A 126,333-nucleotide genomic window follows, 5' to 3' on the forward strand; every position below is an offset into this window, starting at 1 on the left:
ATTCTCTAAACTTTTTAATATCGGAGGAAATCTCTCGAGTTGATGAAAGATATTGAGCATGCTCTACCAACACATGAATATTTTTCCCATTATTCATGTTCCATTTTGTTAAGGGATAGTTCACTCAAAATCATAACTTTCCTCGAGCTGTTTCCAATCCTGTGTGAAGTTTCTTCCTTCTGTTGAACACCAAAGAAGACTTTGACTTCAAAATATCTTCTTTTATGTTTGATATAAGAAAGCAACTCTTTTTTTAGGGGAGGAGTAAATGATGACATAATCTTCTTTTTTTGAGGGAATAACATTTAAACGTTTAACGATTCCGGTCCCACTTTATATTGTGTCCCTGTGTACTAACATGGTAACTACATGTGTATGTAGTGTGTAACAACAGTTTAAGTACACATTGATACATATTATTTACAGCTCTAATGCTTGTGTAACTACACATATGTAACAACACTGGTACTACACCAACTCCAGATCTAACCGCTTAAACTCTACATATCCCTAAATCTACTAATTTCAGTACTTAGGGAAGTGAAAAAAAGTGTTCTGTTACACATTTGTATTTATTATACACATACCATTCAGTGGGTTGTTATATGTGTTAGGTACAGAAACGTTACAGCTGTAGATACTATGTACCTTTGTGTACTTACACTGTGGTTACATACATTAATGGAAGTATGCAAGTATTAGGGATGGTTTCACTTTATTTTGATGGTTTCTTATGAACATTCTGTTGACAATAAGTAACTTTGCACCTACATGTCAACTAACTTTCAGTAGAGTGTTAGTAGAGTATTAGTAGACTTGTAGGGTTAGGGTTAGAATAAGTTGACATGTCCCTGAAAAGTTACCTATAGTCAGTAGAATGTGTGTTGGTAGATCATCACAAGAAAGAGTTAGCAGATAAAAACCAGACAGTCTACTTATACTCTAATGAAGGTTAGTTGACATGTAGGTACAAAGTTACTTATTGTCAACAGAATGTTCATAAAGGGCCATCAAAATAAAGTGTTACCATTATTTTATTCAAGCTTTACATGTTTCGCAAGATCCAGATGAAACCTTTAATCAGCTAGAAAAAAAATAAATGGTTGGAAGTTATAAATCATGATGAGAGATTTGTTTTGGCAAGAGCGGAGGAGAAAATGTTGTCTATTCTTGTTTGAATGCTTTTTATTGATGAGCAGTGAAGACAACATACGGTACACGACTCTAAAGCTAATCTGTTCTGCCTTCAAGGACATACCAATTATTGTCACGGAAAGAATGATGTGTCATTAACATAACATAAATAGCACAGATGAAACACAAATCTTGGCATGATTATCCACCACTTACACATTTTTGTTTTGGCAGCGAGTTGTTAGCGAGATAGGGATCTGCTGGGCTGCTTCCAGCTCACTCTTGGGTACACCTGGAAGGAGCCCTTGACATGCTTGAAATGACAGCCCTTGAATGCTGCAACAATATGGACCTTTTCATCACAAGGATCACAGTAGCAACAACAGGTGGGCTACTGGAAGCTTTTGCCAAGTTTCTGTTTGCTAAGCTGGATCATGACACTGGTACAGGGTGAAATGGCATTACTGAGGATCTACCTGAGCAGCCACGAGGCAATGACGTCTGCTTTGTTGACACCAGATGATGGGGAGCTCGGCCTCACAAATTAAAGAACTCGATTTAAAAGACTAAATGGCAAGATTCCATAATTCCTTTAAGCCAAGGTCTCCTAAAGTCAACACAAAATCAGAATGGATCTTATTTACTTTCCTAGCATGCATTCTTTGCTGTAAGTTTTTTCAAATAAAAGCATTTGCCGTCTACGCCACCTTTTTTTCCCATTTGACGACATAAATCCCTCTCATTTATCACCCCCTCCCCTACGAGCACCTGTTATATGGGTTTTTCGAATCCCATCAAATCCACTGGAAAAGGAGCTACTGTATGTATCCATCAATTGCTTTTATTTATATAGTGCTTTTAACGATGCAGATTGTATCAAAGCACTGAACAGTATCAAATAAGAGAATAGAGTGATAGTAATGTAAAATGATGATATTAACACTTAATTTTTATTAAATGCAGAGATGGTCTCTGTATTGAAATCGACGATCATCGCTAGAAATTAAGTGCCCCACCTAAGCAAGCCAAAGGTGACAGCAGCAAGAAACCAAAACCCCATCTGTGATAGAATGGAGAAAAAAACCTTGGGAGGAACCAGGCTCAGTTCTCCTCTGGACAAACGACCAGCACTTAATGTCCAGTTTAAGCACATGTCAGACTGTGCAAAGGACTTATAGTGTGTGTGTGTGTGTCTGGTTCTGGTGATCTGTCCATAGGGCTCTAGATGAGTTGCACCTAGATGGTGTTCTGGTGATAAAGTCTGATGAAGCTCATCTCTTGGTGCTGATCCACCATCTGATCTGGATATGAAGTGAGAAATAGAATAAGAAAGAAACAGAGGTATATATTGGCTAATATCGGCGTAGATGCCATTCTTTTTTTTACAATGTAACAAAAACATTGTGTGTTATGGGGAGTGTTCCTGGTTCTAGTTCTGGCTGATCTAATTAACGTAGCCTAACAATCCTTTTGTGAGTTTTAGAGTAATAGAAGTTTTATGTGTAAGCCAGGTTAAAGAGATGGGTCCTTGATCTAGATTTAAACTGACAGAGTGTGTCTGCCTCCCAAACAGCATTAGGGAGATTGTTCTACAGTTTGGATACTAAATAGGAAAAGGATCTGAAAACCCCAGGCAATTAATGTATCCTAAGATATGAATAAATAGAATAAATAAAAAGAATACTTTATCCATAAATTACAATTTTGACATAATTTTAGTTGTTTTAAATCTGTATATATTTTGGGTCGCTGGGGTATATTTGTAGCAATAGACAAAATTACATTGTATGGGTCAAAATCATTAGGACATTAAGGAAAGATCATGTTCCATGGAGGTATTTTGTAAATGTCCTATTGTAAATGTAACTTAATTTTTGATTAGTAATATGCATTGCTAAAAACTTAATTTGGATGACTAATTTGGAAAGGCCGTTTTTTCAATACAGATTTTAATAGTTGTATCTCAGCCAAATATTGTCCTGACCTAACAAACCATAAGACAGAAACCTAATGATCTGAAACGACATGACGGTGAGTGAATGATGCCAAAATTTGCATTTTGGGTGAACTATTTCTTTCATTTCAAGCACAGGCCTGAACAGCAGACCATGTTGTGCTGCTTGAAAAGACCACCATCGTCTCTTACAACTTTTGAATGAAAGCAATTTAACCAGAGATTCACACTAAATGCATCATCAAGCATGTTCTAAACAAGTCTGATTCGCTGAGTCTTTTCAGAATCCAAAACTGCTTTTATGATGTTTGTTGTTTGAAGGATATAGTATAAAATCTGTGCCACATGTTACAGTTGAGATCAAACACTGTAAAAGGAATGTTAAATGTGAAGCTCATGTGAATGAAAAAGCAATGTTAAATGTCCCAGGTATGGTCGCTGTCATTTTGTGTTGGTGATGTCATTCGGAGCCTGTGCAGTAGTGATCATGTGGTGGAGTATTAAAGTCCCGCCCAAACTCTTGCAGATCCAATCACATGGCGCCCCACTCCGGTTTTATATCATCAACAGCTAAAACTGAACTTTTTAGAAAAGTGAACACTTGAGTATATATCAGCATGATAACAATTATATGGAAACCAATTTTAAAAAATATATTTCCTTTTACTAGCAAACTACAAGCAGCTTATTTATTCTTCTAGAAATGCACAGTACAAACCTGTTAAATAAAAAAAAATAAAAAAAAATGAAGAACCGTTGCTATACTGCAACACACTTTTCGTGGCCCTAGAGTTTGACATTAAATAAAGTCAAGGAAAACAGCTGTAGCTGGATGGTTTTTATAAAAGGAATTTAAGTTATACATACTGGTGTAAAATGAGTACAACATTTAAAATGTTGAGGGGGCTGTAGCAAAACAGCAAAAAAAAATCTATTTCAACACTTTTCACACATCAGTTTGCAATATATGTTCAAACCGGATTCAGTGAATAGGGTATGAGTGGAATTTAATGGAAAGAATTAGCTCATAGAGACATGTATGTTTATGTTTCTGTTAGGTATGCATGGAGATTTACCAGAAAAAAAAGACAGCTGAAGAAGATGATTGACAGGCCATTTGCAATGATGTGTGAAGCCATGTCATGGTTAGTGAAGAATCGTGCCTGTTGCTTTCAGGGCTTTTATGGTTAGGTGTGTAAGACAAATACTCTCGCACCACACAGTGCATCCATGTCTTTGGATTTATACTTGCGTTTTTCCAGATCAAACATGCCCAGGCATGCACCTGTAAACTATCAGAATATATAGGAGTGATTAACTAGTCAAAAGTGAATTTTCATTTGGAGCCACCACTTAAAATGTCTTTTATGTCGTGCTAAAGTCAAATACAAGAAAAAAAGTTGGTCACACTTTATATTAGGAGACCTTAATTACTATGTACTTACATAAAAAATAAGTGCATTGTATTTATTGTGTTCATATTGTATTGTAAAACATTTTTGCTGCTACTGAGGTGGATACGGGTAAGGTTAGGGACAGGTTTGATAGTATGGGTAGGTTTAAGGGTGAGTTAAGGTGTAAAGGATGGTGTGTAATTATAAATGTAAGTACAGAAATACATATAAGTGCAATGTAAAAACATGTATGTACATAATAAGGGCATTGTACCAAATGATTAATTTAAACATAAGTACATAGTAGTTAAGGTCACCTAATATAAAGTGAGACCAAAAAGTCTTTTAGTTAAATGTCTTGAGATTTTAGTAGTGCTTGGCAACAATTAATCACTATTAATTGCATCCAAAATAAAATTTTTAGTGTACATAAAATATGTGTATGTACTGTGTATATTGTTTATGTGGGCTATTTATAAATACACAAACACACGCAAAAAAATTGCCATGTTTCAATATAGTATAAGCTATATGAATATACATAACCATATACATGTAAATATTTTTACAAATATATACTGTATGTGTGTAATAAATTGCATTTGTGCATAAGCACTTACACTACTAAAAATTATTTTTGCAAAGTTATAATCACAACTAAATAAAGTTGTGCAAGGAGCCTACTGTTTTAGAATTTCTATTTCAACATTTCCTGTGATACAAAGCAACATATATTCTATTCAACGTGTTCCACGTTCTTTTAGCTTTGATTAATTATCGCAAGTCTAAACTACTTGTTTTATGACAATGTAAATATGTCTCTTTCTCTCTTTGCATATAAAAAGAATCAATGTTAGCTTCTATCCCAACAGTAAGTAAAGGTAAGGACAGCTAGGCCGGGAACTGGGTTGTGAGGGTCTTTTCAAGCAGTGAGCTGAACATTAACGCATCGCAGGCAGACTCCCCTGCCAACCTTTTCGGGGCCCTGTGGTATTTTCAGGATTTTTAGGCATCATTAGTGGTTTGGGATGTGGAGGCTGACACTGCATCTGTAGAGCAGGGCTGTCTCAGGTCTCGCACCTCAGACAACTGCGGAGTCACCCTCTAGTGTTTATTTTCTCTGAATCAACCATCACTACACCCTGGCCACAGATTTACTCTCTCGTCTTAGGAGAAAGCTGGTCTTGGTCTTATTGTGAGCGACTCCTTGGTGCAAAGCCTTTCTAGAGAGAGAGAGAGAGAGAGAGAGAGAGAAAAAAACGTTTGTAATCTTTAATCAAAATGTAACATCTTGCTTTGGCTCTGAAATGACTTTCTTTTTTGGCTGATGTCACCAAGCGCTCTTATTTTTCAACTCCTCCACCTCCAACCCCCTGTCATTTAGAGACCACTTTTCATGATCCAATCAATTCCAGATGGATAAAATCAAGTTTCGCCCAACATGTTTTTTTTTCTCATCGAATATCCTGTTTCACTTTGAAACACGTCACATTACAGAAGTAAAATGGTTGGTTGTTTCAGTGGTCCAACATGTCAACTTCTGGTTGGTTGAGCAACGGCAATTCTGTTTAATGCTGAAAAATGTCACTTAAAATCAACATAGAATGGCATCCGCAACCTAGTTTACGTTCCATTATGCATCCATTAGCATTATGGTTATTGGCCACTTTTAGTACCACCCAATACTAAATATATTGAGAGTGAATAATTATTTATATATCCTAATTTCTCATATTTAGATAACGTTTACTCGCACTCACTCAAAGATAACATAATAACACAATTATAACATACATGTTAAATTCTGTACACTATTGGGCTTAAAACAACTGATGTCTGATACATTTTTCTGTAATTTTTTAAATTACACTGGTGCCCCAAACAAAAAGTTACCTGTGGACCAAACCTGTTAATATTTTGATAACATAACACAATATGAAACATAACAAGATTTAAGTACTTATTTTTGGATGCAAGCACATAATACTTAAGGCCATATACCATATAATGTGATAAATATTTAGCTTTTGAACCAGTGAACTGATACAGTAGCATGAAAGCAAATGGGCTTGATATAATTTTATATAGCCTATTTTGTGGGATAAATCGCCATGTTTCAGACGCAGGTGGCTCCACAGACATACCAATGGATCATGCATCATATTTAGCTTAACAGGCACGTAAAGAGAATGTAAAGAATTCTTTCAAAGCATCATTTCCTCATAGATCCAGTCCACAGGAGATCCTCATTCAAGGAGCTCGAGGAATGTGCAGGCAGAATACAGCTTACTTAGAGACCACAGACTTCTGTTTGTACTGTGTGCATTAATGGACTTTACTGCATAGAATGCATTAGTGCATTGCTAAGAAGTGGAGCGGCGAAGTTCGTCCGTTAGTGTTCTGAATATCAGTCGGCTATCATTAATGCAATTTCTCCTCTAATTGTTGTGAAACGCTTCTGCTGATATGTAATGACATGTAGGAGCATGTCCATCTCCTTAAGGCTTTCTCTGTAGACTCCTTGTCCTCGCAATACAACCTGCTTTTCTTAGTTAAATATTATAAAAGGGAAGAGATTCCTGGGGCTTAGATTCCACGGCCGCTGGGCCTGAGGGAAACACAGTACCATAGCAATCACAAGAGGAGAAGCTGATTGCTTGTAGTGTAAAATGTTGAAAGCATGGAGTTAATTTCTCAAATCAACGTGCGTGAAAAGCGTACATTTTAGATGCAACTCCATGCAAATGTGTTTTGTGTCATTCGTAAATTGGCTTATTCTTTTCTATCGCAACGTGCATGGAAAATACAACCATGTGCACATGCTTGCAACGTATCGATTACTTGATTCTTTTGAATTAGTTCACCAAAGAGATGTGTGTACAGGTCAGACTGCGTTACGGTCTGGACAAGTTGACGCTAGCTGTCGAAAGTCAGAGCCAAGTTTTTGTAGAAAATGGTGCAGTGTATGATGGTGACAGTGTGACTTCTTTCAGTGGGAAGATATCAAGCTTTTGATATTTTGAGCCCATTTTAGAACACGTATTGTTTTCATTCTCTTAGCAAAAAGGCATGTGTTTCTGTGTGAGCTTGTGTTCAGAATGACGTGTATATGTGACCCTGGACCACAAAACCAGTCATAGTGAAATTGACATATATACATCTGAAAGCTGAATAAATAAAAATAAAGCATTGTTTATTTAAGATCTGCACAGAACATCTTGTGAGCGGTTAGTGCTGAGTGTTTCTATGAAGCGAATATTGAGGCTAATACGAGCTAGCTAATACTTTCAAGTGAAAAAAAACGCAATGTTTATTATTTAAACCTAAGATTGTTAGTAGACTTAGGGTATGTTCACATACTTGCAAAGTGTCCTATACGCAGTATGTCTGTTGAGGACCCATCGAAATAAGGCTTAACATATATTTAGCAGACACATTACTAATACTATAATAAAAACTACTTGAAAAGAATTACTTAACGGCTGTCTACCATCAGAATAATCACTAAAATTATAAAGAAAAAATGTTAGAAGCAAATGGGATTCATCTGATCTGATATCTGAACTTGAGGCTGTTTGAGGGGAAAATTTTTATTATTATTAGTTATTATTACTTATAAGTAGTATTTGTAACAGTAACATTTCTTGTGATACAATATGTGGTACTTATAATACTCCTAAACCATAAATAAGTAAATATTTTAACACATTAAAACAGTTTTTATGAATATTCATGATATGATGCAACAAATTCTAAAATTATTTACAATGCATTAATTATAACGCCTTAAGAATACCCTTATAATGTATTATAAATACAGGCTTCATAGAAAGTGCTACAGAAAATGATTTGCGTTTGTTGCATAATCCGTGTAAAGAACATTTATTTAATTGCTCCGTTATGTGTTTGTAATTATTTGCATGTTTCTAAATAAGGCCTATAACGTGCAATATAATTGTTTCAAAGTAATGCCAATGAAGTGAAATGACATTGCAAGCGTTTTTTTTGCTCGGACCACACAGACGGAAAGTTTTGTAGCAGAAGACCCAAACCTGCTGGATTAACCTACAGCTAAACATGTTCCTCTGTCCCTCATATTCCCAGTGTGTTGTCCATGACAGCCAGTAGTTTAGACATCATTCTCTGCCAGAATATGTGTGCTGCAGACCACAAAACTGTTCACCAGACCTCTGTACTCCACCTCCTGCCATAAATTTCATCTCATTTTCATTCTCTCCTTCCCCCATTATATAGAGAACGGCGAATGAATGAGTAGTTCTCAGTTAACCTCTAAATGATCCTAAGAGCTTTTTCTATCGTACCTGATAGCTGATGAAAGCTCTCTGTGATCAACGGGCGGCACTACCTTTATTTAAAAAAAGCCCTTTCCTGTCCCTCACTGACTTTTCAGACTCTGGGACCGAAAAAGTGACAGCCGTGGGCGAGAGCTTCCAGGGAAGAGCCCGGTTTTCAAAGGCTTGAGATAAGCAGGTCAGCAAAGGGAGGAACGAGGCGTCCACCCGACTGATTTCAGCTATGTTATGATTGGATGGAATAAATTTGACGCAGATGGACGTGGCTGTAATGATGCTGATGTCTGGTGTGAGTAAGACGCTGTCAAATGTCGTGTTTCATCTCTTGTTTCACAAGGTGGAGGCAACGGATAAACAAAGATTAATATTTGGCGCAAGATAGGCTTAATGCTGGGGTCAGTCTTGTGCGGACCGCACTCCAAAATCCATAACAAATTCAAATGAGTAACAGAAAAAGTATGTAACATGTTTTCCTTCTCCAGATATTCCCATACATCATTCTCCACCAGAATGCGTACGTGCTACTTGCCACAAAACCTGACCAGACCTGGCTCGTTCAGCAAGAACTATTTGTTCTTCCTCCTGACAGCATGAAATTTTAGATAAACGACAAAATTTATAATGCAACAGAGAGAAAATGTATAAATAAAAAATAAAAATGAGCATAAACCGGCTGACTGCACTGAACAATGTATTTCAGTTAGCCGAAAAGTGGTGGTAATATATTGAAATGCAATGAAATTTTTTAATATTCTTGTGATATGGATGCTAATAAGCAACTGGTATATGTAACTGTAAAATAAAGTGTTACCAAAAATTCGGATCAGATTGGCTTTTTCTGCATTTTCTCATTTTGATAGAAAAGCATGACGAAAGCAGAAAAACGCAAGTAAAAATGTCCGACTCCATCAGGGGCCGGTTGCACCAGCTGGACATACACCCGGTTGTAAGACTAGGCTGGACATAAAATGCACTTAAAGTTGTGTGTAGAGTTTATTATTAGTTTTTAGGATTCATGTCAGTTAATTATTACCACAGATGTGTACTTTTTTTCAGAGAGAATAAGCAATGTCAGTAACGAGACTCGGTAGATTATAGCTAATTTACCACGCTAATGTTTCTGTGCATCTTGTAATTATATTACATATTATCTGGGATTATTAAAATCGTTAAAACCGTTCGATCATTCCACTCAAAAGGGTTTTTGTAGCGTGGCCGACTTTTAATAAGTATCAGCTTTCAAAGTCTGTCAGTTTTATAACAAAATACAAACTATGAATGTGGTTTTTTCAGCCACAGAAAGACATACAACGTCACAGTTACTGTACATAAACCCAGCTCGAACAAACATTGTGTTACATTCGTTTAGCCTAGCGACTAGCTTAATCCAAACCCCTCCCCCACACCTAAACCTACCAACACTAGAGGGTTAATCATCTGGCGGGTCACAATTGGGCAACTCGGTTCACCTGTAATACAGTTACCCAGTAGCCAATCGGCACGAATCTACAGGTTACTTCTTCAGTTCCTTCAGCCTGAGGGAATAAAAGAGTTTTTACATATGTCAAACTTAGAGCATTTCATATTTAAAAACAAACTAGCTAGCACAGTTAACGGTAACACTTTAGAATAGTTAAGCTGTTCACATTGGCAATATCTTGGGAATGCATAAAAATGTTGATCCTTGTTCGTTTATGTCACAAAAAAGACTTTTCTGGATTTTTCCTGCTGCAAGAAAGAACATTATGGGGTATTGGATAAATAAGAAAACCTTAATCAAAAAATGCCATAATTTTAAAAATGAATTCATCCCAATGGAATTTATTGCATTAGGGATGTAAAATAACCCCAAATTAGCACAAATGAATGGCTAATATTCTAGTGATATGCATGCTAATAAGCAACTAATAGGAAAATAAAGTGTTACCAAAGTAACTACAGTAAGTAACCCAGTTTAGTTGCTGTTTTAAAGAGTAATGCAATATTGTAAAAAATTAAAAAGTAACTCCCCAGCTGCTATAACAACCGTTTTCAATAGCAACACAGAAAAACACACTGCATACTCGCAACTGCTGCCGTCAGTTATCAACTCTTTACTGTAAAACGGAACAGGAAGACTTCAGTATTAATTACAGGCCTGTGGTAGTATTTTTCTTTCTTCTCAAATAAACATGCTATCTCCCCGTCTTTTTAATTTATGTGCAATTAGTGATATGGCAGTATGCCGTATATCTGTTCGTTTCGTCTGAACCACATCTAGGTACAAAGCCGAACTGTTTCTCTTCATGGAAGCTTTGCGTTTAAATGGCTAATAAAATATTTCGACTAAAATCAATATTTTGCGTCCAAGTATTTACTCGTGAGTCAAGTAGCCTTGTAATGAGCCTGATAATGTCCATCCAGCCGTTTGTTATCACAGAATAAAATAAACCTCCTCGGGTCTGGGTTCATTCTGTGAAAACAACCGGCTGGATGCACGTAATCCTTCGCAAAACACACGCTACTAGAACAAGAACTGCGAGAGCTCCCTTCCAGATTTGTGGGAGAGAAAGTTATTTTCTCATCTGTTCCTTATTCACTCAGCGCTCTTGTACTGCCTGAGACAGATCAAACACCTGACTGCTACAGGTATTTCATTGTGTTCTTGTCCTAACGTTCTCCTCTGGAATCCAGAAGGCTCTTATAGATTGAGCTCAACGACGAAAGACAGGCTGTTGTCAGCGAGTCACGAAAAAGCTGACGGCTTGATTGCAAAAGCCGCACGTTTGTATGCCGCAGTTAACGATGCCTAGCTAAACTTATCACGTTCCCTAGACAGCAAGGAATTGTGATTTGTAACATTAGTTATTAGAGCATCTTGACGTTTCTTCTGCTGCAGTTCCTGGCTCTGAAATGTCTTCTTTATTCGTCTCTGTAATTATTGAATGACTATACACATTGTAGAAGCTATAAATTAGAACTTTATACCTTGTATGCCAATCATAAAAGTGGGTTTCCTGAAAAACACCCCTAACTGCCTTCGGCTGGACAAACACGCACTCCAGCCCCATGATGGGAATGCTAAAACAAAAAGAGAAATGTTTTGGACAGGCGAATCAACATGAAGATAATATGTGGGTGTCCCTGCAAATTAAACTAGGATATAATTAAATATTTCAAAATTACACAGAGCTAATTTTCAAACAATACTGACCTCTAGTGGTTTTTAATTTATAGCTATTTATCATCTTTGAAGGAAGCTCATCAACGCTGGTCCTGAGGCCTGTACCATGAAGATAGTTTGCTATATCCAAGTAAGATTCGGTTTAGTTTGTGCCGAACCTGGCTTGGCTTTACCAGCGTCCAAGTAACTTACGCTCCGTGGCTAACCTGCTTTGTGTCTGCTTTTGTCCTGGTAAGAGATCTCAAACCGTAACTGGACCGGCTGTAAGCAACGTGACACCTCTGATGAAATAAAGTCACTCCCTTTTTTTTTTTTTTTCTTTTGCTCCAAATTAAAGGTCAGTTCACACGGAAAGAGCTTTTTTAAGCTAAGCGGTTGCAATCGATTTATTTTAGCCACATTTAAATACATTTAGTTAACTATTTATTTAAATAAATTGTTTGCAGTCGCTTACCTTAAATTTAATAGCATTTGTTTTTCAGTGTAAAACTTTTCTCCTCAATATCCTCCAAATTTGCTTCTTCTTGCTAGTTAGTAACTTACTTTCAGGGAAGTGAATTAAGAGATCTAGGATATGATCATGCAGAATAATATTAACATGTGCTAATAAGTACTAATAAACAGCCAATATGCTAGTAATATGCAAATCAATTAATTGTTACCATTATTTAACATGATTTATATATTACACCATACCCTTAATCCATTACACATCATCACACAATTACATGCTAATGTTCAAAAGCAGCAGTTTTCAAATATCCCAGCATATTCCTATTTTACGGACATCATAACATGCTACTCTACTAGTAATCACACTCTTTTGAGAAAAAAGTGCACCCAGGTACGTTTATACCATCAGACCAGGTAGAAATCAACATACCTGAGCTAGCTAATTATAAGGCGAGTTTAAATTGGGATTAGAGTTAAGCTCTTCATGAAGGTGAACCAGGACCAGAGCTAAGGAGACCTACCTCAGAATAAACCCGAAGCACAAGTGAACCGTTTTCATAGCCAGGAAAGTGAAAATGAGTAATCATGTTTTAAGAGTCGCTGCTACCGTACGACTGGCTCTTTCCATTGCTGTAACCTTGAAAATCTTAATCATTCTCTTAATGCTTTTGCCTGCTTGCAGCATTTCATTTCTTCACGTATCCTACGCTTAAGACGCGGTCCCTGGAGACAGACCCGATCTGACATGTCTTCTCTCGAGCTGCACAGATGTTCCAGGCAGTGGGTCAGCATCTTATGAAACGGGAATATGAAATATACTGCCCGGTCGTCCGCCTGCTGCGAAGGAAAGTGAGGCCGAGTGGATTGATGGGACGCTCGTCTCAGCTGCGGGTGATATAAGACAGGATGCGGACCACTTTCTGTTTTTAAGTCCTTCAGAGCGGCAGCTCTTACTCTTTGCTCATCTGCTCTTGGAAAATAGATTTTATTCATGCTGTGAAGAGACAAGACTGGAATGCATTCATGTCATCTATGGGAAATTATTAGTTCGGCCTTATGAGTCACAAGAAGAAATAAAAACAGTGTTGTTAAAGCCACTTTTTCCTCTTTTTCCCTGATTCCTGTCTACTGTCCAGTTTGATTTAGCTGTCCTGTTCAGCAAAAGCAGAGGGAAAAAATTGCTTTTATTTTTTTATTTGTTTTTCGCTGATGGCAAAGACTCCAGAAAGACTCATCGGAATCGTCTACCTATATTTTAGCCTTCTGAAATCTGCATCAGAGTGCATGTTTGAGTCTTTGATAGAGCAAGATATGCCTCTAATCGCTTCGAAATGGACATATGCTCAGACTTCATAATGTTTGCAGAAATAAGAATATAAAGGAATGGATCACGTGAAAATTCGGTTATGATTTATTGTCGTTATGTGTGTCTTGTTTTGAAGAATGTGGGCAACCAAAGAACGGACAATAGCTTCTACGGTGTCCTATAATTCTATTTAATAATAATCCCTCAAATAGAATTCTATTCGATTTAAGATTGCTCAACCACTAGATGTCACAAGTGAGCAGGGTTATAATAGTTAACTGTTAAAATTAAATTAAATTAAAAAACAGCCGCTAAAAGGTCTTTTATCTATACATACATATAGTCGCAGTCACCGGTTTCAAAGGGAGGGACTCACATACAGTAACAACGTGGCTGCTGAAAAACTTCATAAAAAATCACTCAACTTTTTGTTTCTTCTTCAGTGAAACACAAAAAGAGATGTGCAAACTGCTCTTTCCCATACAGCAAAAGCAGGTAACACTATTTTAATGGGTCCACAACATACTACATACTGACTATCAGAAACTTTATTCTACCAACCCTAAACCTACCCTAGCCGTCTGCTCTGAGAGTTAGTAGCTGCAAATGAATGAGAATTAGTTAAAGTGTAGTTACAAAGTCACTTATAGTTAGTAGAATGTTTAAAGCGGACTATCAAAATAAAGTGTAACCAAAAAACCATAGTGACCAGAGGCTATCGATGCGGCTAGAAAAGTAGCCCAAGAACCTTTTGTGCTTGCGAAATGTGAACAACAAAATGAAATGCATCTCACAACCAGATAAAAACCCTGCCCTCTGGTGCAGCTCTCAAATCAAAAGAGCAGTCCGAACAACATCCTTCAGAACCTTTCCTTCGGTGTTCCACTGGAGAAAGAACGGGTTTGGGATCTGGAACGACGCAAATGTTTTTGTAATTCGTGGGTTTTATTTACTCTCTTTTCCATTACGAGTGATCTCCTTTAACGCCTTCTGTTTTACATGACGCTGGACTGAAAGCGAAGAGCCGCTGTACGGAAGGTGGTGAAACAGAACTTGGACGGAGGACGGCTGGGTGGCGTGCAGCTAATGCGGAGGTCTGGCCCACCCAGGGCACTTGCTCTCCTGGATACCACCTTGACTTTGCATTTCTCCACATGACATAATGGTCTCGGTGAGGTCAGAACGAGCGCGTGAAAACACCGTGCTGTTGACACAAGGTCCCCCTGTTACCCACAGAAAAAGTGAAAGATGGGCAAAAAGCATTGGGGGCGAAGGATTCACTGCGTTTCAAAGTCGTGAAAGCAGGGAAAATACTACGATTTTTGATTTAGTGGTCTTGGGGTTTTTTTTTTCATTGCTTTCTTTTTATCTGTCGCTTTTACGAACCAAAAAATAACAAATGCAACTTCCCTGACATTATTTATTGTGGTTTTGTGACTAAAATAGCGGTCTTCGAGAACTAAACGCTGACAGAAAAAAGGACATATGTCGTCGTTGGTCTTGATTTTGGTCGATTTTTATTACAGGTATAATATTTCAACTGAAAATGTAGTTTAGCTGGGACAAAAGGTTTCCTGCCGAAGAAACACCCAGTTATGCCTTAATGTTTTATATTCACCTTCCGCCATGTTACGGTTTTACATTAACTAAGGTAATGTGCTCGTGTGTGTCTACAGTAGCTCAGAAGCAGCTCTGCTTGAAGGGTCATGAATTGAGAAATCAAAACTCCCTTGATCTTTTGACAAGAGGTCATCGTGCTATAAAAACACATTAAGTCGCAAGACTGCCTGAAGAATGCAATCAAGTGGTTGTTTCATTTCAATAAAGTGTCTGATCATGTCAGTGGGGCTTAACTGTTTACGTCGCAATTGGACACAAGCCTTGCAAAAACACTTTTAGCGAAAGCAAAAGGACGTGAAGCCTGATCTGTGATAAATGACCGATATGTTAAGATTTACGAAGGCTATATGCATGCATATGCAAAAAAAAAAGGCATTGACTGAGCAGTCCTGTTCACAATGTTTCTTTTAGCAGCATACTTATACAGTGATTATATGCACTTTATAAACCACATAAATCTCATATTTACATAGTTTTTTCACTTTGTTGTTTGTAATGAGAGAAATAGGGAGTGTACGTGAGCGCATGCCGAACAAGACATTGCTCAACGCTGCGTGAAAAGTAAAAATCCAGACTCTTCCACGACACCTTAATGCCAAACAAAATGGCATTTCAACACGTGCATAAGACTTGATGCGTATTCAGAGATGCGCGATTGAAGCCTTAAAGGAGGCACGAGCGGTGAAGGTTTTCGTACATTACTTTCATATAAGCGGAGCGTTATTAAAAAAAACCTATTCAACGTGAACCGGTAGTCATGTTGAGCGAGGAGGAAAAAGTGTGAAGGTTCGCTGAGTTCATACTCACCTGGGGGCAATATTAATCATATTCCATTCTCATGGCTGGAGTAATAGAGCCGACACTGTGCCCATATACTGTAACCCATGACTAAACAACACCTCACTCTGTTCAAGCTCTGTTAGCTGGACTCTGAAGCAGAACCTCAAACATTTTTGTCTGTTTCGCATTTCTCCTCCACCGGAGATGTCGTGGCTGACGTTGTTCGTGTCATTTGAGTATGTTTTCGGTGCCGACTCGGACTCTGTCTGGGAGGCCATGATTACAACGGCTGGAAAAAACGCCTCGACTCACACCTCTGCCGTCTCTTTTCCAGAAATAAAAAGCAAAAACACTCTCTATATCATGTACAGTACGCACGCTGTGATAAAAAAAAAAAAAAAAAAACCACTAATCCATGTTCATGTGCTTTTTTTGTTTTCATAATGAAAGCACTTTACGTCACTCAACGTTTGTTAGACAAACTTAAAACAAGAAGTTGAGAGAACTCAAAAATCGGCTAAAACTGATACTGTGTACTAAAACACCTCCCAACATCCTATGAATAAGTGTCTGCGTGTAAAAAGAGTGCGTTTATTATGAAAAAAAAATACATGGACTAATGGTGATTGCGCAGATAAAGAAATTAAGTTTGCCTTCCCTGGTGAAAAATAAATATGTATTTTAAATACATTTATTTCATGCTAAGTAAACTACAAATACATTTACATATTTATGTACTTAATACAAAAAATCTGTTAGTACACTAAACTGCTATATTTCAAGTATGCTAAACCCGAACAGCTAATTTTGTACTTAATGCACTTTAATTGTGCTGAAGTCCAACTAAAGATATTACTTTTACGTTAGATTGTACATTTGACTGTGCTTAATTGTGCTTTTTGTGAACCATTATTCATTCATATATTTTAAACCTGGCTGTTAAAGAGAGAGTTAAAGCTATGCACGTTTTATCACAGAGTATGTTGCAACTGTCCCTTATCACAGAATTGATGTAAAGGTTTATTAACATATTAATATAATGCAATTTGTTGGATTAATAAATAACCCCTTCAAAATCCAGTTTATATCCTCCTTTTTAAGCACTTACTCTCAAACCAGGCCTCAATGTGTTCTGTATTTCGTTGCCCCTTAAATCACAGAAGTAGTTCAGTAAATTTAAGTCTAGATTTTCATTAGTTTTTCGCAGACCTAGTTAACCAAAATATGGTTGCATACTGCCAGTCTAACAATGTTATGTCATGTTATTTGAGCTACTATGAAAAAAATGTATTTTAAATGCATGCATTTTTTACCTTTTTTGTGTTTTGAATAGAAACCTGTGTATCTTAAACGTCAGTAAATATGTAAATATGAATTATTTGACGTTTGAAAATGCAATATTATTTTAGTGTGAACCGTACCTTTAATATCTAATCCAAAAGTTAATTTTCTCATTCGGCACAGTCACTTATTACAACACAGAGGCATTCAGAATAACTTCCAGAAACCACTAGTTTCTGAAATAATGGCAATAAACGCCCGTCATACCAGGAAGCTGATTTGTCAGGAAGAGATATTTCACAACTCGTATCTCAAGGCATTCTCCACGACAAACACGATTCTTCAGCTTACTAATTAATTCAGGAATCTGTCGGGAGCTTTTGTGAAGCGTCGGGGACGAGCACGTAAATCTCGTTGCGACGTGTTATAACCGATGCGTTTTTAATAACGTTTGTTTTCCAGGAGAGGGCACGGGTTTGCCAGGAGCTGACTGGAACGAGAAGATGCAAGCTTCTGGCGGAGAATCGAGGTTGTGGAAGAAATTACTTTTGATGCTTACGAACGCTGCTCGCCGTGTGCAAAAGTTTGCTTCTTAAAAAGAAAGTTTGCTGGGGATAATCGCCGCTAGATGGAGACGTATGAATCAGAAATGCGCGTGAACGCAGTCCTGTGCATCTAATAAAGAACGCGTGAGAAAATGAACGGATGGATTAAAATATCATCCTGACAAGCAGGCCTTGAACTAATGTTTTGCAAAAGCGTCAATAAATTGGTAAAACTGCAATCGGGTCGAACACATACAAAAACAAGTCTCTATGACCTTTGTAAAAAAAAAAAAAAAAAAAAAAAAAAAAAAAAAAGTGAGCCTGTGTAGCCTGTGTAGGCCCACAGGGGCATTTGTCATCAGTGTCCTAAGAAATATGCAGTTTTGAGTAACAGCTGATCGATAGTTATTTAATAGTCGGAAAGAATTCTCCGATTAGATCTGCGAGTTAGTCATTACACGTTAAGGCTTCGTGATGGGGGAGAACGTGAGATTCGTTCGGTCGTTCGCTCTCTTTGCGCGACGCGAGCTTATCCTTTAGATCTGGACGCGTTTCCTTAAAGGAGAGCCGCGTGCGAGCAGGTGTGCGGAGGATCAGAGGACGAGACAGAGCGCGCGCGCGCTTCGGTGAAACCTGTAGGGACATTGCAACGTCTGCATATAAAAGAGGAAAGTTTCCCATTCGGGGGAAATGCATCACAGCTTATACTGCAACGTAGGTTGCAATTGCATTTATGTTATCAACAGCTAATTTAGATCAAACGCGTGATCTTAACGTACCCTTTTCGGTTAATACAGACGTATCGATTTTATCCCGAGCAATTTGATCCGCGTTAAAATAGGCTTTGATATTGCAAAATGCATTTGGAAGCAAATTATGATTTATTAGCTTGACATATATATATATATATATATATATATATATATATATATATATATATATATATATATATATATATATATATATATATATAATTATTTTTTTTTTTATTTTATTTCTTTTTTTTTTATCGGCTAACAAAAAACAGCTTGATCGTTCGAAGCAAGCAACAGCGCAGGAAAAACTAACACAAGGCAAGCAAGCAATTCGCACGTTTTAATTTTTGCATATGAGGGCTTTAAACCGGGGGTGAAATCCGGACAGGTTGTTATAGCTACCCAATCCACAGGGTCCCCACCCGCCCTCAGACAACCTTATATATATAACACGCGAAGCCTCTCATGTCCCAATAACTATTAAAACAGTTGCGCGTCCCGAGCGTTCGCGGTTCAGGCTGACTGGGTGACTCCATCATCTGAATTTGGCCTGTGGCAAGAGCCTGTGATTGGGTCCGGACGCGGAGCCGCTCTCTTTAACGTGCGCCTCGCGAGCGCGCGCGGGACAACGCCGTAGGATTATCGGAGAGAAATATCGCTCATCATCACCTTCGCGTTTTCTCATCGACACGCGCGGGCGAGAGCGTGTGCGTGCCTGCGTGCGTGCGTGTATGTGCGCGCGTGTGTGTGCGAGAGTGCGTGCGTGCGTGCGTGCGTGTGTGTGTGTGCGTGTCCGTTTAAGCCTAACTTTTTTTAAAGGATGATATACCTTGGATGTTTCCTGTTTCTTTTTTGTGGGCTCACGCGTGTCATGGGAAGTTACCCGATATGGTGGTAAGTTCTGTGACTCTTTTAACCTTTCCAATGTGAAAAAAACGACGCGTTTGCCGGTCTAGAAAGCCTAAATGACAAGCTTTTCAACTTGACAATGATTTAGGGGATTGAAAATATCTGTGACGTCACTTGTAACTTATACCGATATTGATATGATGATGGGTGACGCGATCTATCTATCTATCTATCTATATATCTATCTATCTATCTATCTATCTATCTATCTATCTATCTATCTATCTATCTGTCTATCTATCTATCTATCTGTCTGTCTATCGTGCACCTGTCAGTCGTTTAGTTCCTCAAGTAAACCGCAAGATGCATTTTTATTATAATTCTGCGCATAAGCTAAGTCGTGCTAAATTTATTAATTAGAATTTTCATTTTTTTCTTTAAGATTATGAGTGCAAAAGCGCAAAAGCTAAATCTCCCAGTGATTCCGACGCTGACTTTTTGTCGCGGATATGTTTTATGGCATATTTTTATGACATTTAACCCGACGGTCTTTCAATAAAAGCCACGTCGTGTTGCACGTTATTTGTAATAGATCAGTTGATGTCTCACTTCAGTTTGTTAAATCTGTTCAATTTCGTTACTCGGGGATAAAAGTCGGAAATCGTTTAAATAAGGCTTGCGGTATATTCAGCGATATTATCATATGCTTTCGATCCCTGTATTGTAAACAGGCCTGAAGGACTTCTTCTATGGTGAAATGCGGCGACAACATGATTTTAAATGCTTCTAGACGATTGTTAAATTATTTGAGAGCACGTTCGATCAAATCAAATAATTTCCACGCGTTTAATTACAGATATCGTCTTAAAATAACCTCGGGCTTGTGCTAAAAGGTACAGTTCCTGACTGACTCCCAGCAAATGTTCAAGGTGTTCTCTGAAAGCATTTCGCTCGCACACCTAAAAGATGATTGTTTCAGGGAGGCAAGACAATAAAGCAGAGTTTTCTCAGTGGTTGTAAAAGCTGTAATTGAGTAGGTCATTAGTCACAGTCCAGGCCGCTCTTTTTGGTTAATTGTTGTCTGTCTGACCCTCTTGAGATTTTAAAAGCTGTGCTTTCCTTCTCATTCACAACGCCGGTTCACAGAACAGCATCCAGAAACTTCTGTCGCTTATTATGGGCCGCCAACCCTTGTGGGAAAAAGATGCATGCTTTATTGTACTGAACGTGCGCTTGTTATGTACTTCAAATCAAATTTAGAAAGAAAAAAAAAAAGCGTACACTTGCAGATCATGTGAATGAAATAAAAGCCCACTCTTTAAACACACTTTCTTGACTACGTTTTGTAAAACATTGATAATGTTTTTAATACTAAATTAAATGTATACCAAAGCATACGTAAAGTATTTGGTTATCATTTGTTAAAAATGAACGCATTACAGCTTTGTCATAATGATTGTGTAATTGCGAATACGTTTAAATACAGGCACGTTTCGGCAGAAATTACATTAAAGTATATTTCACTCCACCAGTACTTTCAGCACTTGAAAAGTAATCATGAAATTACACGTAAAGAACTTAATCTGGGCCGAAACACTCAAATTCAACTAATATAAAATGTAACCTTTGATTAGGTTTGCATTTGATTATAAATAGCATGCAATCAGGTTTCTGAAAACATTAGATTGTGTTCTCAATTAAACATTTTCCTTCTAAGTATATCGTTTAACTAAAAACACTCTTTTTAAAAGTGATGCTAAAGCGTTCAGGGGTGATCGGGGGTGCGCACGCTAATAACAATCCATATTAAAAGCTACAAAAACAATGAAGCGTAGAGCTAACCATCAATACAGCTGTCGAGCTGTACACAGCTTCTTTTTTTTTCAGTTCAGCTTCATGGTAAAATGTGAGAAGTTGGGAGTATCAGAAAGTGTCACGTTTGACCTAAATCAGTCTGTGCTGTTTGTTTGATTTTTGGGGTTTTAAGAGAAATGTAGAGCCTCGCTTTGTACGAAAAGACCCAACTGTGTCAATGCCTCTTGGAAAAAATCAGCTTCAGGCATAAGCAAAGTCATCGAAGTATCTTCCATTCGTTTTTTGCTCAGACAGATTGCTCTTTATTTTCCCCAAGAAACATGTCACAGTTAGTTCCCCTAATATATATATATAAATATCAATATATATATATATATATATAATCGTTGGTGCTCCAGCTGAGAGTTACGTGATATGTTACCCTCCTAGTGTCCGAGAAGAGCAGACCTGGACAGAGCAGGTGTATCTACACACACACCGCCGGATAACGCCGAACCGAACGCTACGCTTTGCTTTGTATCACGGAGAAGGAGGTTTGATGTGGGCCAGGTTCATGGCTTCATGACATAGCGTTGCCTGAGCGCACCTCCACCCCCGTGCTCCACCTTAAAAGATAAATACCTGGAGGTGAAAGCTTGCCGCACATTCCTTCTCCCAAACACTTCTCTCTTGATGTCAAAGTCGGCTCTGTGGCCCCGGGGCCTACAAGTAAAGTGGTAATTCAGAGGCGCGCTTGCTTGGGCTTGCTGAAATATGCATTAAAACCTAGACTGGATACACTTCAGATGAAAAGTGAGCAAATATATCTAAGACGGCAGAGCAGCGGGAATGTTCATTTCTGTCCTTTTGTCTTTTAATTACCCGGCTTTAGGAGATTTCGGGGAGGTAAAGACGGTACTGTTCTGCCAGGGGTGGAGGGTGGATATCAGCCGGTCGTCCTTTCGTTTGGGATATCGCTAAAATACGAACGGCTTGGTTTAAAGATCGAGTTGCACACGCCTGATGCAAACTAGGGAAACAGTATGAATGCTTGAGTTGCATTTGGTTGCATCCCCCGTGATTGTTTGGAGAAATTGTCAATGAATTGGTTTGGGCCCGATGCGCTTTTATTTGTTTTTAGAGGTCCTCTGCTCTTACTAAATGATGGTAATCTCGATATCGTGACGGGGCAGACACACGCCCAAGACAGCTGAGCATGAGGACATGTCACTGAAACACCTGTTCGCCTCACTCAGCGCTGGTGACGTCTCAAATTCATCAGCTTCTGGCAAAGTACAATACCAAAGTATGAGGTGGTGATTCTAGCCGTCAGCAGAGCCTATTAATTATCACTTTAGACTTGACTGCAGTATACCTGAGGGCTGTCCACGCTTGACGGCATCTTTACCCACAAACCGCTTGCCAGCTTAAAAAAAAAAGTGAAACGGTAGAAGCAATGGTTCTAGCTGTAAATCTAATGGAGGAGCCATAAAACAGCAGTGTCTGCGTACATTGACTTTATATTAATGCGTGCATTACCTGCAGACACTTTTCAGTGGCCTAATCAAGATAATTGATAATTGTACAATAATTGTAACGCAGCCTCTCTTATTTACAGCTCAATGCATTTACAATGATTTGTTGTACTGTTTATTATTAATATAATGTATTACAATGCAGTCGTTGTTCTATTGCAGTAAGAAGATGTAGAGTCACCATTATTGAGAATAATTGTAATTATAATGGTAATTATCACGGTAATGGAAAAAAACACACCAATCCTTTGATTTCGGGTTAAATGCAACCTCGGTGGGATTTTGTGCAACTTGTGCCATTGTTTCATTTGAGGGTGCTGCTTGTGTTCAACATAAAAATGAGTTTGAATATTAAACTACTGGACCGTTTTAGTGCCTAAATATTAATAGCAAAACCATGCTGAGTAAATACTGCATGAGTAATACTGAATGTATAACATTTTAAAAGCTATCAAAATGAATTGCAAGAGTTTTACATCTATACTCAGTAATCCCCGTGTGTAATTATTGGTAAAATAAAATTAATTTAGTCCACTTCCAATACAAAGGTACAATTGGCACCCATTTTTGAATACGAATGCATTTTTTTGTGCATTAAATTGCAGATAAATGTGCCTCATATTGATCTCTGAAGTATATTTAGCCCAATGACATGTATTGAAAAGTTTTGACGCTGCCTTAATCGTCCCACCTTTATCAATGATAGCTCCGCTTTCGTGCTTTTTCTGTATTTGACTGAAGTCTTGACTGATATTTAAACTTCAATTCCGGCATTCTTGGCCACGTCCCCCCGGCCTGTTCTGCCCTTGGGTAGCACCGAGGGTTGGTTGTGTATTTGTATGCATGTAAAAGAAATGCATGCATCAGCGTGAGACAGACGGGGCGGGCGGGGGACGTAAACGTCCCGTGCCATTGGTTTGAGAGGCTACTTGGCCCCTGAGGCGAAGGACTGACAAAGGTTTAAGAAAAGGTCAAATTGTAATAGGAATTACTCTGTGAACAAATCCTCATAGTTTCGCTACACCCTGCTAGATGAGGTTTGGATCTTCTCTCGGGCCAGTTTCATTCAAGTTCCCTCTTGTTCTGGGCTCCCTTAGACTTTAAAGTGAAATTCAGATTAAGCTCCTTACCGAGAAAGATGTAAAAAGACCTGACTCACTGTAAAATAATGCCATGGATCAACTTATACAAAGCGTAACCTATTGAAGTCAGTTTAGACGAGAGCAGTCATAGAACTGACATCAAAGAGTACGCCGTGCGGGAGAATGGCAAGCAAGACTTAATACGCATACTTCTTTCACATTTCTTGATTTCGAGTACTACGTTTGCTCTTTTAAGAAATCCACAGTCGCGCACAATGAAGTCGCATGCGGTCCACGCAGCGTGGTTGATCTAAGTCAGCGTTCGTGGCCTTTACAAGCACAGATCCATAACTTCCTGTTCCTTCAGAACAATGCAGGAGAGGAAGTGTTGTGGAATGCGGCAGGTATAGGAACCGGTTGGTGGCGCATCAGCTGATGAGGGAGTGTCGTCGTCTTTGTCATTGAGAGAGCCCTTCAGGTCTAATCACTGCCGGTCAGGGGTCACCCAGGGGCCCTCTTGTAGTGGTTAGTAATCAGCTCATAACACAGGTCAACACACACAGCTAATTGAGACCGCTCACACCTTTATAGACACGTCTTGTTCATTTTAACTGGAAATATTCAATAAACATGTTAAGAATTAATACACACAGTTAGGGCTGAAAACATTTAGGCTACTTTGTTAAATAATATAATATAATACAATATAATGTAATATAATATAATAAGTGCTGTAATTAATCACATTCGAAATAAAAGTTTTTCTTTACGTGATTGTTGCGTATTGCATTTATTATGCATATATATATATATATATATATATATATATATATATATATATATATATATATGAACACACATACGTGTACATAACTAAGAACTAAAAATATGTCACGCTTATATATTAAATATAAATATATTTCGAAAAAATAGAAATTATATTAATATACATATACCTGTAAATACATAGACTTTTAAAAAATATATATACATGTATTTTTATATTCAAAATAAATATATACAGTATGCACATTATGTAAACAAACGTTTATTTTGGATGCAATTAATCATGATTAATCGTATGACAGCACTAAATATACATAATATAATAACATACCCCAGGTTTCACAGACAAGGCCTAAGCCTAGTCCTAGACTAAAATGTAAATATGAACAGTTTCAACTGAAAGAAATGTCAGTGCCTTTGTTTTGTCTTAAGATGCACACCAGTAATGTTTTTCTCTAAGGCATGTTTATAAAATATGCTTAAATGTCCTAATTGAACTATGGCATAATCCTGGCTTAGGCTAAGCCTCGTCTATGAAACCCATGAGAATAATTCATATAAGCCACAAGAAGCGCATGATTTTTACAGTTTCTCTACATAATGTAGAGAAAGCCCATGCGCACGGTTGCCAGGTTAAGTAAACCACTGGCGCAGAATGCATTAATCAAAGAAAAAGCTCTGACTGGAGGATTTCAACTCTTGACAACTGGCAACCGCAACCATGACAGCATGTGAAAGCATTCTTAAAAACACAAATGCCAAATTAAAAAGAAAAATGTGAATGCTAACTATCACAGATGATGTTTAATTAATCAAGAGAAGCAGAAATCACGATTAAAATACAATTAATCGAGCCGCCATACCCAAACTGTTACAATAAAATAAATTGAACTGTTCAAATAAATTAAATAATGTAGCCTGTAACAAATTATAAGCATTATTTTTATCCTTTGTAGGGATGTGAAAAGCCAATATAAACCATATGAAGATCCAATCCCAACTATTTTTTTTTAAGTAGAAGCAGACGCCATAATAAGACGCACCAATTTTCAACATCAGTCAGCTAAACAAGTTGCTTTTTTGCAACTAAAAATAGTTGCAAGCCAATGACACCGGAAGCCAGACGCATAAAATTTACAAATGGCCGCAGCGTAACAATTGCACACTGAGTTCAAAATTTTATTCTGAATTTTTTGCACGTAAAAAAATTAATTCGACCTCACGTTGTGTCAATCACGTTTACACACTACCTCTGAAATTTGTGTCTGTCATAAAAAATTCAGATCAGTTTAAATTCACATACAAAGCAATCATTTTGATAGGAAAGGATGATAATTCAGTCATGATTAACATATAGCGATGATCTAATTCCTTGTTATTACACCATTTGTGTAAGTAAATAAAATGAAACATTTCTTTAATGGAAAACAGTTGCTTAAGGTTGTTGGTGCTGTGCTCATTTTCATTAATAGAGTTGAGGCATTCGCTTCCCGCGCTTCGCTATTGAGTTTTGTTTTGATCTAAAATGTAGTGGTTTTTGAAATCACCAGAGGTGTTATAATGAGATGTGTCCTGTTCTCAACACGAGTTGTTATCACATCACATACAGCGCTTGAAGTCTTGTTTTAATTTGTCGTATCAAAGGCAGCGTTCGGATACAGACCGTGCGTTATATTTGAATTTGATGACAACTGAGTAGAAAACAGTAGCAAAAACCCCTATGGTAGCGACTGACGAACTGACAAACTTTCCACAACATTGCAATGGAAACTCTGAGTTGTAAGTGAGAAGCGTGTCGGCACACGAGTCGCATCTGAGCCGTGTGTCATCAAAGAACGGTCGAGTTCAAACCAACGTGAGTCAGGCGTCCTCTGATGCTCCGCCAGACCAGTGCGCACCGTGTCATTACAGCAAGCCACAGACCTATTTCACTTTTGGCCAGTTTAAGGGTGTCGTGGCCCTTAATGACAAGGTGCCCGTCCCGTTCTGTGAATCCTTGATCAGTATACCTCTCCTGTCTCGGCTGGGGCTTTCATGTTTGTTTACCGCTTAGCAATGTGTTACGGCTTTATCTGAGCCCCTCCCACGAAGCCAGAGATCTTCAGTGCCCGCGACGGGTTCAAACACAAGCACCTTCTGCGAATTTACAAGCGTCGCATTGATCTCCTCGATCCAGGACCTGGAGTCCATCCACGCACGTTACACTCTGATCCTGTAATTGTTCCAATTACGCTGGCTTTTTCAGCTAACCTGCGCATGCTACGCCCGCGATAATGCTGTAAATGGGAGTAGTTATTAAAGGAGGGTCGGCGCTTCGAGCTAAATTAAGCTTGTTTTGGACCCTGGCTGAAGACGCGAGCATCAAATGTTCTGGTTCGGATCTAGCCTCAACAGGCCTCTTAACTAGCTAAACCAGCGAGAATACCTTGGTAAGCATAACCAGCGGGCACATATCACAGACGATTGTGCTTAATAAATTGAGAAACCGTGACGACGACTGAAATATGACTCATCGCGCAGCATCTGAGCTCAGCCAACTCTGAACTGACTTGAGCTGAATAATGGCGCTAGTGTCTTTACAGCAGAATCCGAACTGTCTCCATGTTATCTTCTTGTGTGTCCCCATTTACACAATTTGCATCGTATGAAAGCGCTACAGAAATAAAACTGACTTGATTTAAACCATGAACAGATCCAGCAGCAAACCCTCGTGAACAGGCAGAGACTAGCGTGAATTCTGCTCGAAACCAGTTGTTTCGTTAGCATTGTTTTTCATTATGTGTTGCATTTACTTATTGACTTGGCTCTGTATCTGTGGACTTCATTCTGGTGGACTGACCAGTTTGAAAACATTCATATTTTAGTTTGGCATGTGATAAATGCTTAATTCTTGAGTATGCGTACTTAGTGGATGTACCCCAAAACAAGTATTAAGAGATAAAAGGCGACTGCATGCAATCAATAATCTCCTAATTTGCTGCATATTAATAATTAGTAAGGTACACTACCAGTGAAAAAATGCTTAATGTTTCTTAAAGAAGTCTCTTCTTCTCACTAAGCCTGCATTTATTTGATCCAAAAGTAACATATCAAGTCACCTGCTCCTTCAGAAGTCATTCTGATGTGCTTCTCAAAAACATTTATTATTATTATTATAATTATTATTATTATGTTGAATACCACATTCCCACCCACCCACCAGCTTTGGAATGGATCTTTATATTCATCAAAGAATCCTGAAAAAAATGTAAAGAATAAAAATATATTGACGATAGATAATAATAATAATAATAATAATAATAATAATAAATGCTACTTGAGCAGCAAAACAGCATATTGCAAATATTTCTGAAGGATCATGTGACCCTTTAAATAGTAATATTGGTGCTTTTGCTATATTTTGAATCAAATAAATGCAGGCTTGGTGAACAGAAGAGTATTACTGTTCAAAAACTTTTTTTTTAGGCAACTAATTTTAGGGACTGCATCCCATTAAGGAATCTAAAACATGACCGTGCAGAATAAGGCATTAATATGTTATTTCTAAGCACCGATCTCAATTGTTAATTGTGAGAACTGCTCATTTAAATAAGCGATACTGTAATTACGACGGTATGCACACGCAGAAAAGGACGGCAGAACGAAGTGCTTACCTCCGTGTGTTCCTCTGCAGGTCTCTGGCCGTGGGACACCAGTACACTTCACTGGGTACTCAGCCCATCCTGTGCAGCTCAATCCCCGGCCTGGTACCCAAACAGCTCCGCTTCTGCCGCAACTATGTGGAAATCATGCCTAGCGTGGCAGAGGGGGTGAAGATCGGCATCCAGGAGTGTCAGCATCAGTTCCGTGGACGCAGATGGAACTGTACCACTATTAATGACAACCTGGCCATCTTTGGACCGGTGCTGGATAAAGGTAGGCCTAGAGAATCAATAGGAAATAATCCCGAACCATATAGTCATAAGTGTCAATTTTTCAAAAAGCTGAATAAAGTTTTTGATGTATGGTTTGTTAGGACGGGACAATATTTAACAGAGATACAACTATTTGAAAATCTAAAATCTGAGTGAAAAAAAATCTAAATATTGAGAAAATCAATTTTACATTTGACCAGACGAAGTCCTTAGCAACGCATATTACTAATCAAATATTAAGTTTGATATATTTACGGTAGGAAATTTACAAAATATTTTCATATAACACGATCTTTACATTTTATTTGTATGATTTTTAGCATTAAAGAAAAATGAATAATTTTGGTAATAAATTTTGGAAACTATCTCTTTTCCCTCAATAAATTCATTCTCTGCTCATTAATAGTTATTAAGGTAGTGATGTAGAATAATATGTGTTTAATTAACACTAATAAATGACTAATGTTCTAGTAATATGCATGCAAATAAGTAACTAATAGGTGTAACCGTAAATTAAAGTGTTACCGAAATATGATTGTGAAAGCTTGTTTTTCCCGATCATTCTAGAATGATTGAATATTTCGCTGATTCTTACAGAGGTCAAAATCCATTGCCTATGCATTTCAGTACATTTTTAAAACGGTAGAACAGGAATGAGATCTGCCTTTATCCACTCCATAATGAAAGCTACTTGAAAATCATATTTCACTCAGGGCTTCTTTGTATTCAGCGACTATGTAACATTATGACTTCTCAATTACAACAAAAGTCCCTGTTTGCACACCGCTCTGATTACCGAGATTACTCTGTTGTTCTGTGCACATTATTTATTTGCTGCTCTCTAATCCCGCTCTCAATGGGCATTAGTCAGGTGCACTGGACTATGACAGTTTGTACAGATGTAGTGATGCACGCGAGTAAAGTGGGTGGGATGTGTTTTGTTTGTTTCTGTCAAAGGGAATCCCCACATTTCTCATTGTGTTTGTCCCGACACAGTAAAGGCAATGCTGACGTTCCTAAAAGGCATTTCAGAAGTATCTCAGCGTGTGTGTAGCACGCACACATTAACACACATACCTCACCGCGCGCTCAAACGGATTACATTGCCAGCGTGTGTGTTTATCTAAGGTGAAGTTATGAATGTGTTGTTTTGCTCTTTAATCAGTTGGGATTCTTGTCTAAGGCGCAAGTCTGTGCATAACACAGCAGAGTATAGGGTTATGTAGATTTAACAATGCGAGGTGGCGTTTTCAGCAGAAAGTACTGATCAACTGTTGCTTGACTAGATTGCTTTATTACAGAAATGTGTATTTTGCTGCATGCATTACTGCTATTGCTCATAACTTGACAAGATACATACGGTTACAGTCAGTAGCATTTGTTTGTGGGCTAATATTTTGGTCACACTTTAGTTTCGGGACAAATCCTCGATATTAACTATTAACTATGGCATCTGCCTCAAACTCTAAATAATTTACGGCTTATTAATAGTTAGCAGAATAAGACACTAACATTTGTTAATACGTGTATGTGACCCTGGACCACAAAACCAGTCATAAGTGTCAATGAGATTCATACATCGTTCATATATCATAAGCTGAATAAATAAGCTTTACTTTGATGTAAGGTTTGTTAGGATATGGGACAATATTTGGTCAAGATACAACTATTTGAAAATCTGGAATCTGAGGGTGCAAAAAAATCACCTTTAAAATGATGCAAATGCTTGTGCCTTGAAAATGCATATTACTAAATCAAAAGTTGAGTTTTAATATATTTACAGTAGGAAAATTACAGAATATATTCATGGAACATGATCTTTACTTAACATTCAAATGATTTTTGGCATGAAAGAATTTGATCATTTTGACCCATACAATGTTTTTTGGCAATTGCTACAAATATACCGGTGCTACTTAAAACTTGTTTTGTGCTCCAGGGTAATATATGTAGAAATAAACAGCCAGTATACTAGTAATAATCATTAGTTAATAGCAAAACGTAATCTCTATGCTAAATGTTACCATATATATATAACAATAATAACTATATTGTGTGATTTCATTCATGTATATTACAATAATGAAACCTTAGTCAAAAGTGATGAATAGCCATATTTACAAAAGTATGATTTTAATACTGAAAGTATTGTTCTATATTTTTAATTAATTTTATCATATCCAAAAGTAAGACACAAAATGTTTCAGGGAACCAGTTTTTACTGATTTAAAAATAAACTGCTTCATTAAATTAATCATCCTTTCCAATAGAGTACTTCAGCCGTGAAGACCCTTTGCCATGGGTTCCTTTGAGGCTTTCCCGTGGGTTTTTATGTTCCAATTCTTTAGTAAAATTTGGTCTGTGGTGAAAATAAATACACTAAATAATGGTACGTCAATCTCGTACAGCAAAACTACACTCACAGACCAAATATTCTTATGTAGTTCCTTATTACAACGTGTTTTTAAAAATAAAGTATAATTTACTCTGTAGTGCAAAGGTTATATTTACCACAAACCATGTTTTACTCATAATTTGAAAAACCCATTAGAAATACCTATAGAAGTCCAAGTGGAACCCATAAAGAATTAGTTTTCTGAGTTTTGATGTAAAACAAAAGACATTTCAGGCCAGATTTTGATTTTACACACTGCAAAAAGCAAAGTGACGTTTTGTCACCTAAAACCACTACATTTTGTAAAGAGTAGCTCGGAGAAATGACTCCGTATTTAAAACAGCTGAACAGATATGTTTTTTCAGTTTGTTGCTCCATAGATACTGGTCTGGCAGATGATCTAATAAGCATTTGGCTTCCGGTTGCTCCTTTTATACCCTTCCCATTACCAAAAAAGTTATATCAATTTAAAGCTGGACCAGTCAGTGTACGAGGAGCCAGAGAGCATCGAGGGGCCGAAGGTGGGATGAATACTGATAACCGGCTACGGCGGGAGGCGGTGTCAGCTGCGCCAATTGCTTTTAATAAACTCTCAAGCAATTGTTACATTGATGGAGAGGGCTTGAGCCCAAGCGGGCCACTGATGATGGGAGGACTGCTCAGGTCTTCTCCATTGTAGTGTTAATAGCCTCTCCATATCCCCTGCAGTTCCCCCTCCTCCGGTCTAAATTGAAGGGGAGATTGGTCAGGGACAGGGGTGATGGGGGTTTGAACCAGGTCAGTCATCGGGGTCCAGGGGTGGCTTTAGTAAATCATTTTGATTGGATTAAAGCTTCTGAAGCTCTTAATAATGTGAGAGGTCAAAGCGGGTAGATTAAGTGCTTTGTTGGGGGGCGGTTTAAGGGCCGCTCCGGAGCTCAGAAGCTTTTCACAGAGCTTAGAGAAGAGCACCTCTCACTTTCGCTTCTTTGTGACTAACCCTGTCACTTTTGCGGAGCTAGCGCTATTGTGCGCTGGTGTTAATGTCTGCGGCGCAGACGGATGCGCGTCAGTTTCCTCTTCTGTTTTGTGCCGGGCTGAATGGAGCGCTGATCTTTAATAGGTCTTCAGAGGCTTGTTACTGACAATCACACAGCCCGTCTGAGATCTGCCCTGGCACTTTCAGCAGACTTGGATGATGCTTCCTCTGCATTCAGAAATGTATTCTCCTGTTCCTGTGGGGCTGTTAGAAGACGTTCTGTTTGTTAAGGCATCCCGATCGCCCTGACATTGGCTCAACTAATGATAGGTTGTCTTCTGGAAACCTGTCTGAAAACAGACATTTTTCTTCCAAAGTTCCGCAGCTTTAATGGAATGTACTTTGATACTGTCACTGACCATTTGACAGCCTTCATTGGTCACTTCGCAAATGGAACGTTTTGTACCTCTGTGTATGTGTTGCCTACGGTATCGCATTGTTTTGCAAAAGTAAACCGCCTCTCCAGTCTCATCCCCATCTATCTATTTCACAGCGCTGCCTCAGGCTACGTCTGCATCAGCGCTCATTAATTTACATTAACCAAAGTGTCAAAACACGGCCCACTGGAATCCGCGATGAAAGGAGAGTCAGTGCAGGTGTTCTAGAAGAGTTTGCAGAACACACCTTCAGCGGATAACGTTGCCAGTCGCATGCGAGCTGTAATAGGAGCCCAGAATTAACTTCTTACTGTCACTCAAGATCTCTGTTGTTACTAAAATCAGAGCTTCAAACTGAAAACTGGCATAGACTTTGTGGGCTTTTTGTGATATTTGTTCGAAATAGCCACTCCTGGCAATTTCCTCAGACGTTTAACAAGCAATAAAATTTCATCTGGGTGTGAATAAAAGCCTTTTCATTGGAATTCCTCAGGGGCATCCACCATGTTGACCACCGCCACAAAATGAAGTAAAGGAATCCCATGACTCTGAATGCTAACACCCTCAACTAAACCAACTTTGCATGAGGTCAGGCTACCCAGGTTATGACCTCTGCCCTCAGAAGGAGAAACTGTTACAATTTAGGATGTACTGAGAGCTCTGTGCCTTTCATCAAATGCATGTTTAACTGTGCCGGGGGAGGTCTGCTCACCAGTATATCATTAACTCTGCCCAAGAAAGAAAGAATGGGGTGTGGCAAACGGAGTTGATGGTGGGACCTTAGCCCCGCCTCCTGCTGGGCCCAACTCACCACACAATATCTGGGCGACCATAAGATTAAGCCAGAGAGAAAGCTCCTTTCACAATTCACACGCCCTTTAGATTGTTTTATGAAACCATTTCAATGGGGATTTCCCCGTCTGCCGACAAGTGGGGTCCGGCCAATGCATAGTTCTCTGTTGCTATGACTTAACTTGGTCCCCACTAATCACTGGCAAGGGCAAATTTCATATAAAATATCGGGGGGCTTTTGTGTGTGTAATTCGCCGTGACAGTGGCAGCACAATGAGGGATTCAGGGTCCCAGCAGGTAACAGGGACCGCTTGCCATGTGAGGGTCCAGCAAAGTTAGCCAGAAGGTGGACAGCAGGGGCGAACTGTTGTCACAAATAATCAGTCTAATCTGGCTTCACCTGCATTCTTTTCTCAGGTAAAGACCCCCTACTCTAAAGTGTCTCCGTATCTCCCATTTATCCATTTTTGATGCATTCTTCCTCTGGATATTAATCTGCCCCCACTTCCCCCCAACGTTGTCTCTCCTTTATTCCCCTGACCAGTCTGCCATGTCATTGTCAGCCAGCCGCATTTGACCCACATTTTATTGGCTTCCTGATCATAAAACACAGGTCACTCAGTAGGTTTTAAATGGTAATTGAATGGCCCTTTCAGACCCAACTTTTCGTACCTCCAACTTTGATTTAGTTGATGGAAACAGAAGTTACTCAATGTTTGTGTGAGAGAAATCATCGACTGATATAGGTTTTAATATATTTGCAATCAAGAACAAAGAAACACTACATCATGGTAATTTCAATCCAAAGGCACCAAATCTTTTTGCCATTATAATTAGCATTGTGGAATAAGAAAGAACTTGTGGCCAGTTTTGCAACATCATTATCTCTAGCCTTCATTTCTTGAACCAGTTGAAACCTGCAACAAAGGAAGACTTGATTCACAGTGTCTCCATAGCCGTTTCCTCTCTCCTGCAAGTGCAAGACTGCACAAGACCACAGAGTATTTATCAAAATTACCAACCTCATTAGCTGTCTGTTGGAAAACGCTTTTAAGTTTGTATGGGGGCCCTCGTCAGCAAGAATCGTCACAAAATCCCCTGTTAGACAGAATGTTGGATCATTTTGGAGATTATAATCAACCTAAACTTGCATTGTTCATTCTTCAAATTAATTCCAAAAGTAACGCGTTGGGTCTTGCAACCACAATCCGACAGTGAGTCTTAGCTATGAGTAATACAGGCCTATTTCCCCACCTCAGAGTTGCTTAATTAAGTCTTTCTAATTATAGACTTGTCAGCCTTGTATTTACCTCACCTGGAAAGATATGCTTGGTCTTCCCTGACTCATGGCATACCATGTCCACAATGAAAACTGAGTGAAGTGCTTTTACCTACATATTTAATTAAGTACTTTTAAGGTAACAATAATACAAGAACAGTTAACAGACATTCTGAGGTATAACAAGTGTAACAATGCTTGTTTTTTCTGTGTACTTCCATAGCCACTCGAGAATCAGCATTTGTCCATGCCATTGCTTCGGCGGGGGTAGCGTTCGCTGTGACGCGGGCTTGCTCTGAGGGCTCCGTCACCATCTGCGGCTGTGACACACGAAGGAAAGGACCGCCGGGCGAGGGCTGGAAGTGGGGTGGCTGCAGTGAGGATGTGGAGTTCGGCAGCATGGTATCCCGAGAGTTTGCAGATGCTCGTGAGAATCGTCCAGACGCTCGCTCGGCTATGAATCGACACAACAACGAAGCTGGGCGTGTGGTGAGCATATTTTTCCCACTGAAAAAGCCAAAATGCTTAATTTATTTTGCTTTCTGTTGTATTATTATTAGGTAGTCTATGCTCAGGTTGGTCTATACTGCATGTGAACAAACATATCTTAGTGCTATTTAAAAATGTTAGAAATGCCATGAAACCAATGGAGCAACATCCAAATGCTTAAGTGCTGTCTTTGTTGAATTGCGCCTGAAAAAAAAAAAAAGTCCTTTTACCGTGCCATTTTAAAGCTGTAATGTTGTTTTGGTAGTCTCCTACAATAAGTTTACATGCATGCAAGCTCAAAAAACATTTTAGTTTTTTTAAATCCATAGTGGCATTTTTTTTAACTTTCTATAGAAATAAAACATCTATTAATTGCCATACTTAAAGGTTGCAATTCAGTGGAGCCACGTGGTCCAAATCAACGGGGTACTGAGCAAGTGTTTGTGAATCCCGTGCTGATCTCTCAGAGATTACAGAAGCTGTCAGTAAAATGACAGGAAACCCCAAAAAATGTTTGGGTTGTACTGCTGTGGTAACCACTGTTTCTGTGCAGCCTAATCCTTCGGAAGTGAAAATAAAGTGAATTTACTTTAACAGTGTCTTTTTTCAACATGAACAAGCTACAGTGTTTGAGGTTGGGTCAAGCGGGCATGATCAATCAATCAATCAATCATTTTTATTTATATAGCGCTTTTAACAACACAGGTTGCATCAAAGCACTGTTATGCAATCATGCAATGCTATCACAGAATAACGCTGAGGACTTTTTGTGCACTTTCAACTTTACAGTATTGCACATTGTTTGCATTCACATACAGCTACATTACACACATGAAAGACAATATCTGAAATGGTATAATAATGTATTATCGTCTGAAATTAATATTAATATTCCAAGATTAATATTCTGTTGTTCTTTCTTCCCTAGTCAATAACAGACCACATGTACCTGAAATGTAAGTGTCACGGCCTTTCGGGAAGCTGTGAGGTGAAAACCTGTTGGTGGTCGCAGCCTGACTTTCGGGTGATCGGCGACTACATGAAGGACAAGTATGACAGCGCATCAGAAATGGTGGTTGAGAAACATCGGGAATCACGAGGCTGGGTCGAAACCTTACGACCGAAGTACACCTTCTTCAAGCCCCCTACCGAAACTGACCTGGTCTACTACGAAAGTTCGCCTAACTTCTGCGAACCCAACCCGGAAACCGGCTCCTTCGGCACCCGTGACCGAATGTGTAATCTGACATCACACGGCATTGATGGCTGCGACTTGCTCTGTTGCGGTCGAGGCCACAACACTCGAACTGAGAAACGCAAGGAGAAATGCCACTGCATTTTTCACTGGTGCTGCTACGTGAGTTGCCAGGAGTGTACTCGAGTTTATGATGTCCACACTTGCAAGTAAGAAACCACCAAAACCAAAACCAGATTGGACCATATTTTTTAGGTTGTGAACACGCGAGAGCCTTCAGTCCGAAACTTGTGGAGTTGTTTGTGGTTTCACTAATAAGATAATCTCAAAAAAGAGATACAGTGAAGTAATTCTAGAACACCATCAAAGAAAGCTGTTTCAACAGACACAAAGAAAAACCCATAAGGGCTTTGTTCTCCATTGTTGAGGACAAATACAGGCTGGTGGCTCAGCTCTGGAAGGGACTTATCGTTTCCAGTCTGATACAGGAGGGGATAAGTGATGGATCAGATTACTACTGACTCGGGCCCTTGGGACCTTGACCAATTGTGTCTCCAAGAAAAGAACAGAAACCTTTCAAAGGGAGAGGTTTTGTCGGCACGTGGCTGCAAACTCAGATGGGACAACTCTGTAACAACAAATGTAGCACAAACTGAATGCTAGAGTTTGCCCGCAAGCGCCTCTGAAATGTGGTGATAGTTGCATTATTAATGATAGCCTTACTACTAACACCATTAAAGAAGCTATTTGTATCTTTTTAATACAAAGTGCATTCCAACATTCCTAATCTCCAGCAAACAAACGATTAACCAGTTCTTTTATAACATAAAATACACTTCATGTTGTCTCTGAACCAAACACTGAACTTATGTATTAGGTTGAGTTTATTAAAAGTTACTAACATTAGGTTACGAATGCACTTGTATCTAAGGTGAATGTCCATGCGTTGTGTATATGTCACTGTTTTCTTGAAAAGTATCAAAACCTCTTCTAGATAATATAGTTTAGAGTGCTATTACACTTGGTTTGGTTGGTCCAGTTGACTCTCCTTTTCCCTGACCTTGCTGGGTTGTGTTCACACTGTGTTTTTGGATCTGAACCATGGTAAACTTGATAAGAGTTATGCAGGAGAAGCCTGCAAAATGCACCGACCTACTCAGTTTTATACTTTGGGTATTTTTTTTATCCTGGGCTTCTTTCCGAAGGGTCAACGGAGAATGGCACTTGCGCTTGTCTGTGCGAATGTATTGCAAAGGTTTCAAACAACATCTACTTGCTATTGGAAAAACAAACAGCCAATGCTGATGTTTCGAAGCATGGCTGCCTATTTAAAATGTCCTTAGCTGGTCATGAGCTGTTTTAAGCTGGTTCTTAGCTTGTCATGTGCTAGATTCTGCTCAGGACCAGCTCAGGACCGTCACATGACCAGCTTAAACCAGTACAAAACCAGCATCCATGCTTTAAAACATAGGGATGTGTCCTGCTTGTCAGGAAAGTGAATGAACCGCTGATCTATGTTCGTTATTTTAGATCAGAGCACACACAAGCACATCATTTGACTTTGATGCCATCAACAGAGGTTTACTCAAGCGATTTAGGACGATTGCATTCATATCTGCAGTAAGTTTAAGTTGTGGACTTGTGTTCGATTGACTAGTACCCACCAGAATTCCAAAAAATGTGTTCACATCATCCAAACAAGCTGAAATCTGACTTCAAACTAACCCATTTGTGCAAGTGTGAAAGCACCCAGTTTTCCCCAAAGATCAATAATCTATTAAAGCTAAAATAAATAGATGTGAGCACTTCTATCTTGAAATATTCATTTGCCTTATTTGTGTGTGACAGTATTATTGATGTTCCACAAACAGAGAGGTCCACGACATTTCAGAATAAATATAAAGGTAACTGTACCTTTATTCAGTAGCTGAAACACTGTTCATTTGTAAGTCACTGGATAAAAAATACTGCTAAATCAATAATATAAATGTACATGCAGGGTCCAAAATTAACACTCGCTAAGTGTCTCCTGTGCAAGTATATAATTGTTGAAAATAATTATCAAGGCCACAGTATCATGACTGGTATATTTTCTCAACTCACCCACCTTTGACAGTATTTTTGTTGATTTTTATAAGGACCCTGATTATAGATTTTGTTTCTGCTATGACAAAATGAATAATTTAGTTTTTGATCACACTCAAGTATTTTTCAAACTTGCCTTTAATAGCCAACATATGTGAATTCATGACCAAAATTAATGTTTTTATTATTATTATTGTTATTCTAACTTTCCCTAGCCGGTTGTACATGAAAGTTAGCAGCAGTGCAGAAACTAAATGAACTACCCTCATTTATAATGCTGCTAACTATTAACAGGTTTGTTGTTATATTTATGAGAGATATTGTGCTTGTGCATTTGTGTTTCTCTGTGTAAATCTACTGTATGTGTCTTGGTGCTTGTATGTAAATGTGTCTGTATATGTGCATGACTCTTTGTTTTCTTCTTTCTGTGAAAGACACTGTGTAAGCATAGTTAAGAACTAAAATGTGAAGTTTTCTACTAATGAAATCTTGATAGAGAGTGTGTTCGTTAACCAAATAGAGATATTCTAACACTTTTGTGAGTCCTTTTGAACAATAGATTATAAAATATGTAATGTATGAAAATTAAAATGCATATTGTGTTATTAAAAGCCACGCTATATTTTGACAAAATAGCATCAAAAACAGCTTTCTGAAGAAAATACGTACCATTGTTATATTACAATTTAAAAAATATGTGTAACTAGTAAACAGACAGGAGATTAACTATTAGTCGGCCTAATGTTGCAAGGAAATGTGAGAAGGCAGAGATAAAACCCCAGCTTGTAAAATTCTTTGGCAGAAGTTCTTTTCACAGATCTTTCCTCAAAGAAAATTAACTCAAGTTTCCTCTTGCCCATCTCACACTGATTTAATCTCTCATCAATCAGGGATCATTTCAAAGCACATGCCCTATTCAGCTTTCCACAAAGCTTTATTTAACATAATGATCCGCCCCTAACTACAAAATCAATACTTCATGTTTTTATGTGTACATCACTGCATCTAAATTTCGACTGTTTGCTTCCACGCAGTTCAATTTGTATTCTAAACATGGTCTTCAAATCCAAAGTTTTGTATGGACTAGTTCTGTGTTTAAGGATTTCTGGAAGTTCTGGATTTTTTTTATGACTATTTATTTTACTGTAATGTATATATTAGCAAGAGTATATATTTGCTGACAAAAGATTATTACTTGTGAGGAGTGTTGTTGTTTTGTGTAACTGTTTTACCAGCAACCAGAATGTGTTGTTGCTTCTTTTTTCACTGACCACATAGGATGCACTGTATGTCCTGCTCTCTGTTATTAGAATTCTAGCTGTTAATGTTATAACCAAATTAAATAAAAAATACGCTTCTTTCGTTGACTTTTGATTTGAAGGCATTTTTGCTTCGTGGACCCAGATCTGACATTAGACATCAAGTTGAATGCCAAAGTTATATATTCAGGTTTAGGGGTTAGTTTAAATCCAGATGTGAGCAGCAGTATGACAGTTAATCATTTTGACTCATCTCTTGTGCAAAAACAAACATGATGTGTTTACAGTAAATACACTTATAAAGCAGGTTTCACTGGCAAATGGGTAGAATCATAACAAAAAAAAAATTATTAATTATTTAATATGCAACTATGACTTTAACTACAGCTTTTAATTCATGTCACGTCCAAGCTCTGCATTAACTAGAGGATACCAGGAAGAGAAATGAGCAACACGGTGGCCATCATTTACTAAACTAATATTCGACAAAAAAATCATTTAAATCTGCTGGAGAATTGTAACAGTATTTTGCAGGTTATTTTCCCTTCAACCAAAGCTCATTAGTCGATTGTTATGATGTAAATGTATTTTTTATTATTCTGAGCTTTAGCTTTATATCCGCGAATAGCAGTGCAAACATCAGACCACGATTCAAAGTCGTATCATCCACCTGCAGCGCGTCATAGACTTAAAATAAGTCTATGACATTTAACAATGTCATTATACCTTTCTTAAATGTGTCATTTGCATTGCTGTCTATGTTAAAAAAGGTTAGAAAGCACACAAATTTCATCAAAAATATCTTAATTTGTGCTCCAAAGATGAACAAAGATCTTATAGGTTTGGAATGACAAAAGGATGAGTAGTTAATTGCAGAATTAAATGTTTGGGGTAAACTATCCCTTTAAGAAAGCTTAAGCGAAGTTCATAAAATGAGACTGACAACATACTCTCTTAATGTTTAACTTTGCAACCTAACATTTGTTGTTTTCTCCGCAAACTCAAAGTCTCAGTTCATTATTTCTCTGCACTTGGGTCCTCCTTACAACAAACCTGACAGAACAATCGGAGCGGTATCGACTCAGCAAGGTATTCAGTGAAGTCATGTTAGGTCACCATGAAGACAAGAAGACAAGAAAGTCGGTCAGTGGCAGACTCGCTACCACCCTTGAATAGAACCAAGTGCTTCCTGGAGGGCCTAGTCTCAGCTTCAGAAATCACACCCACAGACCGCTGGCAGAACTTTAGATAGACGTGATCAATCTAAATTAGATGTGATCTAAATGTCTGGCTACACGAGACTGGGTAGAGGGTAACAAAAGCTATATTACCAGCAATGGAGCAGCCTGCAGGCTTTTATGATATTTTCTCCTGGACCATCAATTCGACCTTTGAAAGCACACTCAGGTGGGTCTCTTTCAAGGAAAGTCAGTTCACTCGGCCGCCATATTTTCAATGCTCAAATAAGACCAAGTGTATGAGTGAAAGATCTAAATGAATGAGGGAATCCTGAGATATCAAAACCTGCTTGCTGAACTCACGATTAAAATACCTATTTCAAATCAGCAAAAAGATCTGAAATAAATTGCCCCGTGAGTGTTGTTTCTTATGCTCAAACAGCATTTTAAAAACTTATTTTTCAGGATAGATCAGCCTCTGTACAGTTGGCTGGGGGAGGGCGCAAAAATAAAGTCTGAGCGCAGAGCAGGTTTTTATCCAAAGGTCGGAGCAATCGCTCTGTCTCCCTCCGGTTTCACTCTGGTTCCTCTCTAATACCACTCACACCACGAGTCTAGGGCATGCACAAATCCATCTACAATTTACCTGTGCCTTCAACAATTAACAAAACTGTTAGCCTCACACTGCCTGCGGAATACTTGCCTATCAGGTGCGGTCCAACCACCTTGCGACAGCAGAATAGAAATAGAAACCAACCTGCTCCACATCTGCCACGCAGGTAATGTGCCCCAGTTGTAAGGCTGCGGTTGAAATTGGCAGGTGTTAGGCATGCACAGGAATTGTAAATTTGAGCAAGCATGGAGTGATTTCACCAGAGTGGGATAAAATTATAGGTGAGCGGGGAGCAAAATTGCGTGGGGCGATCTAAGTGACACCTATGTGAGCGGGAAGCTGAAATTCTCACCGCTCAGCTCTGCTCTCATGCACTGGCAGTGATGCAATGCATTTAGCAACCAACGATTGGCTTTTTCATTTAGAAAGCGTGACTTTCCTGCCATATTGCGCGTTGCACTTTCTCCCATTCACACAGTCTAAGAGTGAACAGTCTTTGTATTTCTATAGTCTGTTGGTCTCAGGGAGAACCAGTGGAAATTCCCTCTGTTGTTCTGTATTTTTATCGTGGTGGACCACACTAGTTCCTGGGTAAGTCCACTCTGTGGTCTTCAAGTGGGGACACATTCCTCCAAACTCATGAGTGAGTGGGAGTGAGGGTTTCTCTGGCTGCTTTCAGTGTCTGGCCATGGCAAATGATGTCCATAAATCTGTGGACGCATACTCAGTTTGCGTTTAAAACAAGTTTGTGACCAGTCTCCCTCCAACCAGCAGAAATACTGTTATTCAATGTTATTATATTTTCAAACATTTCTTCAAATCAGTCCACTTCTTTTCCGTTACCAAATTCCTGTTTGACAGGGAGATGGCATGAGTGGTTGAAGACCATGCTTCTGGATTCATGGTATTCTAGAAAATGTTGTTTCTGACAATGAACTCCAGTATATGTCTCACTTTTAGAGCGAGATTTGTCTGCTGTTTGGCACTACTACTAGTATTTCATGAGCCTTCAAACCACAGACCAATATCCAGACAGAACCATGATCTCAAATGATGTCTGGTCTGCCACCCATCTTTTTGGAGTTGGTGTAAGTGGAATAGGACTCCATCTACTTCTCCACTGTCGGGACAGTGTTAATAGCCTTGGACCTGTAGCACCGAACACGAGTGCAATGCTTCACTAAAACCCGCCCTTTACACGCCCCTCATCACGCAACCCTTGCATTTCACCACCAAATTTAAGATTTATCAGAAAACTAATCAGAAATAAATCACTGGAACTAGCGAGATCACAAAATGAAGATTATAAAAGTGCCAGTTTGTTTGCATTTTTTGTCTTCTTCAAGATTTAAAACCAAAGCTTAAGTGTTCTACCACTTTTACAATAAGTGGCGCTTCATAATGAATTAATTTGTCAGGATTAAAAATTTGTTACAGAAATAAATTGGTGTTTACTATTCATTCACAAAGGAAAGAAAACACATAGCCTATTTATTTTGTGTATGTTTCTGTTTATTTGCAGTTACAGAAAATACATCACAATTCAAAAAAATTATCTGGTATGAAGAAACGTGACCTAACGAGAGGATTGTGATAGCCTATATGATTTGTCTGATTTCTTCAAGTGGTCATATTTAACATGTTTACTATGGTAATGGCTGGAGTGCATAGTTTTTTGCATCTCATATCAAAAATTCTGCCTCGTATGGTAATCGTAATCCACATCGGATCACGAAGAGAAATTATTTTGATAACTCGCTGCTGTCTGAAAGTAAAATTTGTGCTAAAATAAGTCTCTAATGCTGGCATTGTAGCTGTTAACTATATGAAATGATCCACTGCACTGATGCTCTCTAGAGACGAAGAAACGCCACCTTTGTTCATAGCCACTCCTCACACCCAAGCTGGACCGCTTTGACCCAAGGTTTTTGGCAGACCAAAAAAACCTGGCCATTGGCACCAAGGACGTCTTGACAAGGGACAATCAAGCCCCAGAAGTGACAGAAGTGGCCCTGGTGAGCACTAGCATGCACACTTTTGTCCCAACAGTGGAAACATGGCCAATAACTCCCTGGCCAGATTGTTCATGTTGTGCCGTCTTGGCTTTCAACTCCCTGTTTCCTTCCCAGGGTACTAAAGCTGCTGTTCCTTCTGTTCTCATCCGGTGCTCCTGCGCATCCTATCAATCTCTTTCCCTGTCGGTACGGTCCATTGTCATGCTGCATCTCTGTCCACTTCACTGTACTGACCCCATTTATCTGCCTGTTCATCTTATCTGTAGATCTGTGGTCTATCCTCTTGCTACCATGGACTGATCTATTATACCAAAGTCGGCCTGCTATTGACTTTTTCTCTGCATCACCTCTTGTACTTTTGCAGGATTGGATTGTGCTGACCTTCGCTGACTACCTTTACATCCTCTGCCCTACTGTCTTGAGCTGATTAGGCACATGGCAACCAACCAAAATGTTGCTGTTTCTCTGCAATAAATTGCAGTTCTGCCCTCAAGTTCTCCTTAACTTGACTTAACATACCTGGCAAATGCAAAGACCATTCTGTCTATGTTAAGATAAGGAAAAAGTATGAAACAGATCAACAGAATTAGCTGAATCTGAAACTGAAATAGCTAAAACTATGTAAAGGCCTTTAAAGAGCTTAGAAGACATTATAGCCTCAGTCTATATGGAATCTGTCCCCCACTGACTCACTGAAGAGCAAACCGTCTAATAAATAGACCAGATTAAAACTTGGGATAGTTGTCAGTCTTGTCCACAATTAGGAGCTGGGAACACACAGGACACAATAGCATCATTCTTTCTTGATTTTAGTGTGAAAGAAAGAAGGGGAAAAATCCCTTGATAATAACTTGATTCTTTTGAGAGAGCTCAGGAGCCAGCTTAGTTCTCTGGGGGACAATAAGGGCAAAAATTCTCTGTGGTGACAGGACTGCATCAATGATCAGCCCCTGAAGCAGATTATAGGCCAAAGTGAATAGAGCCCACCAATACTAGAGGCTAATAGAGGACCCCTGATAACTCATTCTTCCTCTCACAATGTCCCTGCCAGAAGCTAGGCCTTAGTATTGCCTAACTCCGCTATCCAAAAAATATTGACATACACGGCCCCCTCATGAGCGAATACAGGGAAATACTTTTTCCAAGATCTAGCAGTTGCCATCATTATTGCTTGTCAAAAAACCTCCTTTCTTGAAAGAGAGTTTGCATTTGGATTATAAAAAAGTAAGTTCTTATATGTATAAACCCATCAGACAACCTACCCTTCCCAGCAGTGTAGTAGACAAAAATATTATATGAAATGAGTATGTCTGAATTCATTTTGAGATTCTAAAGTATGTATCCCATAGACGCTTTACTATCCTGTGAGGCCATCAGAAAAAAGACGTGAATGGCAGGAAACAACATGACTGACATTGTAGGTCAGATGGACAGCAATCTAAAAAATATGTTCAGACTGGAAATATACTTTATATACTGCACAGTTGTGTAAATGCTGAAGAAATGACCAAAATTTGTGCAAAAATGAAGTAAAACTGACACGTTAAAATGCATACATCTTGGTAATTAGAGTAGGTAACAAGGTAGCAAATTCGTGGAATATGAAGCACACAGAAAGTGTATATATACAGTGTACAGTACACACATTACACTTATAATAGATAGAGTGAGATTTTAAAAATACATAGTCGTTTCAAAACACGTTATCCAAATATACATGGACACACAAACGCAATTTAGTAATTAAAACACAATTTTGTGATTTTGTGTCCATATCCAACATAAATAAACTAGGAAAAACATTTATCAAGATAAAGGAATTGAGAAATTTCTCTGTAAGATTTATGTGTTTCCAGCCCTAAATCCCATCGGATATCAGACAGAGAGGCACCAGAGCTAGAATCTGATTCACAAATTAGCCAGAATCTACAGTAGCCGAGCACCTCACCCTCAGGGTGAAGGAAATTGTCTGCTTTCACAGAGCAGAAACCCACCTAACAAGCTTGTCACCAAGGTGAGAGCAACCTAGTTAGCAGGTAATTGCCTGAAGAGGACTTGTCAGCTCCACTGCGGGAGACTTCACTCAACGAGTGTGAGAATTTTGACACAGTCAAAGCGGGACCTCCCAATAACCATATAAATAGAAGACAATGGACCTAATTGCAATCAGTGTCCTCCAGCTCTACACTTCGCTCACTCTTGATCTAATGACCTGAAGTTCAGCAGACTTTTACAACAGCATATCAATGCATCTGATTACTGGGCCTCTGGTATGCATCTAAGATCCACGCAAGTCGATGTATAAATGCCTTCTTGGGTGAATGTTAAGAAGTAAAGTTAGGTGGAGCTACGCAAAAGTCACACCTCTGCTCAAACAGTTCTCGTTTCACACATGACAAGTCTTTTGATGTCTGAGGTATTTGCAGCTAAATTACTTTGCTGTTGAAAGGGCAAGAGATTTTCAGCTAGACATTGAAAGGACAACAAAATGTGGAGGAGAAGGTGCTGGTGAAATGCGAGAGGTCAGTAATGTGGTACAATAAAAAGGAGTAAAGTTTAGCACCTGGCAGGTAATTTCTCCATCATATCCTTACTAAAACAAACTGATAAGTAACATAGAAACGGTAAGCAACATCTCTATATTTTATGTCTGCATGTTGCTGCATCTAACTATTTTGGTTCCTTGGTTCTTTTGCCAGTAATATTGATGAATGGGTGGCAGAGCATAAACCAAAACCTGCCGCTCTTAATTAATTTCCAAAGTAAATTGTGTAAGCGTATTTCTCAATATTAGAGTGAGGGATAAGAAAAGGCCCATAGATCCTCTCCTTAACAAATAATATTAAAACAGCAGGTTTAACTAGGAATGTGTCTTCCTTGTCTACTTATGATCCAGTCCACCAAAAAGCATTTTGATAACCGGAATAAATAAGGGCAAATTCAGATAAACAAAACAGTGGCACAACAGAAACAGTACATTCAACCTCATCTGAATACACAGTATATTCGCATACCAAAAATCTCTACTGCTTGATTGCTTGAATCCGATCTGCTAAATTCAACCAAAAGGCATGCAGATATTATCAGCATTTATTATTTTCTGCAAAGCAATGCGTATTGTGAAAAGTGCTTGAAAATGTATTTGTATTATTGCTCAAAACAATGGTCATGCTTTTAGATCTAGAGCATGAATTAATTGCAATGTATTTAGCATAGTTTTAACTGAGAAGTGATATTTGGGGTTTAGTATGCTGGTGTTGTGGAAGGTTTCAGGTAGCTTTTCTGGAGTGCTAGATAAATGACTATGAACAGCATGTAATGAGTATGTTGGGACGTGACACACAGTTGTTCTTGTAACGTCATGTTTTGACTGCCTGCTCCGTTTGGATTCACCCAAAAGAAACCTGAGCTTAAAACCTCTGAATGTATCATTAAAGGACTTTTTTTTTTCTGGTGTGTGTTGTTGTTGTAGTTCTTGTTGTGGCCACTATGCATAGTGTTCATGAAAATGGTGATCTTTACAGTCATCTCCAGCTCAGTTCTTGTCACAACTACACTTTATACCCTAAAACTCAACGCCGTTATTTGTATGGAGCAGGGAGAAATGAAATATTCCGATTTTGCTTAATAAAACAAATACGTTTAACCCTGATGACCATTTAGAAATTTATATTAATTCTAACACATTTTAAATAACCAAAATTGTTTTACTTCAACTTAAATTTTGTACGTTTTCTTTGTGATGGTCACATGGCCATAATGTGTATAGATTTGAGAAGGTCCATTGCGATAACCTGCAGCTGGAAACCCGTAGCTCTTGACTGGTTATCTGGTGAAGCTAAACCAGGTTTAGCTTGTTTAATACCTGCATGGTAGACCTTCTGGAAAGGTTAAGGTAGTTGCTGGAAAAGGTGTTACTCTGTATGAGTAAATGAACAGGTGTACCACAGGGCTCAGTACTAGGACTGTTTGCTTTTCACTCCTTGCAACACATCATTAAAGCAAAATCATAAAAAACAGTTTTCACTTTTGTGCTGACAATACTCAGCACTATATATCTTCACAACCCAACCAAACACACCAACTGAAAAACTGAATGACTAGTAACTTGATGAATCAAGCTGAATAAAGAAATTGTGTGTTCTGTAAAATTGTCACTAACTTCACGCTCTTATAAAATTTAACTGAACCAACACTGAACTGACTTTAGCTGAATAATTTAGCTGATTACACAATAATTAGAGGTGCTTACAACAGAATTTGAACTGAACTCAGAGCTTCAGGTAGCAGAACATTTGATTAATTGCAGTATTAATTGTAGTTGTGCAAAGTTAATTGCAATGAAATGTTGACTAAGCTTAATCGCTCAATTTGTTGATTAGTTCGAGTTTTTCCTCCTGCCAAAAAACACCCTTTAAAAATAGCCAAAGATAGAAAAAATAATAACAATAATCATAATAACAATAATAATTAGTCAACACTACAAAAGTCGTTTCATTTTGACAAGTTCGAATCCAGGTGAACCTTTGTTCTTCTTTTAGAAAATCATTTATTTTCAATACACATAAATAAGAAAAGTTAGAAATAACTATATAAATAAAAGTTAGAAATAAAACATTTGGTAGCGTTAGGGTAGTTGTACAAGATGACATTATTGTATCAATAAGGTATATATATATATATATATATATATATAATGGACAGTTTACGCTTTAGCACATTACTGTAATCAATGTTTTATATGGAAAATTTTATAACATTTAAATGAAAGGTTTTGTGAAGATATTTTACTCCTTTTACTTTGCATACAATTGTCTGTGATGGTTAATATGCTTCAGCATAATGTCTGACACACCGCCGTTTCTCATTACTTAGCACCCTGTCTATTTGTGGATGACGCATTATAAGGGTCAAATTTGACGGATTTGGATTGGTTTGCATGTAAATGATAGTGACGGGAAGAAAACTCAGCACAGATCCATTGTGTGAACCCACCCCGCAGTGAAGTGTGCTTATATCAGCGTAAGTATATCAATGACAAGGTGACTAGAGGGGGTAGAGGAGAGGGGTTATCATTAGTGAAGCCCTCTGCTGCTGTTCACGACTAGTTCCAGTAATTACTTCACAAAGGGTGGTTTTCGCCATCCCACTGTTTTTCCCACACAGGGCAGGCACAGAATTCCAAGTGGCCTCAGACTTGCAATCTCCTTGCTTTAACCCAGGCAAATTGCTAAGCTTGGCCATTCTTCAGGCACTGTAATTGCATTTTAGTGCTGTTTTTATTGGTGCCGGCTTGCCCAGCCCCCCGGTCTGACCGCTCAACGCTAAGAATGCCATTGAACGCAGGGTAAATAGAGAGTAAATAATTTGTTTATAGGGAGGTTCAAATTAGGGGTTAATTAAGGATTTAGAATGGACGGAGGGGGGGGAATATTAAATTAAACGGATTTCTGAAATCGGACGCTGTCTGCGACATGCAGCGCTGTTATAGATGTGCTACTAAATAAAAAATAGAAAAGAAGTTTAAAACATGCCGTATAACGCTGTACAGATATTTTGTTGCCAGGTTGCCTCGTGCGATAAAATCTAGTTTAATTGGTGATATAAAACATCGTCTGTTTTAATTTGGCTGCATTAGGTTAAATCTAGCAAAAAATAAAAAATAGGTTAACAATTGCGATTCTCGGTGTTTCTCGGTGAAACTACAAAAACCTTTATCCCCCCTTTTTTTCAACATTTTTATTCAAATGTGAATACTTAAGTTCATCTCATTAAAATACTCAAAGAGATCTAATTTTGTTCTTGGCACCACTGAGCAGTTCTTCTTTCTTGAGTACAGATGCATTCCAGAGCTGGACAACTGAGCAAGCGCTGTTTGCGTTGAATCGAAATAACAGCAGAAAACTGAAATGGCCACAGGATTAAGGGATCCGAACAGGATAAAAGGATAAAAGATTCTTGGCGTTATCCATTTTAGCTTAAAAAATGGAGAGTCTTAACCGGGATTTGAGACCTCACAATGCTTAGAGTCTTTATAGAACATGGTTGTGCAATTTGTAATTATCTAAATTTGACATTTTTGTATACTATTGTGTCACTGAGTAAACGGATTAGATGAATGACGAGGTTCTGAGTGCTCAGAGTCAAAGAGTCCCTGCTTGAGATGTTATAGATGGAATGTAATAACTAGGTCAAAAATGTTTAACACCTACAGCATAATTTTTTTGCACACTGTTTCGGACGTAACAGTGGTCGAATTCGGGGGGTTTTTCACAAAAGACAAGAGCACAGTGGATTTCGAGAAGCAGTCTTGAAAGTGCTGTCAGGCGACTGAACATCCCCACAACTCTCACAAAATGTCCTCATGATTGTTGTTTTTACTTCTTCTTATAAAAACGAGAGAAAACGTTCTGAAATCAACATCCTCAGAACGTCCCTGTGATGCTATTTGTTCTTGAAAAACAATTCTCGTAATGTTGATAGAACATATTCTTAAAATATAAAAATAACGTGGGTAAAAAAAAAAGTTGTTTGTAAGAAATGTTTAGTATACTAATGTGCACTAGTGTACTAAATATGCAGAAAATTTTAAATTGTATAAAAATTCAAATACTTTCAAACATTGACAGAAATGTTTTTTAACCTTTAAATAACATTATAATCACAATTTGTTGTTGTTTTTCAGTGTTTGGGCTTTGTTTGCTGGGTTTTGCCCTGCCTAGTTAGTTGTCATGGTTATTGATTTAAGTTCTTCGTTATGTTCAGGTGTGTCTTGTTAATTATCCTCTTTTGGTCTGTGTATTTAAGTTTCTGTCTGTTCAGTGTAAGCGGGTCAGCTATGTGAATGTCAGCGTACACGTGCGTGACAAGACATACCTTGCGTGGATTAAATTAAAGGGTTTATCATCTTCGTGCGTGTTCATCTGCAGTTTCATGACAGCTATAAGGATTCTTTTAGTCAACCGTGTCAGACGCTGTGAAGATCGCAAATGCAATAATTAGCGAAACAGAAATTTGCATCATTCAAACTTGAACCTAACATTAACATTTGTATGTATTTATTTATTATCATTGTGCTAAGTATATAATAGTGATCTTTAGGACACTTTTCTGTTCATCCATTTTTTACTGAAGTTATACTGCAGTAGCTAAAGATTAGTTCAGGAGTTTTAATTAAAACCACCGTTGTGTTTATGTTTGGAAGACTAATTTATAGAGAGCACTTTTTGTTTTGTTTTTTAGCAAGATCTGGCAACTCTGAGTCAAGACACGCCTCCTTCCGTGTGATTTCTCCGACGTACGTTTTAAATGCATGATTGTTGCCACTACCTGATTTTTCAGGAGCTTTTTAGCCAGGACCAACCTGCGCAGGTTAAAAACTGAGCACCGACGCTGGGTTACCGTGCTCAAAGAGCCGATTTCAAATCCGTTACGGCATGCATAAAAATTCCTGTAAAGCTCCAACCGATTTTACTGCGCTCGAACATCACGGACGGTGCGTTTCGCACAGATGTGCTTTCAAACGCGGCCTTGACTGACATTCCACCTCGCAGATCAAACACGTACACGCATACAGATAAAGTCTCTCAAGTGGCCTTTCATGGTGCAAACATCCCTTGTAATTATGAAGCTCGCTTGCTCGACTCTGCTCGGCTGTAATTTGCGCGGTAATCAGTGTAACCCACCTCTCGCTCTCAGTGGCCCGACACCTTTGACCTCGCACGCAGTGTCAAACGGCCCGTCGGTGGGGCTTAATAAAGCAAAATGACAAGTCTCCAGAGACGTTACCACACCGCCATGTCAGAGGCAATGAGCGGTTGTTGCCGCCTGCCAGGTACTGAGGTATTTTATTTAGCCCTGAGGAGGACAGGTGTGCTCTGAAACAGCACGAGAGAGGGAATGCCAAAGGTCTCGGAGTTGGAAGCCGCTACAGGTGTTGGCGCACAGACAAGACACTGCGTTAACATAAAAATGAATCGCTCCATTATCAAGGAGTATTTTCGCGCGTCCTCGTTTGTTTACACTGTCTTCGGATTCTGATAAAAAACAACGGGAGGCTCTAAGTCTCTTTGTGACGCGGGTGAAACGCTGACAACCGCATTACAGCGTTCTAAAGTGTCAAAAGTGATTCATACTTCACAATCAATGCCACAGATGCGGGATTAAATATAATTAAAGAAATTATGCCCATCAAGAAGAAAAGCCTGTCTGTGGGGATTTGATCGTATCAAAAGAGACACTGGTGTGATGTGAAATGCAGTGAGGAGACACGCCTGGACCACCTTAGAGCCATGAGATCTCTGACGCTTTGAGAGCTTCTTTAGATGGTTAAACTCCCTTTAACCCCATTAGGGGAATTCGGCTGCCGTCTCTTAGCCTTCATCCTGAGAGGACGAAAACCTGTGAGGCGAGGGTGGCTTACGGATCAAAATGACAAGTGGAACTGTCTTTGGTCTCAGGTTTGCTTTGACAAGCTAAACATTTCACAAAGCGGGCCAAACAAGGTGGCACCAACAGCAGCTATGCTGATTTATGTTCAGTCCTGGAAGTGCCTATGCTGCTTTTACAATGCGTGTCGTGCATTAAAGGGATAGCTTACTGCAAAATAAAAATACTGTCAACATGTCACTCTCTCAAGTTGTTCCGAACTAATCTGAGGCGGAGCAAAAACACAACATTGGTTGCAATTTATGTTTTAAAATAGTTTTTCTTTCAAAGGGAGTTTTAAATCGAGTTTGAGTGTACTGTTTATATACTGTTTGTTTCTTAGGGTGAAAGTATTTCCATTTTTGAAGAATCATTTTGCATTCGAAAGGTTCTATGGATTTTAAGGTTCTTCGTGGAGCCATTAATGCTGATCAAATTCCTGTTGCATGGACAAAAAACACTTATATATCTCAAAATATATTTGCTATACAAATGCCATACAAATTAACCAGACATCATGACGATTTCCAAAGGTTTATAGCTATGCAAGGCTAAGGGGCCTTGGTGGAAAGCAAACCATGGTTTTCATTTGTTCAGGTGCTATAACCAGGAAATGTCACAACGTTCAATAAATTTCCCCTATAAGCCTTACTTCCTTCTCATTACCTCACCCTGGCTTCATGGGCCAAGTGGCCGAACACCAGATAGGAGTCATGCAAATGCGGTTGTGTTGTGTTAGTGCATTAACAGCGTTGGCGGCATGGTTGCAGCAAGCTGTTGCAGAAATAGCATGATTCTGAGTACGCATTAGAAGATAGGAAAGCTTCGAGTCACAAACAATCATAAATGCATCATTAACAAACCACTCTGTCATTTACTTGCGTGCATCCCGTCACAGCACTGTCAATCATCTTCTCGCATTTAACATCCTCCGCACTTCATTTCTTACTGTATTGAATTCAGTGGTGTGCTAATCTGCCAGATGCGGATTCTCTTCACGAATTTGCATAACGATGCATATTAAAGTCAACGACCAAATGTTTACATAAAATATGTGGATAACATTCGCTAAATATTATTTTTATTGATGGATATTGCTCAAACCCTTTTGACTTAAAACTCTCTACTTGACCATCATCTCACATGTCCGTAGGGTTTTTTTATTTAACGCTTTTAATTTGTCTTCGTAGTTCTAATCAAATCCTCATCCGCCAGTGGGTTTTTTGCAGCCCGATCTCACAAAAATTTGTACATTTTTTACGAGGTTATGATTTTTTACTGCGCGATTTGTATGACCTCACTGATACGAATCCACACGATTTTTGTCAAATCGTATAAATGTGTACAAATGAGCTAACCCTGCGCATAAACCTACTCTTCACTGGGGTTTAGAAAAATCGTGCACAAATTCTTACGAATTAGCCACCTCAAATTGGCCATGAGACTTTTTTTATTAAATTTGTTTTGCAAATTAACAATAATTAGCAATAGTGCACATTTTGATTGTGGATCCATCAGAATATTGTTTACTAATTATTATACTGTCACTATTTTAAACTTTAAATGCTAATTAGGACCGATAGCATGCAAATTGGGCCACAGTGAAGGATTGGAGAGGAAGTTTGGCGTTCTAAAAGTTGACATTGTTTATTAATTTTATTCTATTTTCCTAGTGATGCTTTTTATGAGCCCTTGCACCTCTTTAAGCCTTTCGCTCCAACCACGAGTCAGTTTTCAGACCAAAAGAGTATGTTTCGAGCTGTCGGGTGAAAATCAATTATTGCGAAGGCCGCGCACGTTTCTTGACGCGACTGCGGAAGTGGTGCAAAATGCGATGTAAATCCCCTTAACGACCTTTCAGGCTATCGGTAATCAGCACACAAAGCTGATTGGCAGCCGACACTGAGAGGCGCATTTATTCGTGCTGTAGCCGGCCCCTCTCGACGGTGACCCCTACTGTGCGAGGCGTGGGGTAGAGTGCCCAACGACTCCCGCTGCCAACGCGGTGAGCCAGCGAGGGAAGAGGAGGCGTGGTCCTAACGTTGTTTGTTTGCTAACCTGGACGTCTTAGGTCTTTTTGTAGCACGGCCTCTCTGGCGTCTGAGAACAGAGGGGTGCTTCCGCGTCTGTCAGCCTTCGTCAAAAAGCAACACACATTATGCGATTAAGCGAGGCTCGTTGTTCCTGTCCTCGGTCAGTTCTTCACAATGAGAACAAACGGCGATGCACTTTTGCTATTGTCGTCATTCACGTTATTATGATGGCAGACACGCCTAGCGCACCAGGCGGCGAGTTGCTCCCCTGAACTCTCAATTGACAAAGCCAGCACAGCACGGCTCGCATTTGACACCCCAAACTCATCTCAATGCATGCACATTCTCCCACAATCCCCTTGAAAAACACACTGTTCTCACACCGTGCAAGATTCTGCTCTCCAGGCCCCGTCTCAGAGGGGAACGTGGTTGTACCCTACTGAGCTGCAAGCCCCATTTCCTACTGAGAGGCCCGTTTTGTCCCTTGGCGGTCTTCCTCCATTGAAGCGGCGCTCCATGCTACCGATACACAAATCTAAGGGGATTATCTTTTTTGTGGGGAGTGACCCTATAAATAAAACCTGCAATAGAGATTGATGGGCCTGTCCAGAACTATTTGCTGTTCTACATATTTATCCTTTATCTTGCTCTCTAACGAATCTATTAAGATGAGCGTGTGTTGCTTAGCAAAAATAATTGAGTTATTGATAAATGCATTGTTATTCCACTTATATATTTCTCTAGCAAAATGTATTAGTTTAACTACATTTATCAATGACGAAGTGGCAACATCAGTATTTAAGTCATGAGTAATGTAACGGCAAAACTCAAAGGCCTGACCTAAACATGTTAAAACATGAATTGACAAATAGCTGATGTGAATACTATACATCCCAAAAAAACAGTTCCAATGCATAGCATGTTGAAAATAGCATGCTTAAAGTTTCCAAATGGTCTACTATTTTGGATCTGTGCACAATCAAATATATTGCCCTATTACGCTTTTAGAGGTGAATTCAATTTGAAGCATAGTCCATTTGCAACAGGCCAATGATGTTTGCATGTTATCTGTGCTATATTTCACCTGCAAGCATTTCATAAAGGTACAATAATAGCAAATAGCATAATAGCAAAACCGATACTATAAAATGCATCATTATACAATAAACATTAGCAGAATTCTCACCATGAAAGAACCACAACTAGATCAGCGTGACGCTTGTTTTCTCTCGATACAGTAGGAAGAACTGTTTGAGTAGAGTAAATGATTTAAATCAAAGTGTGTGTTTATATGGATGTCGAGTATGTTAACTTTGACACAATCGGTTTGAGGTGATAGAAAACGCATAACTATGCTCCATGTCAAGAAGCTTGTCTGCTCTTCTGCTACGCATTCAAAAGCATCTCCTTTTTCTTTTTTGAAGGAGTACATACTATTAGGGCATAGTATAAGTTGGTGAACTGAGCTAGGAACAGGTAAACAAAAACAGAAACCATGGAAACAAACCAAACGAGAAAGAAATACGGGAAATGCAAAGAAACGATAAACGTTAATAAGCATCTTGGCAAACACAGGAATGAAACGTACGTCTCAGATCAGACGGCAACAGTATTTTATGTGAGAGTGAGAGTTCTTCATGTAAGATATGAAAAATATTTCTGAAATTAAAACCTAGAACTGTTTTATATAGAGCGGTGCAATTTACTGAAATCCATACAACTGCTAGTTCTGATCCTATGCCGGTGTTATTTTAGCAATCGCAAATTTAGTGAAAACTATTATAGCTTTGAATAATATTATAATCAGTTTGGTGTATATATTTTCTGTTTTCATTTTTTTTAATTGTACCTGGTTGCAATCACTTGTTGTCAACTCTATTAGTTTAAAAACTCATATTGTCCTTGACCTTGTATCTAAAATACTGTCTAAAAGTTCTTCAGTATTCATTTCTATTATATTTTGCTGTTGTATAAATGTTGTATCACACCAGTAACCATGCAGTTGCTCGGCCTGTGGCCTTGTGCACATGACTTAATCAGTACTATTTTAAAATAATTAGCAACTTAAAATGTCTGTCATCTAATCAGAGTCCAGCATTCAGCAGGGGATTTATATTCCATAAAAACTAACTAACACCTCAATGCTCCTGAGCTATCAAGAGCAACCTTGTCCTTTTGGATATGCCCTTGTCCTGTGATTATGAAATGATGATTGTTGACTGTAAATGATTAAATAGAGCTAACCACCACCTATTTTTGTCTTTTTTGTTGCTGTTGGTCCAGTAAGTGACATGCATATATGACGATTTAACCTTATTCTGCCATTTTAAAAACTCTTTATTGTTCAATGTTGCAAGAAGACGCCATATTTATTTCGATAACGACGTGCAGACGTCTTTGTGGTTAGTAACATGAGCTCAATTATGTTGACATGCCAATATTTTGTCACTGAAGTTTAGAGTTTGTGCTGATTTATATATTGTGTATACAATATTCAATATTAACATTGATATATCCAATACTGCATATTGTTACGAATTGTTAAACGTGTATTTTAACCGTTAAGTGCAGTTTTATTAAATTAAGTGTGTGGTTTGATCGAACATATGTTTTGAATATTTTCTAAAAAACGAACTAATAGTGTTTGTTTTAATACTAACCGGTTATTTACAGCACCTTGTCAGAGCTTAGTCGAATACAAGCAGTAGAATCACTATATCATTATATCATTATATATAAATATTATAATGTGTGTATGTCAATGCATCTTAAAGAATAAAAAGGCATTATAGTTTGGAATACATCAGTGATACTCATACACCTGCATCTGTGTACATAAAGCTGGCCCCTCGCCGCTGTTTAAGGAACAAAATGTATATTTCTGCTGTGATCTCGCTTTGCTGCCCCCTCTGGTGGACTGATTCATTTCCTAACTCCTGCAAACAAAGAAATACCATCATCACAAACAGATCTGAGAATTTGCCTAATCTAAGAGGTTTTCTTAGGAGGAAATAATGTAAATAAAATGTAAATAAATGCAAACGTGGGAAAAGCTGTTGGAGATCCACATTTAAAGTGGTAAATTAATCCAGTGTGAGAGTTTTATTATGTTTAAATAAATCATTTTTAAAAAGTTTAGTTGTCTAAAATAACTGTTCGCTTACACTTTTGCATATCATGTGCACATCTCGTTTTATTAAACTGTAATATGATAAATGACATAATGTCATTTTTTGGTTGCATTTTTAAAAAATTAACAAGCTACTGATGATTCAGCAATAGTCATTTGTTTGTCCCGTTGTAGTTCTTACATGCACCTGCCATCAGCTCAAACACAGGAAGCTTTGTGCTTCTTCGCTGCACTATTAATATTTCTGTGCCAGCGTGGAGGAGACTCGGAGCTGAGGTCTCAGACTTCCACCCCCAGAGGTGCAGCAGCTGTTAACCTGGCCCCGAGAAACGCCGCATGAAAAGACAGCTCTCTGGGGGAAAGTGAGCTTTCTGCTTTCAACGTACTTTGATGCTACACAAATGAACCAGGGCCTTTGTGTGCATAAGTAAAAATATTAAAAGTGACATTTTTGGGCGTGCAAATATCGTATAGCTCACTGAATTTAGATACAGCCACTTTATATTTTATATTTTATACTTTATTTCATTTTTTACCTTTTATACTTTGCACACTTCTTCGTGTATATATATTTTTTATATTTTATATTTATATATATATATAGATAGATATATATTTTGTTTTCTTGTTTCTTCTATAGATATATATTTTGTTTTCTATTCTGACGCTGGACGGTTGTAAAAAAACATTTCACTGCATGTCGTACCATGTATGTATGTGTATGTGACAAAATAAATTTTTTTATTTTTTTTTTTTTTAATTGAGGGTCAAGAATTGTCAGCAAAGGACAACGAACTTGATTAGACATCTATTTCCAATATCTTTTTTTAATATAATAATAATTGTTGTTATTTGCAGAATAATTCATTTAGATTTTTCGTTATTGCTATAATATAAATGCTGACAATCTTTTCTCTAATTATTTTAAGAGAAAATGTTAACATGCTAAGCCCGTACGTAACCACCATAAAGTACTTTAATGTTAAAAAATCAAATAAATCGCTCAAAAAGCAGTGTATCGTATTGCTTTACGAGTGTGCTTGTTGTACCCGAGTCAAAAACATAAACCCGTAAGAAACTAGCAGCTAACACGTGTAGTACCGAACCTGACCCACAGAGTTCTCTGTTATTTATCACCTTCTCGGCGGAAGTGATGCGCGACGCACTGACGTGGCCGGAAACCCGCCATCTTGAGGGAGGAAACGCCTTGAAGTTGAGGAGGAAACTTGAACTGTGAGTTTTTGTTTTCGAAAAACGCACTTAATTTCGGCTTTGGTTAAAGTTTTTGATGCGTTCCAAAACGGTAACAAACGATAACAACGTGCGGTATGCTATCCTCGGCGGGGAAAAAAGATTAGAATAGGAATGTCGGAGTTAAACGGATTGAAATCGGTTCAGATGTGAGTGTCTGTGACAAAGGAAACAACAATCTACTTCACTACTGAAGTAACTAATGTTGCATAGATTAATTACTACATAAACTTATTTAACTTTTGAGCTTAAATATGTTTTGTAAATACTATGTGTATCCACAATCTAGTTTATTCAACTTATTATATGTAAAATAACTATAGAGACGTGAAAATCAAGTTAATAAACCTCACTGAAATCTATAAGTGTGTTTGTGTGATGATGCTTTTCTGCTATTTCCTCTGAACAATATTATTTTAATAGTGCTTGTAGAAGCTGTGGAGTTGTTAAAAGTTACTGTGAAGACTCGTGTGCTCTTTCATGGGAGCTTTTTGCAGCTTTTCCTGGTTTTAAGTCAGCTGTTGTACCTGTTCTACGTGCAATAATCAGGTGTGATGTGACCGCTGTGAGATTAGCCACTTTAATCATCATGTGAAGCGTATGTAGGGTTGTTGCGTTACATTTGTTGGTGATTTTAATGGTTTTTGTCCTGTTCTGTTTCAGTGAAGTGAGAAAGGCGTCTGTCAAACATGGGCAACATATTCGCAAACCTCTTTAAAGTCTTCGGTAAGAAAGAGATGAGGATCCTCATGGTGGGCCTTGACGCCGCCGGAAAGACGACGATTCTGTACAAGCTGAAGCTGGGGGAAATTGTTACCACCATCCCAACCATCGGTAGGCCACTCGTCAGTGCCTGAAAGCGAATACATACGCTTTTTATTTTATGCTAAATTTATGCTTCCGTTCTGCGTTCAAGGTTTTAATGTTGAAACCGTGGAGTACAAGAATATAAGTTTCACAGTTTGGGACGTCGGCGGTCAAGATAAGATTCGACCGTTGTGGCGCCATTATTTCCAGAACACACAAGGTAAGGCTTTTTTTTCCACAGGTGATGCTGTTCGTTTAATCTGCGTGTGTTCACTTGACGGTGTTCGGTGCAGTCCGTATATTTTCAGGAGCCTGCTGCGGTGATATTATAGGTTTTGGTTTGTAAATGTCACATTTGTACGGTCGCCCGACACCCTCTTGGATCTTTAACCTAATCTGTTTCTAGACATCTAGACAGAATCAATCTGCATGTCAGGAAAATATAGTTATATAAACATTTCATCAGATTCTATGTAATCTGTTAACATGGAGAAAGCGAGATTAATTGTTGTGACTGGCTGTATGTAGATGTGTTACTGGAAACACCGTTTTAAGGAGAAAGTGGAAGTAGCTTGGCGTGCTCTTGCTTAAACGGGAGCTTATTCTGCAGTTACTTACAAAAAAATGTATTTGACATTACAGTAACTTTTATTATTTTGTGTTACAAGAGAAACTACCGTGATTGCCGTTTTAATATAATTAGTAACGTGATCTAATCGAATTAATAAATTACTTTCTAAACACTAATCATTATCGTGTTCAATTAGAAAAGTATTGAATAGAAAGCAATTAGAATTTGCGGTTCCTCTGGAAAGTTTATAGTGTCTGACAGCCCTTTTCATCTTTTATGTTGAATCCTTTTTGGGACACGGTTTCATAGTAGTTCATATCTGACGCTGGCACCCTTTTTTTGTTATTGTTTTGGTGTCTAAGAATATGTTTGTGTGGTTTGAGTTTAATTGAATCAATAAAATATTTGAATATTAATAAATGAGTGCTGTCAAACAATTAATCGCATCCAACATAAAACTTTTTGTTCACACATATATATATATATATATATATATATATATATATATATATAAACGTGAATATATAAAAACGTTTAATTATTTGGCAGCACTAAAAATATTTCAACTTGGCTTAAGTTATTATAAATTAATATTAATTTATATTTTAATTATGAATAAATACATTTTTAAAAACGGTATAGAAAAATATAAAATGAAAGATCCACTAGATCCACCAATAGGTGGCAGCAAGTCACTGCATTAATGGTTCAGTCATTCACTCGGCTGATTTGTTCAAAAGGAGAGAAGTGAAGTGACTCTTCATGGCCTTATTCACACAGTGTTCAGTCCAGAATGCATCCTGATAGCACGTGTAAGGTTGAAGGTGCACAAACGTTCTGCTGCGTCTTTGTTTGGGGACTACTTTTATTGGCAAAACAGCAAATACTGTGTCTGACAGCAGCTTGACATGCACGCAAGGCCAAAAAAACACTTTCATTGTCTTATAATATGCATTTTTTTTTTACCTTGACACCCAAACTCCCAAAAGCGACCCCTAGTGGCGAAGAATAAATGTGCATTTTCATTCAGACCAACAAGTGGGCGGCAGCATGCTAATGTTTCATGTTGACCTCAGTATGAAATCATGTGGAATTGGTTTCAAAAAACAACTCCTTCACATTGAGTTCTTCCTTTTGAGAGACAATAACTTTAGACACGGGACACTTTCAGATGTAAAACTTTGCAGGATGTTTTCATTCACTTGGAGCTGTCTTGCACGCTGCATGAAAGCTCATTTTCGGAAAAAAACATAATAAATGGTTTTAAATCGACGGCAACTTGCACATATTTTGCACATATTTTTTAGTCCATTATGCCTGGGACAAAATAAAAGGCTGGTTCCATTGTTAGCCATTTCTATCACACGCACCAGTCCGTTAATCTGTTTTTGTCCTTTTCTTTCGGGTTAGGTCTGATCTTTGTGGTGGACAGCAACGACCGAGAGCGAGTGAACGAGGCACGAGAGGAGCTGATGAGGATGCTGGCCGAGGATGAGCTCAGGGAAGCAGTTCTTCTCGTGTTTGCCAACAAGCAGGTACGAGCGGCTTTCGATCGATCGCTCTCCGGTCGCACTCTCACGCATCTGACCCGTTTTTTTTTCCCGGCAGGACCTACCGAACGCCATGAACGCTGCAGAAATCACGGACAAGCTGGGGCTGCATTCGCTCAGGCACAGGAACTGGTACATTCAGGCCACGTGCGCCACGAGCGGCGACGGCCTCTACGAAGGACTCGACTGGTTGTCCAATCAACTCAAAAACCAGAAATAACCACCTCGCTGTACTGATGATCTTCCTTAGCTTGGTATTCTCAACACTTGCTTTACTTTTTTTGTTTTTAATCAACGGTGCTGGAAGCTGCGCTCATTTCAAACCCCATTAACACAGAAGAACAGTTCCCTGCGGTCGAAGCGTCGCTCTCTCGTTTAATGTAAATAGGTTTTTTTTTTTCCCTCGTTGTTGTGAGGCAGCTTTTCGAGCACCATTATGCAAAATAGATTTAGTCTTTCGTCGTTTATTCCTGACTTTTTCGTAGTTTTTGTTTTTTCTGGCCACGTCTGTAAACTCGGCCGGGTCTCATTTGAATCTCGCACATGTATTATTTTATTGTGCTTATAAGACTCTTTCTTAGACGTACTGTAAACAAAGCTGTCGTGTTTGTCTTGAGCGGAGGACAGGAAATCAAACATTACAGACACTACCTGCACACGCAACGGTTCGAGTTTGAGGAAAAGAAACCAAAAAACCATTACACTGTCTTCTCGGCAAAGGCTGAAGTGACCTCTAGCTTTACCGTCATGATGCTTTAGGAGCCGTGGAGTTGAGAAGTCAGCTACACAACCGTGTGTCTGTTGAGATTCCCAGTACACAGCAGATGATTTGTGGGAGAAATGTTGGCTCAGGTTAATCAAGGTTTGTAGTAGAGTGAAGTAATACTTTCAGACACGTTTTTTTTGGGGTTGTTTTTTTTTATAGAACTGGAGGTTGTTTAGTTAAAACAATGTGACGAGTCGTTTCGCAAAAATAGGTTTCATTTTCTATATGCAAAAATATTGTTTATTTTATTTATGAGTGTTGAAATGTGACCCGAACACTTTTTACCCAGAAAGAGAAACTGAAAGATTGGTTTTATGCGCCTAGCATTAAATTTCGTGTTTTGACACTCTTGTGTTAAAGTGTTACTTTCTGTTTCTTATTTTGGTCTCGATTCTAACCACCCTTTGAAACGCTTTCATCTAACCACACGCTCTAAATCGATATCTAAAAAAGAAAAATGCATTTTTATTAATTTAGGACATAACCTGAAAGGCATGTTAATATCAAGCGTTTGAGCTTTCTGTTGTGTGTTTGGATGTCATTTTTCCCCCAGACTAGCCGTGGTGCCTTTATGACAGACAGAGACTCCTGTTTCAGATTAAGCTTCGTGTTCAATGTTAAACAATGTTAGGACTAATGGGTTTTAAAGTTACTTTATTTCTGTCTCTCTTTTTCTTTTCCCATTTAACCTATAATTTGATAGACACTGATTACTTTGGGTCAAAATTATGTGAACCTCTTAGCAAAATATGTATAGTGACATGGTTAACCTTTGTTTTTTTTTTTTAATTATTATTATTTTGACAGAAATGCACTGTAATTAAAGATACTTGTATAACTGGACTTACTGTTGCTCTCATGTTATTATGAAGTAGCTCTGAAATTGATTTTGACTGCGGTGGCAATAATATAAACAGGATAGCTCACTCAAAGCATTTCATTAGATAAAAAAAATTATATATATATATATATATATATATATATATATATATATATATATATATATATATATATATATATATATATTTTTTTTTTATTATTATATTTATATATTATTATTATTTTTTTTATTATTATTTATATTCATTATTTTCAAATAAATCAAATGGCCATAGTGGTTAAACAACAGCTGATGTTTAAATAAAGATGTTTGATGTTTCGCCAATAATGTACTTTACATAAAAAAAAAAACGAGCCCAAAATTGTACATCTGTTGTAATTTCTCTCCTAGGGTCCAGAAGTACCTTCTGAAGCCTGCTTTTGTGTGTAAACACTGTTTGGGTTGTGTAGTTTAGTTGAAATAATGTATCACTTTTTCACTCTTCAGGGAAAGAAACCCATTGCGGTGATTAAAAAGGCCTGCACATCGTTCCTGCTACTGATTTGTAGCTAGTTTTACATTAAACATAAAATATTAATAATTCTCTACCACGACAAAGTTGCATAATTGATCAAAATCATAGCAACAAGTATGTTTTCCTTTTCTTCCTCACAAAATATGATCCTTACTGCATAGTACATTAAAAGTTTTCCATTTATTTCTTTTACTGCAGCGTCGTAGCCAACAGCAAAGACGACGTTCTGCTATTAACTGCTTATGTTTTAGCTATGAATTTAAATGAAAAGATCTCACTATATTAGCCTAAAAACACGCATTCCACAAATCCCCGAGGCCTTAACAAAAAAACGACTTCAATATTCATAACACAATACAATGCTATGGATCAGTATTTTCCAGAGTATAGATGCATTTACCTTAAAATGGTTTCAGCTGATTAAATCTCAAATCTCTTACCCCGTTTTACCCTATAAATTCACAAAACATTCATTTATCATTCACACAGCCTCTAGTTTAAAGGTCAACTAATGCATGTTTGTGTTGTGTTTTTGATGCTGCCAAATAGTCTTAAAATTGCGAGGACTGACATCATGATTAGCATTAGACGGGACAAAAATAGATGCGCGTTATTGTTTGCACAACGTGCTAAAAAAACGTTTTTTTTAATGCTTTATTTTTTAAGTAGCATGTACAATACAATATCTCACTGTATTATAAAAGCACATACTTTAACAGTAAGAAACATGGAAAGGAAAGAGAGAAAAAAAAATGTATTATGTGAGAAGCATATATTACTTTTTTTAGATTTCGGCGTTGCATCAACATACATTTTAATCTCTTTTTCACCATAAAAAGAGGTTTGCCTTTGGTAAAGTTGCATTTATGAAATTAATGCCTCATGCAATGGAAGTTGTGATATATTTACAGAAAGAAACATCCGAAACATCTTTAAGGAACATGGACGCTGATGATTTTTGGCACAAAAGCAATGGATCGTTTCGACCCATACAACTGTAAAAAGTGACTTTATGGTGAAGTAAATGCTACGTGAAAACAAGTGTAATATCTACATTAAATCATTTAGTTCAGCCAAGAATTAAAACATTAAAGTAAATTGTACATTTCATTTAAGCTTGTAGAAATGTTTTATTGTTTTTAAGTTGTTTCATGGTTGCTTTTGTTGATAGGTTTAATGTTTTTTTTTACATGTGGAGTTCATTTTCTACTCAAAACGATCTTTTAATACTCAAATATCCACTGATTGTCGCCGTCATTGCACGCGCTTTAATAGTCAGCCAATACAGAGTCAATAAAATGTACGATTGTGGAAAACGATGTGCATTTGCTAGCCTTTTCTGCGTGAGAAGTCTTAAATCCCACTCCAGCGTACGCTTGGCTGTCTCTACACGTGTACCTGTGCTACTCAGGGTCACGCTTCGGGATCGGCGGGACGTGTGCCCGGTGCGAGGGTGTGCTGTCATTAACTCTCCACCCGAACGTCTCCCTCGCCTTCTCAGCAGAAGCTCTTTAATAAGTGACAAATAGGATCGGCCGGGCCTGCGGGGTCAGGCGCCGAGGGGGGAGGGAAAGCAATCTAGGACAACGTTCCTTTGGCCCGATTAGGCTGCCATGGATAATGCAGCCAAGCCGGTAATACATGGCGGGGAAGGCGTGATGGTGGGAAAAGGAGGGGTGGCGCTCTCCTCCGCTGCCTTTGGCCGGCTCTCTTACAGGGTGGCTTTTGTTCGGCCCACTCCTGCTGCTCCAGCGGCTTGGGGTCTGTGTGTGGCGCTCGGGCCGTCCCTGGGCCTGGATTTTTGCACTTGTCTTTTGTCTGCGCTTTGCTCTTTTCTCGCGCGGCCCCAGGTGCCGGCGAACAGAATGCCGCCTTTCACGGGCGAGCTCAATGCAAATGCAAACGCTCCGCTCTGTTCTAGCGACAGGAGTACATTCCTACGGTCAGGAAGCGGCACCAAATAGATCGGGAAACAATATCCGACGGGTTGAGGTGCGTAAAAACGCGGTTTATTTGACTCAAAATTAGAATCGGGTCATGTGCGCTGTTTCTCTCTATGCATAGAGGACCAAGGTGCACTTAACATTTCATTTGAAAGCCTATTGCAGTAGTATTTTCATGGCAGATTTTGCTACATACTGCATACGACACTGCTGTGTAATTTCCCAATGATGCACAAATTCAAACAGCACTGATTTTATTCGAGTATTTGGGGGAAAGCAATGTTTAAAAATATTGTCAATTTAATATAACCAACTGCAAGCGACATTTTTTTTAAGCAATAATTGATGCATCGTGACCCAAAAGCTACTAAAGGAACCTCTTTTTTACGAATCGGCATTTTCGTGGTGGTTTTCACAGCCGATGATGGGAAGAGCGGACACTTGTGAGATGTTGAGGAGCACCGATGATTCAACGTTTTGTTAAAAAAAAAAAAAGCAAGCAAAATGATCACGTTTTCCCTTCGTGCATCGAAGACCAGGTTACATTTCAGCTCAAAATCATAAAAAAGATTGATTTTGAAGCCTATCACTTAGAACCGTTTTCTCATTTCAAGTGTAATAAATTACTTTGAATTCCCGCAATGGTCCTCTGCGATTCTGATTTCTGTTATACAAGTTTTAAAATCAAGATATTCAAACAGAATTGGCATATTAATTTCAGTACTTAAAGGGGAATCTGAATATTAGGTAGAAAATGCTGATGGCCAGTTTTAAACCAGTGATGAAATGAAATGTGACCCAAATGTTTTGCACAGATTTCCTGAGATTTAACCTTAAAAAGCACAGCTGCTAAACAAACCGCAGTCTCACTTTCCTGACTGTGAGCGCGCACACAATAATTCATATTTTCCCCCGCATCTACAGCTTCAGTGTAATGCACTTAAAGTCTGCTGCAAAGAAAAATTCAGACAACATTATCAAAGTGATCCCCGTTCGCACCCATCTGACATAAACGCTGTATTACGCACAGAAAGTCCAGTAGGTAACAATTTTCATTATATATTTAATTTTCACCGTTTACAGATACCATAAGTGACCATTTTAAAATACTTGCACTTTGAAAACGTGTTGCAATGAATTGATTCAACAACACCAAGTTGTGCACAAAAAAAAAGAGTTTATTTCACTAAACATATACAAGAATAAAAAGTGTTCACGTCTGCCGTTTTCTCTTTATACGTCAAAGACTAAAACATGTCCAACATACATTTATTTAACCTCAGAATAATAAAAAAAGGAAATTTAAACACTACAAATTTTTTTGCATGGTGGTGATATTATTTATGACATAATTTTACCCACTTTTTTGTTTTGGGTTTTTTTTTTGTCATTACCAATTTTATATTTTTCTTATATATATATATATATATATATATATATATATATATATAAAATTCAGTAAAAGAAATTGTGTTTTAATCATTCAAGTATTTTAAGGGGATTTTTTTCCCCCTAAACCTACATCAAGCTTCATTTTCTTGAGGCAAAATCTGATGAAATGTGACCAAAGACAAATTTTGGACAGATTTCCTGAGAATCAACCTTAAAAAGTACAGCAAGCGAAGGAAATGCAGTCGCACTTTGTGTCCAGAATGTACTCTACATTTACAGGATGAGTGTAGAGCATCCAGAAGTCCTCATCAGCCTGTCACACACACACACACACACACACACACACACACACACACACACACACACACACACACACACACACACACACACACTCTTGTGGTCCAGTGGCATCAGTCGTCTGAGCTGCTATCGTGGCGGCGCCGGGAGCCGCGGTCAGCTCGGTGGCCCTCAGAGGACGAGTCCGAGTCGCGGCGGCGGCGGTGGTGCTGGTGAGGGGGGGTCAGGGCCCTGCGCTCGGCCTTTGGCCCCCCTCCTGAATGGCTGTCACGGGCCCCGGCTCCACTCTGACTGCTCCTTGATGGATTAGGACCACGGTGGTCCCGGGGATCTTTTCTCCGCCTGGGGAGCACAAAACACACCTAGACAATCATTTATTCCCGGCGAGCATGGGAAGTTCTGTTTGAGGGGAAAGCGTTGAGTCGGACGAGACCGTCCTCGTCTGCCGTCACCGAGGCGTAACTGGGATATTAAGTCAGAGGAGGAGTGTGACGTAAACGCTTCCTCAAATCAGCCGCGGTTAATATATTTTATCCGACGGGCGCTGGACTTCACCATTTTGATATTACAAAGAAAAAAATGCTTTCGCTAGCGTCGGGTGTGCATGCATGTGTGCGCATTACTACAGAACATTTCTCACGTAGCAACTGTTCTATTACGCCTAAAACCGGTAAGACATTAAGTAAAGATCACGCTCCGTGAAGAAATTTATAAGCCTCCTACCATAAATATATTAAAACGTAATATGCATTGCTAAGAACGTCATTTGGACAACTTTAAAGGCGATTTTCTCAGTGTTTTGATTTGTTTGCAGATTCTCAAATAGTCGTATGGAAATGGAAAACTTTCGGATGATGTATAAATCTCAATGTCCAAAAACGGACACATATTGTGCCTTTTTTTAAAGAATTTTTAAAACTGAATGCACAAGTGGTCCGACTACACAGTGCACGTAAATGTAACAGAAAATGTTTTTAGTTAATATGTAAAATACAAAAATGAAAAGAAAATTAAATCATATTTAAACAATGTATGGAGCTCGATTTAGGTATGACATATTAATGCTCCAATTCATTCATTTTGACAGCTAATAGAACGTTAAACATTCACTTTTCGGAGTTTATTTATATAAAATGTAATAAAGGTTATAGCTAGTTATCTCTCCTCAATGATGCAGATCAGGATACCCAGCATTATAAAATATTAAGTGCTTACAATTAGATTAGATTATAAAATGTCCGTAATCAGATGAGTTAATTTTTTTACATGAACACATTACGTACTATTCACACAATAGCTCTTTTTTCCTCATGTTGTATTTCCATTCTAAAAACTCCTAACATTTCTCTACTCCAGAAGCTCTCTCAGTGAAACTGCACACATCAGCCACTAGCTGGAGACAAAAGTATTTAAACCCTGGAAGAGTTTGTCCATGTCCGTCATATCACTGATGTTTCATGTCAAATATCAGTGCCCCTAAGATTCACACGGACACGATGCAGGGAAGCAAAGAAAACTTCTATTTGTAGCATTCAAGTGTTTTATTTTTATTGTTTAAATATTAAAATAATTTATTTTTATTGTTTAAATATTAAAATAATTTATTTTTATTATGTATTAGCTTTTCACAAACTGTCTACAATTCCTCCATTAACCCCAGTCTAGGGTTTATATATATATATATATATATATATATATATATATATATATATATATATATATATATATATATATATATATATATATATATATATATATATATATATATATATATATACATACACACACACACACACACACACACACAGTATCACAATCTAAGAGGTAAATGTGTAGAAGCAGTCAGAATGCATTATCAATTTTTTTTTTTTTTTTACATTTAACTTATACATTCATCATTTAAATTATATATTTATATCATTTAATTATTAATTTATTAAATTATATTTTGATGCAAAACACAACATTCACATTTGAATTAATTTACCACATTATCTTTGGTTTTTTAACTATTTTAATAATTATGAATAAACTGTTGATGGGTTGCAGGCAGGCACGACGCTTCAAACCAATGTCTACTTCTAAGCATTTTTTTTTTTGCTTTGAAACATTATATCATTTACGCAACTGATATCATAAGTAGCAACTGCTGGAGTTAAGGAGCTACAGGAAAAAAAAAAAATCAACTATTTTAACTATTATTTGTGCTTCTGAAACAAGCCACGTCGTAATCGTTTTCCTCAAACCAAACCAAAGCTAATCAGAGTAATAAGAAGCGAGGAAGCTGTGCTACACCGCCCTCTTGTGAACACGCCGAGAAAGAAAGCTCACCTTTTCCTGCCGCTCTCAGAGTCTGAATCTGAAGAGTCACTTCTGCTTCTCTGCTTCGTTTTCTCTTTTCTCTTCTTTTTCTCCTTCTTGCTTTTCTTCTCCTTTTTACTCTTCTTTTTCCTGTCCGATCTGTAGTTAAAAACCAGCACTCAACTTAGACGGTCCCTGTCGCTAGTCGCTTGGCCGTAAAAGACATTAAAAACATCACGCAGACCATACCTTTTCTCTTCTTGATCAGGTCTGTGGGCTTCCTCGGTGTCTTACTGGCTTCTTGCGGTCTGTCGGCTTTGTGGTGCTGACAATAAATAAATACAAGATCGCTGAGCTCTTAAAACCACGACGCATCCCCATATTCGACTGAGAGCTAATAATCCGTGTCTATGTACCGTGAAAACTGGCAGACCCATTTTTACGGCTTCTTTTTCTTGTTTGGAAAGCACCATTCCCCTCGGCCCAGCCCTGATGAGGAAAAAAACCCTGTTACATCTATCAGAGACATGTGATAAAAGTAACATCATACTAGAAGAGCTACTTACAAACTAGCGCTGTTTCTCAAACTATATATTTAGTCTAACATCAGTATGCTTTTCAGAAGGTTTTTGCATTTCTTTCCAGCTCTTCGGCCTTTAAATAGAACAATACTGTGGTCAATATCACTTTTAAAATTCGATACCCGCTCATTTTTTGCTTTTACCTATTGTTTCGAGCGCAATTAAGCAATGGCGTATTTTTCGGCGCTTTTTCTTAGTATAGTGCTGTACTACCATAATGCTAAAAATTATTATTTTATATTGATCTAAAATATTGTAATGCATTCCTGTAACTAGAATCATATTTATTTGCATTCATTTTTGCCTGTCGGTACACTGTTTGAAGTTTTTTTTTTTTTAAAAAAGCCTTAAAAGATTGAGCATTCATTTGTGGACGGGTGGAGGAACATTTCCCAGAATGCATCGCCCACGCAGAATTTCTTGCATACGAATGCAAAACCGTTTAACCCACCCAAAGGTTTATCTTCCATGCTGCATTGTTTCGGAAGTGAAAGCCATATTAAAATCTGAAATCGCGACGCACCGTACAATGGTCTTCACAGATAAAGAGAAGCCTGTAGACATGCAGCCTTTACCTGGAGCTTCCGAGCCCAGAGACCCTGTCCACGTCCCGTTCGTCCGCCTCTCCTTCCCTCCGGCACACATCGGCAAGATCCTGCGCAAAACACGGCGTGAAAAACGGATCAGAAACGGCAACCAGAAACCCCCGAAGCGTTCTCGCCTGGACGTGTACAAATGCAAACCTCTTTGGTAAGGCCGGTTGGTTGCCTCTTGATTGTTTTATGACCCCTAAAAGAGAAAACGGACGTTAGTTTGAGATGTTCGCTCCTTGAGATGTGCTGCTTTCGTCACACACTCACAGCGCCGCCAGCATGGCCTCGTGCTCCGCCTCCCGCACCGCTGCCATCTCCTGCTCTTTAGTCAGAGACGCTCCACCCTTCTTATCTTTGGCGTACCACGTCAAATCCTTCCCTTTCTGCCACCGGCCCACGGGGGCCATGAGGGAATTCCCTGAAGAAGAAAAATCATTTAAAGTTATATTTCATCGTATTTACATTTAGAATAAGGTGAAAGAAACAGATGACCTTCAGGACCATTAGGATTTTTGCATTAAGCACATTTTTCTATACTTTATCACCGTAAAATACACTCATTTTATTATCAGTGCTACAATGTCGAAAAATATTAAATCAAAGATTAGACAGAAATATTAAATTATTTAAATTGTATTTTTACACAATTGCAATATTGGTTTATTTATTATATAATTGATTTATTTTGTAGAATTTATAATATTTACAACAGAATAGAATATTTGGAATTTTTATTGTAGCATTATTTTAATTAGAATTTAGTGGAATGTTTTGCTTGACTGTCAAGAAAATAATATATTTAATGTATATTAAAACCATTTTATTCATTGATATAAAAACATTTATAACTGTTCGTTTTATTAATATATAATTATTCAAAATTTAATAATATTATTTTTAATTATAATATAAAAATATTATTTTTCCATCGTTTTTTCTTGTTTTAGTAATGTTGTTGAGCGTTTTGTTCTTTTGTGTTTTTAAATATGTCTATATATTGTTTTATTAATTTATATCTCTGTTTTACTTGTTTTATTACATTAAGCTAACTACTGACTAACACAAAGCTGTGTTAATGAGAAATGAGAAATGCTGCCTTGTTATTTATTTTATTTCGATTAACCTCTTTTTAATTTTATTCAAAGCAACAACAAAAAATAGTTAACAGACCTGATTTCAGTTTTAGTTTCCTATAACAACCCTGCATTGAAGCGCTGAATCAATCAATATACCTCATAGAAACACACGCTCCTGGCCAGATGACTGATAAAAGAGAGACAAGATAAGCAGACAACTATGTAAATAAAATTAAAGGTCAGTTGAATGTCTTAGTTTAAAAAAAAAAAAGAAAAAAAAAGTACAGCAAACTAAGAATCCTACTACGACGAGTCCTTCTCATGTTTATTAAACAGCTTGCGTCACGTCCGCCCAGTAAGGCCCCGCTGACGTCAGCGCTGCTTGTTAAATATTCATAAGCCTGGCTTGCGCTTCCGCATAATTAACGAGCTGCGCGTGCGCTCCAGCGGGACGCGCCCGGCAGGTTACCAGGCAACGCCCACTAGACCTTATTAATATTCAGAAGCTCTGCCTTCGCGGTAGTAGGATTCGGAAAGCGGCGAGCTGCGGCCACGTCTCATGCCACTCTGGGCACCTTAACTAGAAAGTTAAACACGTCCACACACACACACCTACAAAACCACAGCTGTGTCCGACTTACAAAACAATCAAGACGATGTAATGCGAGATCAAACCAAGGAAAAAGGTAGGAACGTCTGCATGTACGCCAAAAAACGTTATTCAGAAAAGAGACATCTACAGCCCAGAAGACAATCTGCCATCATGGATTAGAAATATCTTTAGAGAAATTAAATAATGCTACATATCTACTCACTATTACCGTTCTGGATAGGTTTATCAAGCCTGTAAACTACAAAGTGTTAACACAAACCAGTTACATGAGCTCTAATTGCCAATTATTAATTAATTCAAGTGTGTAACGCGCAAAATAAGTGCGCTTGTGTGAATATATTCGCTCTTTTGAGCATCGTTTTACTCAGTGATGGTGTAGAGTGAGTTGCTAGCTGCAGCTAGTTAGAGCTGTTAGCTCCAGACTCACCCAAATAGTTCTCTCTGTGTTTATCCACCTTCACATCGTCCCAGTTGAACTGGTCCTGACCCCCTCTCACCCCTCCAGATCTCGACGAGCCAAACATGACTTCTGCTCATCCAGACACGCTTCCAAGCCTCCAGAAAGCGCCGAGGTGTTTTACACGTGTGTGACAGAACAATCAGGCCTCGGTTTTCCACAACATCCGGGAACCCGCCTGCTTTTGTATCACAAACTTGACGCGAAGCGTTTTTTTTTAATATGCACAAACGCTTTCGCGGCGGTCAGGCGCTATTAAGCACTGCGTGGCAAAATAGTTTTATTCTCGAAATCGTTCGCGAGTCGTTTCCCTGTCAGAATAAACGATGTCAACATCATGTGCGGGTTTGGCGCGGGTTCAGAACGCGGATGTTCTAAAGATCTGTGGGGCGCGCGTCGCCTTCTGATGACGCCATCCACGCATCAGTAATGGCTCTCATGCGAAAAGCAGTCACCTGAGCGAGAGAGGACGATTACAGGCGAAGGGAGAAACGTATTCTCCCCGCATTTAAACGCCCTTTTCCCCGATGTATGTGAGGTTTATCTCCAGGGTTTTTTCAGGTGAGTTGAAACGAGCTGTAGCTTTAAATCATACGCGATGGTGGCAAGTTGCATCATCTTTTTATTGAGGATACAGTAAAGAAGTTAAGTGCTTCTTCATTTTATGTTTTTTTTTACTCTTGTAGCTGAATTCATTCATTGCGATGGGTATGTTTCAAAGTGGACCTGCTGCTTTATGCTTTAATCATATGCATGTAATACATGTGTAATGCACTATCTAGTGTACAAGTTTAAATAACAATACAGGGTTGTGCCTGGAAGGATTGATTTATAGTTAGGTTTTTGACTGTATCTGTGGCTTTGTGGAAATGTGCATGCATGTGGATCTAAAGTAGATGCACAGTGGATGTTAATGTAGATTTAATATAAAATAAATTTGATAACAAAGCTCATCTTCAGACTAACATTTCAAATTGGCATTAATTTAAAAATGTTAATGTGACCCGGCATAATTAGAGCATGTTCTGAAAGGATCTTGTGTGCAGGAGGAGGAAATGAGGAAATGATTTTAACTAGGCAGAAAATCAAGGAAGATGACTGAAGAGTTATCTGTCTGAAAAAACACTTTATTACTTTTCTTGTACTTATCTTCTCCCAAGATATGAAGAAACATTGAGGAACTGCAGAACAGTTGTATTTTGGACCATTCTTAATGAATTTAGGGATTTCTTTCCAAATGTTTTTTTTAAATAAAATAACCCTTGTGCTAAATAATAATAATAAAAAAAAAAACACAGGCATTTTTCATTCAAAAACCGAAGTGCAGGCATCAATGTGAGGCCTATGAACAATCAGTTCCCCCCAAAAAAACAGGAAATTGATGATAATATAGCATAATGAGAAATTTACAAGCAAGTTAGTCGGTCATTTTTAGCTAGGAACCCCACAAGTGTAACAAGGTGGTGAAAAAATTCCCGCAAAAGGACAAAAAGCAAGCTGTAGTCCAATGCAGTAAGGGTTAAAAAGTAAAAAAAAAAAAAAAAAAAAAAAAAAAGCAGGATGCCCCGTTGAAGTTTGAAATGTAAGGTTTATTTGAACTGCAAAGGTAAAACATAGGCTGTATAAAAATGATTGTGAGAGATGAAGGGGGAGGTAATAAATCATCTTCAGCACATAAAATTAGATTCTTTAAGCTGCTAGACCAGAGAAGAGTCAAAATCAGTCACATGGCAAGAGGTCGCACCGTATGACTTCCATTAAGCTGTGGATGTCACACGTGCGTTTGATTAGACATCATATGAGCGTTTATAATAGAGAGGAAGAAACGGCGTTGATGAAGAAGATGTAGCATAGCATTTTTCCCACCAGTACACTATTTCTAAATGATTTTAATTTTTAATTAAATAAGCAAATAATGCAGCAATCTATGGACCTTTCCTTTTTTAACTGAACACTTGAACAGAAATGTTAAAGCGGAGGCTTGAAGAGGGTTTCACTGCAATAACACAAATGAATTTTCTGCGCATCTTTTTAGGGCTTGCGCTGCTTTCTGACAGCTATGAAACAAAAAAGACAAAGCGGAAGAACTGGCTTGAAAGCTGTGTGTGTGTGTGTGTGTGTGAACACTATCTTGTGGCCGGTGGCTGTGATCTTGACACTGAAATGGGCTTCCAAGCCCGTCACCTTCAAGTGCCTCGTGTCAGTCACAGCTGTGTTCGCTCGCTGGAATAAGACGCTATTTTAAATCAAAGATGCCATTTTAGGATTTTCCATGGAGCATTCAGTGCGCTGCATTGTTTATTAGTTATTAATTATGTGCACTGGTGGATAAGAAGTGCACACGTATGATTAAATGCAACTATTAGGTCTGAAATTGTTAGGAGTACGAACTTCATTTTAAGACACGTTAGTAAGACGTTACACATTAGATTGGTCACAAAGAGGATCTCCGCTCAGTCTTAGAGACACACTAACATCTCTGACATAGCGCTAAAAATAGAAATAATCACGACGTTAATACATTTAGCAAGTTGAAAAATGCAACTACTGATGATGTGGGTCTGGCACAACCTTCTATATATATATATATATATATATATATATATATATATATATATATATATATATATATATATATATATTATATTATTATATTTATATATATATATATATATATTTATATATATATATTTATATTTATTATTATATTTATTATTATATAACAAGGGTGTGTGTGTGAGAGAGAGAGAAAGAAAGAGAAAATCACATTTAAATTTGTCAAAATTAAAAAATTAAGTTCCATGCAATGCATGAGTTTTGGCATAAAAAATATATATATTTATACCCATGCAATGTATTTTTGGCTATTGCTATAAATATACAGCTGCTACATAAGACTGCTTTTGTGCTTCATGTTCACATGATAAAAAAGTGTTGGTCTGGCTGACTTGTGTTTCTTGTAGTGTTTTAAAGGGATAGACCCAGAAATATATCTGCTGAACACACAAGAAGATATTTTGAAGAATGTCGGCCCCTGTGAAGCGATTGGTTTGCCGACGTTCTTCAAAATGCAGTAATCAAAACATTCAAAGTGGATCGTAAGCTTTTATCAAAGTTGTGCTAAAACCAAAAACCCACACAATACCCGTTCTTGTCTTTAGGACAACTTTAATGAGCTTTTATGATCCACTTCAAAAGTGTACTATTGTAGATCTGCTTGTATTTAGCAGGAAAAAGAAGTTTCATTAGAACTCAAGAAGTCTCCTCCGATCTCTAAAGGTTTGTTTTCGAGTGATTCTACTTCTATAGGGGGGTCTATCAGATACAGATCCTCGGTCTGACGTTATCACAAATTATGAGTCGAGAGCAAAATATGCAAAATCATTTTTAAAATAGGAAGTGTGTATATGTGTGGTCGAAATGTAGCATAAACATAAAATGTAAAGTCTGACATTAAACAGTGTAGATTTAATTGATTAAAACTAATTCAGCAATGATATTTAATTTGATTAACCATTGAGAATAATAGAACTTTTCTCAAGATTATAGTTTAATAGTTTAACAGACTTTTGATTTGAAACACTATTATGTTTGGTGTATATTGCAGTCAGGTTAGTTGGTTTTGAATTAATTCTGTATTTATCCAGCATCTTAATGGGAAAAGGCAGAATTCAGAAGTGTCGGCGTTTGTTTTTCATCAGCGCTAAGCAGAAGTGTTTGTCCGTGCTGACTCGGCGTGCTGTAATGTTTTGATACCACGGGTAACCGGGTTGGGTGTGACCCGTTCAGTTTCCTGCGAGCTGATTGGAGCAGGATATTATCTGAAGGCACACACTTAAACATTCAGATCAGTGTTTTCAGTTTCATTTACACGCACCAAAGTGACACGGTAACACCCGAGCGAGGTAAGCGGCGCGTTATATTAAATATCACTTAAATATGAACTCAAGAGAGCAATTAGCATACTAAAGAAGTTGAACATTGAACATGTTTCTTCATTGATTTTCTTTAGATAATGATTGGTTTGATTTTGTGTGTGTGTGTGTGTTGGATGGATGCTGTTTGCTGATTGTATTTGGATGATCTTATTGGTTCAGCAGAACGTAACGCTCAGTACAGGATTTGTAGAGGATTGCCTCATCAGATCTCATTAGATCAGAGCTAACGAGCTGTTGTGCTCCAGGCCTGCTGAGACATGTTTAGATAAATGCTGAGGGGAAAAAGTCCACCGTATATAGCTACGGTCATATGACTTTTAGAAAGAAGTGCCCTATGGCTTTTTTTAAATCAAAAATACAGTATATAAAACATAATATAATATTGTGAAATATTATTACAGTTCAAAAGATCTGTTTTCAAATGTAGTTTATTTCTTTTGATGGCAAAACTTTGATGGTTTTTGTTTTTTCTGACATTCAGCATTCAAAAGTAAACAAATTAAATCGATCAAAAGTGACAGACTTTCTATTTTAAATGAATTCTGTTCTTTTGAACATTCTATTCATCAAAGAATTCTGAAAAAGTATCCGTTTTTGTCTGTTTGGTTTTTTCCACTATTTTCAGCGTTGATGATAGTAAGATCTTTTAATAATAATAACTGATGATAATTTTATGTCAAATTAGCACAGGAGAGTGATTTGTGAAAGATCACGTGATTTGCTTAAACAGGAACAAGTAAAAAATTTGAATACATTTTAAAATATTTGTTTATGTTAAAGTTAATGTATTTCTGCATGACTTCCTTTTTAAAATCAGATGAGTACTAGGTAAATAGACTCCTCGTTGATTGAGGTTTTCTGTGATTCAGCGATGGCTGGACCGAGGCCTGTGGTGATGAGCGGACCGTCTGGAGCCGGAAAAAGCACTCTGCTCAAGAGGCTGCTCAAGGAGTTTGAAGGCGTGTTTGGCTTCAGCGTTTCCCGTAAGTCACACACTGAAATACAAACGCCGAACAGCATTTTTTTTTTTTTTTAGTTAAAAGTAATCAAGTATCCTCTTTTACCAGATACAACGCGGAGCCCCCGACCAGGAGAGGAGAACGGCAAAGGTCAGGCTTGTGAATATTTCTCTCTGAACAAAACCCTTTCACGACAGAGACATGCAGTCGTTACATGAACGGCTAGTTACTTGAGTAAGCAGTCAAGAAGAATCTCTCAGACAGACAGATGTTTGGCAGAAAAAACAGCGATTTTTAATCCTTTTAAATGAAATGAATGGCTGTTTGTGACCGTTCAGGCCAACACGAACATGAGCTGTCTGTCACTGCAATCATTTTTATATGATAATAGGCCCTCGTTTGGTTGCGTGCCCAGAGCTGCTGCTGTTACACACACTGAACAATTCAGACCTGGTTTAATATGTGTATGTATATGTTTCTTTAACTTGGTTTTATGTCGCCTTGTTTATATTTAGTTTTATTGTGTTGGCCGTGTTTTTTTTTTTGTAATCTAATCAAGTTGATTGTTATAAGTAAGATAGTTTGATTGAGATTAATGGGAATGCACAATGAGAAAACATAATTTTTTGATCAGATTTTAATCAGATATATATATATATATATATATATATATATATATATATATATATATATATATATACATTAGGGTGGCACGATACACATGTCACGGTTCAGTACCTTGATGCACGGGGTCACGTTTTGCTAGTGAGGATACAGCTCAAGTGATCACATCAGCATGCACACACACACACACACACACACACAGCGACACACACACAGACAGTTTCCTGTATTTGTAGTAAGGCTGCTTGCACTGAACAGAAAAATGTATATATATATGTATATGTGTGTAATTATAAGCAAATTATACATCTTTTCCTATACATTGCACCCACTAGCAAATGTTAAATTGCATTTTAATGTATGCATCCGTGAGAGCAGACCTTTAGCCGTAGTGTCTTTTACACGAGAGACTGACAGTCAATAGATTAATGTGATCTGTGGTCATGACGGAGCTGGGTGTTGTGTTGTCAGTTTCTCGTCGTTTCTTTATGTATTCTGGTTTATCAGTCAATGAGAGACCTATCTTCTGAAAAATTCCCACTTTTTTTTTCCAGATTATCACTATGTCACCAGGGAAGTGATGCAGGCGGCCATAGCACAGGGTGAATTTATCGAAAATGCTGAATTTTCAGGGAACATGTATGGAACAAGGTATAGTCCTCTTTTATAATCTTGCGTTCGTATGAAGTGAATATATAATATGTTTTATCGATAATGGATTTTATTGTACAAACTTAAATTTTAGTATTGGTTATGATCCATTTATTACCTGTTTATTACCCGTCGAACACGTTTTGAACCTAGACCTGGAAATAAAAGATCCAACCTGAACTGGCGTGAATTTTTAATGCTTTGAAGCACAGACTTTGCTTTGGTCTCTTTCTAAAGAAGACACTTTGTTTCAAATATGAAAAATACACAAAATATTTACACTTAAGTATGAAATATGTAACTGTTAAACTGTGTAAAAATCAAATATGACGGTGATGTATCCAAAAAAATGAGTTTGGGCACAGTTGACTTTCCCTTCATTTCCAGTCTGCTCATTTCTGACTGCATCAGCACAAGTGTGGCTATTTTTTTTATTTTTACATGGCCGTTTAATCTTTACGAGTTTGGGAAATACTGTATATGCATGCAGGAATATGTGTATTTAATTTAAAGTACCCTCATTCTTTCCCGTTCACAGTAAAGCAGCTGTGCAGGCCGTTCAGGCCAAAAATTTGATTTGCATTTTGGACATTGACATGCAGGGAGTGAAGAACATCAAGAGAACCGATCTCAACCCCATCTATGTGTCCATCCAGCCTCCGTCGATGGAAACCCTGGTGAGAAATCATCCGTCTCCGTCCAAACATTACGTATGCGTTTACACGTTTTAACCGACAACTTCATTTCTTCAGGAAAAACGACTAAGGGATAGAAAAACTGAATCTGAGGAAAGTCTACAAAAACGTTTACACGCAGCCAAAGTTGACATGGAAATAAGTAAGGGTCCGTTCTTACGCTAATTATTTTCAATAAAGCCCCGCAGCTATTGTTGTCATATCTAACTGTGATATGTTTCAGGTAAAGAGCCAGGTTTATTTGATGTGCTGATTATCAATGATGACCTTGACTTGGCTTATGGGAAATTAAAAGATGCTCTTCTTGAGGTAAAATATGTATATTATGTATGTGTATGCATATATAGTAGAATGAGAAAATAAATAAATAAATAAATATAAAAAAATATATATATATATATATATATATATATATATTAGGGGTGGCTCGATACAATTTCGGGACAACAGGGAAACTTTTTAAAAAAAAATACTATGCTTGGTTTGTTTTGAACGGACAGTTGTATTAAAAAAAATCATTATAAAATAAAAATAATTATTCTACTTTAAATTCATTCAATAACATTTATGAGAAGACGTTAACACTTTATTTTGATCGTCAGGGTGTTGTACTCGGTAAGCTCCTCACGGTTTCTCTTCCTCAAACAGGAAATCCAGAAGGTCAGAGACAGCAACCAATCATAGGCGAGAGTGCACCTGCTGACCACGGAGACCTTCCCCTTCACCTCCAGCTTCAAACCTCAACATTCCTCCAGGAAAGACTTCCTGAGGTTCAGGCGATGCTCAAACACCGCCGAACCTTACAAATATATTCATTACTATACGGTGCAAGACTGATATATTCCTAGCTCATTCTACGACCACTTACGTTACTTCCTGGGCTGAAGGTCAGAAGCCTGAAGATTCAACCATGAAACACTCTAAACTTTCAAGTCCTTGTCTTTTTCTCATTTTTTTTAAACCAATGGAAAAGATAATACAGATCATAGACTTTATATAACTTTCCAGCATGTTCACTAATTTATTGGGGGGTTTTTTCTATGCTGATCTTTTATAATAACTCATTCTTTCCTTTTTTGCAATGTTTTAGCATTCGGAGCAGCGTGTTGCTTTCGTTCATATAAGTGCATCCGAACATCTGACATCGTACAAGTCCGGTAAAGCTCGCTTTAACTCATTTTTAAAAGACGGCGTCTCCTCTGCCGACGTCTTGAACCGCGTACACCGCACATTAGTCGGATTGCGCTTTTCACTTCAATATGTTTACCAGCTTTGAAAGTTTCAGAGCCGACTGTTTTTAGCGCAAGGCAGCTTATAAACACAGCCACTAGTCTCTAAGCAGGTTTAGGAGACATTATTGATGCTTTTAGTCTTATACAGCTCATCTTTAATAGATTGTTCCTCTATTAAATGTGACCATCAAGTAATATGGATACCAAGATGTACGTTTCTCCCAGCCTTTATAGTACTGTGTTACTCGGCGTTTGAACGTGAAAGAGATGTAATATAATAACTTGTGATGTACAGAGCTACTAACGAAACACGAAGTTAATCAGAAGCCAGTTGAGCAGACTCCGGATGTTTCCGGCGTGTGGAGCCATCTTGTGTATGTGGAGCATTTACAAGTTGACTCTTTTTATGATTTTTATGGTTTTTGTTTTTAAATACGCTTGAAGGTCATGCCAGGCTTAGAGTCCATGGTCTTTCTCGTCATTCCTTGGTGCATCTTTAATATTTCCTTGAGAGACATCTATCAGATGTTTGTGGTGTTTGTGAAATCCGAAAAATGCAGTTCATGTCTAAACCAAATGTCGCCTTTTCCTTTTTTTTTATTCTAGAATTATTTACATGTACCGTGCAAGTATAATAAAGCCACATTAATACAGTGACATTTGTGTGTGTTTGATTGGTTTTCAGTAAAAATGTACATTGAGTATGTCTTATTTGCGACTTTAAATTCAGGGACCGGTATAAAGTGATGGATCTATTTCATTGACCAATAAACAAATGCCCACTTGATATAATATGTGAAGTATATATTCTATTAATGTAACTTTGTATTGTGCTTGATATTGATGTTATGTTAAGCTGGTCCTTTAATTTTTTTTTTTTTTTTTTGCAATTTTAATATTTCACACACATTTTCTTTCATAAATCTGATTCACGCTACGCAAGAAAAAAGGACCTTTAGTCCAAAAATGTCCCTAATGAAATCCAGGTATAATAATGTATCAAAAGACACTGACTTATTCAGGACTATAAAAATAAAACAAATCTGCTTAGCCTTTTTTTTTGTATAGGGAAAATAATTGTTTTAATGTCAGAGAACATGCAATTTAAAGAGTTAAAATCCTGATTTTCTTTTTATGTCTGATGTTGGTTCAAAAAAAAAAAAAAAAAAAAAAAAAAAAAAATATATATATATATATATATATATTTTTTTTTTTTTTTTTTTGGTGTGTGTGTTTTTTTTGCATGGATATTTAACTTTTTAAATTGGTGCACAGGGGTTATAAAAATATTCTGACTGAACCCATGATTTAATGTAGATTTATATTGCTATATAATTTATATTGCTTTGTATGCTATTAAACGCATCCAGTCACACTTTAGTTTTGGAACCAGTTCTCGCTATTAACTACCACCTTTGCCTCAAACTCGTAATTTGTTTCTTATTGGTAGTAAGATAGTTGATAAAAGCACATATGGAGTAGAGTTAAGGAATCTAAAACATGATCATGCAGAAAAATACATTAATATATGCTTAATAATAAACAGCCAATATGCTTATAACATACATGCTAATAAGCAACTAGTTAATAGTGAGAACTAGACCCTAAACTCAAGTCCTTAGTGAACGATTGGTTTGCATCAAGTCATCGAAGTCAAAATGCAGTGGTAAAACACTTTCTTTTTATTCCAGGAAATAGTCTCTATTAAAGAAATATTAAAGCTCTCCGCTGATTCTAGTACTTGTATTAAATTAACATTTTTAACAACAATCAAGCTTTTTTTTTCACAAGCTTAAGATCATGAGAAACAAACATACAAAGTGCAAAATGTAACAAATCACCGTGAAATGAAAGGCAAATGTGAAACAGGACTCAAAGGAAGCAAGCTGCTGGCTAATATTCACATCAGCAACACTGAGATGATTATGATGATGATGAACTGAGTGGCTTACTGAAGCAGGCCGTGAATCTTCTGGTTGTTTGCTGGTTAGAAGTGCTTTTACACAAATGTTTAAATTGCTCATGATCTCACAGTGTCGCAAGAGTGGTGTAAAAACATAAAAAGACTCACCTTGACACTCACTTCCTAAACAAGCCTCACCAAACACACAGGCTAACATATGAGAGCGATATCCGTGTTCCTCACTCGGTTAAAAAGGATAATAAATTAGACACTGTAAAATCAGTCTGAGCGTGGAGTGATATGTTGCTGGGTGTGAATATGTGGCCTATCAGAGCACAGCTACACCTCCATCACAGCGGCTGGTGATCATGTTGCCGATCTCCGTCCACGTGTCCAGGTGGGGGTCATAGATTTCCACCGAGTCTACAGTGACCGGTGCTGAAAAGTCCCGGCTAGAGGTTCGACCTCCCACTGCGTACAACAAACCATTGACAGCCGCCACTGTTACCCCGGCTCGCGGGACGCCCATCGGTGCCACCTCCACCCACTTCTCCTGAAACAAACAGAATCATGTGCTGCGTTACTAGCAGAGGTCAAAACATGTTACTAGCAGAGGTCAAAACGTGTTACTAGCAGAGGTCAAAACGTGTTACTAGCAGAGGTCAAAACGTGTTACTAGCAGAGGTCAAAAACGTGTTACTAACAGAGGTCAAAACATGTGCTGCGTTACTAGCAGAGGTCAAAACATGTGCTGCGTTACTAGCAGAGGTCAAAACGTGTGCTGCGTTACTAGCAGAGGTCAAAACGTGTGCTGCGTTACTAGCAGAGGTCAAAACGTGTGCTGCGTTACTAGCAGAGGTCAAAACATGTGTTGCGTTACTAGCAGAGGTCAAAACATGTTACTAGCAGAGGTCAAAACATGTGTTGCGTTACTAGCAGAGGTCAAAACGTGTTGCGTTACTAACAGAGGTCAAAAGCGTGCTGCGTTACTAGCAGAGGTCAAAACATGTGCTGCGTTACTAGCAGAGGTCAAAACATGTGCTGCGTTACTAGCAGAGGTCAAAACATGTGCTGTGTTACTAGCAGAGGTCAAAACATGTGTGCTGCGTTACTAGCAGAGGTCAAAACATGTGTTGCGTTACTAGCAGAGGTCAAAACATGTGCTGCGTTACTAGCAGAGGTCAAAACATGTGCTGCGTTACTAGCAGAGGTCAAAACATGTGTTGCGTTACTAGCAGAGGTCAAAACATGTGCTGCGTTACTAGCAGAAGTCAAAACATGTGCTGCGTTACTAGCAGAGGTCAAAACATGTGTTGCGTTACTAGCAGAGGTCAAAACATGTGCTGCGTTACTAGCAGAAGTCAAAACATGTGTTGCGTTACTAGCAGAGGTCAAAACGTGTTACTAGCAGAGGTCAAAACATGTGTTGCGTTACTAGCAGAGGTCAAAACGTGCTGCGTTACTAGCAGAGGTCAAAACCTGTGTGCTGCGTTACTAGCAGAGGTCAAAACATGTGCTGCGTTACTAGCAGAGGTCAAACAATTTTACTAGCAGAGGTCAAAACGTGTGCTGCATTACTAGCAGAGGTCAAAACATGTGTTGCGTTACTAGCAGAGGTCAAAACATGTTACTAGCAGAGGTCAAAACATGTGTGCTAATGTGATAATCAATTAATCTGTTGATTATTTCTTAAAAATCCAAATATGTATTACAATTTCATTATTTAAATTAAAAAAAAAGTTTTAAAGTGCTCCCATTATGGATTTTTGAAAATGAGGTTTTATGCAGTGTGCATTTATATGCTGGCTTCATCTGCTAGCCTGCACAAACTATACATCATCCATAAGGTGTTTACTGAATTTTTAACTTTTAACATGCATTTTACTACATGACAACTTAATGCAAACGTGCATAAAAAAAAGGTCAGTGGAGAAATGCTTAGTTTAAAAACTAACAACAATCAGCTTGTCATTTCCATTATCGATTGCAGGCCTATGTGGATCAGACTTTCTAGGATTCTCATTCTAACCTCTTCCAGGCAGTACTTCTCCACTGTGTCCAATGATCCCAGAGCCTCATTCCAGCCTCCCACAGCGTAGATGCAGTTATTGAGGCTAGCCACACCCACATACGCCCGTCGGGTCACCATGACCGGCAGGGCGCTCCAGCGGCGAGAGATGGGGTCATAAACCTCAGCCGAGCGCAGCTCCGTTCCCTCGTCACTGATGCCACCAATCACGTAGATGAAGCCTGGAACAGATGCTCTTGGTTACTGGTAAACGTGATGGTGTATACTGATTATATACTGACTGCTTATGTGAAAAGTAGGGCTAGGAAACGATTAAGTGTGATTAATAGCTTCCAAAATCAACATTTTTGTTTATGTAATATTTATGGGTGTGTGCACCGTGCATATTTATTATGTATACATAAAATAGTTACATTTATATAGAAGTACATGTAACATATAGAAATATATGCAACATAAACATAGCATATTTTCCTTAAATATATACATGCATGTTTGCATATTTATACAAGATAAACATACACAGTACACACACAAATATCACGTGAACAAAAACTAATTTCGGATGCAATTAATTGCGATTTGCATAAATTAGATGCTCGTAATTAATTACATTTTAAAATGCTTGTAATCGGACTACAGTTACTTTTATATGAGTTGCATAACGTACGCAGACAAAGGTAGCAAATTATTCGTTAATTATTGATTCACTACAATCTATTTTCTCCCTTAAATTCTACACTTTTTTGATTGACTTTATTTTAAAAGGAGTTCAAATAAAATAAATGTAATTTCGCTTTCCATCAACTTACAAACTACATCCTGGTATGATGTTGATAAAGAATGGTATATATTTTCTTATGAACCAGTAATGAAAGAGTAGTTAAAATACATGGTCACACTTTATTTTGATCGTCGACTTTAGGCCTTCTTCTAACTATAAGTAGGTTTATAACTACTTGTCTACTAATTCTCACTCATTTGTAACTACATGGCCAAGTTTCATAGACAGGGCTTAGCCTAAGCCAGGATGAATTAGGACATAAATAAAAACATTTTCGTTTTTGGGTAAGCATTTTCTTTACCACGGTCGGGTTCGCCACGAGGACTTGCGTACCTTGCAGCTCACAGCATCCAAAATAATATCGAGGAACAGCCATGCTCCCGATAACCTCCCATTTATTTTCCTCTGGGTCATATCGTTCCATGGTCTTCCCAATTTCTGAGCCAATCCAGCCACCTGAAACCACAGCCGTTTTCAATCAAGCCTGCCATTTTGAGGCAAAGCGGCATGTCTTGCCCTCAATGTGTGTATTTTCCATGGCGTGCACTGACTGAACGAAACCCAGAAGAGACACAGACACTGCCTAAACCAAATGTGCGTACCAAGTGCGTAAAGAGCTCCGTGACAGGAACAGACTCCAACCCCACAGCGTGGATAGTTCAGAGACGCCACTGCCGCCCACTGCTTGGTCACTGGGTCATACCGCTCTGTGCAGTCGAAGATCATGGAGTCCTTCTCTCCTGTGCAATACAAGACGGCTGTGTTTATTACTGCCTCAACTGTCATTTGAAATGAATAAATAAATGTGCTATACATAGAAATGCAGTGCAGCATTTAGGATGCATTTAGAGCGTAGGTTGCAAAAAAAAAATCCAGATCGATCTACTTCTGGTCTGTTTTCCGTTTTATAACCCAGTACACTGTACACTTGATAATGAATTGCTGGCAACATAATAAATAAATTAAATAATTAATGGCCAATTAATGGGTTTTTCTAATCCACGTTCTCAAGTATAAATGAGAAGTATTACTGATATTACACATGTTTGCCGTTAAAAATAAGTAGGTCCAAGAAGTAGGTCTTTTTGCATGGGTCCTGATATTATGTCGCAACACTACAGAAAATACACCAAAACAAAAAAAAAGCACACACACTCACCCCCAACTACATATATCATGCCTTCCAGGACGGCCACCCCGAGTCCGCTTCGTGCCTGATGCAGGGAAGACACAGTGGTCCAGTACTGACTGAACGAATCAAAGCGCTCGACGCAGCTCAAAGCCCGGCTGTCACTCCATCGGCCGCCCTGCAGACGAGTGTAACCGCCTGAGAGAGAGACAGAGAGACGGTTAAAGAGGGAGAGTTCACCCAAAAACGAAGATCCGGTCATAATTACTAACCTAATGTTGTTCCAAACCCGTAAGACTTTTCGTTCACGCAAATGCATTCAAAAGATCTCAATTTGTGTTATGAAGATGAAGGTCTTATGGATTTGGGACGACATTAAATGACAGAATATTTCTTTTTGGATGGACTATCCCTTTAAGAGTTTCTCTTAAAGCTGCGGCGGTAGTGTTCCCGTACCGATGGCGTAGAGGTACTTGCGGGCTTTTCTCCGGGGCCGGGCCTTGGCCGTCTGCTGAAGGCTGAAAGGTTTGCTCTCTTTAGGGGACTTGTTGACTTCGGTGTACTCTCTCAGAAGGGTCTGCAATGCAACTCGCAAGCTGAAGTCAGAAATACCTGCAGGAGAAAGTCCTGTTACCAACATGTACACGAAACCAAAACTACCATTAGATAAGCCACACTGTAAAATAAACAAGATAGATATACATTCAAATCTATATGAATACATCAAAGTGATCGTTTAATTCTTTTAAATAAATAATATCAAATAATATCAAATTGCAAATTACATTTTTGCTTAACCTGACTAAAATATTTAAAGAGAAAAGGTTCATTAAAATTAGATGTTAGATTGCTAAATTATAATGTTAAATCCTCTATTGATTTATAGACAACTGTTATATATATTTATTGTATTTATGCACTTTGCAATTTCATCAGAAGTAACTGTAATTAAATTAAGAGTAAAAAGTTAAAAGTATTATACTCAACACTGTATAGAGTTTACATAACCTTAAAAAAATTATGAATTATTCTTTTGAATAATCATAGTATATGAATGTAACTATATTATATGAGAATAGTTTTTTTAGAGCATTATTAATAACGTACGTAATCAAGTATTAATTAGTGCAATTTGCCAAAAATCAACAAAAACAGAAAACCTTTATTTGTAGCTTGTCAGACACTATAATATTATATAAATGAAACCTTACGAAACGTAAGACTCAAATTTTACTCTCGATTGAAGAAGACCTGTTCTCAGAATCATTCAAGGAATTTATTTATTTTTTTAAATCGTTAAAGAAAACAATCGTGTATGCATATATATATATCTAAACCCAATTTTGCGATGCCTATATGTGATTCTGGACCACGAACCAGTTTTTTTTAAATCGAGATTTATTCATTTTTTCGAAAAAGCCGAAAGCTGAATAAATAAATGATCTTTCCGCCGACGTACGGTTTGGTTTCCCGAGATGCAACTATTTGAAAATCTGGAATCTGAGGGTCGAAAATAAATCGAAACGCTGAGAAAATCAACTCTAAATGAAGTTTTTTCAATGCATATTACTAAACAAAACTAATACATTTTAATATTAAACTTACCAAATATCTTAATGGAACGAGAATAGAATGATTTTTGGGATAATTTTGACCTACACTATGTATTTTTGTCTACTGCTACAGACTTCAGACAGGTTTTCTCAAAAGAATATTGAATTCACAGAGGGGTTTGTTCTCTCTGAAAATGATAACCCCGTCTGACTAGGTGAACGTTTCTTTCTCTAAAGAGGATAAGCATGACGCAGCCTCCCTCTCACCCTCGATGTACTTGTAGAGTCTCTGAGGAGACAGCAGCGGGAAGCGCACCGGCTCCAGCACCTCCACAACATGCTTCTTTCTGTGAGGCACGTCGTGGTGCAGCCAGTCCATGGCAGCCGTGAACACCTGATACTCGTCTTCGATGCGGAGCTCCTCGCTGCGGAGCAGCTTCACCAGCTGATCTTTAGACAGACTCGAGAACTCTTCTGAGGCACACACCTGACTCCAGACACAGGATGAAGTAAGATCACAAGGCATCCAATCTGAGCCATTCATCCTTTTGCATTTCTCATATCACATGGCTGTATAAGCCCTCGTAAGCTATATACGTGAGCTCTATGAATTTTAAGACCGAAATGTAAGGCTAATGTGGCTAAAGCTATGTTTTCGCTGATGCTGCCTTTGCCTGCTACCGGATCAATCGTAAATAGAAATGTAATAGTTAAAATCTCTAATGAAATGAACGAGAAGCCGACCACTTGAATTTGTAGAGCTCACAATCATAATCTTGTGGGACTTCTAAAGTCAGCTCAAGCTGTCATTATTTTTATTGTGCTGAGCTCCCCGTCTTTGTAATTAATAAAAATTACTTATTATACGGCTTTAAAACCGGGTATGTTTTCTGTAAAGATAACAGGCTTGTACTAATAGTGGAATCTTTAGTTGTACGATGGAGCTTGGGCTCTTTAAGCCCCGCCCTCTTCTGAAAAGGGGCGGAGCACCTGCTCGTTTGCATTTAAAGGGACACACACAAAAACAGCAGGTTTTGACTAATAATCGAAATGATCTGTGGCGCATTTTGAGCTCAAGTAACATATACACATGTACATCTTTTGAAAAAGCGGCATTTAAGGTCACCTTTAAGTTACGAAACTTGCAGGAAGTTTTATTGGTACGAAGACCAATATGTCAAAAGGTCAAGGCAAATTTGATTTCTCACGTCATGATATATTTCATCCCACGAATCAGGGTTAAGAGAAACAAAAACTCAATGCTGGGAACATCTGAAACGGAAAACTTGCGTTAACGAACCCACCTCTAGAAAGTGGACGTGTACGTAGTCTTCAGTGAACTGTAACAGCTCCATGCAGGCGATCTGCTCCAAAAAGCGATAGATGCCCACACAGTTGGATGGGTCCATGTGAGCCCGCAGGAACTCTCCGCATATCTCCACCACCTCACTCAACTGCAGCATGTCTGCGGCCACCATCAGCTCCTGCACGGTGTCCACCGTCACGTCGACAGAGCCTGTCAGGAGCCACAGGCGGGCTTTTTAACATGCTCACCATTCAGACACGGAGAAGAGTTCCAGCTTTTACATTACACTAACGCTGCAAAAATGCATTTTTGTCTTGTTTCTAGTCAAAACATCTACAAATACTTATGCAATGACATGAACCAGATAAGCAAGATATTTAGCCTTCATTAAAATCATCTGACAGCGGGGTGAGTAAAATACTAATTTTAAGAATACTTTACCTAACCCAATGGCAGATAGTTTTACTTGTTGCATTTTATTTAGTTTTACAGAATAATGGAGCTTCACCAGATATTGCAAGCACAGCCTGGAGCATCCACTGGGTGTAAATGATCTAGCTTTTTTAGCTCTAGCTACTTTTTTCGTCTGTTTTGTTCGACGCAACGTTGCCCCCTTCGGCCGCTAAACAGCCTGAGACAAAAGAGCACATCTCAAATCTCTACTGCATTCCCGTTTCTCGAGCAACTCGATGTAAACAGGAAAATGACCTGTCCTCAAGAAGAGGCTTTGTGTGAATAACTGGTTCAGTTACGCCTCAACGTTTAATACGTCTTCTACGGCTGTATACCGCAGTAGCAGTTGATTTATAACTTCCTAAAGTCGACAAACAAACACCACAAAGCATACCAGTGTAAATAAATTCTAGGAGAATTTCAAAGACGCCAGCTTCCACGCCGACGATGCGAACCTCCTCCTCGCGGGCTTCGCTCATGGCTCCAGAGAACAGAGCCGCAAAATACGGGCCGCTGGCGGCCAGCACCAGCTTGTGGACCCCGAACACCCTTCCACCCACGAGCAGACGCACGTCGCAGAAGTCAGACTGCAGGCGCATTTTGTTCATCTGAGCGAGCAGAAGCCCAGCGTGTCGCTCTGAGGAGAAGATCCCGCGATCGCTCGCTGCCCCGGCCCCGGCCCCGGCCTCGGCTCCAGAGCGCTGAGGGGCCGACAGAGACGGACCAGCGGAGGACATGATGATTCCAGCTGGACACCACAACAATGCTCTTTCACCTAACACACAGAAAAACAAACATTTAATACTTCTATAAATGCACTTACTGAGAAGGCCTATTTAATCGCAATTCAGTTCTAAAAAAGATAGCACACAAACAGAACTTCAATGCAAATTAGTTTTTAAGGAAGCAGATCTATTTACATTTTATTATTTGTCGGCGTATTACAAAATTGCTGAACGAAAACTGTTAATCGTCAATACTTATAAAGAATTTTTAACCCCAAAATGGACCATAAAGATTCAAATTTGTCAGGATTTGCATTTCTGCTTAAAAGCTTACATACCCCTGGAAAATTATGCAAGATTTCAATAAAATAATTGGATCATAAGTTATTTTTTTTATTTAGAATTGATTATTTGAATTTATACTAATTAACTAGTTCACAAGTTTACATACCTTTGATTCTTAATGTTTGTTACCTAGATGATCAGTGACTGGTTTTTGTTTTGATTTTGTGATTTAGTTTGTTCTAATCGGTTCAACTGCCGGCTGTTCTTGAGAAAATATTCCATATCGTGCAAATTCTTTACTTTTCCAGCAACCTCTGTATATTAAATCCATTTTGAACCGTCACTGTGTGATGTTGAACAAACGAGGGACAACACAGCTAATACAAGAACTTACTCAAAAGGTGCAAACAATCACTGAGGTACTTTTTTTTCAAACTACTGCCCTTGTAAGACTTTTGTTTTCCAGAAGAAAACCTCTCCAAAGCGTATGCAGCTACAGTGGCGCTCACTCATATCGGCGCCCTTGGTGAACATGAACAAAGGCGGCTGTGGAAACTAATCTGCATTGTTAATCTTTTTTTTTTTCCTTTACTTGGTCCTTCCAACCAACACAAACCTCAAAAACATCACAAAAATGGGTGACTGAGCACAAAACCGAGCTTCTGCTGGTCATTCCAGTCCTCGGACCCTGTGGAAAATGATTGAGGTGAACTGAAGAGAAGAAGCACCATCATGAAGCTGGGAATCTAAAGGGTCTGGAGTGATTCTGGATGAAGGAATGGTCTCTTATCTCTCGTCAGGTGTTTTCTAACCTCGTAAGTCATTATAGGAGATCATTAAGAGCCATGAAACTGGCAAATGGAGGAGCAAAAGGGTGCCAATAATTGTGCCCAATGTGTGAAAAAACCCCAAAACATTTAATTCACGATACTTCCCCCCATTTTGAACTCAACAATAAATGATCTATGATCAACATGATCAACAATGAGGTTAATTTTCACATCCTCCTTTGGTCATATTCACCAAAGCTGTCAACAAAAGCATACGAGCAGAATCGTATTTGTACAAAAATGTGGTGGACGCTTTGTAACGTTGGATGGCGAAATGAAAGGCGTCTGTAAACGCTGTTTGAGCTGTCGTGGTTTGGGCTGCTGCCGTAAACAGACCACAGGAACAACCTGTCGAACCTGCAACCTTTCAGTATCCAGCCGAGGCGTTTATAAGCCACGCCTCAAATAAAGGCAGTTAGCGCGGACCGCAGCGTCTTCTCCTCGTCCCTGTGACAGCGGCTCAACATCTACAAAGCATCCCGGTACAAACCACAACAAACCGTTCGCAATCTCACACGCGTGCCCAATCCAAAAAACAACAACCAACGTGCAAAGCAGACACGATGGCGGCGAGATTTAGCCAACTTACATTTTATTTTGGTTGTTTTCTCTTGTGCATTTATCCAAACGGTCAGGGACGGACGCGCTTCCGCGTTAGCATCGAGTTCTCCCTCATCGACATCTCGGACCTGACAGACCTGACCAATCGATGAGCGGCCGCGAACGTCAACGTTCAGACTAGGTTTAAATGTAAAATATAAAATTAAATATTCAAGCTACATGTAAAAGAGATGAGAGGAAACTTTAAAATGTAACAAAGTATTGAATAAATGTATTTCCCTGCTGCGTATTCCTATATTCCTCGGGAGAGGAGTCGGGATGGCCCTCAAAACAATAGGCCTCAGGGTCAATTTCCTGAAATAGAGATTTATACACCATTTGAAAGCTGAATAAATTACATTTTCTATTGAAGCGTGGTTCAATATTTGGCAAGGATACAGCTATTTAAAAAACTTTTAACTTTTAACGCCTTTAAACTTGTCAAATTAAGCTTTATAGCGATGTGTTTAACGAATCAAAAAATTATGCTTTAATATATTTACAATGGGAAATCTTTACTTAATGTCCTAACGAATTTTGGCGTGAAAGGAAATGGATAATGTCGACTATTGTTGGCTATTGCTACAAATATACCTGTGCTGCTAATTTCTGCGTTTGTGCTCCAGGGTCACATATAACACTGATAAGACCTACATTTTAAGAGCCTGAAGGAGTGCATTTTGGCCATAATACAGAAACAATACTATAGTAATGTGTATAGTATGGGTATAGTGCTTTTGAACCATACTGAAAAACTGCAACATCGTTGGAATAATTAAATTAAAAGAAGAAAAGGTAATCTATTGAATAAATAAGTGAATAAGACTAGGGCCTACAAGGATAAAAAAGCATTTATTTATAATCTAACAGGGTTTCGAATGGTTTTGTGAATGGTTTAGACATAATAACACAGTCAAACGAGCCATGTTAGGAAATGAAGATATGAGAAATAGAATCAACAGTTAAGTATAAGAATATATTTAATCTCTGCTTTGATACATTTCCTGGAAAACAAGAGTCTAATACGTAGAGTTATGAGAGAATTTTCTTTTTTGGTTGAACTATTATTTTAAGTTGTAGCTTGTTGCATAAGTGGAGGTTTGGTGTGACTGAAATGGACGACTGGTTCGACTTGTTCGACTGAATTATAGAGCTGTTCAGCAGGAGCGTCTACTAACAGCCCGATTGTTCGGTGGTTTTTTTTATGATTATGACTGCAGGCACAAAGCACGCAACTGTAATCACAGACATCGGCGCTGAAGGGACAAACAGAGATGAGACAATCACACCCTTCAACATCTCTGAAGGAACTGGCAGATGCTTTACAGACAGCACTACTGACATGAGAAGGTCTCTTAGATCCAGACTGCCAGGAGGTGTCAGTAATGCACTGATCGGAGCCATTTGCTGAATAGGCAACGCTTCCTAACACACATGAGCAATGCTATTTTAAAATGTGCATTTTGTAGCAATAACAAATTGCCATTTACATTATATTGTAAATCATTTATGCTTTAATAACCTTACTTTTGTCACTTAAAGTGCACTTTTTCAATCTGTTGATTAACATACTAAAGCACATGTGTGTTTGGCACAAGTACAAATAGAGACAGAGACCGAAAACGTTTTCATTTTTAAAACGCCTTTTATTTCATTTAAAGATTTTATGCTCTCCTTTAACTGAGACAAGAGGCCGAAGTCTAGCATTTATGAATGATAAGCTGTATACAAACAGTGCTGTCGCTTATTGTTAAAATAATGTTTTGTATTCAAATTTTACTTCAAAAAACAGTTTTTATCTTGTTTTTCTTTTCTTTTTTTATTAAACAGCCAAAAAGCTGAGCATAAAAATATGATATAATAATATATATATATATATATATATATATAAAAATAAAAACATTCTATTTGGTTTCAGATTAGTAATTAAAACCGATATTTTTCAGTATTTCCTTTTTAATAAATTTGCAAAACTGTGATAATACGGCTTCGTCATTAAGAGTCGGCTGCAGATTTCTGTGACAAAAAAAAGTAATTTAAAGCAGTTTAACGCAAGTCAACATAAAATGAAGGGGTATGAAGACTGAACAGACAAAAACTGTTTAGCTCCAACTAATAAATATAACCTTGTTGTAAATGTTTAAGTTAAGTGATATAGTTTAAGTTGTATTCGGTGATATGAATCGTTAGTCTAGATTTGTTTATTAAAGAAAAGCCTCGGTAGGATTCTTACGTCATTACAAACTTCAGCAGTTTTTGTCTGGTATATGGCCGGTACAAGCTGATCTGGGTTTACTCACACCTGCACGCTTGTTACAGGCCGTCCTCGCATGATGTAACGGCTGCTCTTCACACACACACACACACACACGCACGCACAAAGCTTTTAAGCCCATCCATAGTGCTGACGCGGAGAGCGAGGGCTAATCCGAACACCCATCTCACGTCCAACCTGTTACAACGTCCCCCTAATACTACAGACCTCGCTCCTGGACACTCTGTTCTTCTCAACCAGTACTAGGTTATTCTCACCTAGCAGTGCCAGTACTGAACAACATGTCACCCCCCCTCCGTGTGAACGAATAAAAGCATGAACGAACAGAGAGGTCTTTTTTTGAATAAATTCTATTCAGGGTATAAAACCTAAATAGTCATATTAATAATAATAATATAACTAATTGACAAAAACCGCTAGTTAGTTGCAAAGTCACTTCGAGTCAGCAGAATTTGTGAATAAATCAGACGCGCGCTCTTGCATTTATTCAATCATTTTTGCTTTTGTTTATTTTTTAATTTTTTTTTTTCATTTTATAAGAAGCATGCAAGGGAAACCACTGTAGCAAAAAATAAGCTCTGAAAACAAAGGGCGAACGTTCCCTTCGTAGCGTCCGCCGATGACAAACGACAAATAAAAAGAGTCGCTCATCTCAAGAATAAGCAGTTTGGCATCGTGTGCTCGACCACAGACACGTGTATTAAACTTCTTGAAGCCCGTAAGACAGCTGCACCGTGTCCTGGCTTCTCTTACAACAAAAAAAGCATAGTTAAAAAAGGTAAACATTAGGAGTACGGCAGAAACGTAAAATTCAATAAACTGAATTTCCTGCTACTCTGTAACCGATGCAAAATGGATGCTCGTATTCTGACTAAATCTTCAAGCCGTCTTTAAAACGTTATTCATCGATTTTATAAACTAAGACCAGTTTGAGAGAGGTTTCTATCAAACGAATAAACCATGCATCAAAAAAAAAAAAAAAAAAAAAGACGTAAAATCCTTACTTGGGTGCGCAAAAGAGCATCTTGATTTTTAGTTACAAAGCAAGATCTGAAAGTGTGACTGTGTTACATTCACGAAGTACATTTCTAAAATGTTTTGGGCGATGAATGATTTGCGATAAAAGATTATAATCATTCGCCCGCGAAAAAAAAAAAGAAAAGAAAAATTGCTTAAAAGAGCATGAGCGCGTCACAAAACTCATCGTGACGTTTCTGAGTGTCTGTAAACATGTCTACAAAGGGCTCATCAAACACTTGTTCAAGTACTGGAGTATCTTTATGACCACGAGGAATGCTTTGGAAAGTGCAATATACAAAGAAAGTTGAGCTCGTCGCGCGTGTACACTGTCCAGGAGGTAAGAGCGAGCGTCTCCTCGGTTCTGTTCAGTGAGCGGCGTGGACCGGGTACGCCAGCCGCACGTCCAGAGCCTGGTTGTGCTGCGCCAGAGAGGTGTGGTGGTAGTGAACGACCAGGTCCTTCAGAGACTTGTGCAGATCGAAGGGCTCGACGAAGCCGTAGCCGCGCTCCGTGTGTCGAATCACGCAGTGCCTCACCTGACCTCTGACCCTGAGGATGAAGACGAGAGCGGGGTTAGAGAGAGAAACGCCAAAGAACAAAAAGATTAATAAATTAAACCGAAAACAAACATGCAATGCTATAAAACTAAACTGAAATCATCCCAAGGCATTTTCTTTTTTGTTTTTTTTCTATTAAATTATGTGCAATGACCTTCAGAGTTCAAGATTGTTTGCAAAGTATAATTTTTTTTAATCAGAAAAAAAATAAAATTAAAAAAATTAAAATACATATTTATTTATTTCTTTTTAACACACTGCCTCTGAAACATTCAGCTGTCATAAAGTCCAGGTTTTCGATTTTTTTTATATGTTACACATATAACCAGTCTATAAAATATGGACAAAAGTGTAATTTTGCATGGTTATATTTTAAAATGATTTAAATGGTAAAATGGGGAAAAAAAATAAATAAAAAAAATCCATGAATACGGTCCTTTATTGATATCAATATTTTATCAATACAAATATCTAAACATTCTTGAATGAAGATACATTTACTTGAAATGTCAGAAAATGTGTTTTTTTCTGCTAATGAGCTATTAAACTTACTAAAATGTTGAAAAAATAATAATTAAAAAAAAAAACAAAAACGTAATTCATTCATTTCAGTTCTTTTCAAGAGATGGCAAAGAAAACCTGTCTTATTCTGTTGACGTTACAAAACTGGATGACTTTCTTACCTATGTGGAACACAAAAGATGATATTTTGGTAAATGTATTTTTTTTCTGTCTATACACCGGAAGTTAGTGCAAAAACCCCCACAAACATCTGTTTTTTGCAGATTTGATGAATATGAGGTCAAGTAAATGACCGTTTCTTCTCTGGGTGAACTTTCCCTGAAGGTATTCTTATCCTGTTCAATTTAATGAAAACTGTGTTCTTCTACTTCGTTCCGGTCTAAGTGGGTGGTTTTTGCGGAGAAGATGCCGTAGACTCAAAAGATGCGAGGACGTTTCTACCCTGTGCTAATTAGCAAACCAACGGGAACGCCTCGGAGCCATTAACCAGCGCAGAGCGACGACTTACACCACAGAGCAGGCGTAGCAGTCCTTGGTGCTGCTGTTACGGATGAGGAAAGCTCCGGACGGTTTCCCACAGAGAAGCTCCTCTGCCTGTCCTCGGCCGAGATCTCCCACAAACCAGCTCTCCTCCTCCAGCAGCTCCACGCTCTTCTCGCGCTCAGACCTAGAAAACAACGAAACCTCGCGTTTAGATTTCTTTCAGCTCAAGCTGGAGTGGTCCTCTAAACGCCGCTCCTGTCCCTTTGTCTCTGCAGACCTTACAGACCTATTGCATCAGACGGCAGCCAGACGTGTCCCCACTCGCTCCCTTTGACTTCATTAATAAAAACCACTAATTAAAACGCTTCGGAAGACGCCTTTATATTGAGGGGCTTAGAGGAATAAAACTGACTTTTGACATAAATCAGGAAGATTGTAGACGCTTTCAAATCATTCATTGCGATTAACTGCATCCAAATATTTGTTATTTGTATATTTTATTATTATTTATGTAATGTGTGCGTGCAGTGTATATTTATGTATCTATAAATACGCACACACATACAGCATTTGTGGAAATATTTGCATGCATTTACATACATTTATTAATAATTAATAATATTCTGTTAATTTATATAATACACAAATATTTAAGCATAACATTTTTCTGAAACATAATATATACGCACGTGCATGTATATCTACCCATTCATCTCTACACATAAAAACATTTTAATAATAATGTAATTATTTCATAATAAAATACTAATTGTAGAAATGCAATAAATATACAACTATTTATTTAATAATAATTTTTATTTAATAATAAAATACTAATAATTACTGGTGCTTTTAAGTCCGTAGTGGCGCTTCAATTTTTATTTATTCATTTATTTTTTTTTTTAAAAGAAACCTGGTGCCTCTATTAAAAGTCCCTTCACGCAAAACTTTGATTCACTAAGCCTAAACTTTTTAAAAACTGTATATTTCAATTGAGGTTTAATAGTCACATGATTTCATTAAGTGCACAGCCCTGCTTTTTTTGATTAATTAGTTCAAAATATGCCAAACGAGTGATCCCGTAAATGCATCCTTATTGAAGGGGATTATATGGATGGGGTCTCTGTTAACTGCTCAGGAAAGTACCAGCAGCCTCAGAGCATAGTGACTACACTAACTCTCCACGTAATAACATTACCCAACTCCATTCCTCTCTCAGTTCTGCTGTGATTAAGTTAAATGTATAGAGATCACGTGGACACTCACTCTTTCGGCTCACTGTGGAAACCCTGGCAAGGGTTCTCTTGAGAAGAACACTGTTCTTCAGGCATCTCTGTGGCGTCGACGGCCTCGAATGCGTTTCTCCTTTGGATTTCCTGCAAAGCAACAAGGACAGTCTTAGGAAAGCAATGCATCCGTGTGCTCGGTGTACATTCATTTGTCTTGTTTTTAACAATTAGATCAATGAACTAAACCGAAACTGAAAACACTGCCTTTAAAATTAACTAAAAAAAAAAAAAAAGTGTGTGTGTGTGTGTGTGTGTGTGTAAGATTCATAGACGTGTCTGTTGAAGGCGTAAACTGCCCAGGGCCAATCGGAGGAGTTTAAATTATTCATGATAAGCTCTATACTGCTCAAAACAGAGTTTCGTTAAAGCACAAGCTCACTAACTAAGCAGCTTTATACACTTGCAATTATACTGCAACATGAATCAGTGTCGGCTGAATATGCTTAGCTTTAAAACCCTCTGCACTTATAAAAACACTTTTGTTCCTAGTTAGCGGTGGTTAGAAATACACTTATCTGAGGTAAAAACATTTAGCATGTCAAATAAATAGATATATAGAGTTTTAGAAATTATTACTTTTTATTATTTAATTATAAATAATATTTAATTATTATTTTTTTGTTTTACTTTTTTCCTAATCATTACTGTGCTTCATGTAATCAAGTAAAACATTTTTTTTAGCAAAAAACATAACTGTAACATCTTTTTTTCCCATTTAGCATTTTTTATCTCAATGAAACTATATTATATTATTTTGGTAGAAAAAAAAAAAAAAAACTCTCACACATACATAAATATATATTTTTTTTTTCTCAATTATTTAAACTTTATATATACGGAATACAAAAACTAAAACTAATTCAGTTGCGAATTCAAAATGAATACAAAATGAAAACTATTATAATAACCTCACCTGTAATAACGTAGTGCAGGCATCATACAGCTGGTCATACTCGGCCGTCTTCTGAAACAGTCTTAAACATTCATGCAGCTTCTCTCTGGTTGCACTCAAAAACTCTTCCTTCACGGGTAGATCCTGAAAATGCGAAGCTTTTTAAAAGGTGTCCAAAAAAAGCATAAGCAATAGATGCCTTTCTGAGATGCCCTGCGAGACTCACAGGACAGGTATGAAGCGGGTCGCAGTGAGACACGGGATAAGCCAGCGTGACATCCAGAGAGCTGTTGTACTGGACTAAGCTCCGATGCCTGTAGTAAGATATCAGCTCCGGCACCGAGCTGAAGGTCAGAGGCTCGGAGAACCCAAATTTCCCATCCTGGTGCTGGATCCTGATGAGTTTGTTGGCGCCGTTGTTCCTGTGGGGGGTTTCAAGAAGCGCTTTCACACATACAGCCATGACATTTCTCCCTGTGGACATCTATCGCCAACATTTTATATCCCCGCTATTCATCAAGCCGCGAGAGGAACTCAGCAGCGCATTACACTTAAGAAAACTCAACGTTAAGATGCTCCGATAAGCAAGAGGTCAACCGATAAAAAGAAGCAATTATCTATACAGTGCAAAAAAATCCCGAAAATCAATTTTGCATCCAAAAAAAAAAAAAAAATCTTGGATTTTATATATGTATATATATATAACATTATCATTAACCTGAGCAAGTATATTAGCATCAGTTTAATTAGCATGCAAAATGTACTAAATATCTCAGTTTCAGTGACATGTCGGCGCTTACGTGCAGAAAGCAGAAGGATAAAAGTCTCAATCCTTACCTAACGGTTAGCGTATATTCTCCCCGGCGCTTGCAGGAAGCGTTTCGGACCAGGAAAGCCCCGTCCGGCATGCCGTGGAGAATTTCATTCACCTCCTCCCTAACGGTTCGACACAGTGGAGTTTGATTGTAAGCGGGATGAACTGAACAAGCAAGACCAATTCACGAATAAGACTACACACTTTATATTATATTAAAAATCATACCTAGATATGTCAGCCCAGTACCACTCGGCCTCCTGTAATAAATCACTGGGCTCCGTTTCTCTGAGGAGATGATCGTCGCTAGCGATTTCTAAAATGAGAAAATAAAGAAACATTTATATTTTCTGAAAAACATTTACACACCTCTTAAAATTCATTCAAAAAAAGAGCCATTTATAATCAAATATTTAAGATATTTTACACTGAAAACATCAGCATTGACAGGAATATTTTTTTCTGTGTAAAAAAAAAACTAAACATTTTATTCTAAAATGGACACATTTAAACTTTTTTGCACTGAAAGTGCATGAACATATTTGCCTGTCATCTTTGAAAATGTTCATTTTTATTTGTTTATACACAAGCATTCATCATCGTAATACAAAGTGTCTGCATATTTACATTCAGTCATTTAGCAAACACCTTTATCCGAAGTGAATTACATGTGAGGACAATTAAAGCGGTTAAAATCAACTACGATAAAAGAGCAATACGCAGGTGCTAGTGACAAGCTTAATTATACAATAAACAAAAATAAAGCGGATAGAATAGAAAGGAATAAAAGCAAGCTAGTGGCCTTTTTGCATTTTGTTAATTGTATAATAAAAGAAAACAACCAAAATACAAAAAAGATTATCGAAGCTAGCCCTTTTTTTAAGGATACAATTAGAATAGAGAGTGCTAGAGTTAAAAAAATGGAGGATCAACAGGAATAACTGTATTCTAAAATGGATAATTTACATTAGAATAAGCATTATTAACATTTTCACCTTTTAAAATTACATTTATATCAGTTTGTATACACCTGCATCCATCGTCACAATACAAACAATAGTTGAAAACTGTTGAAAAGACAGTAAAGAGAACAAAAAAAGTAATATAACAGGGTAAAACGTCTAAACGTGTATGTTGTGGGGGGGAAAGAAGCGGCGGTCACGACTTCTTTAATGAAAAGCAGATGGGCAGCAGACACAGAAAGTTTTATTCTGGCCTGCTCCAATCATGTAATACTCGAGTAAAACCAGATATGTATGTTTCTATGATGACGCCCGTCCCGAGCTATGAAGTGACAGCTGTGGACGCTCAGGATTTCCCCGGTATTCCCGCTGGCGAGGCTACCGTTTCTACTACGGAGGAGGTTAAGCTTCGTGAATATTTACAATTTAATGTGACGTAGACCGGCGGGCCTCTACGATTGGCTGAACTAAAGACTTTGCGGGACTCGCGAACGCCAATCGAGTCAGGCGATTGGTCGCTCAGGGTCTGTTACCAAGCAACGTCATCATTGCCTAATTAATATTCATAAGCTAGCGCTTCGCCATAGTAGGGTCGCTAGTTCGGTGGCCCGATATTCCTGCTCCGCTGACCTGAATGAACTCAGCGATGACATGTTGAGACATGCAGAACTCAACGAATCAAAAGCCCAAGACTGGTTAACTCACTTTTATATCACACGAACCTACTTTCGCAGATGTTACCTCCGCTGCACACTGAAATGTTATCGTTCCCATGATTGACGCTTGACACTTAGCTTACGTTTGAAGCAGAACAAAGGCAGAGTGACTTAGACAGAATAAACGCAAAATATAAAAAGACGAGACGCGAATAACACAGAAATGAAGTTACATACCAGTGTCAGCTGCGCGGACTCGACTCATTTCGATGTAGGAAAAGGGTTCTGCAGACGATGACATCTTTTCTTCAACAATGGATCGTGTTGCAGAAGTGAATTAAGCCCTTTTAAAAAACGTAAATCGTAACGGCAAACAATTATAAACGACTGTCCCGTTGTTATACCTAAGATAGCGAAGTAAAAACGGTTTAACAATGATAAAAAACGCGAAAAATGCTCGTATTTCTCGTCTTAATCCAAGTGTCCAGTTGTTATCATTTGGCAGCCAGTCACTCAAAATAAAACTTAGCAATGCAGCTTATAATCGTCGTCCAGAATAACTAACATGATCTTCACCTTCATAACAAAATGTACCTATCTAAATATCCAAATGAACTGCGTGCCGTGACTAAATCAAACTCTTATAAGGTTTGGGACGATTTAAGTGTCTGAGGACGATACCATTGAGCTAACGTTACACGGGGGGGAACTTTAAACAGGATGTCGTTGTGTTGTTGTTATTATTACTTTGCCGATATTATACCCCGCCTTTGCTTTAATTAGAAACTTGGGTGTAATATATTTTATACATTGTGGCTTAATTATATGCACTTATTTAAAGCCACTCTTGTGTCGATGCTAGGAGTTTTCACCCCCTCTCGCAGCAATTATGCTACGGTCCGTTTTTGTCCTGCATTGTGCCGTTGGTACTTTTCTGGAACAACTTGTTTAAAGTCGTAATTCCGAGTTTTATGCACACGGACGCCGTCGTTTACGAGGTTTAAGGACTAACGAGAATGTCCAAACGTGTAAAGAAATGTGTCACGACGGTTTTGAAGCTCTTAAACGTTTAAAAAAAGGCCACGGTGCGTTTCGTGCCAGCTGCACATAGGGGGAGTTCCTTCAGTAGGGAACATTGTGTACTGTTGGCATTGTCTTACCTTCTGACAGGGAAAGTTGCACGCTTAAATAACTAGTGTTCAAACACCGGTCCGGTTGAGCTCGCAAAGCAGCATGCTTCTCAAACACATAAAAAAAGAAAAAAAAACTCAATTGTGTTTGCATGATGAAGTCGTTGAACGCATTTCATATCCTGTTTAGTAAGACCGGGCCGCAGCCTGGGATTCTCTTTTTGATTGAATTTGCTTAGTGGTCTGTGTCTAAATATCAATTTTATTATGTAATGCGGAACAAATATGACCCTAGACCACAAAACCAGTCAATTTTTTTTTTAAATAAAATGTTTATGGAATAAGCTTTGCATTGATGCGTGGTTTGTTAGGATAGGGCTGAAGGACAACTGTTTAAAAAGGACGTTCTTAGCAATGCATATTACGAATGAAAAATTAAGTTTTCATATATTTACCAATTATCTTCATGGAACGTGATCTTCATTTAAAGGAATAGTTAACTTCTCCCAAAAGTCATCATTTGTTCACTCTTAAGTCCCAAACCTGTATGAATGTCTTGATGAAGTAAAAGAGTTTATTTTGGCATAAAAGAAGCCAACTGGCCTGATTTCGACCCCTGTAGTGTATTGTTGGCCATTGTTATACCAGTACTACTTATGGTTTTATGCGCCGCAGGGTCATAAATTAGTCATAAATAAAGTCTATTAACTGGAAAGGCCTTATAAATAGCTGCCAGTTTTCTGATCTCCCAGTTCCTTGCTTGCAAGTATTGAAACAATACCAACTAATGCATCCAATGAGCTTGTTTCAAATCTGTTCCATCTACTCTAACGTGTGAGCAGAAACTATACACAACTGGCATCTCTTGGCAGAAACTATGCAGTGAATGAAGTCGTAACCAGTTCCTGTCATCAAACCCTCATTAAAGCTGAAATGCATTCATGAAATGTTAGATTTAATGTGATTCTTGTTTTCATTTACAATTTTAATCCAAAACTGACCCCCTCTATAGGGTGAAGCGTAGACGTTTTGTAATGTTATCGCTCATAATATCTCATTTCAATCTATTTATTTCATGTCAGGGAATGTAATGAAGCCATAATGCTGTCGTGAATAGGGTAAGCGGTGAGAACAGAAATATAGCCATATATAGAAATGCACAAATGTTTATTTACCACAACTATCCAAAATCGTGCGTGAGCCTATGGTTGACATAATATAGCAGGCATAATGCAGCATACATATTGCCATATACAGTAGGCCTATTATACAAACACTTAAATAGTTTTCTTTTCAACTTTGTGGACACTGAAGGTTAAGAAACGCATCCGAGATACCAATGAAGTTAAAGAAACGTTTATTACGGTTGAGTTTTATTGAAAAAAGTGCTGGAGGCTATTTATTAGATGTCTATTAATAGTCCTTAAAAATGATTTTAAGTTAATTAATTTTTGTTTTAAAGGGATAAACGGAACAAAATATCATGGATTTTGCCTTTGGGCAGGATCACCTTGCACTTTTCAATAAGCACACGTGACACTGGGTCTATTTCTGGTCGTTTATGGAAAAAGTTTCCAAGATCAGGACGTGCGTATCCAGAGCCATGGCCATTGTGTTTCCCGCCTCACAGCATCATTTTGTCTCCGTTGGAACGCAAAGATTAGAATATGAATCATTATATGTGGTTTGACCTCCATTGCGATGCGTTGGGTTGGTTTTGAGAGCCGACCACACTTATGCTGCAAGCAGTAGTTTCTCTTGCTCTGGTTTTATATGTTCTATGTCTCTTAATATTTGAGCATACTTGGTGAATTCTGTCTTCCGATGTCACTCGCATCATATTTTTTGCCATAGCTGTGGGAAACAAAGAAAAAGCACGCTGGCATACTGTAAATTAAGGCAACGTTCACATGTGGTCGTATTATTTTGTGTTTTGTTACAGTTGTGAAGTCACTAAAAAGCCTATAACGCATTTCTAATCATAAATCATTGTAAATAAACAGCAGGTTTGTGATAAATAATGACAACACTGGGTCACGTGGACTATTTTAAACAACCTTTTCTCTGGCTCTGAGCAATTTGAAACACAATTCCCTTGATTATTGTATTTAAAATTGAACAAAGACAACATAAAAAATGTTTAAATGGGCAAATTTTATCCTCTAAATGAACTAAATTTCAATTTGACGCCTGCTACAGGTCTAAAAAAATTGGCATGGGGGCAACAAATGGCAAGAAATTTACTTAAAGGAAAAAAACTTACCCTTCATGCTATTCTAGATGTATATGGCTTTTTTTTATTAATCTGAGTAATTATTTGTAAATTTATCCGAGTTTCCAAGCTTGGTAATGCTGGTGGATATTTTGAAGCTCCATAAATCATATATATTCATATATATATATATACATGTAAAACTAACTTATACGCCTTCAGGGGTTTAACATGTCTTCTGAAGCAGATCGATGGGTTTTTGTATTTTCCGTTTTTAAAATTATAACTGACTTTAAAAAAATCACTGACTTCCAGCAGCGGCTGTATTCACGAGAGAGTCGAGCTCCGGCTTCTTGACCTCTGACCTCTGAACTTAACGTATCACGTAATCTTCATTCGTAGCATAAGATCAAAAGAGAATAGACAAATAAGCATCGACGGATATATATATGATTTACGGAGCTTTAAAATACTATCCAACCAAAGCTTGAAAGAGTGAAGACAAATTTTTAAAAACTCAAACTGTGTTCGTTTGAAAGAAAAAAGTTGAATGCACGTGTAAGATGGCTTGGAGGTAAATTAAATATATTGTGGGGAAATTCTCATTTTTGGGTGAACTGTTCCTTTAATTGACATAAGGTCTGTAACATAAAAGGGATGTTCTAAAGTGTCTCTGAAGTAAAAATGGGCAGCGGCTCTCCAATTTGTAAAGGAGTGTGGAAAAAGATTGTGGAAAACTTTGTTTTTAAAGTATTCCACAATATTTGTCCACGCACTTTCACAAAAGCAAAGCTCGTTTAAAATAGACTGTTTCGAAGTGAGAAAGTGTTCTGTGTTCAGACGAATCCGAATGTTCACAAAAGCAAAGGCTTTGCAAATTTCATCACGTACAGCGCATTACATCATCAAAAGATTCAGAGAAACCGGAGAGATCTCTGTGTGTAAAGGACAAGGCCGAAGACGTCTGTTGGGTGCCCACGTCATTGATATTACTTAATGGGCTCAGGAATACTTCCAGAAACCACTGTCGGTAAACACACTCCACTGAGTCGTCTGCAGATGCCAACTAAAGCTCTGTCATGCAAAAACGAAGCCATATGTGGCCATGGTCCAGAAGTGTCATTGTGTCCTGTGGGTCAAGACTCATTTAAAATAAACTGCTTCAAAGTGGGAAAGTGTCCGAATTTGACATTCTTGTTGGAAAGCAGACTCAAGGTTCGAAAGCCAGCATCTCTGATGGTGCGGCGATACATAAGTGCGTACTACCTGGGCTCCTTGCGTGTTTTAGAAGGCGCTTTGAATGCTGAAAGATATAAAAAGCAACATACGCTCGCCTCCAGATGATGTGTATTTCTGGGAAGGTCTTCAGCAGGACAATGCAAAACCACGTACTGCAGCTATTACAACAGCATGGCCTTCGAGCCAAACGAGTCCGAGTGCTGAAGTGACCTGCGTGTCGTCCACATCGTTCTCCTATCGAGAACATCTGGAGCATCATTAAACGAAAATACGTCAAAGATGAGCGCAAACTCTTTAGCAGCTGGAAACCTGTATCAGGCAGGAATGGGACCAAGTTCTGACAACAAAACTCCAGAAACTCGATGGCCAAAGATTGAAACTGTTTTGAAAAGAAGAGGAGATGCTACACCACGGTAAACACGTGCCCGATAATTTGAAATGAGCTCCTTTTGTACATAAAACTCTAAAAAATGTTTTGTTCTATTGGGAATAAAATATCAACTCATGTGGTTTGAAATTCTTTTAATTTTCATTTTCTTTCAAATCGGAAAAAATGTCCCAACGTTCCCAGAATTCAGGTTGAATTACGTTAACCAAAAAGCAATTAATCGTTTGACATTATGTATTTATATTTCCGTTTTAGTTTTACCTTTGTACATCAAGGTAAGCAGAAGTTTGCCTTGAAACTTATCTGACTTGAAAATTTTTATATGTATATATATATATATATATATATATATATATATATATATATATATATATATATATATATATATATATACATATAAGTTTGCTTTCAGTTTTAGTTAATGTTAACCAGTGTTGCATGTTTATATTCATACATGCAGACTCATTTATGCCTTTGCTTTTCCTACAAGCCAAGCTCTATTCAGCAAATACACCGACTTGAGATATAATTTCATCTGCTCCATCTGAGCTGGAATGCGGCATTTGTATTGGTGTTTGATAAAGAAATGTCACAGTCTGTAAATGAGGACATGCTATTCCAATACAAAACACTACAGGAATAAAATAATTGTCCGGGGGCTTTGTTTGCGGTTCATTCTGACGTTAGTTTAGTCTTTTGCTGGTTTTTGTTAGGAAAGCATGTGACCTGCTCTCTACTGATAATTGCTCAAGGATCCTAAACACACCTCTGGACTGATGCCTCAGTACGCTTCAGACACACTTTATTTTGGCAGCATTGAGGTTTTATCGCTGTTTTCAAAGTTACTGGATGATGAGGGACTGTTTTGTGGTTGGAGGTGATGTAGAAACCACAAGGTTTGTGGTGTAACGGGATAAACGGTCCATCATCTTCGGGTCGGCGCACCTCTGATCACATTTTGAGAATCTATACATTTATTTTCTTTTTCACGAGTCGTACTTGGTACCGTTGTTTTAGGAATGATCCAGAGCCGGCAAACAGCGTGACTAAAGAAATGTTATGACAAATAAAAATGCGTGACAGAGGTCAAATAAAGCTGCAGAAAGTTATAAACATCCCATTCCAAGTTTGTACGCAAACACCAAGACAGAATGTGTTGACCTTTAACAGAAACAACAGCTTCAATTATGCGTTTATATCTACATTTGCTGACACAAATATAGCTTACAGCACAGTGAAATCATAATTTAATATTGATAAACAACCCCTGACAAACATAAAATAGGCCCTGTGTATTATAAATACAGTTTATATCCCATATGGAAATAGAAAAATAATAAACAAATGTGTGGACGTGTGCGTTTGTTCACAAATATATTTCAAAATCTGCAAAATACGGGCAAAATATTTGTGAGAGTAAATATATTTTTACATTAAAGACAGATAGAGAATATATTTATAATTTTAAAAATACATTCACATACGGCTAATGAATAAAAACTTTATTTGTTGTCTATAACGTTTGTGAATATATAGTAGTAAGCCATTTCATCCACACTGAATGTATTACTGTAGCACTGGAAATAAATCGCCGAAATACATTTTTAAATATACTTTGGTATATGAGGATTGAAACTAAATACATTCTCCATTTCAGAAATATATTTAGCATATTTATAAAATATATTTTACCTAGGAACGTAATGGCAAGAAGTGCTATGGTCTTTTTACTTCAAAATGTCAGATTTTATTCAGTGTTATTCATGTGCTATTTCATAATCATTTGTGAAATAAATTTGTAAAACTAACCAAAATAGCAAGTATTTTTCGTAGATTTATTTTTCATTCTTTTAATCTCATAATGGTAGTGGAGGTGAATGCACTGCTGTTTTATTGTAACAAATCTAACAGTACTAAGTATTTTAAAGAAATTAGAGTGGTATATTTCGCTGAGGCGTCGCGTTTGTTATTAATTTGCTGTCGACTGTATTTATAAAGAGCGGTTTTGATGACGTTGCACAAGCGACCAATCAAAAGTCTGTCCCGAAGCCTTGAAGACACGCCCACCGCATTAAACCGTACGTCACCGAAGACACGCCCACCACGAGCGCTCAGCTGTCAAGATTGTTTCACGTTGCTCGTTATTTTTTTTAATGACAAACAAACAGAAAGCGGCAGTTGCGCTATGAGAAAAACTGAACTGTACGCAAACCCGACCGGCTGTATTCTCCTTCCAAGAATAGCTCTGCTTTAAGAGCTCAGCGTTAACGTTAGCCGCAGTAATAAGATTATTCCTGTAGACGAGAAAACAGGCCCGTATGCTTTAAACGAGCTAACTGAACGCTGTCAACTATTGCGTCACGTCTATAATGGTGAGTTACTTCACTTTCTGCTCACTAACAAACTACAGGGCTTGTAAGAGATGAGGACATCTAAATAGTACTTTACAGTGGGCAAGTTTGGTATCTGGCTGAAATGTAATAAAGAAAAGAAAAGTAATATGTTGAAGAGTTCAAAAGTGTTATGTGGGTAGTTCTTGTAGGTGAAAGGATTTTTTGCATGCATTTTTAATATATATATATATATATATATATATATATATATATGTGTGTATATATATATATATATATATATATATATATATATGTGTGTGTGTGTGTGTGTGTGTGTGTGTGTATATACTGTATGTATGTATTGCCCTTACCCTTGATTTCCAAGAAAAGTACAGTCACATTTGAGGAAAACTTTATTTGTTGTCTGTACGATATCAAACATAAGACACTTTTGAATAAAAACAAATAATTCCTAAATAACAGGCTAAATAACAATAATGAATAAAATAATTAATATTTTGTTTTATTAGGCTGAGAGTAAACATGTTTTTTTTTAATTAAAACATTTATTTATTAGTTAGTTTTTTTTATTATTTATTATTTATTATGGTATATTATCTTGGATTCAGTTGTTTTGTCAGCAGTTTGCACACATTTTGTTTTTATTTGTTGGACCCGCTCGTTCACAGGCCTCATTGATCTCAACTAATGCGCATGAGTTAAAAAAGAAATACAAATAAATACCAATTAGGTCAAAGATTTTCATAATAGCATCATCAGTATAATTGATGAGAAACAACATGATACGTCTAGTTTTTGTTTCAGGATGAAGAGAGTCCTTCCTCCCTGACTAACATTAGCTTGGCCTGGGTGTGTCACAACGTGGAAGTGCTTTGTGTCGCACAAGAGGACGGGTCTCTGCATTTCCACCATTGCCCTTTGTTTCCTCAAGAGCTGGCCGATCAGCTACTGCACAAGATGGCTGACGAGGGTACGATTGCTCGCTGTAACCCGTTTCGTTTCGTGCAAGATCTGTTACCTTATCGCCTGATGAGTGCCGGGCAATGATTTTGTTTTGTACGTAACAAAGCTGCGTGTACTGTGAACATTTATTGTGTGCATACATGCACAAACATTCGTGCGTGTATTTAATGTCACGCTAAATGTATGTGTGTGTATTTATAATTACAAAATACTACGGCTGTGGCAAACTGATGCAGGATTGATTCGTGGATCAATTCTTACGATTCTCTCAGCAGATGGCGCTTTAAAGGCCTGTTCGCACAAAAATCGATGACCGTAAAGATAACGATAAACATGCATTTCTAAAAATCGTTCTCAGTATGAATAAAAGTGCTGCATTTAAGTCATGCACACACAAAAAAATGTATCTTCCAGTCAATTTATTTAACTTTGCTACATTTAAATAAACTAATTTAATTGTCTAACTTTCAGCGATGTATCTAGACTAACTGGACTGACGATGTAGACTAACTTGCAACTTTCAAATTAGCGAAAAAATAAATTGATTGCAGCCACTGACCTTAAAAAAAGTACAGTCAGTAAATAATTTCTAATGTCACCTGGGCTCTGAATGCTTTTATGACGCGTGATTAATGTGAACGCAGCCCACTGTGATGTTCAAAACGAAATGTAGAATCAGCTCGAGAAAGAACGGCGATGCCTTTGGAAAATCTCAGAATAGATGCTGAATCCGTTCTTGATTCGTGATGCATCGATTTATTTTCCAGCGCTAATATAAACAGTACACACAAATATATTTTATAAACAAAGGGCCAGTTTTACCAGCGCAAACCATCTTTTGCAGTTAAAATAGTACTGTCAGGTTTAACCAAAGACGCATAGTGAAGAGTTAGCGCTGAAAAGGCCAAAACACAGTTATTTCGCTGGTCAGTATGTTAAAGTAAATGTAATTTGTGCGTAAAAAAATCATGTGTAAATTTCCACTCCTATCCCACGCTGTTTTGGAGTTGTGCTCTTGCGCTAATTTGCCTTGTTTAGTAAAACGGGCCCAAAAACGTGTATTTTGAGTGCAATTAAGCACTAGTTCTGATCTGTTTTTCTCTCAGGGGTCCTCAGTGACAGAACCGTAGGCATCTTCCAGAATCCAGAGCACTTGCGTTTGCGCCGCGCTTACATCCGGTCCTCGCAGATCTCGGCCGGAGCCTTCAGACTCTCGCTCTGCCCTCACAAGCTCCAAGAGCTGAACGCGTCACACATACAAAGCGACCTCACCATCTCAGATGTTCTCCATTGTCTTGCCTCCAACGAGCTCTGCAGACAGGGCCTCCAGACGCTGCTGATGGACGGCTTGCGTCTGTACGGGGAAGCAGGCGAGGAGACGCTGCAGGCCTCCTTCGGCGTGCTCCGGGGCTTGAAGAAGCTCTCTCTGGCCTGGACGGACCTGGATGACAGAGGTCTGGAGGATATCTGTGCCATGCCCGCGCTGGAGAGCTTGGATGTCTCTGGCACGAACGTCACGGATCTCACGCCGCTGTTGAACTGTCAGTCGCGGCTCGTGTCGCTGACTGCTCACGGCCTTCAGAAACTGGAGACGCCAGCCTCCAGCCTCTCGGTGCTCTCCAAGCTGCAGTCGCTGAGGCAGCTGGACATCTCCAACGACAGGCTGGTCATGGACGGAGAGCGCTTGGTGCAGCAGCTCCTGGAGCGGCCCGGGATCCTGCCGCAGCTCGTGTCTCTGGATGTGTCCGGCTGGAGAGGTGTGAGCGACGTTGCCGTTCAAGCCTTTGTGGAGGATCGGCCAGGGCTGAGGTTCATCGGTCTGCTGGGCACTGGAGCAGGAGGATCTGAGCTGCTGCGTGGAGATGGAAATCTGAAGGTAGGAGTGTCACGAAGTGACCGTTTAGTTTGCAAAGAGCTTGACTGACCAATCATAGCACTGAATCCGCCATCTTAAATTATACAGGAGACTAGATTAACTTCAGCGGCTTAAACTTTAAAAATAAAGCGTGCTTGAAAGCTGAAATGCTGCTAAATCTGTTAAATACTAAATCTGATTCGGGTTCTGTTTATCGATTCCGATGGCCAGTTTTGATTTTATTGTGGTTAAAAAAAATTAGGTCAAATATTTATATATCAAACATATTTCTTCTGTGCCTCTTTTTGCAAAACATTCAAATACCATGAACGAAAATCAACATCTACATCGAGATAAATTAAGAAGTTTTAAATGGTTGTTGTCCTCTCACAGTTCTGAAGAAAAAACATGCACAACATATAAACTAAAATGTAATTTATGATTCAATGACTCACTCAAGATTTACTTGTTTTATTAATGGATGAATCAGTGTTTTTGAATGAATCTATTGAATGAATGATTCCCCCACAAAAAGTGCACGCACAGAAATAGGTGGAATTAAATATTTACATTGCGTTTCCTGACTATAAGTATCTGATTCTTGAATTGGAATTGATTTTCGAATCCCAGCTATACTTTGGAGGCATCAAAGCACGTCTGTTTCCAAAATCTGCTTCACTTACTGTCTTCTTCTGATCAGATTTTGATAAGTCTTTGCCGCCTTTGATATCCCACAATCCTGTAAGTTCCATTTCGAGCCATGAAACCATGAATAGTGTATCTGAAAGTTGGGTTTGGTCGTAAGTTTCAGTCGAAATGTATATTTCTGACTAACGTTTTGCGTTTTGATGTTATTCAGCGTAATATTAATTAGGCTAAATATTAGGCACCAAAGCTAATTCTGTTTTTGTAGATCGTTAAACCATTACGCTGCCTCCAGAGCCTGTCTGAAATCATTCTCATGAGATGCCTGATAGGAAAGCAATTCAGCTGCCGACGCTTTGGGACGCAGCCATTGTGTGTATTGACAACTTTCCATGGTTGAAGTAAAATATCTCCATTCATGTTTGTTTGCCAATAATCCAACCGATGCATCAACATAATAAAGAGCCACATTTATTGTTTGATTTTTGAAAGCTGAGAACTTCTGTCTTGTCTGTCAGTTTCCTCTTTCCTCCGCAGTGTATTTCTGTTTTGTTTTCCAGTTAATATATCTAAACATCCTTATGGCAAGATTTATTTACTAGAGATGTACTGTTTTAAGAGAAATGTTTTAGTTGTAATCTCACTTCTCTCATGTAATTTTGCTTTTCAGATTGTATCTTCATTTAGGAATCTTTAGACATTTGCGCTGGAAAGCAGTTCAAAATAATGGAAGTGTGAATATGTTTAAATTAAAAAAAAAACATTGCTTACACAACGCACAGAGAATGTGTGTGTCTTAAATTCATGTTCACAAAACTTGCGTAAACCCTGATGTAATGTCTTTTGTCTTGTGTGTTCTGTGAGAGAGTAGCCTATCACGTCATTTGTTGTGTTTTTGTAATAAAATGAGGTGTAGTGCACAAAGATTTGGTGTTGTTGGTGCCAAAATGGGTAATGGTTTATACTATAAACTATAAATGGGTTTATAGTTTCTGTGTTATTTTTAAAACAAAAGAATTCCTAGTAAAATTAAAAGTGCACCTCAGGAAACATAAAATAAAACAAAAATGCAATTAATGACTAATCTAATATTCAGTGTCATGGTGTAGTAAATACTGACGGGAAAGCAGACTGGAAACACTGCGCTTTCAGATTAACAATACCTGGAAGCTGAATGTAAAAACTGGCAGAGCAGAATAAGCGAGAAACGTGAGCCGGGATTCTTGCCGATAGTCACTTGTTATCTTGCATAAAAATAAATGTTACTTTCATCCCACCGAGTCAGACTTTGGCAGGATGTGCAAATACGTACTAATCTGTAAACACATGCAGGTGGCGGGAGAGTCCAACTTAACCCAGCTGTGTGAGGGCTTGAGGAGATACAGCGACCGCCAGAGTTTCATCCGGGAGGTCCTCGCTCATCTCTACAGTCACACCAGTGACATGGAAGAACCTCGGCCACACATCTTAAAGGTACCAAAAAATGTTCTCTTACCTGATCTGTGTTTGTTAACTAAACATGAACAGGCTGCTCTGAAAGAATCATTGATGAATATGTGCGCCAGTTATAAAGAAAATGAAAGATGTACTTTAAAGCACATATGTTTTAGTATTTATGATGGTTTCAAATAATTTAGAATTTTTAACTCCATTTTCAAGAAATGTTTGCATTTATTTAAAAGAACTATAAAAGTTGTTTTGTTACATCTTGAATATATTATTAATTATTTTTAAAAAGTCCTTACAGATTTTTTTTTTTATATATCAGTTTGTGAATATCGTTATGTCGCACCGCATGACATTTTGAAACTTGAACTAACCTTGCCTTCGAGGTTATTGCAGAGTTACGTGATATTTCAGAAACTTTATTGATCTGCATACACACAGTCACGAGGGTTTGCAAGAATGTTCATTATAATATTTCTGCATATGGTTGCACCACATGACTGCATTCAACGGGAAATTATACACACCTATCATTGCATTCTCCTATTTTGATCCTGTTCAGTGCTTTGATACAATCTGAATATAAATAAAAAGTGATATAAATATAACAATATAAATAAAAGTGATTGATCGACTGATCGCATGACCTTTATATTAGTAAGGCAAAAATGTATATCTAAAATATAGTTCAAAAATGAATTGTCATTATAGAAGAGGTGTATTTGAAGTAAATCTATGTCTAAATCGAACAGAATTTTTATGTTTTAAATGAATGAATTCAGATATGGGACTGTAAGAGTTTTTAAAACGGACAAAGTTTAAATTACATCATATTTTTCCATATACAGTGCCTTAAAACTTCCCTGCATTGTAAAAGAGCTCAGCTCGTGCATGAATATGGTTTACATCGAGTGCTCACGTGTCTGTTCCTGTTTCAGCTGGTGTTGGCCGGGATGCGACACCACACTGATTCTCTGCACGTCCAGCTCGTGGCCTCTGCGTGTGTGTTTAACCTGACCGTACAGGAGCTGGTGCTGGGGATGCCCCTACGCCTGCTGGGAAATGTAGTTCAGCAGCTTCTTACAGCCATGAAGAACTTCCCAAACCACGAGCAGGTAGAACCATTACTGGGAACCATAACCATGAAAGAAACCGTTCTCCCCACCCAGATCTGTATGAGTTTCTTCTGTTGAGCACAAAAGAAGCTAGCCGCTGTTCCCCATTGACTAGTTTCATTTTATTGCTTTTAGCTGCAGAAGAATTGCCTGCTTACTCTTTGCAGTGATCATATCTTACAGGTCGTCCCGTTTGACAGGTCAATCCACACACATTTCCTCAGTGCATTTAGATATACTGTGCATCGCTGATGTGGCTCGACACCCTCTTGACCGCTGTTTCCCTACAGATATGAGGCTGCTAAGCTGATAATGATGTTACTGGGAAATCGTGAAGATCAGACGGTGCAGAGAATGGCGGTGGCTGTCGTCTCCATATTGGTGTCTAAGGTCAACACCTGCATTCTGTTCAGTGTCCAAAACCAGGACAAACTTTGACTGGTTTGTTGTAAACAACAGTGTTATTAAAAAATGAATTCATTATATATATATATATTGAGTGAGCGACGTATATGCAATTATGCAGACATATCATCATGGACTTTTAAGGTCTGCTTATATGAATAAAATCATCTTTGGGACGTTATTAAAATGCTGTCTCAAACTTCACTGCAGTTGAGCACAGAGAAGATCTCAGAGCTGGGTGCAGAGGCTTTCATAATGAAGGTAAAGGCTTTTTTACGCAAGTAGTTATATTTGCTGTTGCTTTTTTAAACATAGGGCTGTGTTACACAGCCTTTTCCGTTACTGATGAATGTTTTTTTTTTTAATGCATGTAAATCTCTCATTATGGTGTGTTATCATTATAATTATGCTATAAAATTGGTTGAAAGCATTATTTGTTTAGCATTTTGGCAATGTTTAGTCCAAAACTAAAGTGTTTGAGATCAGATAGATGGGATCTATGATCAATCAGTTCCAAACAAGAAATACAAAACAATGTTTATTGAAAGAAATGTAGCTCATAAAAAACAAGGAAATAAATAAATAGCGTAACGTGTGGGAAAAGTCAGTCCAGTTTAGTCCAATGCAATAATTTTAACTAGCTTTTAAAAAAGAAAATCTTCTCTGAGTCAAAGCGACCAAAACGCATGATTAAAGAGTAATCAAAATTGGATTTTTTTTTCTTAGATCAGAAGATATAAACATTTCACAGCCTTTATCGTAAGGTTAAATGAACCAAACGTATTGATGACTAGAAATAAAATTGTTCATTCAATGAAATATAGAATAAGAAAGTCCCTCAACCTGTTAATAGCAAATAGCAAGTCATCCCAGAATGAATTGCAATCTTTAGTTATTAAAAAAGGACATTTTTTTCAGCACAGGTTCTTCACATGGCCTTAGACTCTCACATGCATCATGTCCTCTCTGTTTCCTTTATCGCGTGCGTGAATGGCTAAACGATGAAGCTCGAGCGGATAGATGAATCACGATGGCTTTATTCCCCTCTGTGTGTGAGCGCAGCAGCTGCTGAGCATCGTCCAGCAGAAGGCCTCTCTGGGGGTAGTGGACTCCACTCTGAAGTTTGCGCTGAGCGCTCTGTGGAACCTGACGGACGAGACGCCCACCGCGTGTCGCCATTTCATCCAGTGCCAGGGACTAGAGCTCTACATGGAGCTGCTGGAGGTAGAACAAAAAGCAAAAAAGACAAATTTGAGAAAATTGCGTAGATGGACGGAGACTCTTATTAACGAACGAGATTTTTATCTTGAGGATATGTGTATAATATCAAACACACCTGTTATTTCGATTGACTAACTTTACAAGAAAAAAATTTTTTGTGGCACTTCTGTAGAATATTTCCAGACCTGAACCCCATTCCCCAAATACATTTGCTGCTATGCATTTTTTATATGCATGTAGCTATGCTCTAATTAGTGTCAGTGTAGCCAATTTCTATCATTAGTTAATAGCTAGTTAAATTCTAATTCTACAGAATGCATGATCGACCAATCACAGCAAATTAGCGTCACGGTTTGGAAAAACGAATCATTGAGTGAATTGTCGTGGAGTGGTTTAGCAAATAAGCTCAAAATATATGCATATTATAATTTATTACAATTTTTTTTTGCCAATTCAATAAAAAAGCTATATAACCTCTCAGCAGTTGCTGACAATTACTCATATTTATTTATTGTGCATACTTATGTGAGTGTCTTTATATAACATCGTGGCCATAATATAATGTAATAAGTGAATGCATGTGTACTGTAAATGTATTCTGTGCTGTAGGAGAAGATTCTTGCATTTAAGGGGAAGGTTCATTCATTCATTCATTATATTATCACCCTCACGTCATTCCAAACCAGTATGATTTTATATATTCTGTGAAGCACTAAGGAAGAAATTATGAATAAAACCATTTCGGTTACCACTGACTTCCATTATATGGAGAAAGAAATTCTGGTAACACTATTTTTTACGGTATGTACCTATTAGTTGCTTACCTTAAAGTATTAATAAGCAGCAAATTAGGAATTTACCAAAATTCTGATACATTTATTAAAACACCTTCCTTTTGTACTTCACAGACAACAGAGACTCAAACAGGTTTGGAATGGCATGAGGTCGAGTAAATCTTTAAAAAACTATCCCTTTATGGCTTCGTTAATCTTCTCGTTGCTCTCTCCTCTCCTCCACAGTCTTATTATTCTGAGACCTCCATTCAACAGAAGCTCCTGGGCCTTTTGGTAAATATATGTTATGTATTATGTTTAATTTTGTTTCATCTTATATGGTATAATTTAAGGAAGTAAACAGTGATGTATATATATATATATATATATATATATATATATATATATATATATATATATATATATATATATATATATATATATATATATATATATATATTTTTTATATATATATATATATATATATATATATATATATATTTATATTTATTTTTATTTTTATTTTTTTAATAAAACTTTAGACTAATTATTATACCATTTTCATTGTTCATGCATCCTAGTGCATTAACCTCTTAAGACCTGAAAAAAAGGTTTTTTTAATGTCTTTACATTGTTTAGGGCATAACATAATAATGTTGCTATGTTTTTTTTTTTTTATGATATTAGATCCATATGTTATGCTATGTTCTCGGTTGAGGACATCAGACAACTGATTTTTAAAATCACCAATACATTTTTAGTTTTCAAACTTTGTATAAAGATGATTCTCATTTGGTAAAATCCTAAAATGTATAGTAAACATGCATTTAGTCCCGATGTCCCTCATAGGAAATCAATAGCCTGTTTCGTAACGGAAAGTCGTATCTTGATTTGAAACCCTGTAACATTTTCCTGATTTATGACACACAATTTAATATTATATTAATATTATAACATGTCCATAAGAGTTTCACTACATTCATTTTAGACAGAGAGGGAGGGGTCATGATGAAACATCCAATCATTTGGTATCTCTGAAAAGCATCCAGACTTAAAACTGTGACATGCATAGTCTCAGAGAAATTCACTAAAATATAACGTACTCATGCGAGGATGCAGTGTCTTATAAGGTTAACTAAAAGTGATTAATTGAGCCTTATTTTGTCTTAAAGTGTTAGCAGGGGCAGTCTGACTCCTTGAAACCTTCACAAATGAAACTTCTTCGTGCCGTGGTTTATCTGTGTTGACGTTTAACACACTCTTCGTAACTGAACTGTGTGGGTTTTATTGTTATGCTCTGGAGGTCCACATGCTCCTCTCCTCTCTCCGTGCTCCAGAATAACGTGGCAGAGGTGGAGGAGCTGCGGCGGGAGCTGATGAATGAGGATCTGGTGGAGCACGTTCTCTCGCTCCTGATCAACCCGGCGGTGGAGGTGGACGTCAGTTACTTCGCTGGAGGGATCCTGGCTCATCTGGTCTCAGTCCGTGGGCCGCTGTGGAGTCTGGATGCTGAGCTGCAAAGCACAGTGCAGGAGAAATTGGTGTGTGTGTGTGTGTGTGTGTTCATATGCATGTGTTGTCTGTTTATGCATCTTAACTCTGTACTTGAATCCGACTCTGCAGCACTCCTTGGTCCTGTCATGGAGTTCTCCTGAGAATGCAATGGTTTCTTACCGGTGAGCGTCTCCATATATGCTTCATACTGATTACACTGTGCATTTATATAACAGCAATAACTCCTACAAAAAGACTGGACGCCCCTGTCATTCATTTTGTTTAAAAAATGCCTAGTTTTCAGTCTTAAAAATAAACGGATGGCAAATATTACGAACGGTTGTGTTGAATAAATAGAGAAATTAAAGTTTAATTCATCTTGCATTGTACATTTTTGGATTAACACTGAAGTTATTAAAACTGTGATGTTACAGAAATGGAAATAATAGGAATTATGTACAAACATTTTAATTAATCCGGCGAAAAACAAAAGCTTTGTAATCGTTCATAATGTTCGTATGTGTCTACAAAATTATTTTCTTCCTAGAAAAGCATATCTTTATATATCTTTAAGCTATGTCTTTAAATGTCAGGTTGTTTTCACCAAAATGACTCATGCAGTGGAAAAATAATTGACTTTTGACTTGTTTTACTGACACTTGTGATTGCTGTAATAAATGTCACGATGCACAGCCTTTGCGTTTAACTCACCCCGGCCAGATATTCAATAAAACTCATTTCAAGCTACTTTGATCAAAAGCATCATCATAAGTATAAAAATGTACATCATAAGCAATGCTGGGGTTAACGCAAAACCAGTAACGTGAGTGCAGAGGTGTTGAATACAGTCTAGTTCAAGATTAAATATGAAATAATTCATCAAAACATAAAAAATAATAAGTAAATGTTAATGCAAATACCTAATCCCATTTTATTATCCAATGTCTTTGCTGCTGACCTTTGATGATCCAGTTCAATCATACTAATAAGCAAAAAAGACTTTAGATAAACTAACAATTGTGCTTCACTGTTTTTAATTGCTCCTGTATTCTAATGTACAGATGTGAATTTATTTTTCCTTCAGCCTGAGGTTCGTTCATTACACTTTTTTGCTATGAATGGGATGTCTTATATTGAAAACAAACAATCGAGGAACACAAAAGTAAAAAAACTTTTATTTTATTGCTTTCAATAAAAAGGAATGATGTAATGCAATTAGTTACTTTTTTAGGGAGTAGCGCAATATTGTGCTGCGTTACTTTTAAAAGTGACTGTCCCCAACGCTGATTATAAGAAAATGCACTGCCAAGATCAAGGCATAGACTGTTCAGAGTGACTCTTCTTCATTTACTGACACCATCTGCTGGACTAGAGTGTGTACTGTAGTGCTGAATGCGCAGGAGAACACGCACGTCGCCATTTACATGTTATTTTCTAGTTATTGCTTCTGCAAAACACAACATTTTTAATTCATTGCAACTATACCTTTAAATACCAGGTTGTTTTTCACCAAAAAAAAATCATGCCGTTGCAAAATAATCATAAAACCAGTAGTTCTTCGTTGCCACCTTTCTAAGTGTCAAGTGAGTGAAGGTTGATTGAATCCTGTTTATTGTATTTAAATGAAAACAGCAGTATTGGAAGGGTCTTCTAACATCAAAACTCTCATAAGAACATGGAAAGGAGCTATTTATCTCGTTCTCTTTCTCTCTCTCTCTCTCAGGACGTTCCAGCCCTTCTATCCTTTGTTGCACGTGTCTCAGAGTCCTGGTGTTCAGCTCTGGGCTCTCTGGGCCATGCATTTTGTCTGCTGTCAGAACGGTAAGAAAAAAAGATTCTTTCGAGATCCCTGTTATGTGCGGTGCTGTTCTTCGGTGTTGATAATGGTGTAATTTAGTTTACAGTGTGATTGTAGTCATGTGTTTGTGTACTTGTAGCCCCTCAGTACTGTAACATGCTTCAGAGGGAAGGAGGAACAGACATACTGAGGGTCCTGAGCTCCCATCCAGACACGCACCGTGACGTGAAGTGTCTGACAGAAAACATCCTGAAGATCCTGGAGCTAAATCTTCATCCTGCAAACTCAGGTTTGAAATGAGATGCAAATTACTTGCTATGGTCATGTCTTGTAAATGTTGCTCAGTGCTCCTTGATAATAACTTAACGGTGCTTTTTTTGACTGTACTAAAGCATAAAAATACCACATGTTTGCAGATGTTTGAATTTCCATATTTGCATATAACCCTACAGCCAGTTATTCTAATTGAAAAATGCGTTCCGTGTCGGAATGTCTGTTTTTTGTGACTCCGCCCACAATGTTCTTGTTTGTTATATGTTTTTTTCTAGTGGAGGATTTTCACTGACATCACAGAGAAAAAAATGGATTCATAAAGGGATGTGCTTCTACGTGTCCTGTTAGAAATTTCAAAACATTTTAGATTCATTAAAAAAAAAAAAAAAAAAAAAAAAGTGAAATTGTGTTTTTTCAGTTTGTTATTTATAATTTGTGAAAAAAGTTATTTATTTGGAAACTGGTTTCGCTTTATCCGTTGGTCAGACAAACATTTGTTCTTCGAATTAAAAAAGAAAGAATTTCCTGATGAAGAATTACACCACCCATAATCTCAAAGACAGATCCACCAATCAGATAAATGGCTGTTACCATGGAAACTGGAATCGTGTCAAGACCCCTTCCTAGGCTGCATCCTTCAAAGGCTTCTTTCGAAGATCAAGGTGACTAAAACTGTCCCATTTCCAATGCATCCATCATTACCCAGGCCATGGAGGACGCAACTAATGTTTGCTTCTCAAGTTTGAATATGTAGTCCTTGTTGAGTATGACATGGAAACAATATGATATAAAATAATCACACAAGAGCCCGGTAATTGGTCTGTTGTCTACTAACTATGATCTTTTAACCTTTTGAAGAGTTGTTATAATCAGTCATTATTAGATGACTGAAATGTTTTTTGTCCAAAAAGTAGCATACGTTGGGAAAAAAAGCATTGGGATATGCATATGTTGGGCATTGGCTAATCATGGTTGCACCATCAAATGGCACTTTATACCTCTTGATAAATATATAAACGAAATTAATTAAACAATGCATATTTAAATAATTGCAATTTATTTACTTAAAAAGTTCCTCCACCCCAAAATGAAAATTTTGTCATTAATCACATTAATCCCAAATGTCGGCCCAAACCCATAAAAGCTTTATCTTCTGAACACAAACTCAAAGAGCTTGATCGACACACAAACTGCAACTTTCAGGTGTCATTTTATTTGTGAGCTCGACAGTCGCACGCACGGGATTGTGGGATAGGCACAGGATTCGTCTCGATCAGATCAGATGAAGGTACAGTATGGCAGTAGATGATGACTGGATTCAGACGGATACACCTTATTGTGCTGCTCAGGTATTCCCCTTACCTTACCCACACTGCCCTGCTTTAATGTCCTCGCTGATCAGCTCAGTGTTCGGTCTGTCGCTCCTCCGTCTGACGCAGCGCTGGCAGAGCACTATCACTGTACCGGCTGACCAGGCCAGCACTGTACCTACACCGAAGATGACCAAACCTATGGCCACAAAGAACAGGTAGTCCTGCTGAGCCAGGCCCGGATGGCACTGTCTTCTCAGCCAAAGGCCCAGCTCTGAGAGACGCTGCCCTCGTAAGTGTAGTGGACCGTTGCACACCGTCTGGCCCTCTTCTGCTCACATAAAACACAAGAAAGCTTCCTTTAACCCTGTAAACATTTGTATTGCTGGTAGGCTATTATCAGCTTTATAAAGCCTTAAGTCATAACCAGACAGCGACATTACAAGTACCGCATTAATATACATGAAAACAGTTCACATGTTTGATAAAATGAAGGTAACATTTTATATTGTGTCCCTAATATCTGTGTACGAGATGTGTAGTGTATGTAACTAGAGTTTAAGTACCCATTGGTACTGTAGTATTTATAGTATAACTACAAATGTAACACCCCTCAGAATGGTATGTGTAACAGGACACTGGTAACACTTTTTTTACTTCACTAAGTACTCCTGTAACACTACTTTTTGTAACATCAATATGTTTAAGAGTAATTGTAACAATTTCCCCCTGCAGGGGGTGGAGATGAGCAGGTTTTACGGGTAGGTAAAGTGGATCTGGAGATGGTGTAATACCAGTGTACTTACATGGTAACTCCTCAGGAAAGTGTAACATTCTGGACACCAACCACAGTTTATATGTAAAGCCTATTTAACTGGCCACTGCTATGCAACGTCAGAAATTTAATACATAGGCATTGTTTACTTAATATAAAGTGCAACACTTTCTTTACCAAAAAGTGTTGTTATCAATGTCCTGTTCCATTGAGGGTTGTTACATGTGTGTAGTTACACAAACGTTACAGCTGTAGATACTACTTACACTGTGGTTATATACTACATTCACATCTAGTTACTATGTGCACAGGTATTAGGGAAACTTAATAGAAAGTGGAATAAAATGACTTGAGCTGAAAAGCGTTTTTACTCACTGAAAAAAAAAAGTTGACAAGTTAGCTCAACCAGCAACAGACAGCCTCAAAGAGTTTATCTAATGAATAGAAGTCTAATTTTAAAAAGATCTGTCAGATCAACTAAAGGTTATATAGAAAGCCACTTTTACAATTCTCTTTCCTTTAGATTTATGTTTATTTGTAAAACCCATAAATTAACATAAACCCAGTAAAATGTAAAAAAAAATGATAGATAATGTTTTAATAATAAGTAGCGTAAAGCGTTTTCAATCCGCATTGCATGCTGGGAACTGGGAGAGGACTCATTCGGCTATGTTGTATCTAAGCAAAGTAAACAAAACCACTTTTGTTAGCGACATTTTTAGACTATTTTTGATCTCTATACTAAAAATAATTTGTTCAGGCTATTTTTTACAATTTGTTAGTAGAATTTTTTGAAGGTGTTTCTTAAGCTGCTGTCTAGACTTGAGCTTCATATCGCTGAATTGAATTAATTTCATAGCTAATGGACTTTACACAGATATCAAACTGAACTGGAGCTGAGAAATGACGCTGTTGTGTTTTTAGAGCTGCTTTACAGCAGAATTTGGATTTGCTTCATACCCGATGAAGTTTGCATCATACATTTCTGTTTATCACTACAAACCTGCTTCGCAAAAGTCTATTATATAAAGCACTGTGTAAATAACATATATGACAGACAGCATTAGCGCAGCATTCGATACTATCGATCACAACATTCTCTTGGATAGACTAGAAAACTATGTTTGCATTAGAGGAAGCGCCTTAGCATGGTTTAAATCATATCTATCTGACCGCTATCAGTTTGTGGCATTAAATGAGGAGGTATCATATCGATCAAAAGTGAAATATGGAGTTCCTCAAGGCTCAGTGCTAGGACCGTTACTTTTCAACCTTTACATGTTACCTCTGGGAGATATTATCAGGAGTCATTGTGTTAGCTTTCACTGCTATGCTGATGATACTCAGCTCTATATTTCAGCGCAGCCTGGTGATACACACCAAATTGAGAAACTAACAGAATGCATAGTCGATATAAAAAGTTGGATGATGAGTAACTTCTTAATGTTAAATTCTGAAAAAACAGAGGTGCTAATAATTGGACCTAAAAACCCCACATATAATAATCTAGAACACAGCCTATCACTTGATGGCTGCTCTGTTAATTCTTCATCATCAGTTAGGAACCTAGGTGTGCTGTTTGACCGCAATCTTTCCTTTGAAAATCATGTTTCTAGCATCTGTAAAACTGCGTTTTTCCATCTTAAAAATATATCTAAATTACGACCTATGCTTTCAACCTCTAATGCAGAAATATTAATTCATGCGTTTATGACCTCAAGGTTAGATTATTGCAATGCTTTATTGGGTGGTTGTTCTGCACGCTTAATAAACAAACTTCAGCTAGTCCAAAACGCAGCAGCCAGAGTCCTTACTAGAACTAGGAAGTATGATCATATTAGCCCGGTTCTGTCAACACTGCACTGGCTCCCTATCAAACATCGAATAGATTTTAAAATCTTATTAATTACCTATAAAGCCCTGAATGGTTTAGCTCCTCAATACTTGAGCGAGCTCTTATCATAGTCCCGCACGTCCGCTGCGTTCTCAAAACTCTGGCCATTTGATAATACCTAGAATATCAAAATCAACTGCGGGCGGCAGATCATTTTCCCATCTAGCACCTAAACTCTGGAACCATCTCCCTAACTCTGTTCGGGAAGCAGACACACTCTGCCAGTTTAAATCTAGATTAAAGACACATCTTTTTAACTTAGCCTACACATAACACACCAACACGCCTTTTATTATTCAAATCCGTTAAAGGATTTTTAGGCTGCATTACTTAGATTTGCTGGAACCGGGAACACTACTCCTAAAATATGATGTACGTGTGACATCGTAAAAAGAATGGCATCTACGCTAATATTAGTCCTGTCTCTTTCTCAATCTGTTTTCAGTTTGTATCCAGACTAGATGGTGGATCAGCACCCAGAGATTATGTTCATCAGAGACCAGAACACCTAGATGCGCCCCGTGGACCAATCACCAGATCCTGATGCACACACGCTCACGCACACGCACACACACACACACACACATACATACACACACACACTAAGTCATATACACTACCTGACACAGCTGCGTTTAAAATTGAACTGGAAGTTAAGAGCTGGGCGTCCGGTCAGAGGAGAACTGACCCCAACTGAGTCTGGTTTCTCCCAAGGTTTTTTTTTCTCCATTCTGTATGCATGGGGTTTTGTTTCCTTGCCGCTGTCGCCTCTGGCTTACTTGGTTGGGGACACTTAACTTCTAGTGACTATCGTTGAATTGACTACAGAGACCGTCTCTGCATTTAATAAGAAATTGTTCACTCTCGTCATTATACATCCCTGTCATTATACTGTACAGTGCTTTGATGCAACCTGTGTTGTTAAAAGCGCTATATAAATAAAAATGATTGATTGAAATGATTGACAGCATATATGGTTAATAGGCATAGATAGTCATGTATAAAATAGTGTGAAATATAGGGAAAGGCTATAGGTAAGTATTAGTAAAGGGTTTTTACACCCCCATGTGTAAATATTATTTTGAATATCTTTAATAAATATATGCATAAAGATCTGGTTTAAAATTATTAAAGCATACATTAATTCTGTCAATTAGTACTTAAAGGAATAGTTCACCCAAAAATGCAAATTCCAGGTTGTTTTGGGTCACCATTGACTTCCATGGTAGGAAAACCAAATACTATGGCGGTCAATGGTGACCCAAAACAGCTCGGTTCTTCAAAATATCTTTCTTTGTGTTCAGCAGAACAAAGTAATTCATACGGGTCTGGAATCACTCGAGGTGGAGTAAATAATGACCGAATTTTACATTTTGGGGCG

The 126,333-nt window shown here is 37.9% G+C and overlaps 8 protein-coding genes across 18 annotated transcripts in view; 4 read left to right on the forward strand and 4 right to left on the reverse strand.

Moving 5' to 3' along the window:
* Nucleotides 1–19,202: 19,202 nt before the first annotated feature.
* Nucleotides 19,203–39,655, forward strand: wnt3a (wingless-type MMTV integration site family, member 3A). The gene is made up of 4 exons (XM_043254097.1): nucleotides 19,203–19,592; nucleotides 28,418–28,659; nucleotides 34,743–35,008; nucleotides 35,937–39,655. Exons 1-4 carry the CDS (start codon nucleotides 19,519–19,521, stop codon nucleotides 36,414–36,416), a joined length of 1,062 nt encoding a protein of 353 aa, XP_043110032.1. The 5' UTR covers nucleotides 19,203–19,518; the 3' UTR covers nucleotides 36,417–39,655.
* Nucleotides 39,656–58,055: 18,400 nt separating this feature from the next.
* arf1 (ADP-ribosylation factor 1) lies at nucleotides 58,056–62,731 on the forward strand. 2 transcript variants are annotated; one of them, XM_043217511.1, is made up of 5 exons: nucleotides 58,056–58,176; nucleotides 58,858–59,028; nucleotides 59,111–59,221; nucleotides 60,983–61,107; nucleotides 61,181–62,731. In XM_043217511.1, the coding sequence occupies exons 2-5, from the start codon at nucleotides 58,884–58,886 to the stop codon at nucleotides 61,340–61,342; spliced, it is 543 nt and encodes a 180-aa protein (XP_043073446.1). In that variant the 5' UTR covers nucleotides 58,056–58,176; nucleotides 58,858–58,883; the 3' UTR covers nucleotides 61,343–62,731. The 2 variants fall into 2 exon arrangements, with proteins under 2 accessions (XP_043073446.1, XP_043073437.1); XM_043217502.1 differs by lacking the exon at nucleotides 58,056–58,176 and adding an exon at nucleotides 58,211–58,343.
* Nucleotides 62,732–66,601: 3,870 nt separating this feature from the next.
* On the reverse strand, nucleotides 66,602–72,604 carry c2h1orf35 (chromosome 2 C1orf35 homolog). The gene is given in 9 exon segments (XM_043260752.1): nucleotides 66,602–67,217; nucleotides 69,207–69,335; nucleotides 69,426–69,459; nucleotides 69,462–69,501; nucleotides 69,593–69,665; nucleotides 70,333–70,412; nucleotides 70,501–70,546; nucleotides 70,618–70,768; nucleotides 72,467–72,604. Coding segments are annotated over 9 exon segments (879 nt in total). The 5' UTR covers nucleotides 72,564–72,604; the 3' UTR covers nucleotides 66,602–66,988.
* Nucleotides 71,365–81,252, forward strand: guk1a (guanylate kinase 1a). 6 transcript variants are annotated; one of them, XM_043260808.1, is made up of 8 exons: nucleotides 71,365–72,112; nucleotides 77,252–77,417; nucleotides 77,502–77,543; nucleotides 78,572–78,668; nucleotides 79,207–79,345; nucleotides 79,421–79,511; nucleotides 79,587–79,672; nucleotides 80,012–81,252. In XM_043260808.1, the coding sequence occupies exons 2-8, from the start codon at nucleotides 77,306–77,308 to the stop codon at nucleotides 80,045–80,047; spliced, it is 603 nt and encodes a 200-aa protein (XP_043116743.1). In that variant the 5' UTR covers nucleotides 71,365–72,112; nucleotides 77,252–77,305; the 3' UTR covers nucleotides 80,048–81,252. The 6 variants fall into 6 exon arrangements, with proteins under 6 accessions (XP_043116743.1, XP_043116720.1, XP_043116700.1 ...); XM_043260785.1 differs by having other exon boundaries at nucleotides 71,369–72,112; nucleotides 77,304–77,417; XM_043260765.1 differs by lacking the exon at nucleotides 71,365–72,112 and adding an exon at nucleotides 72,921–73,057 and having other exon boundaries at nucleotides 77,304–77,417.
* Nucleotides 81,253–82,254: 1,002 nt separating this feature from the next.
* LOC122355162 (intracisternal A particle-promoted polypeptide) lies at nucleotides 82,255–92,332 on the reverse strand. Its single transcript, XM_043253197.1, has 10 exons — nucleotides 92,182–92,332; nucleotides 90,147–90,527; nucleotides 89,298–89,509; nucleotides 88,261–88,480; nucleotides 86,897–87,052; nucleotides 86,471–86,638; nucleotides 85,914–86,051; nucleotides 85,645–85,767; nucleotides 84,528–84,748; nucleotides 82,255–83,051 (listed from the first exon to the last, which is right to left on the reverse strand). The coding sequence occupies exons 2-10, from the start codon at nucleotides 90,487–90,489 to the stop codon at nucleotides 82,827–82,829; spliced, it is 1,806 nt and encodes a 601-aa protein (XP_043109132.1). The 5' UTR covers nucleotides 90,490–90,527; nucleotides 92,182–92,332; the 3' UTR covers nucleotides 82,255–82,826.
* Nucleotides 92,333–94,949: 2,617 nt separating this feature from the next.
* On the reverse strand, nucleotides 94,950–102,307 carry pik3r3a (phosphoinositide-3-kinase, regulatory subunit 3a (gamma)). Of its 2 annotated transcripts, none has more exons than XM_043220332.1 (8): nucleotides 101,900–102,307; nucleotides 100,273–100,360; nucleotides 100,068–100,166; nucleotides 99,457–99,652; nucleotides 99,252–99,374; nucleotides 98,316–98,425; nucleotides 97,075–97,233; nucleotides 94,950–96,036 (listed from the first exon to the last, which is right to left on the reverse strand). In XM_043220332.1, the coding sequence occupies exons 1-8, from the start codon at nucleotides 101,961–101,963 to the stop codon at nucleotides 95,853–95,855; spliced, it is 1,023 nt and encodes a 340-aa protein (XP_043076267.1). In that variant the 5' UTR covers nucleotides 101,964–102,307; the 3' UTR covers nucleotides 94,950–95,852. The 2 variants fall into 2 exon arrangements, with proteins under 2 accessions (XP_043076267.1, XP_043076275.1); XM_043220340.1 differs by lacking the exon at nucleotides 101,900–102,307 and adding an exon at nucleotides 101,712–101,852.
* A 6,403-nt stretch (nucleotides 102,308–108,710) lies between these two features.
* On the forward strand, nucleotides 108,711–121,346 carry zyg11l (zyg-11 family member, cell cycle regulator, like). 4 transcript variants are annotated; one of them, XM_043253654.1, is made up of 15 exons: nucleotides 108,711–109,003; nucleotides 109,778–109,955; nucleotides 111,055–111,824; nucleotides 113,781–113,921; nucleotides 114,833–115,009; nucleotides 115,145–115,209; nucleotides 115,300–115,399; nucleotides 115,625–115,675; nucleotides 116,477–116,638; nucleotides 117,655–117,702; nucleotides 118,746–118,949; nucleotides 119,032–119,084; nucleotides 120,626–120,723; nucleotides 120,840–120,989; nucleotides 121,249–121,346. In XM_043253654.1, exons 1-15 carry the CDS (start codon nucleotides 109,001–109,003, stop codon nucleotides 121,263–121,265), a joined length of 2,217 nt encoding a protein of 738 aa, XP_043109589.1. In that variant the 5' UTR covers nucleotides 108,711–109,000; the 3' UTR covers nucleotides 121,266–121,346. The 4 variants fall into 4 exon arrangements, with proteins under 4 accessions (XP_043109589.1, XP_043109599.1, XP_043109615.1 ...); XM_043253664.1 differs by having other exon boundaries at nucleotides 109,790–109,955; XM_043253680.1 differs by lacking the exon at nucleotides 109,778–109,955.
* A 772-nt stretch (nucleotides 121,347–122,118) lies between these two features.
* LOC122324860 (leucine-rich repeat-containing protein 52) overlaps nucleotides 122,119–126,333 on the reverse strand; it is a 9,478-nt gene continuing 5,263 nt past the window's right edge. Inside the window, exon 2 of the mRNA XM_043219570.1 lies at nucleotides 122,119–122,614. Coding sequence (XP_043075505.1) covers nucleotides 122,337–122,614 — 278 coding nt within the window. The 3' untranslated portion in view covers nucleotides 122,119–122,336. The remainder of the gene's footprint in view (nucleotides 122,615–126,333) is intronic.

This window comes from Puntigrus tetrazona, chromosome 2, assembly GCF_018831695.1.
Source record: "Puntigrus tetrazona isolate hp1 chromosome 2, ASM1883169v1, whole genome shotgun sequence".
NCBI lineage: Eukaryota > Metazoa > Chordata > Actinopteri > Cypriniformes > Cyprinidae > Puntigrus > Puntigrus tetrazona.

Excerpts from the sequence above, each read along its gene's own strand:
- wnt3a (XM_043254097.1), top strand. The coding sequence starts at position 19,519 with ATGATATACCTTGGATGTTTCCTGTTTCTTTTTTGTGGGCTCACGCGT. Across the intron at positions 19,593-28,417 it reads GGAAGTTACCCGATATGGTG|GTCTCTGGCCGTGGGACACC; the intron begins GTAAGTTCTGTG and ends GTTCCTCTGCAG. Across the intron at positions 28,660-34,742 it reads TGGACCGGTGCTGGATAAAG|CCACTCGAGAATCAGCATTT; the intron begins GTAGGCCTAGAG and ends GTACTTCCATAG.
- arf1 (XM_043217511.1), top strand. The coding sequence starts at position 58,884 with ATGGGCAACATATTCGCAAACCTCTTTAAAGTCTTCGGTAAGAAAGAG. Across the intron at positions 59,029-59,110 it reads TACCACCATCCCAACCATCG|GTTTTAATGTTGAAACCGTG; the intron begins GTAGGCCACTCG and ends TCTGCGTTCAAG. Across the intron at positions 59,222-60,982 it reads TTATTTCCAGAACACACAAG|GTCTGATCTTTGTGGTGGAC; the intron begins GTAAGGCTTTTT and ends CTTTCGGGTTAG.
- guk1a (XM_043260765.1), top strand. The coding sequence starts at position 73,024 with ATGTATGTGAGGTTTATCTCCAGGGTTTTTTCAG. Across the intron at positions 78,669-79,206 it reads GGGAACATGTATGGAACAAG|TAAAGCAGCTGTGCAGGCCG; the intron begins GTATAGTCCTCT and ends TCCCGTTCACAG. Across the intron at positions 79,512-79,586 it reads TGACATGGAAATAAGTAAGG|GTAAAGAGCCAGGTTTATTT; the intron begins GTCCGTTCTTAC and ends GATATGTTTCAG.
- LOC122355162 (XM_043253197.1), bottom strand. The coding sequence starts at position 90,489 with ATGTCCTCCGCTGGTCCGTCTCTGTCGGCCCCTCAGCGCTCTGGAGCC. Across the intron at positions 86,052-86,470 it reads CATGATATATGTAGTTGGGG|GAGAGAAGGACTCCATGATC; the intron begins GTGAGTGTGTGT and ends TGTATTGCACAG. Across the intron at positions 83,052-84,527 it reads AGAAGTACTGCCTGGAAGAG|GAGAAGTGGGTGGAGGTGGC; the intron begins GTTAGAATGAGA and ends TGTTTGTTTCAG.
- pik3r3a (XM_043220332.1), bottom strand. The coding sequence starts at position 101,963 with ATGTCATCGTCTGCAGAACCCTTTTCCTACATCGAAATGAGTCGAGTC. Across the intron at positions 100,361-101,899 it reads AGTCCGCGCAGCTGACACTG|AAATCGCTAGCGACGATCAT; the intron begins GTATGTAACTTC and ends TTCTCATTTTAG. Across the intron at positions 100,167-100,272 it reads TACTGGGCTGACATATCTAG|GGAGGAGGTGAATGAAATTC; the intron begins GTATGATTTTTA and ends TCGAACCGTTAG.
- zyg11l (XM_043253654.1), top strand. Across the intron at positions 115,010-115,144 it reads ACTTCCCAAACCACGAGCAG|CTGCAGAAGAATTGCCTGCT; the intron begins GTAGAACCATTA and ends TATTGCTTTTAG. Across the intron at positions 119,085-120,625 it reads AATGCAATGGTTTCTTACCG|GACGTTCCAGCCCTTCTATC; the intron begins GTGAGCGTCTCC and ends TCTCTCTCTCAG.